Source organism: Pteropus vampyrus, unplaced genomic scaffold (genome assembly GCF_000151845.1).
Source record: "Pteropus vampyrus isolate Shadow unplaced genomic scaffold, Pvam_2.0 Scaffold2, whole genome shotgun sequence".
NCBI lineage: Eukaryota > Metazoa > Chordata > Mammalia > Chiroptera > Pteropodidae > Pteropus > Pteropus vampyrus.
The window spans coordinates 3991224-4120958 of NW_011888783.1; the positions used below are offsets into that span (position 1 = coordinate 3991224).

At 35.9% G+C, this 129735-nt stretch overlaps 3 protein-coding genes, 1 long non-coding RNA gene and 1 pseudogene across 14 annotated transcripts in view; 2 read left to right on the plus strand and 3 right to left on the minus strand.

The window, feature by feature from the left end:
• LOC111737865 overlaps positions 1-14971 on the plus strand; it is a 36251-nt gene extending 21280 nt beyond the window's left edge. Inside the window, exon 3 of the long non-coding RNA XR_002779591.1 lies at positions 14152-14971. This is a non-coding gene — a long non-coding RNA (uncharacterized LOC111737865). The remainder of the gene's footprint in view (positions 1-14151) is intronic.
• Positions 2807-25966, minus strand: INPP1 (inositol polyphosphate-1-phosphatase). Its single transcript, XM_011356028.2, has 6 exons — positions 25815-25966; positions 11565-11830; positions 9317-9377; positions 6703-6903; positions 5067-5241; positions 2807-3556 (listed from the first exon to the last, which is right to left on the minus strand). The coding sequence occupies exons 2-6, from the start codon at positions 11766-11768 to the stop codon at positions 2989-2991; spliced, it is 1209 nt and encodes a 402-aa protein (XP_011354330.1). The 5' UTR covers positions 11769-11830; positions 25815-25966; the 3' UTR covers positions 2807-2988.
• Positions 25967-44197: 18231 nt separating this feature from the next.
• On the plus strand, positions 44198-118797 carry HIBCH (3-hydroxyisobutyryl-CoA hydrolase). Of its 11 annotated transcripts, none has more exons than XM_023528816.1 (14): positions 44198-44345; positions 60083-60220; positions 61726-61810; positions 64778-64861; positions 69237-69289; positions 75410-75488; positions 82583-82728; positions 87104-87190; positions 90817-90872; positions 91561-91642; positions 103793-103907; positions 107261-107265; positions 116893-116954; positions 118292-118797. In XM_023528816.1, exons 1-14 carry the CDS (start codon positions 44229-44231, stop codon positions 118317-118319), a joined length of 1137 nt encoding a protein of 378 aa, XP_023384584.1. In that variant the 5' UTR covers positions 44198-44228; the 3' UTR covers positions 118320-118797. The 11 variants fall into 11 exon arrangements, with proteins under 11 accessions (XP_023384584.1, XP_011354353.1, XP_023384572.1 ...); XM_011356051.2 differs by lacking the exons at positions 116893-116954; positions 118292-118797 and adding exons at positions 107961-107989; positions 110820-111729 and having other exon boundaries at positions 107261-107270; XM_023528804.1 differs by lacking the exons at positions 116893-116954; positions 118292-118797 and adding exons at positions 107956-107989; positions 110820-111729.
• On the minus strand, positions 92626-92744 carry LOC111739363 (annotated as a pseudogene).
• CUNH2orf88 (chromosome unknown C2orf88 homolog) lies at positions 115833-116240 on the minus strand. The gene has a single exon (XM_011356040.2). The coding sequence runs from the start codon at positions 116142-116144 to the stop codon at positions 115863-115865; it is 282 nt and encodes a 93-aa protein (XP_011354342.1). The 5' UTR covers positions 116145-116240; the 3' UTR covers positions 115833-115862.
• Positions 118798-129735: the final 10938 nt, after the last annotated feature.

Here is a 129735-nt window from a genome sequence, read left to right on the forward strand (position 1 = left end):
CGTGGCTAGAAGTAAAGTTGTAGTCAATAATGCATATTAATTCTTGTCCAGTTTCTGAGCCCAATTCATGTATTAAATCATCATTTATTTAACACTCAGTATGTGCTCAGGCACTTTTCTAAGCAATGGAGATACATGATATGAAATCCCTTCTCCTTGGAGCTAACATTCTAGAATGGGGAGACAGACAAAACGAATTCTATCTTGTATTAGAAGGCAATAGATGCTGCGAAGGGGAAAAGCAGGGAAGGGGATAGGAAGTGTGGGATGGGTGTAGGGATGTGGTTTGCAAAAGTGATAAGTAAAGGTCATACTGATGTTGTGACACAGGAGAAAAGTTTTAGTGGTGATGAAAGGGGGAACCATGCCAATACCTGGAGAAGAGATTTCTAGTTAGAACAACAAGTGCAAAGGTCTTGAGGAGGAGGGAGCATGCTTGGCAAGTTAAAGGCACAGCAAGAATGGCAGTGTGGCTGAAACAAATGAGCAAGGAGGGAGAGTAAGAGCAGATGACTTCCTACTCTGCACTGGAGGTTTGTTTTGTTTTGTCGTTGCTGGGCTTTTTTTTTTTTTTTTTTCCATTGGAGGGTTTTGAACAGAGCAGAGACATGATCTGATAGATGTTTGAAAAGGATCATTCTGGCTTCTGTGTTGCAAATGGATGGTATGGAGGCAAATTTGAGTTTATTGCAATAATCCAGGTGAGGCCTGACACAGGGTGAAAATAGCAGGGTAATGAGGAATAGTTGAATTCTGGCTGTAATTTGAAGTTGAAGCGAAGAGGGTTTCCTAAGTGATTAGATGTGGTTGCAAAAACAAGAGAGGAACAAATGTTGACTTGGCTTTGCAGAGACTGCTTTTATTGATGTCCAGAGGAAACTCTCTTTTTATTAACCTCCATCTAAGTGACCTGGCGGATTCATCTCTGTGACAGTCTCCTGTAAAACATACTGGCTGATCCACAGGACACCTGATCTTCATGTTCAACAGACTACTCCCTGGAACACTCCTCCATCACTACCCACAACTCCCGTTCCCATCAGTTGAGTTGCATGTTTACTAGTTGTTGAGTTCTTTCTAAAACTGTATATTCTGTTACAGCTCCCCATCCTCCCTGGCTGTAACCCATACCCCACTTAGGGGTATGTAACCTCATTTCCACGTGGCTAGCCAGTTTTAGGCTTGACTCGTCTTCTATCTCATATTATACTTTTAATAAACTATTATTTCTCATGAAAAAATAAAACTGTATATTCTGATTGTACATTTAAAAGATCAATTAAATATTAAATAATGGAACATGGATTTGAAAACAAAGAATTGAAGGCTTTGGAAAGGATTGATAAAGGCGAGTCTTAAAAAAATCACTGAGTATGAGGCAATTGTAAAAATAGAGGGAAATTTAAATCCAGAATGATTATGCCCTCAGATTACTTTGCAAATATTTTTAAGTTCTTCCTCTAAAGAAATGAAAATTAGAGACCATACTCACATGGGTGTGGTTTATGCAAGAAAGTACAGACCTATCAGCAGATATATGCTTAAAGGGTGGGCCTTGGCTTTCCTGCAAAGATCAACAATGAGTGTGTATAATATATGTTCGCAGAATATATGAGCTTTTCTATCCAGCTTTTTCCCCCAATAAATTGACAAACTGCTTGTTCCGATCACATTGAAGATAACTGTTTGCACTGTGTTTATTGATAATTTACATATTCTAAAATGTTCATATGGACAACAAAAGCTTTTTCTTGAACCATATTCTATTTCTCCATTTTGGTGCATGTCAGGGAGCAGTACTAGATTCTGGGTTTTTATTTTTTATGTGTTTCATAAAGAATGAACTTATTGACTTAAAAAATCAACCTTTAAAATTAGACATTAAGTGGAAAAAATATACAGCTTGAGGGCCCACAATCAATCACAAAACACAATGCAAGCTTTAAAAACTGTAACTTTAACGCTAAATAAATTGTTGAATCTGCTGTACGCAACAAAATACTATTAGAGTTCAATTGTTATTTTCATTTGTAATTTTAAGAGAGGATGCTGCAGAAATATACTTTTGGTCTCCAGAGGGCGCAGGATGGAAAGAAGTCAGAGCTGAGGTTTGATGCCTCCGGATGGCAGCAGTACCTCCTTACCAGGGTTGCTAAATAGGAAAAGTGATCTACGACATTCAATATGGGATGCTAGTAGACACAAGGACTGTATATACTAAACTCTACATCTCGTTTTAAAGTGTAGTACATATGCAAAAATTGCAGAAACCTCTATTCTGTTCCTTTCTGCCTAATCTACTGAAATGGAGTGTGTATGAAGAGTATTAGAGAATTAGAAAGAAGGTATGTGTGTATATGTAAGAGTATTAGAGAGATTAGAGTATGTGTTTATTAGAGTATGTGTTTGTGTGAAAGAGGGCGTGAGAGTGCATGTAAGAGAGAAAGACGCAGTATGTGAGGATAGGAGGCTCCAGACTTTAATACTTATGAGAAATACAAGAATACTGTTGAAAAGTACATGAACAGGGTTAAATTATGCGTCCAATTCACAGTTCTACACATTCTGCCAAAGGCTTAAGTTGCAGACTTTCCCTTCAAGACAGGAAAAAACAAAAAACAAAAAAAACACACAAGCACAACCTTCTCTTGTGCTCTCCCTAATCTCGGTAGCATTTTACTTATCACTTAGATGTTTAGAGGAGTTTTTCTGATTGAGCAGGTTTTCCTCTTTTTCAATACTTTATTGAAGTGTTTCAAAGCAACACTGGTAGCATAAAATTCACTATAAGAATTTCTCACATCTGTTTAATTGCTGCATGAATGTCATTTATTTATTGAAATTAACATTATTATGAATACATAGTGAAAAAATGCTCTTCAGAATAGGAAGGTGAATGTTGCTCATCAGTTGGACTAAGCTATGTTCAAATGAGAGAGATGTAGGAGATGGTTCACAGTTTGGTTTACAAGTACACAGGAGAAATATTCATCTGGGTGCATCTGTAGGTGCAAGGTTTTGGATGAGGAGGCTCAGGAATGTCTCCAGCTGCTTGCTTGATCTGTATGCAATTAGTCCTCCCTTGTTGGCCCACCGATCCACTCCACTAGCACCTTCATTTTCCACGTGGTACACCAACTGTGGTAAATCAAGCCCTGTTTCTGGATTTCTCTCTAAGCATTCTTTTAAGTCTACCATTCCCCCACCCATGGCCCTGAGTATGGCGTGAGCAGCACAAGAGTCCCACTTGAATGTGGTATCTTCTGAAAAGATGTAAACATCAACAAGGCCTTGGACAACACACAGGCTCTTGTAACCAGCCCCAGCTGCCCGGAATATACGATCTCCACAGACACGTGACAATGCAGCTTTGATATTCTCCTTTTCACTTGTACTAATGACAGCTGAAAACTGGTGAGAGAATTCTACCTCAGAGCTGGTGTTTTTAGTCAATTGGCTCCATGGTTCACTGCCATTTCTTTTAGAAACGGAAGGCTGATGTGAGTAGATGTTGGTCTCCATGTAAGAAAGGCCCCAATAGCACTGTCCTTTCCACCTGCAAAAGAGAACTTTCAGTGTGTGGAGGTAGGTTATGACATTTGTTTTATCATTCATGTTGTTTTTCAACTTAATGATATGAAAAAAATATAATGTAATGAGTCTCAATGCCCTTAAGCCTAGAAATAGAGATCAAGTAGCTAATGCATTTCTAGAAGTTACTCCTCTGCATGCAGCTGCTTGCCTGTTTTGCAGATTAGAAACATTTTCCATTTTTCAGTGTTATCACATCAATCTAGGGTGATACTAAAATCCTGGCCTGTAGAAACACCATTAAATTTCATTGCCACTTTTGGCATTTATAGTTTAATAGGGAAAAAGATGAACAGACACAATCATCTATCTTTTCAATCTGCAAAGCAGTCCTTATAAGTTGCTCTTCATTTGGTGAACTCCTTTTCATTGTCCTATCATAAGCTCCACTTTGGCTTTAGCATCAAGAGAGGTGGACTCATTATTTTTGTCCACAAAAATAATAGCCCTATCATTTCTCAATGTTTAACTTATTCTATTTACAGAAGAGGAAACTGACGCTTAGGGAATAGAAGTGTAAGAATGTAAGACAGTGGTAGAATCTGCATTCAAACCCGGGAAGTCTCACTCCAGAATCTGTGCCACTACTTTTGTCAACCATTTCTAGGCCATGATTATGTCTGCATCCAGTCTCAATTCTTTTTAATTTCTCAGTGACCTTTTAAAGATAACAAACACATTTTCCGTTTGGAAGAAGGCAGGGGTAGAGGAAAATGTCAAAATTCCAGTGGTGTAGTTTATGATTATTAAAGAGTATACAATTTTTAGTTGCTTGAAGCAACTCAAAGTTCAGTCTGAATAGAACAATATGACTGACTTCAATAAAAAAAACAGACCACAAGAGAAAAGCTGCTTGCTTCCCCTTGGACTCTGCCTAGAGTCAACCCCAAAGCGCAGGCCATGGATCAGAGGGAACTGACTGGCAGCTGGCTATGCTCCAGGTAAGAAGAGTCCACAGAAGGGTGAAGAGGGAGGAGGCAGAAAAGGTGATACTGACACACTTACAGGGAGAGCACCCCATAGGTTCTAATCCTGGCCATAACTGCTCAGCTTTTCATTGGATAATTTTCACATTTTGTTCTGAATTTCTTCTAAAACAGTGTAAAAGTTTAACTGGCTATGTATCTGGCAACAGCGTCTATCTTGGTCCAAATTATTAGAAAAGTGTTACCGCTATTCTATTAATCTGGCTTTGAATGGATTCCAGGAAGAGGGAACAGGATTGCTATATTTCAAATGCAAAACTATGATTTCTCCAAGATACTATTTCTTTTAAAAATTTCTACCAGCATGCCCCAAATAAAATTATGCCAAACCCAGGCTTAAAAATAGAACTTTAATTCAAACATGCAGATTTTAGTAGGAACACCCCAGTCAAATCATAGGAATGTCACATGGAGTGATAATCTTGACAATAAGCAAAGCTAAGGTTGTAAATACTAAAACACATAATGTACCAAGTATTCATCTTTTACCTGAGAGTGTTTAGGTCTTGTGATACAAAAGGTTGGTTGATGACCCCCATCAGGGGCACCCCTGTCTGTATGTCATAGACACCAATTAAAATGGTGACACACTGAAGTCCACTGGGGAAGATTCCTTGGTTGGATTTAACATCAGCAGAACCTTTTATATACTGATAAGTCGAATCTGAAAAACGAAGCAAATTTGTTTGGATTCAGGTAATGAATATTTAGAAAATAATGAACACATCTATAAACTGTCCTATACCATTTCTTCCACTAATTTACTGCTATGGCCTGAATGTTTGTGTCTCCCCTCCAAAATCCTAACCCCTCCCCACTCCCAAAAAAGATGGTATTAGTAAATGGGGCCTTTGAGAGGTACTTAAGTCATGAAGGTGGAACCCATGAATGGGATTAGTGCCCTTATAAAAGAGGCTCCAGACAGGTCCCTAGTCCCTTCCTCTGTGAGGACAAGATGAGGTGCTGGTGATGAACCAAGAAGATGGCCCTCACCTAACTATGTTGGCACCTTGATCTTGGACGTCCAAGCCCCAGAACTGTGAAATGTAAATTTCTGTTGTTTTATAAGCTACCCAGTCCATAACATTTCGTTATAACAGCCTGAATGGACACAGACAGTAACCAATCAGGTTTTACCTTTGGATGTCACTTGTAGTGAATAGTTATTTGACCTCTTGTATCTTATTTTTAAGCTGCTTGTGTTTCATTTTCCTGACTGTATAGGAACTCTTGAAGGGAAAAGACATGTCTACAATTCTTTGGCAATTACCTTTTTGTTGTTGTTATTGCTAAAATCAAGAAGAAAGTGACAATTATGGTGACACAAAAGGAAAGAATGAATGGAGCTCCTGTGCAAAAGAAACTGAGGAGCTAGGTTTCCCCTTAAGAGATGTACATGCCAGTAGCTGACTGCCAACATCGAGTGAGTTAACACCCAGTTAAGGATGTGCTGGGCAAAAAGATGGAGAGAGCTAACAATTCAGGATAGAACCAAGTAGCAGGAGATCTCTGTGCCTCAGAAATCTTAATTAATGCTGGTTTACCCTTACGAATGATAATAGATTTTGGGGAAGAGCCTTAGTCTGCATATGTAATCCATTGGCTAAACATTCAATAATTCCTTGATGACAGAAGTCATTTCTCTAACGTGGTGTTAATGTGCTTGTCAGATGTGAAGGGTCGGGGAGTTTGCTGCACGGCATAATGAACGGTGCCAGTTGTGTTGGGTGGAATGTACCAGGCAGGTGGGAAAGAAAAGAAAGGGACTTCTGACAATTAATACCGAGGGTACTGTATTAATAGCATCATTGAAGTGAAGCCTATACTTTTAAAACAATGAGCTACAGATTATGGTTCTATCACAATCATCAGTGTGCCTGTGTGTACATACACACATACAGACACAAACACTTAAGCATATCTGTTATATGTGATATATATTTATTTATAACACAATACATAACACACATCTAAACTCTTCATTTATTATTTTAAAACTTCAAAAATTTTAAAACTTCCAGGAGAATTAAACTACACTCAATTTTTATTTTTCTAAGCTTCCCCTCACCAAAGGATTACTAATAAGAACAAATGAACAAAAGCAAACACACTATCTTCTACTTACCTATGGGATCCACCCAGATTCCCAAAATGTCCTGTGGAATGGTGATATCTATTGAATCCAGAGTTGGGTCAGTAAAGGCAACATCCTGATGAACAACCTTGGCTAATGCTTCAGATGCCACCTTGTTACCGTTAAGGACTTTGCTAAGAAGCTCTACAGTTTCTTCCTCTGTCGGACACAGTCTCAAGATAACCTTTTCTCCTAGAATAAAGACAAACTAAAAGTCATTACATTTCAAGAGTCTCAGTGCAGAAAGAACAACAGAGGGCTGGGGAGAAGCAAAAGCTATGCACTTAGATTAGGCGAGGGCAATATATCCATAGCAGTGGTTCCTAGCCTGGCCCATTGCCAGAATCACAGGAGCCGGTGGGGTGGGGCACGAAGGGTTGTCATAAAGTCACAGACGCCAACTGATCACTCATGCACTTAATAGTAAGGGATAGGTCCAGAAATCAAACCTTCTCCCCAGAAAAATGTCCACATGGGCACATGCACACAATTTTGTATCCAGTTTAAGGGAGCTCATGGACCGGTTTAAGAACCCCTGAATCCTGAGTCCTTTGATAATCTTTTATTCATGTTTTTTGCCTTTTGACTTTTAATATGCATAGGTTACCCTGTTGTGTTTGGATGTTATTGAAAAGAATGAAGGCTTTATCAGCACTCCAAAGCACATCTACTTCTTCTCTGATGCTGCTTTTAACTAAAAATTGTTTATGCTCAGTAAAGTAAGATGAAGTATACTAATCTTTAATGTATTAAAACTATACGACTAAATGATATACAAAGAATAACTCTCCTCTGTGAAACTCTCTGGGAATTAGTATGTAAGCAAAGCTGCTTCTCCAAATGAAACCATAATTACCAAGTCCAGGTGCTTTGCCATCGCCTTAAACATGCTTCTACTTAGACCCTTGGTTAATTTAGTTTCCAGCTCCCAACCAAAGTAAAGAAAGAGGCTGGCAAAAAATAGGGAAATTAATAGCAACAAAAAGGGACAACAATGGAGGATATAAACTTTTAAACAGAAATAAAACATGACACTTTGGGGCTTTTTAGATACATAGACAAATCTAACTACCTGAGCTATTCCAAGGACTAGCAGCATCTGCACCACCTGGGAGCTTGTTAGAAACTCAGAACTTCAGGCCCCATCCCAGACTTACTGAGTTTTAACAAAATCCCCAGGTGATTCACATAATCATTAAAATTTGGGAAGCACAGTATGAATATTACAATGATGACTGAATCAGCAAGAAACTTTCACTTAAATTTGGTTAATTTAAGTTAAATTCAAGTTACATTAGATTGTTAAAGTTGAGGAATAATAATGCTAATCACTGCCGCTTACTAAGGGTCTACTCTGGGCTCAGTGAAAGTCATGGGGCCATTCAAAGGAGCAAGTCATATCACATCACTTCCTTTGCTTAATATTCTCCAGTGAATTCCCACTGTACTTAGAGGAAAACCCAAACTCTTTCCTACAAACTTCCATGATGTGTTCCGGCCTCATCCACTAGTCCTTCCACTTTTCCACATATTGGCCCGTCCAACATACTAAGCCCATTATCTCCTTCAGTTCTCAGGAAATCTATGTGGAATGGCTTTCTGCGTCTATAATTCTAGATAAATGAAATATTAAAATAACTTTGTGAAGCAGTCAAATAAGATTTTAAGCATAGAATTTCTTATGAATGAGTCACAGGATTTTTTAAGCATAAGCATAAGAAGTTTAAATGAGATTTTTCTTATTGTGTATCACAAAACTAACTGTATCTTAATACATAGCCCATGAAAGAGACAAAAATTTTTCCAGAGTTAATCCAGTTGTGCAATGCATACCTTGCTGGGGCATCAGTTTTTTCCTTTGAAAATGTGCCTCTAGATGTTTAACATTTTGTCACAAGATCAGTGTTTAAAGTTCACCATTCTTAATCTTCTACTATTAAGCAAACAAAAAATTCAATCTAAAAATAATTTATCTGGAAAGAATTAGATGGAGATTTTGATATTCTCTATATGGCAGGGAACACGGAGGTCCATCATCAAAGGAGAAACTGGCACACAGAAAACTAATTAAATGAGACTTAAAACTTGGTACTAAAAGGAACGTTTTTCGTTAGTCAAACTCCCTTTACAGAGGTTCTGAAACCAGAGAAGGGAGGAGGTGATTTGCTCAAGATCACACAGTAGTCAGACACAGGGCTTTCTTAACATTCTCAGCCAAGGTCCATGGAATCCCACGAAGTCCACAAGTGGGTTTAAACCTTGGATCTGAAATCGTCTGCACAGTTGTATAATGCATATCTTGCTGGGGCATCAGTAGCTTCCATTAGATTCCCAAAGGACCATGCAAATTTCTGAAAGGTTGTCATACATTATTTAAATGCTACAGATTTATATCTAAAATAACACATACGGATTTGCTAAATAATTCTAAGAAAGCCCATTTCCCTAACTTAAATGGCATGATATTCTGAAGTATTGAATGAAGCTTATAATTCAGATATGCTATTTACACAAAAAGCTTCCATTTATTTATTTTATAATGTATATTGAAAATTAGAAAATATGATAATAAGTTACACATTTACATTAAGATTTGTATACTTACCCAATTCATTAGTAAACTCATTGGATTCTTCTCCAAAAATTTTTTTTGCCAGGCCTGGAAACTGAATGATTCAGAGTGTGACAACAAATCCAAACAATAACAATAAAACATAAAAACCACATACATGTTCAGTTCTGAACAGATTTCCATTTTATATTTCAAATTAAGTATCATAATTAGATCTGAAATTTAGAAATTTGCAGTTCCAAAAATCTAAGTATAAAAAAGTGAAGTCAGCTTAGTTTAATACTTAGGTTTTTAACATTTTCCTGTTCCTTTGCCCTTCTACAAAGTCCAAATCATGGTAGAAGTCTGTTTTCCTTATGCTCTGTTGAGTTTACAGAAGTAGTTCTAGAAATTTTATTCTTCTACTTAAGGGCCACGGAACTAGAAAATTTGCAAAGGGGATATTTAAACTGTTGCTCTTAAATAGCACCCTAGTAGCTTATACAAGTTACTATTATTGATCAAATACCTAAAATTGTTACTTGAGACTAGATAGAAGGGATTAGCGGATGTTACATTTTGTTTTCATTTTCAGGTGTATTTTCTGCACCTGTTGGAAGTATCATTCACCTTCAGGCTAGGAAGGTGATACAGCAAAAAGAAAAACGGAGATATTTTATTGACCGATAATTTATGCATCAATATAGAATGGAAAATTTGTAACTAAGTAAGAATCTTCTCTCATCTTTGTATGACCAGGAAGCTTTCAGATACATTTTGCCACTGATCCTCTCTACAGTAAAGATAATTTTTCTCAAAATATATGCTAAATTATGATATACGTTATGTTCTTAGGGAACAAAAGCACTAGAATGCTTCAGATATTTGAATTCAGTCATTTACAGATGGCTAATAGCTTTAATAGTGCCCACAACCACTTGTTACTTTTTTCAATTTTGAAGAACAATGCAAGTCAACAGGGGCTGGCAATGAGCCAGTTCATCAAGGGCTGAAGTTCAGTTCTCAAGCCTGCTTATAGACAGACCTGTTTCTGAGGCTACAGGATTTAAGAGTCATGAAACAAAGATATAATCATCATGTATTTGTTCATAAATCCTGGCATATACTTCATCAATGAACAATTGCCTGAACTTGTTATAATGCTTTGGAGCAAATATTAGCCCATAAAATTAATATTGATTTCTAATCCAGTTAGTTGCTCAACCATCTCTTCTTGTACCCAACTATCTTGATCAATAACATAAACTTACTTCATTTAGTTTATTGGAGCCAGATTTTATAGGGCATGAAAAAGTATAGCTTATAGAGATTTCAAGCGGTTGTTTATTCTCTCTTCCTGCCTGTGATCAAGAATTCACTTAAATAATTCTTATTTAGAGAATTTCATAGAAAACTATTCCAATGTTTTATAGTACCTTCTGTCATAAAGTTCTATCTTCTCAGATTTAAAAAAATATATATAATTATTAGTTTATATAAAAGCCAATATTGTATTGCAAAGAGCACAGACTCTGGAGCCGGGTGGCCTATGTTAAAAAACTGGCCCTACCATTCATTTGCTGTGTAACCTCAAGCAAATCATTTAACCTATCTGTGCCAATCTTTTCTCATCTATTACATAGGAATAATAGTTCTTTATAAAATTGTTATGATTTAAAAAGTTAAATAAGCCTTTAGAACAGTGCCTGACACACAGTAAGCATTTATAAGTCTGTTAGTGTTAACTGTTTATTATTACTATTTATAAATAGTTTTTCCACCCAAGCAGCTTAATATACCTAGAAACCCAATCATTGTTAGTTATAAACTATGTTTTTCTACTAGAATAAGGGAGACTTTAAGTCTCCAGGATTCTACAAGCCTATAACCAAGGCAACCATTAGATAAATGATTACATCAAGAAGGTGGGACTTAAAATATATTATCAAGTAAAAAAAAGCTATAAAACAATGTTTTTATTTCTGTTGGAATAAATTATAAATGCCTCACACACACATACACATTAATAAATGAAAAGTTCTGTACCTAAATGTTTCTCTCTAGCTGTTAGTATTGTGAGTGATTTGTATTTCCTTATTTGCTGTTCTGTATTTAAATTTTTTTCTGTAATGAATACATTGTAGTGAAAACAAGGGGGTAAAAAAACCTAAGTTGTTTATTTGAATCCAAAGTGCTCTCATTCTGAGTGGGCAATAAAAAAAAAAAAGGCATGCTATTCTAACAGGGGACACAGCCACAAGGGCAAATATTTTGCAGTTACCTTGGATATGACCTTTCTTACCTTGTTTTCCATATTTTGTTTTATAACTTCCTGTACCAGTACATCAGCCAGGGTCTTGAAATCAACTGCAAACTTCTTGTTCTTTTCTCCTTCTTTCTTTTCTTCTATGAGCAGCTGGAAGAGAGCTTCCTGCTGCCTGCATGCCCGGGCGATGCTGGCAGCTTTCTCAGAAACACAGAGTAGCTCTCGGAGGATATCTGACATTTCTGAACCTTGCTTTTCAGTTGCAGCTGTGAATGGAATCGGCACCCACCCTCGGCTGTCAACTGGAAAAGTACAAGAATGTGAAAGAGAAAGCAGTTCAGAGAGTGATGTCAGGGTGCCTCTGGCACTAGTAACAACCTGTCTGGCAGTCAAGCTGGTCAGCAGAGCTCAACAGCTAGTATGTATCATAGTCACATCCTCAGTGTGGAAGTCTAGATATCATCCAAAATTTGAAACTTATTTTTTTAAATCATTTAAAAATATTTATAGTCTAAAAAATCCATTAGACAAAGAATTGAGAATGAGAATCTACATTATATTATAAATCCCTAGAAAGATAGATGTTGAAGCATGATGTTGAAAGGAAAGCCAGATTCTTATAATGACCTTAGAATGATCATACAGGCTTAGTGGCTATGTTGAAGTAGTGTCCTCTCTTCCATCCTATAGGAGAAGGGAGAAGTGAGAGGATTTATCTTGTCAGATCTGGGGCAAATTCCTAAAATACTAAGCACCACACCAGCAGGAACTGTCGTATCCTGCAAGACTGGGGCTGCTCTTGGGCTAGCAACCCAAGTGATCTCCTGGTGACCTTTTTTTTTTTTTCCATAAAAAAATCCCACTATTTGTGCTGTTCTTATAGCAAGAAGAAGTTTAAATAATAAAATGAAGTAAAACATGCAACTTGTTGGGACTTGAAAAGTTCTTGCTTCTAGAACTATGCTATCACACCTTGATATACCTATTGGGTAATTAGGAGAAAAACATTTCTCATTTTGCAGTAGTAGCTACATTTTGCTGAAAGCTTTACTAATCGCTGTCTCATTGTGAAAATTATCAGTTCTGTCTTAAGGAAACTGGAGCTTAGAGAGGATAAGTAACTTCAAGATTACACAAGACTAAATGGCAGGGATCGGCAGCAGTCTTACACATAAATCTATGTTCTTTATTATCATAATAAACACTTTAAAAAAAACTTCCCTTAATGGACTCTAGGAGACAGAATTAGTACCACAATGAAGCTGTCAATGCAATGAGGTCAATTGTGAATTGCCATAGCTGGTTTGAATTAAACAAGTTTGCTAATAAAAAAAAAATGCTATTAAGATTATGGGAAATATGAAAAATATGTCCAATCTCAATAGCAATAAAAGGAAAATGAATCAAAATGAGACATTCTTCTTCACTATTAGACAAAGCTGTTTTTCAAGTTAACATTCATTCTTGAAGAGGGTATGGTTAACGAGTGCTGATATTCCACTAAAGGGCATGCAAACAAGTGGGCTTCCACAGGGGGATTGAGAAGCGTCAAGTTCTCTAGCGATGTCACTACCCTTTTAACCAGTAATTCCAGTCCTACTTTAATTTGCGTTAAAAGTTAAAATATTTCTGTGCAAGAAAGATTAATATTAGAGTAGAAAAAAATTGAAAATAATCTTAAACATTGGTAAAATGTAAGGGACTACTATCTGATACTTAAAATCATGTTTTGAAGAATATTTAATATGAGAATATATTAATGCTATAATGTTAAGTGGAAAAACAACCTATGGCTATATGTTACTAATTTGTGCTTATATGTAAACATACACATATATATGTAATACAAGTAATACACATATATATAATACATTCATACATAGAGAAAAAGATTGAAAGACTCATAGGTGATGTTTTAATGGTAGTTACATAGATATTTAATGGTAATTATCAATTGAGTACTGGAACTGTGGATGACTTTTTTTTCCATTATGCTTTCCTATAATTTTCAAATATTGTACAATAAATACATGCTTCTATTATAAGAAATGGCATTTTAAAATATCTTGGGACATTTAAGCATGAAACATAAGACTTCCTCAACTCCTGGAGACAATTGTCCAAAGTGGTGCTATGTTAATACCCACAAAACCTTTCAGATGGTAGAGAGGATGGAGTTAAAAATTAAATAAAAACACCTGCCTACTAAATGCATTTTTCTTTCAGGAATCAGTGATTTGTTCAAAGATTTACTTTGGTTTACTTAAGAAAAACAATTACCTTAATATGGCTGAAGCACTTTGATTTAGAAATAATTTATGATTATCTGTATGCTATAAATTATAAGTTATATAAAATATATACATACACAGAGCTACATATATTAGTAGAATACACAAATCCCAAGAGTAAGAATTCAACTTGATTAATGTTGATTTCTTAGTAAATGTTCTGAGGTTAGTATAAAGGAAAAAGAATGAGCTAATAATTATCTAAATAGCTCTTTATCTTAAAAGCAGCATGAAGATTTTAAGGAGTTTAATTTGAAAGCTTTCTATGTAAACAATATCAGTATTGTCTAGTTTACTCAACTTTGTTAAAACCAATTTCCTTTTTCTTAAAGAAGCACCGTTGGATTACCGAGAAATACCATTGGATCACCAAGAAACTCCCTGTGGTGCCCTGAGAACACGCAGGTGAGCTGCTGACCCAGGCTGCAAGGCGCAGGAACCACCCCACCTCTTCCCTCACACAGAAAGCTCCATGCCTTAGCCCTGGTAAGTTTCTACATAGCTGCCCCACGGGTTTGGAGTTTCTCCTCTTTGATTTCCTCAAAAATAACCATTCTTACCCCACTTCAGCACAGCAATTTGACCACTGGGAAAGAAATACCAGCTTTAAACTGCAGTCCCATAATTAATAGGTACACAGATTTTAGGAATTTGTTGTAACAATAATCAAGTTTTTCAGTTCCAAAGTTATCACAGAGCTCAAACTTAATCACTCTTTATTCCGACCCTCCACAACACTATCATATTTTGTTAAGCTCCAGCTTGAACGCCCAGTGTCAGCTTGGGACTAAGCTTTCTCTAGCCGTCCTAAAAGAATTTTATCCTGTAAGAACCCAGCACTTTTTCAGCTATTTACCTTTCTCCAGGGTCCCAGCTCCCTAAAAAAAACTCTCTCATAGCATTATCTACATGTAAGACTTTCTAATTAATTTGCATAACTAGCCTGCTACCTTCTGGCTGAATGGATCATTTTCCCAAAACGAATTGAACCACCATTCTGTGCTTCTCTGTAAGCTGCTCCTTATACTCTATATCTCTCCATCTTTCCTCAACTCGGTTCACTCAGGCAGGCCACAACTCTGAGAGGAGTATTGGATAGTTCATCCTCACCTTGAATGACTCAACTTGAGATTAATTATCTGCAGAGAAACTGAGGGCTACATCCAATACAGAATTTCTTCAGGTTTATCAATAGATCTTATTAATACTAGTGGAAATGATCTTTTAGATGATTTTTAAAGGCAAGTTTATACACTCATTGTTGACCTAAATTAGTTTTAGTTAAACATTTCAAATACCTTAAATGAAAATTACCAACTCACAAGTAGTAAATTATGACATTTACTGTAATTTAGTAGTTTTAAATATAGAAGGAATTCCTTTTGATTAGTATTTCTTAGTGGGTGTTCTGAGAACCACCTGTATCAGAATTACCCAAGGCACCTACTAAAAAGATTCCTGGGCTCCATCCCAACATAGTGAATCAGAATCTCTGAACACAGGGCCCAGAAATCTGTATTTTTGTCAGCCTCCTAATGATGCTAGATACTGAGATTTAATAGCTACTGTTCTTCATGTTGCTTATTCTAATTTAACACTATGCTGGCAATTTCAGTGGGAGGTGGGGGGCTGGCAGCTAGTGGCATATATCTTGGTAGAACCATGTAAGTCCAATAGTTCTGCTATCACTTATCTGTGTGCAGAGACAGGACCAAATTAAAATAATAATAGCTAACATTAATTAGGTGCTTACTATATCTTCCTAAGCACTCTACCTATATTAACTCATTTAATTCTCACATAACCCTATGAAGAAGGTACTTTCTTTCCATTTTACAGATAAACCAAGGCACAGGAGGTTATGTAATTTGCCCAAAATCACATAGCTAGGAAGTGTTTAGGACAAGAAAAAGCAGAAGCTTTTTATTGGCAGTATTCTGGCCAATAAAATCTTTCATAAATTGTTAGCAGTTAACTAAGGAAAGAAATGAGTAATTATTGGATAAATAATCATAAGCATGTTACTGTTATAAGTTATATAGCAGCGTAGAGAAACACACACCTAATAGCTGTTGCTAGTTTAACTATTATAAATCACTATTTAATTGACACCTGACTCCCTTCTATCCTCAGGAAAACATTTTCCCCAACTGATTATCAGTCTCACTGCAAACCACCTGTGCCGGATAGTAAAAACTCATCTGTCCTGTTCTATTGATATCTCTCTTACTGGCTGTCAAGGCATCAGTAGGGGGAGTGGCTCAGCTCATGCAGAATACTTAATTCCTCTTACTTTAGTTCCTAGGGCTGTCATGACAAAATACCACCAACTGGATGGCTTAAACAACAGAAATTTAAATCTCACAGTTCCAGATGCCAGAAGTCTAGGACCAAGGTGATGGCAGGTTTGGTTTCTCCTGAAGCCTCTCTCTCCTTAGCTTGCGGATAGCCACTTGCTTGCTGTGACCTTGTATGGCCTTTCCTCTGTGTGGGGGCATTCCTGGTGTGTCTCCCTCTTATAAAGACACTAGTCAGGTTGGATTAGGGCTCACCCATACGACCCCATTTGACCTTAATTACCTCCTTAAAGGCCCTCTGTCAAAATATAGTCACATTCTTAAGTACTGGGGGTTAGGGTTTCAACATATAAATTTTAGGGGACTACAACTCAGCCCACATCTCTTGAAAGAGGGATCTTGATAAATCTTAGCAAATGCAACACAGTCCATTCGTCTTTCATTTCCTGGTAAAACAAAACTGGGTAGGGTTCTCTTTCTCCCTTATGTGGTCAAAAGTTTAATGTGAAGCAATCTTTCCTACATGGAACCAGTCATTTTAACAGCCAAATCATTAATGATGCAGTGAACAATGAAATAATAACCTCATAAGTCTTACTTTGTGACAACCTATTTCAAAATACATTTGAGCAGAACAGGTTTTAAAAAATTATATTCCTTATTATCTCTATGTTAACATAAGACTATACCACAATGTCAGACAGAAATAGTCCCTTTAGCTTTTGTGTGATTTTCATATCCCATTGGAGAAATATTGACTACATTGAAGTGGGTCAGATAAAAAAAAAAAAAGAGCTCTTAAGACTTTTCCTGGAAGCCCAAATCTCTCTACAAAGACAAAACTCAATTTTAATTTCTCACCATTCTATCATCTCATCAGAACACCAGAAGTTTAAAAGTCATATCTGAATAATTTACATATTTCAGATGTGATAAATAATATAATGGGAAAGACATAGGCTTTGGGATCAAACTTAGGCTCAAACCTAGCTCTGCCATTAACTTTAGCTGTGTAGCATCAGGTAATTTACTTCCCCTCTCTGAGCCTCTCTCCTTATCTGTAACATGAAGACATTTACCTTGCATGGGCATTGTGGAGATCAAATGAGATATTTCTGGAAAAGGACCTAACACAGAGCCTTGCATATAGTAGTCAACAAATGATAGCTATGACTATTAAACAGAACTTCACAGAAACCACAGTCACATGTCCTTACTTAAGAAAAGAAGAGGTTGGCAACTTTATATGGGTCACTGAAATCTTTTCTGAATATTTACTAGTCCATTAAATCCAAACGGCTGGAAACTACTTCTGATTCTGTGAATGACCTAGAATAAAGTTTCTTTATGCAGGCCAGATCTGATTACTTCAGTTTCTGGGCGTCTGGGTGGAAACTTTGGCTCCTGGAGGCTGCAAGACTGCTCCAGCTTCATGGTGGACCATCTATGGATGGCTTCCAAGAGTCATTATTCTGTTAAGGGAATATTCTGTCAGGATGTTTTATGAGGATTCTAGGGCCAAGGGAGTCTATTCTTATGTGAAGAGCCTAGTTGTAGCAGGAGCTGGCCATACCCTTTTGTTGTTCACAGTGGCAGAGTGTGACCATGTAGATAAGCCCCCGCAACAAAACAGAGCTGCTCTCTAATGAATAGGCAAGTGGGTCAAAGCATTTCCGTTGACATTCCCCTCTTCCTAAAGATAATCCACTACTTCTACAGAGCCCACATTTTTGCCTGTTGTACAGTGACTCCACCCCACCCCCGCCATTCATATTCTGAATTCAGTCTTTCACTCATCATCTAAGGAGTGGCAATTTGAAGCTGATGTATGGTAGCCCTGACTAACAGCTATTGCTGTTGGGGGAAAATGCCAGATTTCCATTAAGTACCTGGGTGTTTTACAAGAAGGTATTTGTGGAGACCTCTCTCAAAGGAGTGCAGTTGTCCAAGAGTCTCCCTAAGTGGGCACATGCTGAAGGGCTGGCCCAAAGCTGTATTTAGCTCACATTGCTGTTGTAGGGGAAACAAAGACCTCATTTTTCTTGTTTTTGCTCCATACTCGGGGCTGCTTTAGGGAGTAGTTTAAAGAATGGAGGCTGCTGCCCTGGCAGAAGGGAAGGGGAAACATAAGTGGGCACATGCAAAGTATGTCGGGAAGCTCAATTTGCTCAACTCTGGAGCAACCAGGGATGCATGAAGTGCAACTTGCTAACAGTAGCTTCCCCTGATATCCATATGAGATGCTCACCTGCCCATCTGGTTACCTAGGCCAGAGGGAAACTGTACCACAAGTATTCCTAGGGATTTACAAATGCTACCATGTAGCTCATTGGAACCAAAATTTTTCTTCCAATGTATAAGCCTTTTTCAGCTTTCAGATATTTGACTATCAGACATTTCTCAGAATCCATTAAGTAGTACAGTATGGCACTGCCTGTACTTTTTCATTGTTATTTTACTTTAATCTGCTTGATATTGCTATCATCATTTCATAGGCTCTGATTTAAGTTTAGCATTTAGTAGCCGATTTTCCACCATCTGTCCATTTACTCCTATGCTCTGGACAAACCATTTATTTGCACATATTGTTCTGTGTGGTTGACATGCCTTCTGCCTTCTATACCTAATATCTACTCACCCTCTTAGAATCAGTTCAAGGGCAAGAAACTCAACCAGATAATTCATAAAGGAGGATATTCAAATGACCAATAAACATATGGAAAGATAATCTACCTCATTAGTAATCAGGAAAATGCAACTTAAAATCACAACAGTACACCACTGCATATCCAATGAAATAGCTAAAATTAAAGACTGAAATTTTCAAGTTTTGGTGAGGATATGGAGCAATGAGAACTCATTATGTAGTTCTGGTGTGAATGAAATTGGTACACCAGTTTGGAAAACTATTTGGAATTTGTTGAATATAAGCATAACCTCTGATCTAGCAATTTCTCTTATAGACATATACTTGAAAGAAACTGATACACATATGCATTAAAAGTACAAGGATATGAGCAGCAAACTTTTCAATAACCTAACACTGGAAATAACCCAAATAACTATCAATAATAAAATAAACAAATTGTCAGATTCACATAAGAAAACACTATGCAGCCATGAAAATGAAAGAATTGCTGCTATAGGCAACAACATAGATGCATCTCTCAAAAAACATACTGCTAAGTGAAAGAAGTCAGATAAAAGACATGTGCTGTACAATTTAATATGATGTTCAAAAACAGGCAAAACTAACGTAAAGTATTAGAAGTCACAGTGGTGGTTATCCTTGGAGAAGGACAAGGAGTTATTGGAGAATATGAAGGGGTTTTTAGACACTGATAATGTTCTGGATATGAGTGATTGTTAATGAATGGGTTGACTGAAAATGCATCAAGCCATACACTTAGGACTTGCATATTTTCTGTATGTATTTCTAATTCGATAAAAAGTATGTGTGTGCGCGCAGACACATGTGCGTACACATGCTTGCATGCGTAGAGAGTCAGTTCAACAGTTGGCTCCTCCAGAAGCCATTGCTGACCTTCCTTCAACTTGGGCTCCTGGGCCGTGGGAGAATGAGGCAGCTTTCCAACACAATGTACATCAGATTGCTTATCTATGCTCTGTCTGACAGATTTAAATGTGCGTGGTTTCATAGGACTCTTAGCACATACCTCAGAGGTGTTCAATAAATCTTGGCTGATAAATTTCCTCTTCGTAAATACAGAATTCATCCTAGTCATATTGTTTATTGCACATGGATCTTATCAGCATTATCCAGGTGGCATTAGGCATGTGGGACTATATTTATTTACATAAAAGTCTCTATACATTCTGTAGATGACTAGCTACTGAAGCACATTTTTAAAGCACCAAGTCAGAATCTGAAATTATGCTCTGTCATCTAGAGGTGAGCTATGTTGGCAAGATTAATTTAGTTGATTAAAATAGTAAGTTTAATTTGATTTGTTAGAAAAGACATTAAATATGGAATATGTAAATCTATCTATTTTACCTCAACATTTCTCCCTCCCTCCTTCCTAACCTTCAAATAATGTTGACATACACACCATTTCTAAGCTGATTGGTCTACCCGACCCTAGCTCTTTAAAGGCCACATTAGCCTGCATTTTTGCTCACTAATTCAGCTCAAAGCAATAGACCACAAAGATGTCTTCTGTTATCAATGCTCTTCTGGTAGGTTGTAAATGAGAGCTTGGGCTAAAGCAATGTTTTCCAAATTAGTAAGATCAAAAATTATTTGGCGCACTTGTTAAAAATATAGATTTTTGGACTTTTGTCCTGGAGATATTGAATTAGTAGATCTGGGTAAATATACAGGGAATGTCACTCAGCTGATTTTTATATAAAATTTTAAGGAAATATAAGCCGACAGGTGCAACAGTCAGCTCTGTCTCTCATTGGTTACTTAGGAGCAGAACAGGGAACCCTATAGCTACTGCAACTAAGAATGATGGCTGTGGTCATCTAAAGATCAACTTATAGTGTTGTTTTTTTGTAACAAAAATTCTGGAAAAAGGTAAGCTGATCTACATAAGAAGTATTCCACACTGGCATAATACTTGTATAAAGTATGCTTATCAGAGACTTCTCAGAACTCATCTGAAAACTATGAAGAACTTTTCCATTTAGAAATACTTTAAAATTTGATAGTGACTTTTTTTTGCTCTCTTCTCCATAGTTAGTAACATTTTCACTAAATATGAACTGTATTCATTTTGATAAGTTGTCTATCTGCTAGGTTCCAACTATGTTTAAACATTTGTATGCTAGATGTTTTTAGAAAAACTGTGGTGTCACAAATGAAACCACATAGAATTTTTTTAAAAATGCAGATTCACTGTAACTATCTTAATTGTAGGAAATAATACATATTTTTTAAAATACAAATTTAATGCACAATTCCAGGTAGAAAGAAAAGACACAAATGTATAGCTTGCAGCAAGGATCTTTTTCAGTAGAATATTATTTATAGTTTTGATCACTGTTAATCAAGATGTAGTCTTATTAATCCTCAAGTCCATTTTGAATTTTTTTTTAATGGAACATTTTTCAGTCATTCAGGAAGATTCCCAGATCAAATTATCTTTCCTTCTGGTCTTGCAACACTTACTTTTGACAGCAACTCATGTAACACTTGCCTTCCCTTGTCTACACGGGCCACGTGGATGTGTGGTAGAAAGAGCCCCTGTTTGGGCCATAGGAGAGCTGGTCCTTAGGCTCTGCTTTGCCTTTAGCCAACCAGGTGTGAAACCTTGGCCACGTGGCTTAAACTATCAGAGACTTGTTTTCTTCATTTTTATAAACATAGAAAAGGAAAATAAAGAGGAGGCATAGAGGTCGAATGGTTTTTCTATGGTCTGTTCCAGTTCAAAACTTTCCTGTTTTTGGTATCTACTTTCCATATAAAAGAGGTTAGAGTATATCATTCAGCCTTAAAAAAAAGAATATAAGTCTGACACATGCTACAACATGGATAAATCTCGAAAACTTTCTGCTAAGACTCGAACTTAAGTCAGACTCGAACAAATATTGTATGATTCCACTTATGTGAGGTACCCAAAATAGTCAAATTCATAGAGACAGAAAGAAGAATGGTGGTTACTGGGACTAAGCGGAGGGGGTACTAGGGAGTTAGGGCTTAATGTGTACAGAGTTTCAGTTTGGGATGAAGAAAAAGTTCCGGAGATGGATAATCGTGATGCTTGCATAACAATGGAAATGTACTTAATGCCAGTGAATTGTACACATGAAAATGGTTTAAATGGTAAATTTTATGTTATATAAATTTTACTATAATTTTTCAAGAGTAAAAAACAAAAGTATACGTTCAAAAATTGTACATTTTAAGGGCTGTTGATATTTATCCTCCTAATTTGGGCATAATAAATATTTGTTGATTAAATGAAAAAAAAAAAGAGATTAGGGTAGGGGCATGAAAATTAGGTTGAAAGAAGGTACTAGGAGATTTATCTTAAAGTTGATTTGCACAGCAGTCGCACTGGGTTTTATTACTTAGATTGTATGTTTATATGCAGTGTTAGGGTATAGGTAGAGGGATTCGTGGACATTATGAGGATTGCCTAAAGCTCCCCACCCAAGCCACTCCTTGGGGTACCATGGTTTTCTCTAATAGGCTCTAAGTTCCTTGAGAGAAAGATACATATTTTTCAATCTCCTTATGACACACAGTGGGAGTTATGTAAATTGATTGATTTTCATTCCATTAGAGATAAACATGTTTAAAAGGATTTTCTTGTACCAAAATTAATCTGTAAGGGATTTATTTATTATGTAAATTTTAGGATTATAACTGTTAGAAAATATGATTCAAAGGAGTTCTTTACAGAGCTTTATAAAAGTGGTTATTACTATTTATTTCTGCAGTGATAAATTACATGATCTAAAATATATTCCCCAAATATAGTGAGAAAGCAGATCATAGATCACATTATGTATCACGTGGGCAGACTGGGTTTGGCAGCATATTTCTTACTCCTACTTTGTAGAGGCAAATCATTATTTTTAACAGATATTTACAAGTGTTGAGTAGAACAATACAGAATATTGAATGTAACATTTAACTTTAAAGGAACACAAACTGATAAAATAATATTTGTAATACCTTCTGCTTGAAAAAGTCAAAGTACTAAAATGATATAAATGGCTCATTAAAGCCACACCAGCATATAAATGTACTAAACGCTCTTGTATTCTTGCTGATTCTGCAACCATAGATAAATGTCTACGCTGGTTAATTTTTATCTTCTTGATCTGATTCTTATTTGTTTCCCTCATTCTTTGCTATTCATGAAGCTTATAATCAGCCATATTTGTAAAACACACCTTTCATTATTCCCAGATCAACCTGGGAGTATATTTGATTCTTGCACATTCCCAGGAATTAACTAGAGGGGTTTTCCAGGAGTTGGAAGATCAGATCCTACTTAAAAACTATTGATAATGAAAAATTATGGCATCACTTTAATTAAATTAGGTTTTCCTTAAGCAATAGTAAAAGAACAGTTTCCTTTGGTCATTTGAATTTAACTCCTATATATCAATTGTAACTCTTATTAGCATTGAGAGAAACCTACCACCATCAATCTGTACAGAAAGACAAGTTTAGTATCTGTGGATAAAGTTAGCAAATATTTACATTAACTTAAACTTGGGTAGTTTAAATTTTAAATATTAACTTGATTAAGAGTCAAAACAAGCAAGCAAACAACCCTTCTCCATCCCCTCAAAAAAAAAGGAGAAGGAATGGAAAGAGAAGGAAACGGACACTTCATTGTGGTAATTTATCTTAATGAATTCCTTTATAGATGTTTAGTACTCCATTTTGTTAATTTGTTTTTATAAAAAATAACCATGTTTTATGCCCAAAAAGTTTTTTTTCTTTTTTGGATGGAGTCAGATCATTTTAATAGAAGCTATAAATAAGCTATATGCATGTTTGTCTTCCCTAATTAAGAACAAAGAAGAGGTAACAAATAAATGTGCTGTATGAAACAAAAATGATCAGGCACAATATTGTGGTATGGATTACTAGTCACAGTAATCTACATTAAAAATCCATTAATAAAATGCTCTCATAATATTAAAGAACTTGAATTAACATTGGATACCACAAAAGAGACTAAACATGCAAAAATGTTTGCTAAATTCAATCACCAGCAGTCCTGACAACAAAAGGATATAAAAGTTTCGGATTTCCTAAACCGATGACATCATCATATTAGTAAAACCTTAGCTTCCATGTAAGAACATTTTGTGTATAAGAATGGTAATAGGTTATGTCAGTAATTCATTCCAGAAACAGTTTTCCCCACCAGTGTTTTGCAGTCTTGCCTTTTTTATTTTCTTTACCCTTTTAAAATTTTATCATTTGGGCGTATTTTAAAATTAAAAAATTTTATCGTTTGGGCCTTTTCCCCTTAGAATTCTAATTCTGAAGTCTCAAGTTGCAACCTGGGAGTCTTTTTAAGCAACTATTATCCACCACCCGGTAAATTATAAAATTAGACAAGTTTGGGAAACACTACATTAATCATGAGAGAGAGATGGGAGGCAAAACACTGTCAACTCTTTTATTTCTAAACTCTAAACCAAAAAATAAATCAATGGAGAGAGTTTTATTACAAGATTCAAAATATTTTAACAAGGACATTTATAAAGACACACATCCAGAAAATGTTCTCACATATACCATCCTTACCTTTAATAAGAAGACACTTGTTTTTATTAATCACTTTATATAAACATAATTACCTTTTACGCAATTTATCTACAACATGAAATAGAATAGGACATTTTCTAATTGTACTTAGAGACAAATAAAGGGAAATACATATATAATAAACAAGTTTATAACTTTTCAAAGGCCTTATATGTCAAATAAAACATAGTTTCTTTTTTTTCCAGAACTACCCCAAGTATGGCTCTAATTTAAATCTGTAATAAGATAGTTCACATTAAATGGCATGAGTCCAAGCTGCAATTTCCAAGCAAGTGGTATTTTAGTCCAAAAGCTTGAAAAGAAATGGTAGCTTATTCTATGCAAGAAGTGTTAAGTATTTTACATAATCCTCTTCATGAGTAAGAACTAACTTCAAGAGTAGTATAAAAATCGACAAAAACTTAAAAGTAGGTTCTAAATAAGAATGCAAATACTTGCAAAAATGAAAAAATGAACTATTCCATTGCCTTTTCCCCTTATAGTCCTAATTTAAAAATGAAAAAATGAGGTCACCTAGCTAATTCATCATTCAATGGTAGTTCAGTGGATTGTTTTCATCATTAGACTATTGTCACGCTGAGCAGGACTGATCCTTATCGATTTCTTTGGTTTCAAAGTTAGGCATCACAGGAAAAGGTACCAAAAAAAAAAAAAGTTTTATTCAACATGTTCAGGATGCATGTAAGTGAAATGTTCATACGGCCTTAACCCACTGCTCTTTTGAAGTGAACGCCATTCAAACAGTGTGCAAACTGTCTTGTTATTCAGTTCCTTAAAATTAGCTTTAAACTGGAAATCCACAAGATATACACCTTGATTGTTTATTTGTATTCTTTATGGGTGTACTAAATAATCTAGGGACTTTCATGCTTTTTGCGTCAGCCAAATCCGTGTTAAATATTTTCTCTCACCTACTACTCTGGCCACACCAACTATGCACATCTCACAAAACCACCTTTCAAAATGCAGAGAATTAAAAGCAAGGAGGTAAAGATTTTTCTAAATATAGTCCCATAATGTTTATTTTACACTCATCTAGTAGGTCAATAGCAGCAGCCAGCAGCTATGGACAGTTAGAAGCATCTCTCAAAGCAAAACCCAGGGGCGCTTGACAGCTATACCATCTACCTGTTGAACCTGGGCCACTGCCCTCAACTGTCAGATCAGCTTCTAAGACTTAGAAATGCTAATGATTGATTTTTTTTTTTTTTTGAAGTTGTTTGCTAATCTTTCTTCCCACCCTCTACTTCTTTCTGGTCGCTGCCGCAGAGCCAAGGGAGCCGCACGACCCTCGAGCTCCTCCGCCCGGTTGATTCCAGCAATGGTGCGGGGTGGGCCGGGCCGGGCCGGGCGGCAACCTCGCTACAGCAGACCGAGGTCATCACAGGCCGGGCAGAGAGGCGAGGAGCCCTCCCGGCCCAGATTTACTCACCTGGCGTCGGGAGGGGCGATCCGGGACGTGCTGTTCGCCCAGACCGGGGACCAGATCCCAGGAGGAGGGAGTTGTGGCGCCGGGGCTAGGGGGGCGTAAGGAGGAACCCGTATTACCTAAGCCCGGGATGCGGAGCTCTAAAGGAGGCTACTGCCTTTCCCTTCAGAAACGGAAGAGGCGGGGGAGGGGGAGGAGGAAAATGCGGAGCAGGAGGAGGTGGCCCGGCGCGGGAGGCTAGCAGAGGGGCGCCAGGCGTCTGGCCACAAGCTCAGAGGGCGAGGGGCGGGGAGCACAGCGGAGTCACCGGAGGCGAAGGCGAAGCTGGGCTGCGGGCTGCCTCGCTCCGCCCTGGCTCCGACCTCTGCATTCGCCAGGCCGCCACCCCTCGGTTCTTCCAGGGACCGAGGCGCGGAACCGTGCGGTGACGCCTCGAGGCTCCCAGGGCGGGCGAGGGTATCCCACGCCTGCAGGAGCGAGGCGTCTGCGACGTCACAAGTGGAGTTTGATGATTCAAAGGGGAGTGCCAGGAAGGAAAGGGCTCCAGGGTCACCTAATCCACTGGTTTTGTTCTTGTAGCTGCTCACAAATTCGCTTTTAAAATCCTCCTCCATTCTTCTGTACTCTATTTTGGGGGTTATGGGTTTAAGAGAAATGTCAAGTGTGCTGGATGTTCTTCAAACCACAGCAGTGTCTCCTGTGTGCTTGCCTTATAAAGTGTGGGCCTAGTATCACCTTGACAGGAAGCACTTCACGGGGAGGGAACTCCTCTCTCAAACCCTTTTAGCTGATACTCAGTGTACCTTAAAGATGGTTTTGAATGGTGGGTGGGGACAGGAATGGGTGATGATGGAGGGGGAGTAGAAAGTTTTTAAAAGGCAGCACAAAAGGGGCCTGGCAGCCGATCCAGCAGGCTGATTGTGAGTGCTTTAGGCCTTCTAAAAGAGCAGTGCTTCATACACTTACTTCACCGGCACACCCAGGAAATGGTAATGTCTGCAAGGCCCAAAGTGATGCAAACAGAAGAAGCAGCTGCTCATGCAGGATTAACTTCCACCTGGAAGAAGTTAGTATATATCTACATACCTGTACTCATTCCATGGCATGAAATTGGTCAGCTTTGGTTTAAAGTTCTAGGTGGCAGATTTTCTTACCTACATTTTCCCAAACCGCCCAAGACTGCCTCTTGAATTATCAATACTTGGTCCTCAGAGCAGTGAGAAACTACCAAGACAGAAGCCTGGGGCAATACTCAATTTATTCATACTCCAGAAAATGGTGCTTAAAACTTTACATCTCCCAAACTGAACGCATCTTTTTTCTCCCAGCCTGCTTCCGTGGCCTCTAACTTCATACAATGCCTCCTGTTCTTTCCCTCTCTGCTATCTTGTTCCCCTTTCACTCACTAGTGAGTCAAGTTGATTCTCTCTTCTCTCTCAGATTCATATTTTAGGTCCATCCACTTTTAGGACTCCTTAGGTATATCCCCACTGGTATTGTTTATTTATTAGTCTCATAATTATATCTATGTTGACAAAATAGAAATAGTTTAAAAGTTAAAAAAGAAATAGTTTAAACAATATTTAGAAGAGGCAAATACCAGAATAGTTACAAGGTGAAAGAATTTGCCTCTAGATATCAGGAATTTGGGGAGGGCAGGGTGGAGCAGGACACTACTGTTTTTGTGAATCTAGTCCATTTCTCACTTTGCTACTACTGATCATCGTACATCACATACCTCAATGGGTTTCTTGATTGCTTAAAAGCCTTCCTTGGCTCTCAAACTCTGGTAATATTAAGAGCACGATCCTGGGCATGGCTTTGAAGGCCCACCTCCCCCTTCCATCTGACAACCTTGCCCCTCACACTTGACACCCCATTTTATGACATCGCATCTAATTTTCTAAATGCACAAACTTGTTTTTATATCTCTGTACCGTTATACATGTTATTTCTTTTGCCTGGAGTGTTCCGTTGCTACTATAATAGCTAATGGCTCTATGCTAAATGCTTTTTGTGTTTTATAGCTGTTCATTCTTACATCAACCCTGCGGTATTACAATTATCTCTATTTAATAAAGAATAAAACTGTGACTTTAGGAAGCCAAGTAATTTAGACAAATATATAGTATGTGATAAGGCCAAATTCGAACCCAGCAATATGACATCAGAACTCACAAGTGACTTGCTTTTAATCTCAAAATAAACATGGATTAAAGTTTAAAATTACAAAAGTGACAAATTTGACTAAAGAATTTTTAACTTTCATCAAAAATACCTAGACTAAAATTGAAACACAAGTAAAAATTATCAAAATGTTTATAATATATATGAAAGATAAGAGAGTAAAGCCTTATTTAATAAAGAGTTCTTACAAAGATATATAAATATCCTGTTCTTTTTAATGGGCAAAAATGTAAATTAGTTAAGTCATGTAAGAAAAATTAAATGGCCCCACCTATTTTTAAGGAAAGTGAAAACTTGATAATGCACCATCAAGTTTACTGGGACTAAAAGAATACTCATAACTAACAATTTGGGACAGTGACCTTTGAGGCAGGATGAATGGCAAATAACCAAGCTCAGTACTGAGAAGGACATAAATTGCTTCAATGTTTCTGGTGGGCAGTTTGGCAGACTGCATGCAGTAAAAGCTTCAAAAATGTTCACACCCTTTGACTCAAAAATAACATTTCTTGGAATTCATAATACAGGGATTGACAAATGTTTTCTATAAAAGTCCAGATAGTAAATACTTTAGGCTTTGCAGGCCACATATGTCTATGTTGCTTTTCTTCTTTGTGTGTGTCCTTTTTTTTTTTTTTTTACCCTTAAAAAATATGAAAGCTATTCGCTTGAAGGCTGTAGAAAAACAAGCTGTGGCCTGAAATTGGCCTAAGGGCAGTAATGTGTACAAAGAATAGACTATAAGACAGCTCATCACGCAGTGCATTTGGTAATTGCCAAAAAAGAAAGCAAACTAAATGTCAGAGGATAGAAATTAGTTACAAGAGAGGAGGAAACAAGTTTTTAAAGAAGTTTTAAGTGTTTTTAAAAGTTTCATAATGCTATTTATTGCACGAGAAAGTATTTGTGATTTATCAAGTGGAAAAATACAGTTTACAAAAGAATAACTGTGTAATCTTCCCAAATACAACATAATCATATGTGTATATATGCATAGAAAAAGATCCAAAACTGTAAACACACTGAGATGTAGATAGTGGTCTTGGGATGGGGGGTGTTTTTTTGTTGTGTGTTTCTTAGAGTGAATATGTATTGTTTTTATATTAAACAAAAATACAAGAAACTGTGCTTGGATGACAACAATGCACCTTAGTTTTCAATTTAAGAAAATCTTCTCTGAATCTACAGCCCCCAATGTAGTTGGTCACGCTCTCTTCTGTGCTCTCTGAACACACATAACGTTCTTTGAGTACCATTATTTACCTAATTGGAGAATGGTTAATATCATCATTTAGTTAAGCGTTTCTCTATTATTGGGCATCTGGGTTTCCAATATTCCACTACTCTATGTTTGCTATTTTCTATTTGCTCTCCGTCAGATCCATTTTCCATCCTTCTCTGCTAGACTGTGCCTCTGAAAGCAGAACTTTCATAGACTTTTTTCTGGGCTTTCTTGCCAGCTAGCTTTCAGGTAGGATTCGCCAATGGGTAACACCAATAATAGATTAGCGGGTGGAAGAGGAGAAAGGTTGGAAATATTTCTTCCCACCTCTTTTCATGGCTTTGGGCCTCTAAGGCTCCTGCAAAGCAGTCCTCTCCACTGCTCTCATTTGATCTCCTCCCTTTATCTCTTCAGTCATAGTGGTGGTAACAGCTTCTTACTATTGTTTGAAGAGCTTGAGTACCTCCATGTCTCTTGTCATCTCCATGCGGTGTTATTTCCCTTCACCCAACTCTAACTCTAAACCTAACTGAAATTTCCGTAAATAGTTCCTTCAATAAAATCTCTTCTGTTGAAACATCTGGCGGGGAGGTGGTTCCTGTTAGGACTGACTAATATATTAAGAAACACTGGTGAACATCGTAGAACACAAATATTTTATTTATTATTCAACAGGCCCTGGATATTCTCTTATTTTTACATCTGGGCTTCTGTCTATTTGCAAGATAAATGTAGAGTGACTACAAGTTTCTTGCAGCAGGAATTTGAATTACCGCGAGGCTAATGCTTGGGAATGTAATACCATATTCTCCACTCTCTGGTAGTTTTTGAGAAGTAACACTCCATTGCATTTTATTGAAGAAATTATATACTATAGGACAGTGTGTTCAAATTTTGATGTTTTCAGTGGAATCTAAGAAAATATTCCTATATCGAGTCTATAAATGAGATAAAAGTCACATGAAAGTTTGGGACACCCTGACAGAACTCCAGGGCTCCTTGAAACAGTTTGAAAACAGATTTGGAGAGTCCAGGAGTCTAGAAGATTTATCCTTCATAAATATCAAGTGTTTGTTGTGTTTCTTTAGGTTAGATTCTAGAATTACATGGTCAACAACATGATTTTGCCAATTGCCCTTCAAAACACTCCACACTCTGATGTTGCCTATCCCTTTATTGCATCTACTATAAATATGCACACAACACAAAACTCTTCCTAATTTCTCATTATAGTTTTAATTGTATTTTTATTAGTAGTAAAATAATTTTTATCACGTCTATTTGATACTCGTATTTCCTTTTCTCCTTCTCTTTCCCCCCTAGCTGCTTTTTCATGTTTGACCATTTCTCTATTCATACGTATTAATTCCTTAAATTGTATCTGGACATTATGCTAATGGATGTAAATGGTAAACAATACAATTATGCCTCTGCCTTCACAGAGCTCATAGACTAGCAGTACTATAATTATTATTTACCTTGTTTAATTCAATTAACAATATAGTAAGTGTGGCAACCCTTTGTCAATTTGTTTTGAATAATTTTCTTCATTTTCTTTTAATTTTACTGAAAGATTATTAACAAAATTAAAATGTTTTTATAGTCAAATCTATAGATCTTTGTTTTTACACCTAGATCCTTTTTAAACCAAATATTAGATCAATATTCACTTATATTTCTCCTAATATTTTTACTATTTGATTTTTAAGATTTAAGTCTTTAATAATCTGGAAGTTATTTTGAGAAGCTCTAAATTGATTTCTCCCTCAGATATTGAGTCAGGATTTTTTGACATCATTATTGAACAAAATCCTTTTTCTACTAATTCTTAATGACCAACATAGCATGTATTAAGTTCATTTATGCAGTAGGCTGTATTTCTAGGTCCTCTCTTTTCTTCTTTCATCCTTCTTTGCATTATTGTGCCAATGGAATAGCTTTTTAATAGCAATGGGATAACTCTTTCCCAAAATTCACTTATGATTTCAGAAATTTATTTATTTTTAACTGATTTTTTCTAGTTACAAAAGTAATACATTATGAAGAAAAAGTTTGTGGAAATTTTGAAAAAAATGTGAGAAAACATAAAAAAGGAAACTCACTCCAAATACTATAGCTGTTAACATTTTTTAGTATAAATTTCCATCTTCTCTGTCTGTGTACATATGTATTGTTTTTACATATATTACTAAGTATATTGTTTTGTAAACAGTTGTTTAATCATATGTGAACATTTCACCATGTTATTAAATATTCATTTGAAATATGATTTTTAATGACACATTAGCCAAGGCCTCTACAAGGATCAATAGTAGTAATGTCAGCAGGCAGCTCTCACAGTCTTTTTAGACTCAAGACAAAAGTCATATCCTTAACTGTTATATCAAACTAGAATTGAAGTCACCAGTTGTCACGAAGATCAATATTGCATGGCTGCCACTGACATCAGCTGTTGGAAACTTGAAATTGGTTTTGATTATAGTTCACTGGATTAAAATGAGTTTTGCAACATTTGCCACCTACATCTCTTTTGTTAGGCATATGTAAAAATGACTTGACCAAAGGATATTAGATAGTTAACAAATAGGGGGAAATATAGGTCATCCGCACAATATGGTGCTAAGAGATTCCTAGTACAATATTGCACAATTTTATTTTTGTGTTCATTTTAAATCATTAACTAATGTAAATCATTTATACTTGACTTAGAAGAGATTAAGTAACTCTCATGAAAATAAAGCAATCTATGATTTTTAAAAAGATTTTGGGAAGGAATTCTTAATATTTGTAATAAAATATTTAGAAGTCTTTGACTTTTGTTACAGTGCAAGTTAACTAAACTATAAACTAGGGGGAGTTAAGTGTGATATTGAGGTCTACAAGTAGCTAAGATATCTAAAGCAAAGGTTAAATTTCTAGAACAAGTCATACAGATATATTTATAGTCACTTCACATGCATGGGAATATAGGCTTCTCTCTACCAAGGTTTCACTAAGCCTTAGTAATTTTATTCTGTCACAGTCCACACACACACACACACACACACACACACAGTATATATGTTAAGCTTCATTAAATGTGAATTATCTTTTTTTCCCACTTATCTTTCCATGAAGTGTTGCTTACTGAATTCCCAGATGTAAGATGTAATAAAAGCCTGGAAGTGTATGGATCCTTGGGATCTGAGTTCCCCTCTGACTCGTGAGAATTAAAGGCTGGAATCTGAGAGAAAAAAGTTCAGGGAAGGGACATGGTATTGCCTTCCCCTGTGCTTCATCTGAATAGTCCTAAGAAAACTGCCTAGCCTAGCACCTACTGATTAGGTGTAGAACTCTGTTCTTCTGTTCAGTACAAAGGTTATCCTCTAGAGCAAGCTTATTATCAATGAGACATTTCCTTCAATTCTTAAACTTTCCTGAGTATATTCTTGTTTTCTTTATCAGTGGAAGACCCTAAAATCAACTTATTATTGGACCCTCCCTGATACTCTTTAGTTTGTAAAATCACTTTTTTTGCATAATTGTTATCTTGAATATTACATCCCGATTGCTTATTCTTTTTGTGTATTTTGCTTTGGAATACATTTGCCTAGCTTTATTTTTAGAACTGTTAACAATTTCATAATCTATCTTTCAGATATTACATGGCAAATATGAAAATGAAATTAATTTCATAGAGAATAGTGTATTAAAAGTCTTTTAATTTTTTAAGCATTCAAAAATAGAACTTTAAGAGGCTTCTTTAAAATATCTAATACACAAAATCAAATTCCTTTCTAAAACCACATCCATTGTATCTCTTCCACACCTCTTATTACCAAATCATTCTGGTGAAAACTTAAGCCAACAAGAGAATGGAAAGGCAAGAGGAGATAAGTAGATGTCTCATATGCTGATTATGCTATGCTTTTAATTTGTTAACATCTTTCTGTGATATATAAAGTACCTCATTATTTTGGTAATATTTGGAGACATAGTAAATATATTGGGCACATGGGACTGTACTATTACTACTACTACCTTAAAACTTACAGATTTTAGCTTTCAAAATGCCTTCACACATATTTTATCTTTGATCCTAAATGCTTTTCACAAGTTTTTTTAATAGAATGTACTGACACTGAAATGTTTGCTTATTGTGATTAATCATGTTTCCACCAATGAAAAGTAATAAATGAAAAAACATTGGAAAATTAGAAAGAACATACACTTGTCTCCTGTTTTTGTTTTTTGGTCCTTCACAGTTTCTTCTTGACACACATATCTCCCCTTCTTTTTCCACAGGAAAAGTTAAATATATTACCTGACATACACAGTTAAATTTTATCTTGGAAATAGCACCAAATGCAGTTCAGCAGATACTGCTGTTAAGGACCAATAAGTTAAATAAAAGTCGCAGACTATTGCTTGACATGAAGATGAGGGAAAGGAAGCTATTTCCCAATCACCATTCTATTCACTTTTCCACTGCCAATTCTGGTCTCCCGCTTTCCATCTCTTAATATGGTCTTATCTTCTGGGTGAGTTTGTCCTCAACATACACCAGAATCTAGAAGATCAGCATATAGCAGTAGCAGTCGCTAACTTGTTGTTGTTGAAATCAAAGTTAAAGAAATTCTGATTTTACCATAAATCTTTTATCAACTGCAAATTATTACCTACCTCATCCAAGCTGAGTCTTAAAGATATATAACAAACATTGATTTCTTGTCTTCTACTATCTTTTGCTCCTAAATACAAGCAGAAGTTATATAAATTTCAACTGAGTTTACCAATAATATCATGGGATGAGTCATTTTTCTTTTCTAATTTAAGATTTGGAGGCAAGAATCTCAAAGTAGAGTTTCTGAGCATAGTAGCCACACAGAATACTGATATTTACAATTTTTTCTTTCCTTACCACTTTCTTATTATAGGGAAAGCAAATATAGCATTAAGAATAGTAGAAAGCCTCACCAACCAAACAATAGAACCATGTAAAAGTGACTCTCGAAAGAACTCAAAGTTTTCCCACATGAGTAAAAGTATATACTATTTTGACACTCATTTGATTTTTTTTCTCCCCAAAAGCAATATCAAATATTAAGGAACCTAATGTTCATCAAGGGGAATATATGTACACTTTTAAAAAAGTTTTGATCTAATTATATATTATTATCCTATGTGTACATACATACAAACAATTCTAGGGAAACCAGAAGAGTTTAAAGGTCATAATCATTACAAAAGATCTTCCTGATTACATAGTTCCCTGTAGGACTTGCTAACGCATCACAAAATTTGTAACCTGACTTACCAAACTTGATAGGGCAGGCAATTTACTCATTCACTCATTTTGGGATGTTTTAGGGGTAATTTTAACTGCTACACTGAGGCCCTCAAGACTGTATCTATATAATATGCATATTCTTAATAATGAAGATAATTTTACATTGCATATTAGAAATACCAATTATTAAAATATACAAACAGACATTATACTATTACTATGTCCCAGGGTTTATGTTATTGAAAATACAGTGCAAAGTTTTTATAATGTCAGTGTTATACTTTATGTCATGTATGTGTTATGTCTGTATTTTAATTATTATTATGTCTGTATTATAATTATTAGGGACATAATTTAGCATGCAATATATCAAAATCATGAAATGTATTAAAGCTTTATTCTAAGAAATCTGATTTGGAGGGACCACCTTATGGAAAAACATAAGTGTTTCAATCTTCTTTGATGTGGTATATTCACTACCTGGCAACTCACTAGAAACCCAGTGCATGTAATAAAGAAAAAACTCGTCTAAAAGGCATTTTATGAATTACTTTTAAAGAAAAATATAGTATGTCTTGCTTAATGTTTTCTATTCCCTTAAAACCACTTTTATTTTTGTTATAAAGCAACTTTTCTCAAGAACAACAATAGAATATATAAATACTTATAGAGAAGTACTGAGTTACCAGTATTTCCACCATCACCCAAGGATAACCACTGATAATATTTTGAGTATTATTCTTCCAGAATGTTTCTGTACATATATACAAACGTTTTTTTCTAAAAGAAACTATATTTGTTTTTAAATTATTCTATTTTATTAATGTTCCTATCTCTATCAGCTGCTATTTGAGTCAGTACACTGGGCGTGGATAGTGGTTGATGATCCGAAAAATAAGCCATCATTACCTGTCAAACCCACATAATCTTGGAACCCATTAACACCTCCAGTATCCAAACAGATGATTAAACTAGAAAAAAGCAGACATTCCACTAGTCTGCATGAGATTCCACATGGCCAAGGAAAGAGGGAGATTGAGAAGAAAGGACATCCAGATATAGCTTAACTTCTAAGGTTTTTCAGATCCAATTTGGTTCAATGTGATCCTTTCAATAACTCCACTATAATGCATATGATCCAGTATTGTTCATTCAGTTGCACACAGTGATTAGCACAAAGCAAACAAAAGGGCAAGGGTGATATTCAAAATATTCAATAGCTATGGTATACCACAGTGCTGTAGGGCAACTCTGGGGCATGCCAGCCTGCAGCAGGCAGTCTCAGCCAAAGGAGGAGCAGCCTAATGGGCACCGGATGGATGACTCTAGTACCAACTCCCCTGAAGGGATCTGGCCTCCTAGGAACACATGGAGATGTGGACTAGTGTAGATGCTGTAGCCAGCTGGATAGAGGTACCAAGCTGGTTTCCTCAGCAGTGCCTATGTGGGGCTGCATAGGGCTAGAGTAACTGGGTTGACTGACAGTGGGCAGTGAGTGTTTATTAAATTAATTTTTCAATGCCTTAATCATAAGGCCATACTGATGCTTATTCAGATTGCAGAAGGGCTTATGTAACTTGCTGTGGGTATTGAACAAAAGAGAAGGGAAAGTATCCAAATTTTATCACCCAAACTTTGGCATCTCCAAACCTTAAGGTCCATGCCTATAGTATAAGGGAGAAAATGGTAAATGCCTTAAAAGAAATGCTGCTTTGTCACAGGCCCATAGTATCCCATTCTGCCCACCTTGTTTCATATAAGAAAATGTGTTGATATCCTTTGGGAATCTGTGAGTTGAGATCGTCATTGTCGTCTGGAGTCCCTGGAGCAAGATATGTTTTCTAGACTTCTTGTTAATAATAGCGAGTGATGTCTTACAACCTCAGGACAGACTCTGAGCCAAAAGATCAGCTAAGCATCACCCTGATTCCTGAGCCTCAGGATCTGTGAGAGATAATAAGTGTTTTGTTGTTTTAAGATGCTAAATTCTGGGGTTAATTTGTAACAGCAATTGATAATGACTGCATCAAGCAATAATAAAATGCTAACCCAATTTATGAGCAAGAGAGTTGAATAATCTTACAAAAGAAGGTAATAAGCACATGAAAAAGTACTCCAAATCATTAGACACTGGGGAAATGCAAATTAAAATACAAACCAGGAGGCTAAAATGAAAAAGACTGACAACACAAAATGTTGGTGAAAATGTAGAGCAATAAGATTTCTTTTTTTAAAAAAATTGAGATACAATTCACATGCCATACACTTCACCCATTTACAGTACATAATTAAATGGATTTTAGTATAGTGCAACCATCACCCCAATACATTTTAGAATATCTTTATTACTCCAAAAAGAAGCCCTATACCCCTTAACTGTCACCCTCCAATTGTCCCACCACTCCTCCCAAATGCAAGGTCACCACTAGTCTACTTTCCATCTCTATACATTTGCTTATTCTAGATACTCATATTAATGAAATAATACAATATGTGATGTTTTGTGACTGGCTTCTTTTGCTTAGCATAGCGTTTTCAAGGTTTATCCATGAATTTCAAGGTTCATCCAAGGTTCATCTAGCATGAATCAGTATTTCATTTCTTTTTTTTTGCCAAATAATACTTCATTGTATGAACATATCACTTTTAAAAAATCAACATTCAATAGACATTTGGGTTATTTCCATTTTTTAGCTATTAAGAATAATGCTACTATAAACATTTGTGTAGATTATGTTTTCATTTTTTCCCGGGTATGTATCCAGAAGTGGAATTGCTAGGTCTCATGGTAATTTTATGTTTAACCATTTGAGACACTACCAGGTTTTTTTCCTGAAATGGCCACACCTCTTTACACTCCTACCAGCAGTGTATGAAGATTCCAATTTCTCCACTTCTTCACCAACCCTTATTATCTATCTTTTTGATTACAGCCATCCTACTGGGTATGAAGTCAGATTTTATTATGGTTTTTATTTGTATTTCCTTGATGGCTAATCATGTTGAGCGTCTTTTCATGTGATTATTGATCATTTGCATGTCTTCAGAGAGCTGTCTATTCAGATGAGAAATTCATTTCTTTTATTATTAAGTTGTGATAGTTCTTTACATATATTAGATACAAGCTCCTTATCATATATGTCATTGCAGAAATGTTTTCCATTCTGTGGGTCATCTGTAACTAGAAATCTTAGTTCAAAGTAGTACAAACATTTTTGATAAAGGTCTTGAGTTACATTGTTTGCCCAAAGTCACTAAACTATTAGTGTGTTAGGGGCACAACAGAACCAACTACATAATTTGCAGGGCCTACTGCAAAATGAAAATGTGGGGCCACTTGTTCAAAAATTATTAAGAGCAGACCATTAAATCAAACACAAGGCCCTTCTGAGCATGGGGCCTTATGTGACACAGGTTGCACACACATAATGTTAGGGAGATAGGGACAATTTGAATCTTGGGCCAAGCTATTTCCAGTAAAACATGCTGGGCCAGATGACTCACTTGTTTATTGTGCACACTGAATGAGATATCCTGGCAATGTCAGATGGTGATGTCAAATAGTGATGTTCCATAGCTGTTTAAAAACTGAATTGCAAATAAAAACAATTATTTATCCTTCGAAGCCCAGTTGGTGATACTTTATCCAAAGTTCTTAGCTGAGTTTATTCCATGAAATTCCTCTTCCTAAAATCATCCTTATAACATTTTTTAAAGTTCTCATCTTTGAAATGAGTCAGAAGTTTAAGGACTTATCAAACTTCTTAGTATATATTTTCCTTGAAAATTGCATTGTAGTCCATCTTCCAACTCATTTAATAGCTGATATTTATCATATCTTGGATGCTCAGTCAAAACCTTAAATTTAACATCCTGTCACAGTAATTATTTCAGAGAGAGTGATTTATCATTATGCATGCCTATCTTTTCTACCAGACCATAGGCTAGGACTATCTCAATCATCACATTCACTTTATTCAAGTTATCACTCATAAATGTGTCCCAGAAGGGCATTTCCTGACCATCCTATCTAAGGTAGCATTCCCAGTCATTTCCATGCTACCTCTTTTCAATATCAGATAGAGATAAAGATAGGATGTTATTGTGGAATATAAAGTTCAAAAAGGTAGCATCATTTACTTTTTGTTCCTTCTGATATTTCTAGCCCCTCATAGTTCCTAGCATAAGTTACAAAAAAACAAAACTGAATTGCAGGTTAGGAGTTCCTTCTGCGATGTTTGTTGTTTGTCCTCTGTTCAATGTGTATTCGAGAATTATATTTGATCTAAGTTAGAAAAGTAATTTTTTATCAAAGACGACAGTATCTTCTTAAATGTCAAGGAGCTAAGACTCTTTTAACTTCCCTTTCTCTAAAATTCTTCACTGAATTCTTTCTGATGAATATGTCAGTATTTTCGTGGTGATGAAATGTTTGCTGCTGGACATCTGTGTGTATCTGAATGCAGAGGAATATTTTTCTGAATCAATTTAACAGTGGATCCTAGTGGATGAGTTAAATCTTGGTTTCATCTAAAAGTAAGCTACTTTTAAGAGTTCCAGTCAAGATGGCAGTGTAAATAAACACTGTGCTTGCCTCCTCTCATGACCACATCAAAATTACAATTAAACTACAGAACAACCATCACTGAGAATCGCCTAAAGTCTAGCTGAACAGAAGTCCTATAACTAAGATATACAGATGAAGTCACATCAAGGCTAGTAGGGGGGGACAGCGATGTGAAACAGGCTGGTCCCACACTCACATGTGGCAATTAAAACTCAGGAGGGAAATCTTGGCTGCAGAGATCCCTACTGAGAAGCAAGGGGTCGCAGCCCCCCATGCCAGGCTCCCCAAGGTTTCAGCACCAGGAAGAGAAGTCCCCTCAACTTACAGCTGTGAAAACCAGTGGAGATTATGGCTGAGTGAGACAGAGGGCTGCTGGAGTCCCAGGCTTTCCTCTTAAAGGGGCTGCTCGCAGGCCTACTCGCTGATGGACTCACCTACTCTGAGTTCCAACTCTGGGACAGTAGTGCAAAAGGTGCCAGGGACATATGGAAAGGAACTAAATTGTCTGGCTTCGGGGCAAGGGCTATAGGGGCAACTTTCTCCCAGACAGAAATGCTGGCAGAAGCCATTGTTCCTGTGTTGAACCCTCCCCTCACCCAGTGTGAAGACACAGGCAGGCATCATATATGAATCTTCATCAGTCTAGTTAACACTATTTGTCTTGCCCTAGTAATTCCCTGAGACCCTGCCCCTCCCAACTTGCAGGCTCACTCAAGCTGCTTTCAGTGGCTTTTCTATACAAATGGCCTGTCTTGGCTCATGCTGTGGACTTTCCTTAAATCTCTCAAAGGTTCACAAACCCCAAACAAGCAGCATCTGGCCCCAGTGTGTCCCGTACCTCTTACTAAGCATCCCTAAGCTGGCACTAGTGGCAGACATCCTCAGTTCAGAGCTTAACCTCTTCCAGCACCTCCAAGCCCAGCACAAGTGACAATGAACCCTGCTAAAGTGAATCCTGCTCCGTAGTGTCAGTCCCAGCACAACAGCTCCTCCACTGTAATCACAGCCAGTTCTCACAACCAATCAGTCTGAGGGACAATCCCTCTCACTGATGTGCAAACAGCAACCAAGGCTCAACTACAACAGGAGCATACACAACCCATACAAGGGACACAGCTGGAGCACCTGGCTCAGGTGACAAGGGAGATTGCACCACTGGGCCCCACAGGACACCTACTATATAAGGCCACTCTACTAAGACTGAGAGGCTTAGGAGCTCTACCTAACATACAAACAGGCAGCTAAAATGCGGAAACAAAGAAACATGTCCCACATAAAAGAACAGAACAAAGCTCCAGAAAAAGAACTAAACAAAATTGAGATAAGCAATCTACCAGAGGCAGAGTTCAAAATACTGGTTATAAGTATCCATGATCTCAGTGAGAACTTCAACAAAGAGCTAGGAAACAAAAATGGAGACAGCAAACATGAAAAAGAACCAGTCAGGAATGAAAACTACAATAACTGAAATAAAGTTACATTAGAAGATATCAACAGTAGTTAGATGAAGTAGAGGATCAAATCAGTGATTTGGAATATAAGGTCACAGAAAACACCTAATCGGAATAGCAAAAAGAAAAAAGAATAAAAAAATATGAGGAAAGTTTAAGGGGCCTCTGAGACAACATGGGGTGTACCAACATTCACATAATAGGAGTACCAGAAGGAAAAGAGAGATCAAGGAATTGAAAACCAATTTAAAGAAATAATAATGGAAAACTTCCACAACCTGGCAAAAAAAAATAGACTTGCAAGCCCAAAGAAGAGCAGAGTGTCCCAAACAAGATGAACCCAAAGAGGCCCATACCAAGGCACATCATAATTAAATACCAAAGGTTAAAGATAAAGAATCTTAAAGGTGGCAGGAGAAAAGCAGTTATCTACAAGAGAGTTTCCATAAGACTGTCAGCTGATTTTTCAACAGAAACTTACAGGCCAGAAGGTATTGGCATGAAATATTCAAAGTGATGAAAAGCAAAGACGGACAACCAAGATTACCCAACAAAGCTATTGTTTAGAATCAAAGGACAGATAAAGAGCTTCCCAGATAAGAAAAAGCTAAAGGAGTTCATCACCACCAAACCAGTGTGACAAGAAATGTTAGAGTTCTTTAAGAAGAAGAAGGAAAGATAATAAATATGAATAATAAAATGGTAATAACTACATATCTATCAACAATTACTTTAAATATAAACAGATTAAATGACATAGGGTAGCTGAATGGATAAGAAAACAAAACCCTTACATATGCTGCCTACAAGAGACTCACTTCAGATTGAAAGACACACACAGACTGAAAATAAAGGGATGGAGAAAGATATTTCCTGAAAATCAAAAAGAAAAAAAAGCTGGTGCAGCAATACTTATACCAGACAAAATAGACTTTAAAACAAAGGCTAACAAGAGATAAGGAAGGACCCAGTAATCCCACTTCTGGGTATTTATCTTGAAGAAACCCAAAATACTACTTTGAAGGAACATATGAATCCATATATTCATTGTAGAATGCTGCAATATTTACAATAGCCAAGCTGTGGAAGCAACCTGGGTGTCTATTAATGGATAAATGGATAAAGAAAAGATGTTACATATATACAGTGGAATATTACTCAAAAAAAAAAAAAAGATGAAATTTTGCCATCTGTAACAACATGGATAGACCTAGAGAGTATTGTGCTGACTGGAGTGAGTCAGACAGAGAAAGACAAATGTCACATAATTTCACTTATATGTGGAATCTGGAGAACAGGATAAATGAACAAACAAAGCAGAAACAAGTCATTGATACAGAGAGCATTCTGATGGTTGCCAAATTGGGTTGGGGGTGGAGTTGGGAGATAGGTGAAGTGGGGAGGGGATTAAGAGGTACAAATTGGCAGTTACAAAATAGTCATGGGGATGTAGAGTATAGCATGGGGAATATAGTCAGTAGTATTGTAATTATATATGGTGTCAGATGGTTACTGGATTTATTTGGGTGATAATTCATAAGTTACATAAATGTTTAATCACTCTGTTGTACACCTGAAACTAATATAATATTGTATATCAACTGTAATTGAAAATAAATAATATTAAATTGCCAAAAAACTACTTTCTGAATAATTATACTATTACCAATAACAGTAACTTTTAGTTTTAATTGGTGAAGACATATACTATATCACCTTTTAATGAAACAATTCTTGTCTGTCATTGAGAAAGAGGGGGATCTATAACTTTTCCCCCAAACTAAAAATATCTCGATCCTAATGTGAAAGAAGTTCTGCTACATTGGATTAGAAATAAACTACACCAATGTCCTCCTTTTATAAAGTATATTTCATGTTTGAATCCTCAAAGAAAAGAATACTAAATTTACGTTTTTATTTAGAAAGGTTAAAATTCTACAAGTGCTTGCTCGCCTCTCTAAAGCGGGACTCAGGCAGTGGCCTGTAGCTCTAGATGACAGCCTATGGCTGGTATAGCAACAAGGTGAGAGTCTGTGCTTTCAGAGGGAGGACTGCCCCTTTCACGAGGCCCCACTGTACCCGAGGGGATGGCCATTTTCTACCTCTGTTGCCTCAGCAATAGCCTAGGATCACAAGCTGGCCAACCCTTGCTATCTGCTTGAATTTTGCAGTTTATTCACCACCCAGGCCAGTGGTCCCCAACATTTTTGCCACCAGGGACCAGTGCTCCTCTATGAGAATCTAATGCCTGATAATCTGAGGTGGAGCTGAGGCGTTGATGTTAGCACTGGGAAGTAGCTGCAAATACAGATGAAGCTTTGCTTGCTTGCCTGCCACTCACCTCCTGCTGTGTGGCCCAGCTCATAACAGGCCACGGTACCAGTCAGCAGGCTGGGGGTTGGGGACTCCTGACCTAGGCCTTGTTTCCTGAGTCAGTGGTGCTGTGTTTTGGAAGAAAAGGAAGAAAAGAGCGATGTGATGATTCTGTTTGGTTCTCCTGCATTGAGGCCTGGTTGGCTTTTGTAGAGAGAAAAAAACAGCAAGAAAATAGTGTTTTTTTGGAGGAGGGCAATAGAGGGAGGGTGGGAGATAGGAACAAGGTCTTACATTTTATGTGTAACACATAATGTGAAATACATTAGTTCAAAAGTTATTTTTTGTTGAGAAGAGAGAAGAGATGGATTGTTTTTCCTTTTGATTTTAACCTTTTCTCCCCATGACAAAGCATAAATGATGGATACCAGGAAATCAGGTGGACTTCAGGAATCCTGAAACAACCGAGAAGCTTACATTTTTCCTCTGGAGGAAAGAGTGGGGTGTTTTTAGCCCTCTCTGGAAACTAAAACAAAAAACATGAGTTGCATGCCCTGGAAAGGAGACATGACCAAAACAGAATCATTGAAGCTGTCCTAGGCAGCACCCCCACAAATCAACCATGAGGAACAGCGCAGGGAGCTTCATGCCCTGCATGCCGTCACTAGCATCTTCCAGGACAGCAGTGTACTCATCTGGGAAATGCTGCAAGAGATTTCGCGCAGATTGTCTCCAAACACCATGGTGACCCCTCCTGCTGCCACAAGAGCATGCTAGGAAATATGAACTACAATGTGAACATGATTATGGCAGCACTTTAAACCAAAGGCTATGAAGCTGTTTGGTGGGACAAGCTCAGGGATGTCAGTGCCATTGGTCTCACTAATGTTGTGGGCTTATCATGAATCTACCCTCCAACTTGTGCTGGGGTCCTCTAAAGTTTCCTCTTAAAAGGCAACACTGGATCTGTGTTCGCAAGGTGGGCAGTGCCTACTCTAACCTTGACTCCAAACTGAAGATGCCAGAGTGGATTGAAGGCAAGCGTGAACTTAGGAAATTTCTAAAACACCATTTGTGAGGAAAGAACTGTGAACTCCTGCTGGTGGGACCTGCTTGTGACAATCAGCAAAGTCTTTCATGTCAATTCTTGCTAGTCAAAATAAGCAGGCCAAGCTTAGACCACTTGGGCTTTCCCCAACAGAGCCTCTAAAGAAAAATCTTTCCCTTCAATCAGCGGTGTCTGCTCTGTGCCTGCAGCTTCACCCCTGCCCCTCCTCCTGCCCCTCCTCCTTCGTCCCGCCCCTCGTCTAGGTCCCGCCCCATCTCAGCCCCCTTCTCCCGCCCTCAACCCTTACTCTCAAGCAGCTGTCGCCCCGCCCCTCAGCGCCGCGTGGCGTAATATAACGCCATGGGCCGCTCTGGCTCTCTGGAGGACTTGCTCTCTGTGGCCGGCGGCGCCCTGGCTACGTTGGCTTATAGTATTTCGGTCAGTGAGGCTCCTTGTTATGCGCGGCATGATGTCGAGGTGAGTGAGTGAACGAGGGAGCGGCCTAGGGTAGGCTCTTTAGCTGTGCTCGCCGAGGTGAGACAAGGTCGAGAGTGGAAACAGCCTGGCCTGGAAGTTTCGAGTCGCCCTTGGAGGCGGAACCCTCAGGTGCGAGCCCCAGCGGGGCCGTAGCACCCCAGGTCCTCCTGCGTGTCTCATCTTACTCCTAGCACCTTCTTTGAAGCATCACCATCGTTTTCTGCCACTGTAGGCCTTAATCAGCCTTGACCCCGCATGACTTGCTTTTCTTTTGACCCCAGTTTCTTTCCTTTTTAAACAGTTGAGTATTGTCTGGAGGACACGCAAGGTTTCAACTTGGAAGAATTTTGTGGCATGTTTTATTCACTAACGCTCGTACTGTGCTTTGCCAGTGGTTGCACCTGTGCATGTGGTGTGATTTTTATTTTTCAGCTCTGTCATGTGGTTCCAGCATTAATACAGGTCTCTGAAAATTCTAGGCTAGTGTTGCGGATACATAACGGGGCTTGGTGGAATATGTATGCAAATATTGAAAGTGCTACTCAGTGCAACTTGAGCTCAGCTCAGGAAATCTGGGCGCTATCACGTTAGGAAGTTAGGCAGCATAATCAGTCTTGAAGTCTACCGCCTGCACCTATACATTACCAGGTAGCAGCTGTGACCACTTGAAGGGAGAACCATCCCATTTCTTGGGCAACTTAAATCCCTGGGTTCTTCAGCCTTTGAGTTTGCCTGGTGGGGAAGGGGTAGGAGTGTCTCTTTGAATTGAGAATAGTTATTGTTTTAGGGGAAGGTGTCTAATTGTTTAATGTATCCACAGGCCTGATTCTCAAAATTTCCTTTTCTAAAAAAAAAAAAAAAAACCTTGAAATTAGTTGTCCCTGTGCCTCTAACTAGCTCCCACAGAGACTTGGTAAATACTAAGAAAATCAGTACATGTAATCATTGCTGCTCTTTTTTTTGAAATTGTGAGCAAATCTTAAATAATAAGAAACAAATGGGGAAGATATTTATTAACAAAATTAACTGACCTGGAAAAGAATCTGTCATTCCCAGAGTTGCAGTTGGTTTCATTCCACCCTACATTTGAAAGTGCAAACTGATTAGTTGAGTCCTGCCGACCAAACAAAACGCATTTGTAGACCCGGGCCGACTTCAGGCCACTTGTTTCAACTATAGATTATTTCTCACTTATTCCTAATAGAGGGCTGTCTCAGTAATTGTGCATGTGACTTCTTAATATGTCTCTTAATTCTAACTTTCTTTCAAGCTCCAGTCTCTTCTCTACACTTGATGTTGAATATTTCTACTTATGTCAGTACAACCTCAAGAAATTTAAAACGAAATTTCATATTTCATCCTGTAAACCAGCCAGTTTCTTCCCCAACCTTTTCAGTACCTATATTCTCCAAGCTGTCTTGGCTTGAAATCTGGGAGATGTTTTTGGCATAATTCTTTTTCCATTGCGTTTTTACTTCATAATAGCTCTTAATCAAATCATTTTTTCTGTTTCCGCAGCTGCTGCTCTTCATCAGTTCATGCCTGAATTAGTTGGCCTTGTACTTGATTTTCTGCTCTATTATACCTTGCCTACTTCTGCAGTAAGCTTTATTAAGCACTGTCTTCATTATATCATTTTCTTAAACAGTTTCATGAAAAGTTGTTTAATTTTTTGAGCCCGTGTGTGTTTCGTTGGGTAATTGTAAAAATCTCCTATGATAGGGTTCTCATCCTTCTAAGAGTTATTTTTAATTTTAGCATGTATCAGAATCACCTGGAAGGTTTGTTAAACAGATTTCTGGGCCTCACCCCACAGTTTCTGATTCAGTAGCAATAATTTGCATTTCTAACAAGTTCCCAGGGGATGCTGATGATGCTGGTTTAGGAGCTACAGTGTGAGAACAATTGCCTCAAGCAGCCAGTTTGATCTCAACTTGAAAGAATGAGCCTGATAAAGTGAATTAGTAAACTAGCAGTAGCTGGGATGTGCATACCCTCTTCCCCTCTACCAGATGGCAGTTTTGGAGTCAAAAAGAAGGAAAGAGAAGAGTATAAATTCAGAATTGGGGACTCTGAATACTCAAATACATTTTTGAGATATAAAAGTTAATATCAGATTTTAAATAACAGCTGAGTATGAATCAGAACAAATAGAAACAATATGATTATGTAAAATCTGGCAAGGAACTTAGTTGTACTTAGGTTTGTTTTCTGTTTTATGGTAATTAGTCCAGAGATTTTTGCGACCTATGACTGCCATGCTCAGTGCTTTCCATCTGCATTTTTATTAGATATTTGTTAACTTTCTTTGAAATAAAATTCTGTCTCTCAAAACTGGGACTTGAACCTTGTCCTGTGTTTCTCGCAGTTTACTCTCTATGTTGCAGGTAGTACTTAAATTATTACGTAAAACTTGCCAATCTAGAAGCACTGTCTTTAACCCTGACCTGGCATTTGATCCTAGCCTCAAGAATTCATTTATTCTGATCTAAAGAAAATAATGCATACATTTTTTGAAACTTCAAAAAAAAAAGAACAACAAACCTTCCAAAAAGATAAAACTGAGTTAAGATGAAAATTTTAAAAATGCTGCAGGGTAAGTAAGCATAGTTCAGATTTCAAAAATCTGTATGAAAATCCTATTTAGAAAACATCCCTCAACAAGCTAGCATCTGTCTCTTCAGTTTAATTTTTATAAAGTATTAATTCTAATGACAGCTTGTCTGCAGTTTGGAATCATTTGGAGGAGCTTCAAACATAATGCCTGTGTCCCATCTCCAGAGTTTATGATTTAATTGGTCTTGGATGTGATCTGGGCCTTGGAATGTTTACAAGAGTCTCCAGGCGATGGGCAGACAAGTTGTGGAATCACTGGACTAGGATAAAAATATTTGTAGCAAGGCACATTCAAAATATGCTAGTCCAGGAATGTGAAGTGTGACTGATTTAGTGATTTCCCTGCCCCTTTTTGTAGTGTTGATCAATTTAAATATAATGTAAAAGGAAAGTAATATAAATTCTGAAAAGTTGGATTACGAATATTTTTGTAAATTCAGTCATTTAAGATGTGGTTACAAGTGGTAACAATGGCCATATTGCCTTGTTTTTTGAGTACCTCAGCTAAACTATCACCCCTCAAAATATCTCAGGTATCTTTGAAAAATTAATAAATTGGAATTTTGTATTCCTGTCATAGTATATGTATCTACACATGTGCACAGTCGTTATCAAGTGCTGCTGCTACTGATCCCAGCTTTGACCTCACCGTGTGTCTTAAATTTCACTTCTTGTTTAGCATGCATCCCAGTGTATTCTAACTACAGTATTTTTATATGCATTACTGTACTGAGTTTCTCAAAGGCAAGAGCGATGCCTTTAGGGGAACTTTTTTAAAAGGCCCAAAACTTAAAGATACAATTTAATGAGTTTTCACAAACTGAGCATACCCATTTCAGTGGCACCTGGATCAAAAAACAAGCTAGTACCAGCATCCCAGAAGCCTTCCTCATTTCATTTCCTTTCTAGTCACTTCCCTCTCCCAGGTTGCTTTTACTTTCTTATTTAATTTTAAAGTTCTTAAATGTGCTATTCTGACGTCTGTAGCTCAGTGACCTCTTACATAAACAGTCCTGTAACTGTCATCTGGACTGAGACAATTTCCCACACTCACTGTTTCTTCATGCCCTTCCCAGCTTCCCCCACCATCCTTCCTGACTTCTCTTATTACTAATCACTTTTGCCAAGTTGTGCCTTAAGCTTTGTATTCCTAAACTAACAACCACTTTTAGAACAACAAATTTAGAAGTGTATTATACTTACTGTTTTGTAGCCTGCATTCTTTCTGTAACTTCTGTCATGACTATTTTTCCATGTCATGTATTATTTAATATTTTAAAATATTTTTACTGTCTGATATTTTCATATAGTTGAGTTTTAAAAATATTACTATATTGTTATATACTTACTTTGCTTCAGTTTTTCTTTATGTAAGTAATTGATATGAACATCTTTATAAATGAAACTTTCATCATATCTGAAATTTCCTTAATACAAATGCTTGTGGAACTACTAGGTCTAAGGGTATGATCCATTTAAAGGCTGTAGATATATATTTCCAGATTGCCTACTGGAAAGGCAGCAATACCAATTTATATATCTGACAGCTATGTCTGATAACACCTATTGCATTCTTATCAATCTTTTAGAAAATCAATATACTTTTTTTAGAGCAGTTTTACGTTTACAGAAAAATTGAGCAGAAAATTTTGACAAATGTATAATGACGTGTCTCTACCATTACAATTACACAGACTAGTTTTACTGTCCTAAACATCCTATGTATTTTACCTATTCCCTCTTTCTGGCAACCACTGATCTTTTTACTGTCTACATAGTTTTACCTTTTCCAGAATGTCCTGTAGTTGAATCATGCAGCATATAGCTTTTCAGATTGGCTTTTTTTTTTTTTTGCTTAGCAGTATGCATTTGAGTTTCATTTGTCTTTTTGTGGAATGATAGCTGATTTCTTTTTATTGCTGAGTAATATTCCATTATACAGATATACCACAGTTTGTTTGTCCATTCATCTATTGAAGGATCTCTTGGTTACCTCCGTGTTTTGGCTATTATGAATAAAGCTACCATAAATATTCATGTGCAGGTTTTGTTGTGGACATAAGTTTTCAACTCATTTAGGTAAACATGAAGGACTGCAATTGCTGAATTATATGGTAAAAGTATATTTAATTTTGTAAGACACTGCCAGACTCTTACAAAGTGGCTGTACCATTTGTTTCTACTAGAAATGAATGAGAGTTAAACCTTTCTTTTAAAACTTTTTGTTCTAGTAGTTTTATTTATTTTTTTAAATTTATTTTTATTATGGTGACATTGGCTAACAAAATCCAGTAAGTTTCAGGTGTACAATTCAACTGTAAGGCATATATATATATATATTGCATTGTGTCTAGTATGTTTTAGAAAAAGCTAAAGCAGAAGGGAATATAGTATTTATACACTGACATAACTACTCACAATACCGTGTTCATTGTATTCTACATTTGTTTTAGGTGTAATTCATTCAAAAGGTTGACTATCACACTGCAACATTTGGTAAGTTTGGACTTCGTTTTGCTGGCCTTATTACAATATGATGTGTAACTTAAAATGTTGTTATTAGGGAAGTAGAGAAATACTGGCAAGTATCGTTGACCTTAATATACCATGGTTCCCAATTTTATAGTGTTAAGCCTTAACAAATGTAACTTGTAAGAGGTGGCATAAGGTTATAGATAAAAGCATGGATCTTCAGATTGTAATGCCTGGGTTTAAATAATGGATCCACTGCTTAATTTTGGGCACATTACTTTGTTCTCCCAGTCTCCTTTTTGACGTATATAAAATGGAGATAATGATATCCACCTTAGAGTACTTATGAATAATACATAAGATAATTCATTTAAAAATCTGACATAGTTCTTGGCATATAATATTAATTTTATACACATTAGCTACTATTATACTAATAGTTCCCTTCTAGAGCTTAGATGTTCTTAGTTTATCATCTTGTGATGAAGAAATAATTTTTCTGAATTCATTTTGGTATTTCTCTGCTGTAGACTGAATGTGTCACCCTAAAATTTATGTTGAAATTTATTCCTGGTGTGATGGTAAATGGAGGGGGGCCTTTGGGAAGTGAGTATGTCAAGAGGGTGGAATGCTCATGAATGATACCAGTACCCTTACAAAAGAGACTCTAGAGAGGTTCTTCACCTCTTGTGCCTTTTGGAGGATGACACAGTGCAAAGACAGCCATCTATGAACCAGGAAATAGTACCCCACCAGACACTGAGTCTGCAGGTGCCTTTTTCTTAGAATTTCCAGCCTCTAAAACTGTGAGAAATAAAAGTTTTGTTGTGTAGCCAGCCAGTCTGTGATATTTTTGTTACGCAGCCCAGACAAAGACACCCTCATACACCCTGAGAAGTACTTTGCATATAAAAATGACAGGTAACTCTGATATAGTTACTTCTGTATGCCAGGTGCTATTTTAAGTACTTGGTGTGTATTAGCTCAGTAGATTCTCTTTATAGTCCTGTGGAGTAGATACTACAGATAATTTATCTGCAGTTCTGAAACCTCAAAACCAAAAGTTTGTGATTAGTTGGTGGTAAATGCATTTGGTGGCAAAATATGACTTGAATGTACTTGAAGCTCTTTTTGTCTTTATCCTAACTAGTGCAAATATTCATGGTTTGCTACGGAAGTATTAAAGCATTTGACTGACCCAGACTCCATTTGGGGTGTTTTATATAGCATGTAATATGTACTTTGTTACCTTTACAAAACTTAGAAAATTTTCTGGATTCTAAAATGCATCTAGAACAAACGGTTTTTGATTAAGAGATTATGGTCTTATCCCTGTTTAATGGATTAGAAGTTGAGGGACAGAGAGGCTAAGTAATGTGCCCTAATGTCACGTAGCTAGTAAATAGATGAGATTTGAGTCCAGGCGATCTGGCTCCATAGACTGACTGACTGGACTCTACAGCCTCTAGGAGAGTAACTGGTGCAGTGTTTCTCACTTAAGCCTAAGTGGAGATGGCATATGAAGACTGGAATATTCCTTTTTACCCTTATTTTAGTCAGTTGATATACATGGGAGTGGAGGAGATTCCTGGAAAAAATTTAAAGCAATGTCGGTGTCTCATATTTAGATATATGTACACAGGTGGAATAAAAAGACATGACAGAATCCAGATTCATGGGGCTATGGTGACTTGGGGCATAAACCACGTTGAGAAGGAAGATAAACTGGACTCTCATCAAGGCCTGAGGGCTGAATGGTTCTTGGTCACAATGTTGGCTTTAATGTGTGCTTCAGAGATAGGCTGTATCTCAAGCAGCCCTTCTAAGAGAGCCAACAGAGAATGAGAAAGCTTATTATGTCATACTGGAGTGATGGAAATATGCCACTGATAGCAGTACTGTAGGCAGAGTTATAAGAAGTAGGACAGGAGAGACAGGTTTGTTGGAGAGAGATTTGTTGGTAAATTTGGTTTTTAAGAAGTTGAATTTGGAGTACCATGTAGTTGACTCTTGTATAAGAAAATCCTGTGTAGAAGGCATTTATTTAGGTATAGGGTCTGGGCCCCTGGAGCGCTAAAGATTTAGATGTAGGTTTCAGCCAGCTGCTGAGAGGTCATAATTGTATATGGAAGATAGATATCATCACAAAGTTGAGAGAGAGAGCACAGTTAAAGACAATTTGAAGGACTAAATTATTGACATGTGGAGGAATTTAATGATCCAGTTTGAAATTATTCAAATGAAGCTTCAGTAATCAGCATTTATTAAATGTTTTTGATGCTAAGAATTGTACTTGTGCTTTGAGTCATGTTATAATTATAATAATTATAAATTTGCATTATAATTTAAATTTAATGGCATTCTTCAGTGTTGGCTGGAAATCGATGAAAATTTTAGGAGAGGGAAAATTGTGACACTGGATAAGGAGGAAAGTCAGTAAGGTGTATCAAAAGAGTCGTGTTTTGCTAAAGGTAGACTATTTCCCTTGGTATGTCTTTTGAGTTGCAACCCTCTTCAGTAGCAGTGTATGTTACAAATAGTGAAAGGTGTATGCTTAAGGTTGGGACTTGGTTATTCACATGTGAAGCTTGTCCTAGGCTGATGTTACAGCAGACTGCATCACTAGACTAATGGATTATTCATTCAACTTATTAAACATTTTTGAGATACTTGCTGTTAGGCACTGGATTTTCCTCAAAGGAAAAGTTCATTTGTCAGAATGTTTATGAAGACTAAAATGTTTTTCAAAATGTAGCCTGCAAAATAAACCTTAAGAGAGATAGTCCATGAAATAAAAGCTCTTTAATCAAGAAATATACTGCTTATTATATTTTAAAAGTTTACATTGTGATTTGCATATTAAAGACAGAAAAGTCTTATAGAAATGAAGCTTGTTTTTATTGGTTTAAATTTTCCCAAACAGATTTGACCACGGGCCATTTTCTCCTTCCACATAAGCTGCAATAAACATCCTTTTGCACACTTTGAGAAATGTTGCTGCTATCGATTTTGCCAGAATAGTTCCATGTTCCAGCAGAGTAGATGTTCTATCATCTTAAAACTTCCCCTTTGTAGTCAACTACTTCTCTTACCCCCAGCCACTGATCTGTGTTATGCCCCTAGTTTTGTTCCTTATAGAATTTAATATGATTGGAATCATACAATATATAGGCTTTTGGAACTGGATTCTTTCACTTGACAAAATGCATTTAAGATTTATCTATGTTCTTAGATGAATTACTGGTCCTTTTTATCACTGAGTCGTGTTCCACACTTGATCTTAGCCAGAAGGCTGAGAAGAGATGAATAATATTCCATTCTATGAATGTACCTGAGTTTATCCATTTCCCTGTTGAAGAGCATCTTGCTATTGCTTTCAGTTTTTAGAGATTATGAATAAAACTATAAACCAAAATTAATTTCAGACTATAATAAAGAATAATAAACATTTATTTGAACAAAAGGAGCTGCAGCCTGGAAGACACAGATTTAGGTAGCAATTTAAATTGTGTTCCCCCCAGACAAAGAAGAGGCCGCCTTTTATAGGAAAAGTTCCCACCCAGGTTCTCATATGTGAATAGGGTATCCAAATTGTGCATTGCTGATTGGACAAGGCAGATCTCAGTTCGATGGAAGACAAAACCAGGGTTTCCCTGACTCAGACGGTGTAAACTGGGCATAGTGCAGGAAGCCGAGAGTTCAGTCTGAGGCACTTCCTAGTATACAGAATACTTGAGAAAACACTTTCAGCAAATGGCCCCTAGACTGTAGTTATTCATGAAACTTGGGCCCTTGATTGACCATGGTGAGTCTGTCTCAACAGATAATTCCTTCTGGGGGTCCACGTTACTAAACATTTGTGTACAGGTTTTTGCGTGATTACGTTTTTCATTCACTTGAGTAAACACCTAGGGGTGCGATCGCTGGGTTGTATGGTAAGTCTGTGTGACTTTACAAGAGTTTGCCAAATTGCCTTCCAAAGTGTCTGTACCATTTTGCATTCCTACCAACACTGAAAGAATTCTTGAGGAAGGCATGTCGAAAGCCGAAACAAGCCGAAAGCTATGCTTCTTGTGCTTAACAGCCCAAGTTGTGAATGCAAAGGGAAAGTTCTTGAAAGAAATGAAAAGTGCTACTCCAGTGAACACGAGTGTTAAGAAAGTGAAACCGCCTTGATGACGCAAGGCAGCAAATTTCCCTGAATGGTGGGAGACCAAGCCCTGCACTGAGAGAAGAAGAGGGTCCTTGGCGGAAAGTGTAGAAAGAATTCAACATATATGCCAAAGCTAGAGTTAAAAGGGAAGTTCTCCACAGACAGTATGTCTCTTCTCGGAAGCGGAGAGTGAGAGAGCCTGAGAGACGTGGACAGTGAGAAAATAAAGAGTACTGAGAAAAAAACAGTAAGAGGGACAGTGAGAGTAAAGGCGATGAGAGAGACCAGAGAGAGACACAAAGGGACCTCAAATGTTTGGGGAATTCAGTTTATATATCATTCTTTAGTTCCTGTGAGTTAAATATAAAGACTTTATTTACTCATTTCCTTTGATATGTACATACAGTGAGTGAGAAAGGGCAAGGGGAAGAATATGTAGCATGAAGGGCAGTTCCCAGCCTTTAATTCATAGGTTCCATGTGGTTTTAGCCATAGGGAATGAATGATTTTATTTTGTATAAGGCAGCCACTTAAAGGCTGTTTTTCCTGTTTCCTCTTCACAGATGTGGGAAATGAGTTGTTAGCAATCCCAGCAGAAATCTTTCTTTGTTCCGCAATTCTCCTGGCCTGGCTGCATAGCTGATCAGCATATTGCAGTCTCTGAATGTAGCTTGATTTAACATTTCAATTGTCTTGCTTTTTCCCTACATTATTATCACTGATGTGGAGAAAGTTTTAGTAGTTTGGATAGAAGATGAAACCAGCTACAACATTCCCTTATGCCAGAGCCTAATCCAGAGCATGCTCTCTCTTCAATTCTGTATAGGCTGAGAGGTGAGGAAGCTGCAGAGGAAAAATTTGAAGCTAGCAGAGGTTGGTTCATGAGATTTAAGGAAAGAAGCTGTCTTCATAATGTAAAAGTGTAAGGTGAAGCAGCAAGTGCTGATGCAGAAGCTGCAGCAAGTTATAGAGAAGATCTAGTTAAGATAATGAAGGCGGTTACAGTAACAGATTTTCAGTGTAGACGAAACAGCCTTATACTGTATTGGGAGAAGATACCATCTAAGACTTTTACAGCTAGAGAGAAGTCAGTGTCTGGCTTTAAATCCTCAAAGGACAAGCTGATTCTCTTGTAAGGAGCTAATGTAGCTGGTGACTTTAAGTTAAAGCCAGTGTTCATTTACCATTCCAAAAATCCGAGGACTATAAAGAATTATACTAAATCTATTCTGTCTGAGCTCCATAAATGGAACTACAAAGCCTGGATGACAGCACCTCTGTTTACAACATGTTTTACTGAATATCTTAAGCCAACTATTGAGACCTCAGAAAAAAAGATTCCTTTCAAAATATTACTGCTCATTGACAGTGCACCTACCTGATCACCCAAGGGCTCTGATGGGGATGTTTTCCAGCCTGCTAACACAGCATCATTCTGTAGGCCATGGATCAAGGAGTAATTTGGGCTTTTAAGTCTTATTGTTTAAGAAATACATTTTGTTAGAGCTATCGTTGCCAAACAGTGATTCCTCTGAAGGATCTTGGATAAGTAAATTGAAAACCTTCTGGAAAGGATTCACCATTCTAGATGCTGTTAACACTTGGGATTCATGAGGAGAGGTCAAAATAGCAACATTAACAGAAATTTGGAAGAAGTTGATTCCATCCCTCATGGATGACTGAGTGGTTAAAGACTTTAGTGGAGGAAGTAATTGCAGATGTGGTGGAAATAGCAAGAGAACTAGAATTAGACATGGAGCCTGAAGATGTGACTGACTTGCTTCAATCTCATAAAATTTTAACAGATGAGAAGTTGCTTCTTATAGATGAGCAAAGAAAGTGGTTTCTTGAGATGGAATCTGCTCCTGATAGGGATGCTATGAAGATTGTTGAAATGACAACAAAGGATTTAGAGTATTACATAAACTTAATTGATAAAGCAGCAGCAGAGTTTGAGAGGATTGACTCCAATTTGAAACAATTTCTACTATGGGTAAAATGCTATCAAACAGTATCACATGCTACAGAGAGATCATTCATGAAAGGAAGAGTCGATCAATCTGGCATGTCTTATTTTAAGAAATTGCCACAGCTATCCCAGCCTTCAGCAACCACCACCCTGATCAGTCAGCAGCCATCAACATTGAGGCAAGACCCTCCACTGGCAAAAGGATAACTACTCACTGAAGGCTCAGATGATGGTTACCATACTTTAGCAATAAAGTCTTTTAAAATTAAGGTATGAGTCTTAAGACATAATGACATCGCACATTTAATGACTACTGTATAGTGTAAATATAACTTTTATATGCACTGGGAAACCAAAAAATTCACATGACTTGCTTTATTGTGATATTTACCTTATTGTTGTGGTCTGGAGTAGAACCAACAATATCTCCAAGATATGCCTGTACTTGTATGTAACATGTTTTTGTAACATGAAAACTTTGTATATTTTGAAATTTAAAATGATGTCAATATCTGAAAAATTCATCATTTTTAGCCTATCATCTGTCTTCCTGTATGAGTTAGGGTTTAATCAGGGGAAGTAGAACCACTTTGACTATTGAAGGGGAGCAGAATATACCACTCCATGGCATGTGGATTTTTTTCAGCTGAAGGCAATTAAGACCCAGTAGACTCAGGAAAAGCTTTTTACCTCTCCCTTAAGTGCCTAAAAAATTAGAAAGGGGGTCTGTACTAGGAATAGAGCTGTTATCAGGGATAACCTTTTCTATTTGTGCAACTTATCTGCATGACAGGGCTTGCATTTGTTTACCAAACGTTTGCTCTTCTCACCTTGTGAATTGCTTTCCTCTGTTTTGGAGTCCCAGAGCCCTATTCTTTTCTTTCTCTAAAGATGGTATATAAACTTCAGTTGCCTGACTGCCTTTAGGTGTCATATCTTTGTGTGGCCCTTGTACATACAAGATTAACTTTGTTTTTCTCCTGTTAATCTGTCCTTTTATTACAAGGGGTCTTACCCAAGGACATAGAAGGGTAGAGGGAAATTTATTTTTCTTCCTAACAGTATTGTGGAATAAAGGATTATGAGAATAAGACCTTCCACAGTACTGACAAAAGCTGTACAAGGGTCTAGAGTAGGAATTGGAGGATCAGAAAAATGAACAGTCCTTCCTACTCACCTATTGGCACAGGCAGGCCAGTAGGAACTTGGAAGAAAATGTGGGAAGCCTGGCACTTCCAGCTGCTGGAGTGGGACAGTGAAGGAGAGGTGATGGTGGGTGAAGTCTGGAAGGCTGTGTCTGCTGGTGGGCTGGCAAAAAGAACTGGACAGCAGAGCAGGAGAGAGGAGGGACAAGCTGGAACTCGCCAACACTTTGAGTAATGGCTGCTGTTCTACTTCCATTTCCAAAGTTCACTTAAATTTCTTTTTTGAACAACAAACTCATAACCAGAGAAGGGGATTCCAGGAAATATAGCTTCAACGTTCCGAGGTGTTTACAGTACAGTACAATCATAGCTCACATTCTGGCTCCAGCTGGCTTTTTGCTATACTTTTTTTTGTTGATACACCACTTATTTGTAGGCTTCATTTCGGTTGTAGTTTATGACACTATCTAGGCTGTCACTGCACCCGTCCCTGTGGGGCATGAGGATCTTTGGTTTGGTCCTATAGATCTGGAATGAGTTTGAGTGATATTAGGATAACATGATTTCTGCAGTCTTTCAAACGTTTGCCGTATTTATATAACTATAAAAAAGTCATGACTGATACTACCCATGTATAGCAGTTTCCTTTAATTGAAGTAGAATTTTCCTGTTAACTAATATGAAATGAGAAATTTTCATAATATTTTCACTGTCCAGCTTAACAGGGACTAGAAACATCCACAACTAACTAGCGGGTGTTCACTTTTAACTTAATTTTCTTAACAGTGTTAATTCTGAACAATGTTAATTCTGAAGCCTTTTCCTAAGTCAATTAAACGTTATAATTTGCAATACTCATTTTAAACCTAATCTATCAATATTCCAGAACTTATTTTGAAAAATCGTATAATGACCAAGGCTATAGACTATTTTCTAAAAACATTAAAATTATTTTAAAATTCTGAAAATGTAGAAATAAAGCATAGTACTATGGAGAAAATTAAAATAACCAGTAATCCTACACAAGCCTAATTACTAAACATTTTGGTATATTTTTTTCTGATTTTTATCTTATGTGCATAACTGTTTTTGATCCTTTTTCAAATAGCATCATATTATGTAGCTTTTATATATACCATTAAATATTCAAACACATGTTTACTAATAATTGCACAGTATTATGAGTATCATAAATTAAATCATATGAATATCATAAGTATTGTGTATTTTTGGTACTACAAAACAATTGCAGCAAATATCCTTGTTTTCCTTTTTGTTCTTTGAGTAAACCAAATATTTGTGATGCTTATGGTAGAAAATTTGAAAAATATAGAAAATAAGATGGTAACCTCCAGTCATTGTTTAAATTTGATGTATATATAGCCAATCCTTTTTTTTCTTTGTATGTGTGTATATTTTAACACATAGTATACTATAATATAAATATTCTACTAAATTTTTGCTTATTTCTTGAGTATAAATTTCTAAGTAGAATTATTTCTTCAATGTAAGAACATTTAAAAGACTCTTCATACACATTGCTAAGTTGCTTTCATTTATACTTTTATAAATTTATACCCTGTAAAATGCTTTTACTTTGAAAAGTTATATGTTATTTGTTGTGTGGCCACTGCAGTCAAATTTGTTGACATAAATTATAGTTTCTTATATCCTAGATTATATCTCTATTTAGCTCTCCTTTAGCTGGTCAGTAAACTTGGCTCATGTATATCTTCGATGTTACAAAAAATGAAACAAAAATTGGAAGTCTGTGTTCTATGATTTTTGTGTATAGTTTTCTTTTGCCACAAATTTCTCTTTAGTACCAATAAGGTAAGAAAATGAAAAGTATATTTTTCCGTCACATAGGTTAGTATCTTTTAAACCTAATAAAGTACTTTAAAAGAATTATTTAAAGTATTGTTTTGAATAAGTAGTAAATATATACAGTATATTTCAAATTCAGTATAATTCACATTAAAAAATCTCCCCATCCCAGTCTCTTATATGCCCAGTTCTCTTTCTTGGAAGCAACCATTTTAGTATTGTCTTATGTATCTGTCCAGAGATATGTAGTCTTTATATAAATTTGTATGTATACATGTACACAGTAGGTGGGTAGCATAGTAAACACACAGTCTGCACTTGAGATTGCTCTGTAACTGTATGGAGAGGTAGCTGCCTAATTCTTTTTAAAGGCTCCATAGCATGCATTTGTATGAATGACTATAATTTATTTAACTAGTCTTCCACTGATCATTTCCAGTCTCTTGCCATTACAAATGACACTGCAGTGACTCTCCTCTGTATTTCATTTTGCTTGTATGTAAATATTTCTGAAACAAGAATTACTGTGTCAGCATGTATGCTTTTAAAAATGTGTTATCAGATTGTTTTTCCTAGGCTCTGTAGTAGTTCATTCTCCCACAGTATGGCTTTTCCTCACACTCTAGATGTGACAGGATATCAGACTTCTTGATATTTGTCAATTTGGTTAAAAAAAAAAATCTTGTTATAGTTTTAAGTTTTAAATTGAATTGTAAAAAAAAGCATTGTTCCCATGTGAGGTTTAAAGTGTTGTCCTTAAAGGAATGTATTAAGTATGGTGGTGCCATTAGCCCTGATAGTCGTGTATAAGAGACCTGGGATATTACACTGTAGTTTAAAATATGTTCCCTCCAGGTGTTATATTAATCAGTAATATATTACATGAGCAATGAGACTTGATTAAGTTATGACATGTGAAGCCTTAAGTATATGTGCAAGTTTTTCACAACTGTATGACATATAAATCTGTCATTTTATAATCTGGCCTCAAACTGCTTGTTCTTCCTACTGCCTCATCATTTCTTTAATCAGCCTTTATTCTGCTCATGTTTAACATCTTAATATTTTCAAATATTCATTGCTGCACTTTAGCTTGTACTATTTTCAGTATTCTCATGCCCCTTTTTCTTGGCATACGTGAAGGCCTAGCTCAAATATCACCTTTTTTTCAAGTTGTTGGTAGCTACTATAGTCAGAATTATTTGCCCTCTATATTCATCTCTGCTTTATAAGCACCTAATATATTGCTTGGTATACAGTAATAAATTAAATGATTTAAGAGTATTTCATAGTTCAAGTAATCCTAGGACTGGGTTCTGTTCTAAACCAGCTGACTCAGTTCACTTAGAAATAAGAATTAAAAAGGTTAAGAGATACATGGTTTGTTTTGAAATTGTCCATGTATGAAATCTAAATAACTTTGTCAGGTGTACTTAATTATCCATTCAATTAGTTACCATCAACATTGCGTGAAAGATTTGTGTTTGATGTAGATGTTTTGATGTTGCCTTGTGACAAAATCTTAATGAATTTTATTCTAAAATTATTTACACAGAGGATGTCCAACCATACAGCTGCAGCAGAAGTACTATTGGAAAGAAAAGGTTGTGCAGGAGTGATAACACTAAACAGACCAAGGTTCCTAAATGCATTGAATTTTAATATGGTTAAGGACATTTATCCACAGCTAAAGGTTGGTAATTTCTTAAAGCAGTGTCTTTTAAAAATATATCTTAATAGTACATTTCTGGCATTCTCTCCCATAGGGTCATTGGTTTCTGGATCAGTGCCCAAGCCCCATCGCTTTTTCAGTTTCATTGCTTTTCCTATGTGGTTATCCTGAAGCACCCCTAGTGACAGGGTGTTCATTGCCTCATAAGACAGCCCCTTCCACTTTTACATAGCTCTAAGTTTCTTCTTGTGTTCTGTCATTCTTTATTTCTCTGGCCTTTTAACCAATAATACTGATTCTACCTCTTGGGGTATGGGTGTACAAATCTAATCTACTTCCACATGACAGCTTTTTGGTTTGAAGACAACTGTATTTTAACTGCTTGGCTAGCCTTTTCTTAGAGAAGGTTATAAGATCTATTTTAAGTGAACTGCATGGTACAATGGAAAAGCATAATTTACAGTCAGACTGCTTGTGTTTGAAACTTGGATTTCTATTTATTAACTGTAGGTTGGGAATGCTAATCTCTTGGTGTCTTATTTTCATCAGCTGTGAAATGATAATATTTCATAGGATTGTTGTGAAGATGAAGTGAAATAGTGTACCTAATATGGTCAGCCACATAGGCATTAAACAAATATTAGTTCTCCCTTGGTCACCCGTTCCTTAATTTTTTATTTGATGGGTCTCTTTTCCATTCTGCTGTTTAGAACACCTTATAAATGTGTTGTTAAATGTGATATAGAGAAATAAGCCAAGTGTTTGAGATTAGAGTTGGACCAGAGTAGAAGAAAGTAGAAACTTCCATGTTAGAATGCCATGTTTCTCTTAACGTAGTCCAGTATTGCATTAACCTTCTGGAGAACCACATCTGTCCAGCTACATTTTTTCCTTGCGCATTTATATTTTTATCCTCAAGTGTAGACTTTATAGAGCCCTTGTTAATTTTTCTGTCTCTAGTCAACTAATTTTTTATTTGGTTCATCGTTCTAGTCTTTTGAATTTACAGTGGCTCTTGATTCTTTCATCCTACTTAATTATTTGCTATTCTTATCAACCCCTAATCAATTCCAGATTTGACCTATATAAGTGTTTTCACTCTGTTACTTATAAATTTGTCAATAGGACAGAACTCTGTCACCATAGTGTAAAGGTTATTGCTCTAACAGTAATCTTTGGATTAATTCATTCACCAGGTTTATAAGCTTATGTAACATGTATTATTAAGCCCATATTTTTTACCTTGGTATAAAACTTGTCATGGCAAAGATTTCAGATGCCATCATGAAATTTGGATCACAAAATGTATTCGCCTAGCAACTTTGTTGGAATAGCTCTAATTTATGTCAAAAAATAAAATGAAGTTGTGATCCATTTTTCTGGATATGCATTATAAAGCTTATGCTTTATGGATATCCATATACTGTATTCATCTATACACATATATGTATGTACATACGTGTATGTGCATGTAGATATATTTTTAATGAGTTTGTATTGATAATATGCTTATACTGTCTTTTTAGAAGTGGGAGCAAGATCCTGAAATTTTCCTGATCATTATAAAGGGAGCTGGTGAAAAGGCTTTCTGTGCTGGGGGTGATATCAGAGGTAAAAACTTCCCTCTCACCTAAATGTTTTTTTCCCCCAGTGGAACTGATAAAGTATTAGCAAAGTTTTGTAGTACTTCATAATTTGCTTTACTTTTTAGAATTTTTTTTTAAAGTTAATATATTCTTATATAGTTAACTTAGAAAAAGGAAAAATTTAAAGACTTTTGTAGTTAATATTGAAAAAATGAGAATAGTGATTTTTTTTTTAAACTGCATATATGCCCTTCAGATATCTTGTCTCTCTCCATGAATTATCTCAAGCAAAATGTCCCATTATGGTATGGACATGTGAGTCCACTTTCTATTTTAGAATAGCTGATATTAAGCAGTTTAGTTTGTTGCATAATCTGACAATTTGGTCACATTGAGTAACTTCCCATTCTCCAAATATGACATGTTCTCACATATTTCCATGATTTTGCCTGTGCTTTCCTATTGTTCATGATCCCAAAGCCAGAATGTACTTACTATAGCATTTGATCTATTGTCAATATTTGTTTGTATGTGTTTAAATAAACGTGCTGAGATAATAAGATTAATTCTCATCTTTCTAATTGTTCAGGTCAGTCTGTCTTAAACATTTGACTTTTAAAGACAGAAGAAATGTTCTCAAGATCAAAATTACGTATTTATCGTTATCACTACTGGTCGTCAGTATTTTATATCTACTGAAAACTTTTTACATTTTGTTTTTTACAGAGTTGGTAGAGTCCAGAGATGGTTTTTCCTTTTTTCTTTTTTTAATTTTGTATATTTATTTATTTTTTTGTATTGTGTTAATAATGTTTGGGTTGATCTGTTTACTAAATTTACAAGTTTATGTAAAATATTACATTTGGAATAGGAAGAAACAAGTTTGATTCAAGACATAATTTCACATTCCTAGTAAATTTAAAGTAAGTCTTAAAATCGCAGTTTAAATTTTTTGATAGACTGATTTTTTAACTGAATTATTTTTGAATTTATTATTTTGCCCACAACATGAATATTTTTAAAACATTGTTTTTTCATCTGGGTATTAACCTTTCCTCTGGAGTTAGGCCTATGATCTTGTCAATTTACAGATGGGCAGAGCCTTATGTATTGGCTTTTAGCTTCTTACTGTGAGCTGTTTTTGCTTATAGGCCTAACTTTATATTGATGATTGGAAATACAGTTACAGATTCTAGAATTATTCTAGTTTACATGTATAAAGCAGTGGATTTCAGTTCCAGGAAATTAAGTTTCTTTAAAGATCATAATTTAAGATAATAAGTGGGCACTCAAAAAAATTTTTTAAATGATATTATAAACATTATTTAATTTTACTTTATGTGAAACTAATTGATTAGAGTAAGACTAGAAGAAAATCAAAATATTTTTGAGGTAAAAGAGTTTCATTCAAAAGGCAATACAATTTATACTACTTTCCTTTCAAAATTGGTAAGCAGTGATAAGGACCGAATAAAAGAGTGTAGATGAGGGGTTTGGGGAGGGCATATATTCGTGAAAGCCCCAGAATGACAAAACTAGATACTAAATTTTTTAAAAACCAGAAAAAGAAGTTGACATTTGCAACATTTTAAAGGAAGATGTATTAGAGTGCTAGAGTTAGTCTAAAAGTCTATACTCAATTTTTATGTAACTCCCATAAAAGAAGAAACATGTATATATAATACATTTGCGTATTTAGTAGATAATTCTCATAGGACTTAAAGATAGGAAAAGGCATATGATCTTGCAGCATATGGAAGTGAAAGTCTTGACATTGACTGGAGTAAGAATATAGTAGATGTGAACTTTGGATAATAGGAAGTCACAGTAGAAATGAAACCATTTGATAGTATTTATCATTCAGATATTTATTGAGCACCTGTTTATTAAGCCTGGCAGTGATATGATGTAGCAACATCTTTGAGAAGTTGTATTTCCATTTATATTATTAATAAGGATATTACTATCCCATTTACCGCTCTAGCCATACCTTTTACCATTCTTCAGTCTTTTAAAATTGCCTTATTTCTTGTTTTTATTCTTTTTTTGCCTATCAGCCTTTGTAGGTATTCTTTTAAAGCTTTCTCCCCATCACTTTCTAGGAAATTCCTATCTATTCTTCAAACTTGGTTCGGACTTATGTCTTCTTTGAAGCTTTCTTTTAATTACTGCTCCTATTCCCACAGCACCCCAACCTAAGTGAGCATAGCACAAGAACTTCAGAGTAGCCATCCTATATTGCTGTTTTGTATCTACAGCAGGAGTCCCCAGTCTCGAGGCCGTGGACCAGTACCAGTCTGTGGCCTATTAGGAACTGGGCTGCACAGCTGGATGTGAGCGAGCAGTGGGCAAGAGAACGAAGCTTCATCTGTATTTGCAGCTGCTCTCCAGTGCTAGCTAGCATCACTGTCTCAGCTCCACCTCAGATCTTCAGGCATTAAATTCTCATAGGAGCACTGGTCCCTGGTGACAAAAAGGTTGGGGACCACTGATCTATAGCACCTAAAACAATGCTTGATGCCTAGTAGATGCTCAATAAATTTTCCATGGTGAAACGAATATGGCAGAAATATTTAACTAGATGGAATATATATATTTCTCTGTGTCTGTGTGTGCATGTGTGTGTATAAATAATATACTTTGTGTTAAGATATATTACCAAAGGAAATGTATATCCAGCAAATGTTTATTCAGATGCTACAGAAAAGTCAAAAGAAAATGCATTTTGTAGCAATAAATAACTTTTAATTTATGTGTAACTCTCTTTGTATAGAAGTTCTTAAGAATTTTTGCCTTGAAGTTTTGATGTTGGACTGTGGACCTAGGGCTAACTATGTGGCATGGGCAACTTCAAAACTTTAACAAACCCTTCTAGAGTTTTCCCGTGCTGCTTAATATCACAATATTTCTGATTTATTTTATTTGACTATATTCACTGAAAAACGCTTATTTTAATTTGCAATCTTTCTTTTGTCATTTTTTTTTTTTTTTGGAGCTGTCGTAGAAGCTGTAAAGTTAGCCCCGAAGAAGGCTCACGATTTCTTCAGAAGAGAATATATACTAAACAATGCCATTGGTATGTGTGCTCTGCTGAGAGTTTGAAAATGGAATCAAGAAAAGCGGCACAGTATGAGTTATTAAAAATGTAATAGACACACTTATTCAATCTTTTATATACAACATGCCATGCCTAATTAAATTTGATTAAACTATTCTGACTGCTTATTCCAAAACAATTCACACTTTAGTATTAGTAGGCTATACTTAACTACTATTTATCTTACAATTGGTATGAAAACATAGATTCTGATCATATTGATGGCTTTCTTGGAAAACAAACTTAGGTCCTAGTTTTCTCTAATTCTTGAACCTTGGGATGAAAATTTCTTTATGGTCAGTGTTTCAGATTTCACTGAAGTAAAGCAGTACTTTCATCGAGAAATGTGTTCCTGATGTTAAATTATAGGGAATAATTTAATAAATACTTGTATACTCACCAGCCCAGAATGAACAGACATCGGTGTTTTATTTTTCTTGATGTTTTAAAATTTGCATCAAAGAAATATACAAGTTTTAAAATTACAGTTCAGCCTACTTTGTTTCTTAGTGCCATTTCTTTCTCTCCCAAGAAGCAACCATTGTCATTACTTTATAGTGTATCGCTCTAGACCATACTCTATATTTTTACTACACGTTTATGAACAAAAATAGTATTACTTTGTGTATTCGAAATTTACATAAATACTGTGTTACTGTGTAATTCTTTAAGTTGTTTTAACAGCATGGAACGAAACTTCTATAGTACTCAATATTATGAATATATCCCACATTATTTATTATTCTGCTTTAGTAGATAGTTTAGGTTATTTCGAATTTTTACTAATACAGATTGTTGCACCTTTATATATACCCCGTTAATGCCCATGTGCAGAGTTTCTCTAGAAATCAGAATGAATGGATCATAGAGTTTATACATCTTTGTTTCCAAATTCTTCTCTAAGTCCAAGACTTTATTTTCTACTTGTTTTTTGCATCATTTTTTTTTGTTGTTAATCTTTGCATGTTGAGTATTGTTTGTGGTTTTAATTTGAATTTCATTGAACACCGGTGAGGTAGAAGGTGTTTTCTTATGTTAATCATTTCGATTTTCTTTCCAGTCTTATCCTTTGTTCATCTTTCTGTGGGATTTTTTTTTTTGTCTTTTTACTGATATTTTTGGACTTTATATATTCTGGATTCTTCCCTTTTGTAGATTACACATATTACAAGTACACTTCTCTCAGTCTGTTACTTTATCCTTTGGTATATGCATGTTTTTATTTGATGAGATAAAATGTATTCATTCTTTTCCTTTGTGATTTTTGCTTTTTTTGTATTAAAAAAAACCTCTCCACTTAACCCTGAGGTTATTAAGATATTGTCTCATATTTTCTTTTAATAGTTGGAATATTTTATTTCTTTGTACTCTAAGTATTTAATATACTTGGAAATTTTTTTGCATGTGACATCTAACTCATATTCTAGCCAGAAAGCGAGACATTGCCATACCTTTTATTTTTAAAAAGTGTATGCCTTTCTCACTGATTTTAATGATTCCTCTGTTCTTATATATGACCATGTCTGTTTCTGGGCTACTTTGTTCATTGATCTATTTGTACTTATATTGAAGAAACTACAGTGTCAAAATTATTACAACTTTAAGATATGTCTCTATATGGTAGGAAAACTTGCCCTTGTTTTTTTTTTAGATTGTCTTGGTTGCTCTTGGACTTTTGATCTTCCATATGAATTTTAGAATTAGTTTGTCTGATTCCACAAAAGATTCTGTTGAAAGTTTGAATGGCATGATAATGAATTTTAGGTTAATTTTGGGGCAGTTAATATGTCTGATGTTGAGTCCACTGATTAATGTGGCATATCTCTGTTTATTCACATAGACTTTAAAAAACTTATGGAATTATAATTTATATACTATAAAATTCACCCATGTCAAATATACAATTCAATAATTTTTGTAAACTTGTGCAATAACCATCACCATAAACCAATTTTAGAACATTTTCATTGAATTGACTTTCATGTCCTTTCATAATGTTTTGTAATTTTCTCCATAGCTTCCTTTTTTAAAAAAATTTCATTCTTAGATAGCTTCTGTTTTTTGTTACTACATTTAATGATATTTTTTCCTGTTACATTTTCTAATCGACTATTTCTGGCATATAGAAATGCTTTTGATTTTAATATTTTGTTCCTATACTCTGCTGAAATTTATTAATTCTAGTGTGATTTCTACAGTTTCTCTTGGCTTTTCTACTAGGCAGTTGTATTATCTGCACATAATTTTTTCATCTTTTTCCCAATTCTTATATTTATGATTTTTCTTGTTATATTTTGACTAGGACTTCTATTATAATATTGTATGATTATAGTTTTGTCTCATTTTTGATGTCCATCGCAAAGTTTTAAAAATTTCATTCTTTAGTGTAAGCTTTTTGTAGACAATTTTTACCAAGTTATGTATGTTACTTCTATTTCAAATTTGTTAGGGATATTTTATTCAGTTTTAGTGGCGGTGGTTATTAGCCAGTACTTGAACATCTACTATCTCTGTCTTTCCTCTGTTAGGCGGGAACTTAATTGAGTTCCTGGATCAACAGGGAGTTTTTCTAGTCATGTTTTACAAGTTGAATAGCTTGTCCTAATAAGAGGCTTTGTGCAGGTAGCTCATTGCATAAAATGTGGGTTCCAGAATTTATTCCCAACTGAAAACAGAGGCACACCACACACACTCAGTAATAATCTTTGGCTGTAGCTTACACTCAGCTATTGACTTTGGGTTTCTTATTTGTTTCTGGCACATAGGAATTTCCCTTGTTTGGCTTGGATAACATTTAAATTTTATTTTCTCTATAATGTCTATGTCTTTGAAGTAGGAGTGGGAGAAAGAGGCTGTTTCCCACTTTAGCTCAGTGAGCCAAATCTAATGGACATCTCTCACTCGTTTGACTCTAAAATTCCAATATATCAAATTTATTTAGAATGTTCTAAAAATTTATATCAGCATTGTCCATTAGGACTTTCTGCAGTGAGTGAAAATATTCTGTATCTGAGCGATCCATTCTCATAGCCATTAGCCACATATGGCTAAGAGCACTTGGAATGAAGCTAGTGGATCAAGAAACTGAATTTTAAATTTTATTTAATTGTAATTAATTTTAATTTAAATAACTACATTTGGCTAGAGGCTACTATATTAGTGTAGTTCTATATTAAATAAAAGATGGAAAAAACCTCTAAGAAGTTTGAAAAGAAAGTTTGGTAAAATGTTAATATACAGAAAGGAAGCTTTCAAGATATAATTTCTATACATTGTAATGACATATTTTGGTCTCTGTGTTGTAATGACATATTTTAGTCAGTAAGGAATTTCACAGATTCTGGCTTTATGTCCTGTACCAATTAGTTTCTAATATTCCATATCTGATATATATGTTATCTATAGCTGAAGTGGGGTTTGTGTGTGTGTGCGCGCACACGCTTTTCAATCGATAAATTTCTTCCCATAGATTCTAGGGAGTTATAGTTCAAAACTGAGGGCTGTGGAAGTCTTTGTGGATGTGAAATTAGGTCTGTGCTTTGGTGGCTCATTTGGAAAATTGGGAATATTTATAGAGTCGTTAGATGGATCAAAACTGTAGTCTTATGTTGGTCTTTGATAAGAAAGTAATATTGGCAACAAGCTGTAACAGAAACTCATTACTTTACATTTTATGTTGTGGGCAGTTCCCCTACTCAGGAAAAACAGGAACAGTAAAAGTTGACAAAATTTTTGAGCTGGAAGGAACTTCGAGGCCATATATTAAAATTAAGTCTTGTCATGTAAGAGATGAGGAAACTTACCTATGTATCATATATATGATATACATATATATGATATCCATATTGTATGTGTTGTATGCATACACATAAATTTGTATATGCCTAATGTCAGTATACATATTGAATATTGGTAAATTGCCAATTAATGACAAAGCTGAGGCTACAATCTGGGTCTTCTAAGTTCAGTCCATGCTTTTTCCTTTATGCTATACTTCTCTTTGTATTCAGATATTATAGATGTGTAGAAAACAAATTATGGTCTTTAAAATACAACTGTGTACATAAACATCAGTGGCTTATAAGGCAGTGGTTGATTATATTTATCAGTAGCTGAATTAGTTAAGACTTTCATGTGTTTCAAATTGAAATGTTGAATTAAATGATAATAAACAGGATTATTTATGGATTGACATTTGAAAATGAAGATATTTTTCAAGCTATACATTTAGTCTCCCTTGATGTTTCTTGCAAGAATTTTCTTGAGAAAATACTCAGAGTTCACGTAATATGATTTTTGGAAAATATGAATGTATTTTAAACATTGCAACTAATTACAGTTCTATTTCTTTTAGGTTCTTTCCAGAAACCATATGTTGCACTTATTCATGGAATTACAATGGGTGCGGTAAGTAGACGATTTTACTCTCATCATTAATATGTGAGCTGTATTAAAAATAAGTTAATTATTAAGTGGAATTGACATGATGAATATAGTACAGTAGAACTTTTTGAAACAAAATCATGTTTGGATTTTGGAACCTTTCCGGTTTGGGATATAATATTTACTTATTGCACTTTTAAACTCTCTCTACCCTAAAGAATATGTTCTTAATTATGTTATATGCTATTTTAGTTTCTTGAAATAGCAAGCTTTTTTTAACCAACAGAACTCATTGAATTTTTTTAATGTATAACCTTTTTTTCTGCTTAAATATAAACCGATTACTTCAAACAGCTTCAGAAGAGAAACCGAAATGTTGAATTTTTTTTAGACTGAATAGTGGGGATGTGGCTGCCTAAATTATATTTGTTGCACGAAATCTCACCTTAGTGAAAGTAATTGGATATTTTGTGAAGTTCTCTGAAACTGCATTTGTCAGTTGACAAAATTTATTTTGAGTCTGTACTATTACAATAAATTCTTAAATGTCATTGGCCTTGAATAACTTGATAATGGAGTTGGAGAAAACATGAAATAATTACAGACAAGTGGTAAATTGTATGGCACTGACTAAAACAAAGACAAACCTTTAAAGAAGAGAGGTCAAACTGAGTCTTCATGGCAGGAAAAGGTAGGATTTAGGTAGGTAGTAGGAAGCCAAAGGATAGAATTTTAAACATTTCACCTGTTCTAATGTTTCAGCTATTTAATCATTGGGAATAGAAGTCCTCTTTTTTCTAGTAGATCCACAGCAGATGAAGCCTGTTGGGCGCTGAGAATTGCTTAGATCTTACACATCATTTTGGGAGGGGATTCCACAAGCAGCTGTGGTTAGAAAGTAGGATCAAGGGCAGTCTATACCTCTCTGCTCACTGTTAACAGATACTGAGCATGATTTGATTGTTCTTTCTTTGCCAAGGAAGTGTTAAAATGGGGAAAATAAGAGCTCCCTGAAAAAATACTGCACATCAAGGGGAAGGAAAATAGTCTGGAGCATTGAAGGAAGAACTGCTCTGTGAATGAGAGAAGAACTGAATGAGAAAGGAACCAGGAAGAAACTGAAAACAAAAAACATGGGCATACTTAATAACATGTAAAAAGATGTCGCCCCAGCAAAATAGGAAAAACAACCCATAAGGAGACAAGATGAAAGGTTACCACGTTGAAAAGGGGAGCCAGGTAACATGAAGAAAGATGACTGGAAACTAAAATGCTATAGCAGAACTGACATTCCACTTTGAAAGCAATATATTACAAGGAGTCAAATGTAATATTATAAATACTGAATTTGTGTGTGTGGAAGACAAACTTAGGAAGAGCTCTCATCAAAAAAGGACAAAGATAAAATGATGAGAATGAACATTTTCAGGCAGTGAATGTGAAAAACTGGGAACCCAACAAAGGAATCATAAATACTACATAGAAAGTAAATCAAACTCTTGGAACAGAAATGATTGTCAGATATAAAGATGACAATTAAAAACAAAAAAACTCTCTAACCTGAGGTATATAATATTAGAGGACGCACAGTATTCCAGATAAAATCAGTGAAAAGAGATCCATACCTAGTTAAAAGCTCAGTTAAGTTTCTTTAAATTACAGGCTTTAAGGAAAAAAAAAAAAAAACTGCAAGTGTTCAGGCCAGGGAGTAGGGGTGAAAGGGTGGTTAGGGAATACAGGTTATGTATAATGGATTGAGGAAGTTATGAAATAAAGTAATTCAGACCCAAGAGTTTCCTACTCAATCAAGTTGTCATTTAGTATAAATGTAAAAGAAAAAATATTCTCAGAAATGAAAGGGCTTGAAAAATATATTGTTGACTTACCATTTTGTAAAATATTTTATTAAACATTTGATCTAGTTGACCCAGGGATCACTCAAATTTAGTAACAGAGACTAGTTTTGATAAGAAAGTATTGGTGAACCTCCCTTTGGTACTGTCAGTGGACAGAACTTCTTTTTATAGGAGCCTGAGAAGAAGAATTATTGCTGTAGCATTCCACATCTGAATGAATTGGCCATGCCTTTTGGCTTTCATGACCCATATAGGTCCGTACAGTGTTTGCATACATTCCTATGTATGTTACAGCTAAGAATGCTCCATTTATTTCTAAAGACTGCAGTAAAACAGAAGAAGATAATATTAGCATGAATGGAAGGAGTAAGGGTGATGCTGCTTCTCCTTATTGGTCTGCGTTTTCTGTATTGACTTTAAAGAGTATGAATGACTTTCAAAATGAAAATGAAAATATACTTTCTGTCATCCTTTCTTAACCAGAATACTACCAGGGAATTAAATCTTAGTGTCCTAAGGCAGTGGTTTTCAAGGTGTTATTCCTGTACAAACAGTTTCAGCTGCACTTGGGATTTTGTTAGAAATACACATTCTTGGGCCCTACTCCAGAGTCACATTGTAGAGGTGGAGCCCAGTAGTCTGTTTTAACCAACCTTTCTAGTGATTTTGAGTCATGTTAAGTGTGAGAACCAGTGACCCAAGATATCTATTATATGTAATGAATTAACTTTTTTCCTATTTCTGTCCTATGCTTCAACAATGGTACCAGTTTTATACCATCCTTGAGAAAATTGAGAAAATAGTCATTTCATTTGTAGTAATATGTGGTTCAAATGAGGAACTCCTCAAAGAGAAAGGTTCTTTTATTGTCAGCTCCCCTAATAAAACCTAAATTTTTTTTTCTCCAATTGGATCTGCCCATATACGTGCTCCATATATACTCTATATGTAATTCATCCTTAAAGACAAAAGTTCTACCCTATTTTTTGACAGTCTTAAATACTACTATGATGAGATATGATTTCTTCCTTCCGCTGACTCAGTGCATTCAATCTGTACTCCAAATTTGGCATTCATACTTGATTGTTATTATGAAATATGCCCAAGTATATTCTGTGGTCTGTATGGCAAGGACCTTACCATAACTAGGAATGCACAGTACATACTTAATAAATTATTAAAACAGTCCTACTCTACATAATAATCAACATCTTGTGTAGCCTAGAAAGAGAAAAATTTACAGATGGGAGGTGAACTGGCTCTTTATTTTCGTAATGAGATTTTATATGTATGTTGGCTTCAAAGGCTAATTTTTCATGTCTCATTTGCAAACTTTGCTTAATCTGGGACGTTCAGTGAACTCCAGCTTTTGAATGTAATCTGCCAGATCAGCAGCTCTCAACCTTCGTTGTATTTTAGAATCACTTGAGAGTCTTTTAAAAATCCTAGTGCCCAGACTTTACTCACCTCCCAGAACCATTTAATCAGATATTGGAGTGGGACCCTGGCATTATTAAAGCTCCCTGGTGATCCTATTGTGAAGTTAGGGTTATGAAGTGCTGATCTACTAGCAGTTCTTAACCAGTGTATGATTCAGTGTTACCTGTGGATCTTTTTCAGAACTTTCCTAAGATAGTGGTTCTTGCAGTTTAGCTTCTATCAGAATCATCTCCAGATGATTGTTAAAACAGATGCCTCTTCCTACTCCAATTTGCAGTTTAGTCATTTTGAAGTGTGGCCTGAGAATTTGCATTTGTACCAATTCCCAGAAGATGCTGATGATAGTGGAGTTACCTCACTTTAGGAACCACTATCATAAGGTGTTGAAAACACGGAGTTTGTTATTCAAAAGTCCTTTATTTTCAGATTTTTAGTAGAATTTTAGTTTTATGCTTAATTATGTAATAATTATTTTAGAATATTTAATATATACTATATTTTAATATATTATTTTAATTATATTTTAATAATTGTTTTTAAACCCTAATATGAGAATAAGATAAGGCAAATACAGTTTAAGAAAATGTATACAAATAATAATTGTCTCTGTCTTTATCACCTCCCTCCTCAGTAAATGAAACAATTTATAATTTAAGAAAGAATTTTGTTAAAACATTAACATTCCAAAAGATGGCACCATAGAGCTTGATTTTTCTTTTCTTTTCACTATAGAAAATATTTTTTTCCAGCAAGGAAAAGGACAGTTTTTTACTGTCTCGTTATTCCCCATGAAGAGTAGCGTAACACTTTGTAGAGGGGATGGTTAATTCTATTATGTTTCAGATTTCAGAAATTCGAACATTTACTTAAGATTTTGGTATACAGTAGGATAAAAATGAATGTTTCTGAGTGCTTCTCCAGTTGGTTGATCAAAATTATGTAAGAATATATTATTCCAGTGTTTCCAAAAGAGAGAAACAAATTTTTTTATGAATAGCAATTTGAAAGAGTAGTTGATTCTGTTTCCTAGGAAGACAGATTTTTAATTTCCTTTACCCTTTAGATATCTGAAGTTCTGTTTTCTCAAGTTAATATATAACAAGCAAGTTTGCTTAAAAATTAAAATTAATTATAAATGTGTATAGAAAAGAGAAAAATCCTTAAATTTTTATTCCGTACCTTTAGTACCACCCACATTTCCCTTCTAACTGAATTGAATTTAAAGAACTTTTAAGTTTCTTTCTCCCTCCTTCCTTTTCTTTTCTCTCTGTCCATCGCATTTTATAATAGAAACAAAGTTAGCTCCCCCAAGCCAATTCAAAATACAGATGCAATATGGTATTTCTGTGTTTCTCAAAGTGTCTTTAAGATGCTACTAATAAAAGGGTTTTGTGATCAATTCTTACATAATGGAAAATTAAAAGTTTTAAGGCATATTTAGAAGGGGTATGTTCTAATGATTAAAGAAGTGGGAATTGGCATAGAAATAATGAACATATATAATACCCAAAAGCCTTTCTTGGGATACAAACCAACCACATGGAAAATTTACTAGTGCTCAATCAAATAAATGGTAGCTACTGAATCAGATTAAGATTAGTCACTGATTGAGACATGTCCTTTTCTTATGAAAAAAATTAAGGTCCTCAAGATTGAATTATGTTAATGTATCACAAGGGTCTGTCTGTATGACATAAGAAGTACATCTTTGCTCAGTTTTAAAAGGTGTTCTATTTTTGCTGCTGTGAGTGACAATTGAATAGGTGACATTTTAAGAAACCATTTTTTAGTATAAAATTCTGGGTTTTTCTTAACATTTAGTTATTTAATAGAACCTGAGAACTTATGAAAGAACAGATGAAATAATTTTATTAGCTAAGTTAAGATTTTTAAAGAAACTTTTGAGTTCAGCTGTACTTTGACATTGGATATAATAGTTCTGTTTTAGTTTCTTGAGGAACCTCCATTCTGTTTTCTATAGTCTCTGTACTAGTTTGCATTCCTACCACCAGCGTGCAAGGTTTTCCTCTTCTCCACATCGTTGCCAGGATTTATTATCTCTTTTCTTGATAATAGGCATCCTATGAGGTGGTATCTCATTGTGGTATTGATTTGCATTTCCCTGGTAGTTACCTATGTCGAATGTCTTTTCATGTACCTCTTGACCATTTTGTATGTCCTCTTTGGAAAATGCCTATTCAGATACGTTGTCCACTTTTTAATCGGATCGTTTGTTTTTTTGTTATTGAGTTGTATGAGTACCTTGTATATTTTGAATATTAACTCCTTATCGGATATATGGTTGCACATATTTCAGCCAACCTTTTTATTTTCTAAAACTTGTGTTTAGTAACCAATTTTTAAGAGATATGGTTGGCCCCATTAAATGTGAGAAAAATGATGTTGCTAATTTTATTTGATGAAATAGATAAATTTGTTAATATTCTATTTAATGCTACTGAAATTTGCTAGAATAGCTTGGTTGTGCTATTTCGATGATTGGTTACACTAACAACACTCAGTGGTTCTAGGAAGAGTCGGTATTCTATAATGCTGCATCTAGTTTGAAATGAGAAGGAACTGGGGAAGAGGACATGAAACATAACAAAATAGATTGAAAACATCTCAGCTAAAACAAATCTATTCTAGTTATCAGGGATACCCGTGTATCTTTTGCCCAGTAAGTTCTTCTGAAATTATGTTGTTGAGGGTTTCCCTCCAGTCTATCCTCTGAAAGATATTCCTATGGAACATAAAGATAATTTACTTGGTTGTAACTTTTGTGAGTGTGTGAATTTTTATTTATTACAGTATTTAAAAACATTTTTTTTTTATCTTATTTCCTTAGGGAGCTGGTCTCTCAGTTCACGGACAATTCCGAGTAGCTACAGAAAAGACTGTTTTTGCAATGCCAGAAACTGCAATAGGTAAAAAAATAAAAAATATTTGCATAATTACTTTTAGAATCATCTTTGATCCACATCAGATTATAGTATTGTTGAAGGATGATGGAATCTTGTATGAGATAAAGCAATGAAATAACTTTTAAAAAGAAATTAGAATAGGAAGATACCTAAAAATTTGTATTAGCTCAGTAAGTATATCTGAAAACACAAAAGCAAGAATGTTTAACTGGAGATGCTAATATACTGTAGTTAATTTTAGATAAAAGATTATTAAGGGAAGATATTCTTGGATTCAAATATCTATTTTGAATTTTTTGCATATACTATGAGGTATAGATCAAAGGTGTAGATCAAAAGTTTATTATTTTGTGTATGGAGATATAATAGTTCCCACCTCATTTTTTTTAAAACTATTGTTTGTCCACTGATTGCTTTTGCACCTTTTTTATATGTGTTGATCTTGGTGCCAATACCACAATGTCTTAATTGTTGTTGCCTTAAAGTAAATTTTGATAGTGACTTTATAGTGACTTGATCAGATAGTGACAATCTTCTAATGTTGTTCTTCCCCCCCCCGCCAAGTTGTTTTGACGGTGCAGATGCTTTGTATTTCTACATGAATTTGAGTATTTGTCAATTAAAATAGAAAAGCCTGTTAGAATTTTCATTTGGATTGTCTAGAATCTGTCTTTTTAGGGAGAATTGACATAATAGAGTCTTTGGACCTGTGAGCAATGGTATATTTATTTAGGTCTTTAATTTCTTTAAGCCAAGTTTTGTAGTTTTCTGTGTATAGGTGTTACACATCCTTTTTCAGATTTATTCTTAAGCATTTCATATTGTTTGATGCTATTGTAAGTGATATTTTTAAAAATTCAATTCTAATTGTTAGTTACCAATATATAGAAATACAGTTGATTTTTTTTTTTATTGACTTTGTATCCTGCATGCTTGTGAAGCTCACTTATTAGTTCTAGTATATTTTTTTGTAGATTGCATTGGAGTTCCTAAATAGATAGTTGTCATTTACAAATAAAATGAGTTTTACTTTTTCCTTTCCAATCTGTATTTTTTTCCTTGCTTTATTACATTGGGCAGAATCTCCAATACAGTGTTGAACAGGAGTGTTGAGAGTAGACATTCTTGCCCTTTTCTTGCTCTTTGGGGAAAACAATCAGTTCTTCGGCAATTAAGTATATTGTAGCTTTTTCATAGATGCCTTTATCAGGATGAGGAAGTTTCCTTCTATTCCTAGATTGCTGAGGGTTTTTATTAGGATTAGAATTTGAGTTTTGTCATATTTTTTTTTTTCAAATGAGATGACCATTGCTTTTTCTTTTTTAGCTTGTTAATGTTGAAGTACTTTGGTTTTCCAACATTAAACTAACCCTGAATTGCTAGGATAAATCTCACTCTGGTATGATGTTTTATACTTTTTATGTTTTTGGGTTTGATATACTAAAGTTTTATTTGGAATTTTTGCTTCTATTTTAATGAAGGATATTTATCATCTGTGGTTTTCTTGTAATATCCTTGCTTCATTTTCTGGAAGAGTTTGTGTTAAAATTGGTATCAATTTTTTTTTCTGTTTGGTAGAATTCACCAGTGAAAGCTATCTAGGCCTGGAGTTGTCTTTGTGGGAAGGTTTTTAACTACAAATTCAGTCTTTAATACATATCAAACTAGTCAAGTTATTTATTTCTTCTTGCACTAGCTTTGGTAGTTTAGATCTTTTAAGAAATTTGCCCACTTTATTAGCATAAAGTTGCTCATAACATTCCCTTATTATCTTTTTAGCATCTGTAGAATTTATAGTGATATCTGGCCCTGTCATTCTTGATACTAGTACAAATTACAATTGTCTTCTTTTTTTCAGTTAAGTCTAATTAGAGATTTTATCTTAAAAAATCAGAGTTTTCGGTTCCATTTATTTTCTTTTTTTGTTCCAATTTTATTACTTCTTTCTACTTATTTTAGGTTTTATTTCCTTTTCTTTTTCTAGTCTCCTAAGGTGAAAGCTGAGATAAGTGATTTGAGACCTGGGTGTTCTGTTCCGTTCTATGCGGATTTTTGAATTTCAGTACTTTAAAGTTGTTTTTATACTGTCTTCTTTTATGTTGTTTCCTATGAGAAATCTGCTTCCATTCGTATCTCTCTTCCTCTGTAAGTAAGTGTCTTTTTATTTTTTCTGGCTGCTTTTAAGATTTTTCTACTGATTACTTGTTTTGGGCTGTATGATTAAGATGTGCCTTAGTGTAGTTTTCATATTTCTTATGCTTGTGTTTATTGAGCTACTTAGGTTTACAGTTTTTGTCAACTTTGGAAGTTTGACATTTCTTCAAATATTTTTTCTGTCTCACTTTTCAGGAACTCTGTTTAAAGTTAGGCTCACTCATGCATTGTTCATTTAAACATTTTTTCTTATTTTTCATTTTAGGTAGTTTATATTTCAATGTCTTTAAGTTCACTAATCTTTTCTTTTGCAAAAACTAATCTGTACTTAATCCCATTCAGATATTTTCAATCTATTCATCTTAGTTTACATCTACAGAAGTATCATTTAGGTCATTTTAAAAAAAATGTATATGTATACTTTTTATTTCTACTTAACTTTTTGAACATATAGGATATATGTATTATAAATGTGTTAATGTCCTTGGTTACTAACTCTTATGTTTATGTCAGTTCTGGATCAGTTTTGATTGATTGTTTGATTTCATTATGGGTAGTTTTTTTTCTACTTTTTTAGATGTTTGGTAATTTTTTATTGGATTCTAGACATTGTAAACTCTGGGCATTGGATAGTTTCGTATTTTAAATGTTCTTGAGCTTGCTTCTGTGATGAAGGTAAGTCACTTGGAAACAGTTTGATCCTTTTGAGTTTTTTTTAAATGCAGGATTGGAGGAGTGCTCAGGCTAGTGCTAATTACTTCCCACTCTTAAAGAAGGACCTCTGTATCCTGTTCAGTGCTCCATGAATCATGAGTTTTTCTTGTCTGTCCATTGGGAACATGCACTATTCCCAGCTTTGTATCGGTTCCCAGTACTGTTCTCTGTAATCCTTTTTTATGGTTCTTGCCCTAGCCTCAGGTAGTTTCTTCTTGCACAAGCATTGTTGGTACCAAGCTGAATACTTACAGGAGAACTTCTGCAGGTTTCTAGAGTTTTCTCTCAGCTCTTTCTTCTCTGGTGTTCTGTTCTGGAAATTATAGCTGCCTCAGTCTGCCTGGACTCTTAATTTCATCCCTTCAAATCAAGGACTGGACTATGCTGGGCCTGGGAATTTTCTCAAGGTATTAAGCTGGATATCTTGTAGGGTTTACTTCACTTGTTTTCAGATAGTCAGAGATCACTTCTTCTATTGCTTGATAGTCTAGTATATTGAAAACCATTATTTCATATATTGCATCTGTTTTTATACTTGCTTCAGGTAGTAGGGTAAATCTGGTCTCTATTTCACTATATTGTCCATAGTTAGTTTCTTGAATGGCTATTTTAGGTTAGATGATTAAAGAGTCTTCCCAAAGAGATGCATGCCCTTTAAGCTGAGATTTGAATGACAAAGAGAAGACAACAGAATACTGTGGCATTAAGAAAAGTTAGTCCAAAGACCCTAAAGTAAGAATGAACTTCACCTGTTTAGGTAACCAGATAAAGGCAACTGTCTCAGTCAAGGGCAGGAGTGATATAGTATGCTCTTGAAGAGGTGCGTGGGGACTCTTGAAAGAGGTACATGGGGACCTCTGGTGAAGAGTTTGCATTTAAACCTAAATATCATGGGAAACTGTAGGAGAGTTTAAAGCAGCGAGTGGCACGATCTGGTTTACATTTTAATACCATTATTCTGGCTGCTGTGAAGATAATGGATTGTAGAGGTGCAAGAGTAGTAGCAGTGAGACTTGTTAAAAGGTCATTACAGTCATGTATCACTTAACAACAGGGATACATTCTTAGAAATGTGTCATTAGGTGATTTTTTCATTGTGTGAACATCATAGAGTACACATAAACAAAACTAGATGTTGTAGCCTACTATACACCTAGGCTGTGTAGTATAGCCTATTGCTTCTAGACTACAAGCCAGTACAGCAGGTTAATGTACTGAATACTGTATGCAGTTATAATGCAATGGTAAGTATCTAAACATAGAAAAAGTACAGTAAAAAATATACTATAAAGCAAAGTTTCTGTGTGTCTGTGCACATGTGTTTTGGGGAGTGAGAGAGGGCTGTGGAGGAAGGTGATATTGAGAGGGAGGAAGGGGAAGAGGAAAGGAAGAAAAGGAAAGAAAAAGAGAGCTGAGAATAGAGATCCAGAGAAATTAAATCTTGAGGAGAAATAGTAAAAGGGAGAATGGAAGGGAAAGAGAGGGGAAGGAGGGAGGAGAATGGAAAAAGAAAGAGAAACAAGGGAAAGGGAGATGAGTGTGCGTGTGCGTGTGTGTGTGTGTAGGGGTGGGAGAGGGCGAATGGGGAAGTGGGGTGAGGAGGCTCCTGTGCTTCCTTCCTCCCCAGCTCCTCTGGCTCCCTCGACAACTCTTGGCTCCAGATAAGGGTGGGTACAGGGCAGATGGCCAGTATGCTGAGCCTCTTTATCTATTTAAACCACTCAGAGCTAGCGGTAAATTCAATATCATATGTATTTGGGTCCAGCCTTTTTCCTTCAACATTGCAAACCTTGTGCTTATAGTCCATTATAATCTTTATGGGACCATCGTCATGTATGTGGTCGTTCATGGAAACATCATTATGAGGCTCGTGATTATACGTTAATCTAGAGCTATGCTGTCTAATACTGTAGCTACTAATCATATACAGTTATTTAAATATAAATTTAAATAAATTTAGTTCCTTAGTTACACCAGTCACTTTTCAAGTATTTAATAGCCACTTATGGCTTGTGGCTACCTTATTGGACAGCATAGATTGTGGAGCATTTTCATCACAGAAAATTATATTGGATAGCACAGGTCTAGAGAGAGATGATTTGGGCTTGGAGTAGTGTGGAAGTATAGTGTTAGAGTGGATAGATTTGAAAAATATTTTGGAGTTAACTGGCTTGCCGATGTGATGAATCAGGAATTAGTCCAAGGTTTTTAGCTTTTGCCGCTAGATGGATGAGATTGATTAGGGAAGGAGTAGTATAGTTGGAGGGATGAGAATCAAGATTTGTGTTTTTGCCATGTTATATCTGAAATGCTTATTGACCATGTAGTTATACCTAGATGCGGATCTAAGAGTTTGATATCCAAGGGAAACAGCATAACCAGATATATAGATTTGGGAGTGTATTAGTCTGCTAGGGCTGCCACAACAAATACCACAGACTGGGTGGCTTAAACAACATTTGTTTCTCACAGTTCTGGAGGTTGGAAATCCAAGATCAAGATATTGGCAGGTTTGGTTTCACTCTGAGGCCTCTCTCCTTGGCTTATAGACAGCTGCCTTCTTGCTGTGTCCTCACGTGACATTTCCTCTGTGTGTGTGCACCCCTGGTGTCTCAGAGGGACATCAGTCATTGGATTAGGCCTTCACCCTTATATCCTCATTTAATCTTAGTTACCTCTTTAGAGGTGTTGTCTTCAAATTGTCACACTGGGGGTTAGGGCTTCCACTTAAGAATTTTGAGGGCCTCAGAATTCAGTCCATAATAGGGACTAGTCCACATGTAGATGTTACCTAAATTCATAAAAGCTAAGGAGATGTGTGTGTAGAGAGGAGGATATAGCCTAGGCAAAGCAACATGTAGAGGTCAAGCAAAGGAAGTCGAGCTAGCAAAGGGGACTAGAAGGAAGCCATTGAAGCAAAGGGCAAAAAAATGTGGTGCCTTGGAATAGATGCAAGTGTTTCGGGATAAGAGGGTGTTTTTACTGGGCAGAGAGCTGCTGAGGCTCTGGGGCAGGTAGGAATGTAGGATGTTGAGAAACTGAAAGAAGACGAACTTAGTAAGTAGTAAGAGGTATAACTGAAAAAGTGGTCTGGGGCCTTGAAGTCTTTGATATAGGTGTTGGTTTTAATCTAAGAGAAATAGTTATGGAAGAGTTTTCAGCAGTAGAATGCAAGATTCTGATCAAGATGCATGTTGTTAGAAAGATCACTCTGGCTATTGTGTAGAGATCCGTTTAGTGGAGAAATAAATACAGTGGTTACTGATGGAGAGTTAAAGGAGTGATACAAAAGAAGTAGGTGTCGAGGTTGGATTGTTGTATCCTTTATTGGCGTAGGTGATACTGGAAGGAGATGATGGGAGTGGGGAGAGGTCCTGAATTCAACTTTAGACCTATCTTGTTTGAGGCGGTAAGGGATATTTTTATTTATAGTAGCATGCTGCTGATTCTTTCAAGTCTAGGAACTTCTTGTCAAATAGAACTAGGAAGAATGTGAACGCTTGTGTTTTTGTCTCAACTTCATTAAAAGAAGCTATCTTAGAATAGATATATGGATTTTAAAACTAGAGAGTCATAATTGTTTAAGGAGCTCTTAAATACCAGAAAGGAGTGTACTGGCAGGTATTTGCATATATGCTATTTTTAGTTGTTACCAGTAGAGAGAATAAGGGAATTTAAAAAATATTAATGCTTAAGAAAAGAGTAGAATGCAAGTGATTTTATTAGGTATAAACTTGTTCAATTAGTAGGACTAATGGTTATTGCATCACTTTAAATATCTTGACTATTAGATGATTGACTATTTGGAAAATGATTTAAATGGTAATATTGAATTTTCACAGTACTATAATAACCTTAGATTATACATATTTTTTCCTGTGATTATCATTTGGGAAGAATATTTCAATTTTTACCTATTTCAGAGACTCTTTAAAAGTAATTTGTAGTGAGAAAATTTAGGTAATATTTAGCAAGTACTTATAGACACAGCATTATGCCATCAAATACTGTATCAACCTCTATAGAAATGAGACATGAAAATTTTGAAAAATACCCAAATTTAGTTAGGACACTTCATATCAAGTCTTTTGTGATACTGCATTGTATAGTGCTTAGTGTAATTTTAATATAGATTTAAATTCCAGAGAGAAATGTCAGACTGATCTAAAGTAAAGTTATATTCATTTCTTTCATTTGAATCGTTATCTCTTTTTGTTACTGAATTTCAGGACTATTCCCTGATGTGGGTGGAGGTTATTTCTTGCCAAGACTTCAAGGAAAACTTGGTTACTTTCTTGGATTAACAGGATTCAGGGTGAAAGGAAGAGATGTGTACACAGCAGGAATTGCTACACACTTTGTAGATTCTGAAAAGGTAATTGTATGATTGCAGTTTAATTACTTGGATGATTGCAACTTCTATTGGGATAACATTACAGGAGAGGTAATATGAGCGGTTGAGATCACAGGCTTTTGGTAAATAAGGATTTGAATCCTAGATCTTACTGCTTACAGCTCTGTGACTTTCGGAAAAGTTCCTAAATCCTGTAATCTTCAGTTTCCTTATACACGAAGCAGAGATAATTATGTAGAGTCAGAGCTGTTTTGCCTAGCACCTTCAGTGAATATATTTTTTAATGAATAATTACATTCCGTAAAAAAAATCTACTTTCAGAAAGTCAAATATATAAAATCTAAAGTTATATATAAAGAGAATCTTATTTTATAAAAACATTTTGAAAGTTTCTCTTGTTAGTTTCTCTGATGCATTTAAAAGTTACATTTGTTAAATATGGTCTTAAAAGCTTTACTAAAGGATATCTGTTGCAAGTGACAATGTTACTTTGTCTTTTCTTAAAACAGTTTTGCCAATTTTCTTAGGATAGTGGCAAAGTATATGTGGACAGCCAGCCTGGGTTTAAATCCTAGCTTGCATTTAGCCTTTTTAGCTCCCCGTTTTCCTGTCTCCAGACTAGTTGAAACTACTTATGTTAAATGTAATAGAAAAACCAGTTCAAGGTGATTTTGCTTCAGAATTCCCAGCAAGAAATCTGAGATTTATTCTGCTTCAACTGGCTTAGTTTACTCTGATTGGACTGGTTTATATCACCGGTGAACCATGTGGGTGGGTGAACTAGAGCAAATAGCTTAGCTTAACTAATGTGCTTTGTCCCTAGAATTGTGAGATTAAGTGAGTTTCCCAGAAAGCACATAGATCTTCAAATGAATATATGATCTTGAAGGAGAGGAGTTTTGGATTAAGGGAAGGAATGGTATAAAAACGTATGAAGTAAACAGGTGGTGCAACCAAAATGGTGTAGATGATAGAGGCTCTGTTCATCCCTCTGGCAACCAAATCAAAGTTGTGACGGAAACAAGGAGCAGCAGCAAGGAAAAATCACCTGGAATCTTATCTTGATGAATAAGCCATACAACTAGGAAGAAATCCAAGAAAGCACCGTGCAACGGCAAAAGGTAGGATGGGGCGAGGACGTGGGGCTGCCGGGTTCCGAACCCCTAAGTGAGACGTAGGCTGCGGCAGTGGCAGCGGCTGATGCCTCTTAAAGGGCTGCGTCCGCAAGCAGAATTTCGCGCTGATCTGCTCGCGGTCAGCATCAGTGCCCATTCGGCTGAGCACAGGGGGCACCAGGGACTTACAAGAAGACATTGTCGAAATGAGGGCCGAGGCAAGACTCGCTCTGTACTGAAGTGCCGGTGGTATCCATTGTTCCGTGTTGAGCCCTCCCTGCTCCCAGTGCACAGACACAGCGCCTCAATTGCTGTGAGGTCATCAGACTGAATAACAGAAGCTGCTCTGCCCAGAGGATTCCCTGAAACCCCATCTCCCCCAGCTCACGGCCTCACCCAAGCCACATCCAGGTGTATCCTCGGCGAGTCAGGTGCTCCTCGCTGAGCAGTGCCTAGACACACACTGGAGGCAGCTGGCCTCGGTTTATGGTGTGGCCTTTTGAGGCAAATATAAGCACAGCATCTGTGGATTGCTTGCTGAATTCAGGTGGCCCTAGAGGGGCAGAGGCTTTAGCTAAATTCGGCCTGTAGCTGAGCCCCTCTCAGGACTGTGCCACTGGACACCTACTTCACAAATCCATACTAATAAGACCAGGAGACTTAGGAGCTTTGCCTAGTACATAGAAACAGACACAGAAAGGCAGCCAAAATAGGAAGACAAAGAAACAGAAACCATATGAGAAAACAGAACAGAGATCCAGATATAATGGAGTCAAGTAATCTAACAGATGCAGAGTTCAAAACACTGGTATAAAGATGCTCAATGAAATTTTGGTTAAATTCAGTGAGAACTTCAACAAAGAGATAAAAAACATAAAAGTGAAAATGGAAAATATAAAAGGGAACCAGTCTGAAATGAAGAACACATTATTTGAGATGAGAAGTATATTAAATGGAAGAAAGAAAGGAATAAACAGAGTGAATAAAGAAAAGTATCAAATACCTTATCAAAAAGATAGGAAAGCCAAGGACACTCAATCAGAATGGCAAGAGATAAGATGCCAAGACTATAAAAATAATTTAAGGAGCATATGGGACACTGTTAAGGGTCCAAATGTTTGTCTGATCAATGTAACTAAAGAAAATCAAAATATGTTGAACAGCTGTTGAAGAAATAATGATGGAAAACTTCCCTGACCTGGTGAAGGAAGTGGACATAAAACCCCTAGAAGCTCAGAGAATACCAAAAATCAGGGATCCAAAGAGGCCCACACTGGGACACATCATAATTAAAACACCAAAGGTTAAATACAAAGAAAATATTAAAAGCAGCAAGAGAAAAACAGTTACTTATGACGGAAAACCCATAAGACTGGCAGCTGATTTCTCAAAAGAAACTATGCAGGACAGAAGGACTTGGGAAAAAATATTCAACAGGATGAAGACCCAGGATCTACAAGAATAATTTATCCAGCAAAGCTATCATTTAGAGTTGAAGGACAGATAAAGAGCTTTCCAGACAAAAATAAGCTGAAAGAATTTATCACCATCAAGCCCGTATTACAGGAAATGTTGGAGGGACTCTTTAAGAAGAAAAAACATGTATCAAACACAGGAATAAAGAATGGTAACAACTACATTCCTATCAATAAGTATCTCAAATGGAAAAGAATTAAGGGCTCCAACTAAAAGAGTGAATGAATGTAAAGGAAAACAAGACCCCTACATGTGCCTTTAAGAGATTCACTTCGGATTAAAAGACAGACTAAAAGGAAGGGGATGGAAAAATGTATTGCTCTGATGGACCTAGAAGGTATTTAAGTCAGACAGAGAAAGATAAACACTATGTGATTTCACTTATATGCAGAATCTAAGGTATAAAAAGAACAAACTAATCAAAAATAGACTCACAAATATAGCGGACAATTTGGTGATGGACAGAGGGGAGGGGAGTTTGGGGGGCTGGGAGAATGGGGTGAAGGGTTAAAGAAGTACAAATTAGTAGCTGATGAATGGACACGGGAATGGGAGCACGGCATAGGGAATGCAATTAGAATGAATACGTTGGCTAGGTGGAGGGTGAGGGGAGGGAGGGAGCAATTGGGATGGGGGACCATTTTACGACCTATATAGATGTCTAACCAATGTACTGTATACTTGAAACTAATTAAAATAAATTTTTTAAAAATTTAAAAAAATGTATGAAGAATACAAAGTTGAAGGCTATCCCTGCATACTGTTGGGGGCTTTCCGTCACATTTGCTTGAAGTTTCAGATGGTTTTCTATGTTAGGCCATCCTCAGGTACCTTGAGTAGGTGGCTGTCTCATTCTCCCCTTGAGCTGTAACAAGAAACACACATGATCACTCCATTATCTACTCTGGGTAGAGGACACTCTTGACGATAGTGGAATTTAGTTAAAGATGAGAGAGAAAGCTGATTCACAATCTTCTCCTTTCTTTATTAGCTTGCCCAGTCATATCTGCTGTGTGTAGATTGCCATTCACAGGGCCTATAGAGGACAACAGAAATGAGTAATATACATTGGGGATGGGGCTAGATAGAGATGGGTACAAAAGATAAATAACTATCTCATCTGACAGTAAAGTATGTAGGTGCAAAAACAATACAGAGCAAGTACTCAATGGATTGAAAGGGAGAAGGTCTTTCTTATAAGAAAGGACTGGAAGTTTTCTCATGGAGTTGCAGTTCAGCTGGGTTTTAAGATGAATATTGTCAGGAAAAGCATTCTGGATAGAGGAAACATTTAATGAGCAAGCCCCTAGGGGCCAGAAAGCATTAGTTATGTTTTAAAAACAATAAAAAGTCCCATTTAGCTAAACATAGGATAGATATGTGAGGGGTGTAAGTGGAGAGTGAAGCATATCTATATTTTAGAGCTAGCTGTGCATTGACTATAATAGCTATTAATCACATATGGCAATTTTGGTTTAAATTAATTAAAATTTATAATTCACATCTTTGGTCGCAGTACCACATTTCAAGTGCTTGATAGCCAGATGGAAACAGAGATGTCTCTATTTTTCTTTAGTTTCTCCCACTTTTATCCATTCCTTGCAAGGCAACATTCTCTGTGTGGGAATGTGTATGCACAGCTTCAGTGAAAATTCCCTTCACTGACTCAGCCGAAGAGAGCATCATCATTTTAAGACAAGGATTTTTAAAAAGAGTATATAAGATTTCTAAAAAATTATGTTTGTGCTTCTATGGGGTTTCAAATCTGTTTTCCTTATTTTCTTTTTTCTTTTTTTTACTTTTAGTTGGTCATGTTAGAAGAAGATTTGTTAGCTCTGAAATCTCCTTCAGAAGAAAATATTGCAGATATCTTAGAAACTTACCATACAAAGGTAATCTTATCAATATTCTAACCCGATTTTAATTCATGGGGAAGGGAAAATGATTGAAAAATTAGCAGTTGGTGAACATTATGGTTTGTGGATGTAAATCAATGTACTGGGAATCATTTACTTCAAAGCTTGTTAGGATAGTCATCTAAGAAGACGATTTCTTTACTGTGCAACTGCACAGCTTATCTTCTCATTGCTGGTGAATTTCAGTGCATAGCCACATGATTGGCCCTTGCAGGGGCTTTTTATAAGGCATTGTGACATTTCTCTAATGGAGGTTCAGTGTTGATGCTGCTTGTGGAGATGCTAAAGTGAAACTCTTGTATATAAGTAAATATAATAATAAAGTATAGTGCAGTATTTACTATTCCTTGTTGTCTTAAATTTTAAGAGCCAAGAATCTTATTAAAATGCTACATGACTTCTAGTTAAATATGTTGGATTAAATATATATTCCCTTCTAAAACACCACTAAAATTGTAATAAGGAATAAAAAGGACAGAAATTCACAAAGAAAAATAGAACAGAAAAGATGATGATAGGCATGAGATGTCAATATTTTGGAACCTTGAAAGCAGAAGGATGAGGATAGCTACTTTAGACCTGAGAACACTGAAATCTTATCCTTCAGTGGGTAAAGCTAATAAGAAGCAAGCCAGCTGTTATAGACCTATTGTAAGGTACCAGGCCCCTCTGAAGATGGGGTTGTAGAGTAGGCCAGAAAAATAGGAAGACTGTTGCAAATTTTTATAAAGAGCAGATAGGCCTCCAAAAGTCCTCCTCCTATAGGAGCAACTACCCTCTCATAGCCTGGCCAGGAGAGCAGAGACGTCTTGAAAAGACCAAATCGGATAGGCCCAGCTGACTGAGAGCAGGGGTAGATTAGGTGCTCTACTGAAAAGAGGCAGAACAAACTAAATTGGAAAACCTCTAGCCTCTTTCCCTAGTTGGCTTCTAGAATCATTACATACCATCTATCTTCATCGGTTTGGACAGCTATAACAAAAATACCATAGACTGGGTGGCTTAAACAACAGAAACTTATTTCTCACAGTTCTGGAGGCTGGGAAGTTCAAGATCAAAATGCCAACCAGTTAGGTTCCCAGTGAGGACATTCTTCCTGGTTTGCAGATGGAAGGTGCCTTGCTGTATCTGCACACAGCAGAGAGAATTAAAGTGAGTTTTCTCAGATCTCTTCTTAGAAGGGCACTAATTCCATCATGAGGGTTCTACCCTTTTGCCCTATTTACCTCTCAAAGTCCCCAACTCCAGATACCATCACATTGGGGGTTAAGATTCAATATGAATTTGGGAGAGATCAATAACATTGAGTCCATAGCATTATTCTACTTCCAAGCAGTACATTAAAAGAAAAAGAACCTGTAAACAATGACATTTGAGGACCTCTCGAATGGAACATTATTACAGTAGGTCCAGTATATAATTATTTGGAATTTCTAACAGAAGATGGGAGGAAGTATTTAGAAAGACAGTGCAAAAAAATTACCCAGAACTGAAGAACATGAATACAGGGCCCCTGAGTACTCAGTGCAGTGACTATGAACATAGAGCATGCGAAGATTCATCAGATTTTGTCAAAGCATTTGACAATCTCTCATGTTGTCAACTTGAGTAAATATGGAATGGATTGTAGTGTGTGGGAGTTGAAGGGCCTTACCAGAGTTCTGTTACATATGTAGGTGTTAATGAGTCTTGGTCTTGTTTTATTCAGTATTTTTCTCAGTGATTTGGATGAGAATGTTGACAGCATTTTGATCAAATTGATACCAAACTAACAGAATAAATTCAGTAAAAGAATATGGGTAAAAAAACCCTTTAAGTTTAGAGTGATCTGTTTAATAGCAACAATGTGAAATTTAATAGATGTATGGGGAAAATACTCCCTGTGTTTTTCTTTACTCTCACATTACTACCATATTCACAGTACTTCTGACACCAGATGTATGGGTTTTCCATGCATCAAGCAATTTTCTGTGATACCAGTTGTGTGTCCTGTAATTTATTTCAATGCTAACACTATCTGTCTGGAGTTAGCTTCAGATCCCACAACTTAAGGACCCAGTCCCACAATACTAACCCCACTTCAGACATCAGTCATAAGTCTCACGTTGTCACTTGTACTTCTGACTGACTAGCTGTAAATCCACGTTCTCACAACCTACTCCTTGAGTTTGATAATTTTTAAGAATGTCTCACAAAACTCCGGGAAATACTTAATGTTTATTGGTTTATTATAAAAAATACAGTAAAGGATATAAATGAAGAGCAAGGTCCAGAAGGGTCTCAAATGCAGGAGCTTCTCTGTCCTCATGATGTTGAGGTGCATCTCGCCAAATGTGGATATGTTCACCAACCTGGAAGCTCTCCAAACCCATCCTTTTTGGGGGTTCTTGTGTAGGCTTCATTATTACATAGGCATGATTGATTAAATCATTGGCTATTGGTAATCTGACTCTATCTCCAGCCCCTTTACCCTCACTGGAGCTTAAGGGAAGGAATTGGTGGGTGAGATGGGTGATAGGACTGAAAGTTCCAACTCTCTAATCACCTGGTTGATTTTCTTGGCAACCTACCTCCATCCTTTGGGGCTTTCCAAAACTTAACCTTGTTAACATAAACAACCTATGTGGTTGAAGGGGACTTGTTATGAATAATAATAAAAACCACTCCACCTTTGTTTCAGGAACTGAGAGGACAGAAAACCAAATACAATAAAAGGTGCTCTGTTTAGGATATTCCAAGGGTTTTGGCAGCTGTGTAATGGAAGACCAAATATATATTTCTTATTTTAAATCACCATATCACAGTACAGATAAGTAAAAATCTTGAATTTTAGTTCAAAATACAAAATTCATAAATACAAGATGGGAGAAATATAATTTACAATGGCACCAGTTAAAAATGTTTTAACTGCTTAGTGTAAATCAGCAGCCTAATAGGACTGCCCCCAAACTAACCCAGGATTAGTTCTAGTAAAAGCATTGTATCCAAAACAAACAAGGATCTATGGAGCCCTCCTGTACTTTGCTATTACTCAGCCACACCTGCAGCTAAGTTTTGCATTACACACTTTAAGAATGACCTTGATACACTGGAACTGTGCATTCATTAGAAGGACCTGGATTGTGAGGGGGCACAAAACTACCGTATGAGAGAAAAGATTAAGGTAGAAGAGAGATTAACTAGAATTAGAAAATGGGAGGGCTTATTTTTGGTCTAGCATTAAAAAATTTTTAATTTTAGTTGTTCAAACACTTGTGAGTTCCTTCCTAAGGTCAGTGCTGCGGGAGTATTGGGGATGTGGTAGGAATTTCTGTATCACATGGAAATTTGGGCAGAATGACTTCGTAGGTCCCTTACAGTTCTTAAATTTATTGATATACTTGAATGATAATGTATCATATATAATGACGTAAAAATAAAAATGCAAGGACATTTTTTGCCTTTGACACATTTAAGATCTGGTCTGAAATAAAATACATCCTGTTTGAATTTTGAACATAATGGTAGTTATTTGAAAGTCACAAAACATATTATTAAAAATGAAATTATTAAAAAGGTTTGAGTTACTCCAAATTAATTTAAACATTTTTCTTTTCAAACAGTCCAGGATTGATCAGGACAAGTCTTATATATTTGAACACATGGACAAAATAAACAGGTACTTAGAGATCTCAAATCTGTTCTTTTGGAAAGGCTGTATCAAATTGAATTTGCTAACATTATAATTTTGTTTGATAATGCACTGAATTCTTGAGATCAGATAGTGCTTTTATTTTTACTTACCTTTGAAAATAGTTTCTTGCCCACTCTTTCAAGGGCAAATAAATCCATTTTAGTAATCTGTCACAGGGATTCATTTTAGTGCAATACATTTTTTTTGTAATGGGGAAGAGAGGCTTGAAAATAACAGTTAGATTAATTAATCTTTTATCTTGTAAAGTCATCTTCTCTGAAGGTCTTATCAAGTTGATCAGCAAATGGTTTTATGCGGTGATTTGAGAGATTGACAGACTGGCTTAAGGAACACAAAAGAGGAAAAAAGCTATTGGAAAATAAGTATCTCTACATTTTAGAAGCGTCAGTTTTTAGCAGTTAATATATCATTTATTTACATATAAAAGATGCAACAAAGCAAAAGAGAAAATTCAGGCTTTATTTTGCATTAGTGAAGGTGGACTGCAAACACCATCCCAGAGAAGCAGTGTTTTATTTCATTATCCTGTAAAATAGGTTGGAAATTTTTTCATTATTGAAATGAAGCTTGGGGGAAGCCTGTGTTTAGGTTCATTGTTGTGTCAGAAAAAGAAATCATGCATTGGTGAAATCATTTGTTTCCTTCCTTACAGTTGGTTCTCAGCCAATACTGTGGAACAGATCATTGAAAATTTACAACAAGATGGTTCACCTTTTGCCTTGGAGCAGTTGAAGGTAATATATGGATCATTTCTGCCCTGATCATGGTGAATTCTTGCGTTAGGGAAGCCTCTGTCAGCTCTGTGGTGGAATATAGCCCACTTAAAATTTTTTTTTATTTTTCTGAACTCAGTTGAGCCTCAGAAAGAGGTTTCACAAAACCTTTACCTAAGCTCAATGACTCATTTACCTGCTGGATGTTGAAGGCAATGCTAAGCTGTTTTTAGGTCCTTTGTAACAGAGAAGGACTTTAGTCAGCATACGTCATCTCCAGTAGTCCTCCTTGTCCTGTGGAAGAAGCATTTAGGGACATTTTTATAAGAAGGATTAGGTGAAAGGTTTGCAGATCAAATGTTTAAAAAAAATTTTAAGAAGATTTTAATACTAGTTTCAGTAACTCTCTAGGATTGCTCCTAATCCCTGTGGGCTCTTCAGGGATTCCTATCTTCCTTCCACAGGTCCCAAGGATTTTGTCTTCATTTATGTTCTGAGTTGCAGCTATGTCTTAGAGGCTGATTTCTCTCCAAGACTGTCTGTAGGAAAGACAATGCTTTCAACATATGTGCTAATCATTAAATAAAAACTGAGTTCTTTTTTATCCTTTCTTTAGATTTTTAAAGTTTTACTGGTGATCCTTGTATTATAACATGAGGAAGTCAGAAATTCTTTGTAACTGATGGAGTTTTCGTAGTATTTTATTTTATGGCTTCTTATATCTTTTCTAAGATTTTCTTCCAAAGTTCCAATATGCTTTTTTTAGTTTTAATGCTTAAGGATGAAATTCATCAAATCTCCTTTTAATCCATCTTGGTGTAGGTTGTTCATTGTGCCAAACAATCCATGTAAGCTAATGGGCTATTTAAATGCCCTGGTGGGTAGCTTACATTAGGGAAACAAACAAACACACCAATTGCAGTGCTCTCACATTTTTGTGTGTGTTTTTAATTGTGGTAAAATGCATATAACGTAAAATTTACCATCTTAATCATTTTTTAAAATGCCTACAACACCTGGTATTCCAAGGTGGTCTCCCATCCAAGTACTAAGCAGGCCTGACGCTCCTTAGTTTCCAAGATCAGATGAGATCGGGCACGTTCAGGGTGGCATGGCCGTAGACCCATCTTAATCATTTTTAAGTGTACATTTCAGAATTAAGTGTTCACGTTGTTGTGCAACCAATCTCCAGAACATTTTCATCTTGCAAAATTAAAACTTTATACCCATTAAACAATAACTCCCATTTCTCCCTCTTCAGTGCCTGGCACCACCATTCTGTTTCTATGAGTTTGACTACTCCAGATACCTCGCATAAGTGGAATTATGCAGCATTTGTCTTACTGTGACTGACTTATTTCACTTAGCATAATGTTTCAAGGTTCATCCACGTTGTAGCATGTACCAAAATTTCATTCTTTTTTAAGACTGAATAATATTCCATTGTATGTATATATCACATTTTGTTCATCCATTCATATGTGGGTGTTTAGAGTTGGTTCTACCTTTCTTGTGAATAATACTACTATGAACATGGGTGTACAAATACCTCTTCGAGACCCTCCTTTTAATTCTTTTGATTATATACCCAGAAGTGGAATTGCTGCATCATATCATAATTCTATTTTTAATTTTTTGAATAATTTCCCTACTGTTTTCCATAGCAGCTATACCATTTAACATTCCCACCATCAACAGTGCACAAAAGTTTCAATTTTTCCGCTTCCTCACCAACACTCGTTATTTTCTGGGTTTTTGATGGTAGCCATCCTAATGGCTGTGAGGTGATAACTCATTGTGTTTTGATTTGCATTTCCCTAATGATTACTGATGTTGAACATCTTTTCATATGTTTGTTGGCCATTTGTATATTTTTGGAGAAATGTTTATTTAAGTCTTTTGCCCATTTTTTAACTGGGTTTTTGTTTTTTTGGTTATTGCCTTGTAGAAAGTCCTCTCGTTTCAATCTACCTTTTCTGGTAATGAGACCAGCATGTTTGCCAAAGAAAAGAAGGTTCTTTAGGGCCAATGAGAGAAGTATTTCTTTTCCAGAATTACAAATGTTATCAATAATCAAAGGAATATGAATAGAAGAGATTCAGACTGCTCCCTCCCCTCACTGACTAGAGTAAAGGCTGCTCTGAACTCCACATCTAAAGTAATTCAGTGGGAGGAAGATAGTCTTTTCAACAGATAATTCTGGAACAGTTGGATATTCATCCATATGCAAGAAAAAAGAAGGACTTGACTCTTACCTTGCATCTGTAGGGTAGGAGAAAATTCTCTTCTTCCCTCTTAGAGTCTTTGGCTGGGTCTGAAAGTTAAACTGACATAAGACAGATTAACAGGAGAAAGGCATACAAATTTTATTAAATTTTTACATGTACTTGGGAACCTGCACAAGAGAATGAATGGAGATCTGCAGAAATGATCAGAGCTGGAAGCTTTTATACCTTCTCGACAAACAAATTTATGAATAATTGACAAGACAGAGGGGTTTAGGCTAAGGATAGTAAATGGTAAAGTAACTAGGGAGATAAGGGTTAATTTAACAAAGTTTGTTTTTACAGATTTCTTGACCCCACATTCCTTTTGTCTAGTGGTAAGAATGTCTTCCTTTCTCCTGCTGTAGGGAGGGTACCTTTCACCTGGGAGTTTTATCTCCTGCTTTTAGGAAGAAAAGGAGGGTCAGAGTGCCCTTATATTTATTGTTTCTCAAGTGCATTAACTCAAAATAATCAGTATGCCAAAGAAGCATATCTTGGGGTGACAAGCCTCTGAACTCATTTACACCATATGCAATTCAAAATGTATTATGCACCTATATGTAAGTGCTAAACCTGTACCATTTCTGAAAGAAAATGAGAAAATCTTTGTGACTTTGGGTTAGCCAAGATTTATTTTAATGTAAAAAGCAACTCAAGAGAAGAATTGATAAATTAATCTTTCTTAAAATTAAACACTTTTCTTCTTTGAAAGACACTATAAAGAAAATGAAGAAGCCACAAATTAGGAGGAAATATTTGCAAAACAGAAGCTGATTATAGAACTTTAATCCGCTATACACAGAGAACTCTTACAACTTATTAATGAGAAGATAAACAACACAAGTGAAAAAATGAGAAATCTAGATTCTTCACCAAAGAAGATAGGTGAATGACCAGTAAGCACATGAGAAAATGCTCAGGATCTTTAATCATTAGGAAAATGCAAGTTAAAACCACAGTGAGATGTCACTGTGTAGTCATTAGGATCACTAAAATTTAGAAGGTTGACAGTACCAACACCAAGTGTCAGTAAGCATGTGGAGCACCTACAACTCACACATTGTTAAACTTACTGTAAGACCCAGCTATCTCACTCCTAAGGATTTACCCAAGAAAAATGTATCTGTACTCATTTTATTCGTAATAGCTCCAGACTGGAAACAGCCTGAACTTTATTAACCATTGAATGAATAACAGATTGTGATGTATTCATACAATGGAATACTAGTCAACTATAAGAAGGATGAGCTGTTGATACATGAAACAAAATAGATAAATCTCAAGAAGCATTATGAGCTCAGAAGCAAGTGAAAGAAGGCAGACACAAAGGAATACTTACTGTGTGCTTTTATTTTTGAAGAGGCAAACTGTTGGGACAGAAAACAAATCAGTTGCCAGGGTAGAGTTGAAGGAAAGAGAACTCTTGTTCTGTATCTTGATTAAGGAGGTAGTTATACAGCTGTATATAGTGATCAAACTTGTAGAACTGTGCACTTAAATAGTGAATTTTATCATATGTAAATTATACCTTCATAAAGCTAATTAAAATAAAATGGCATATCAAATTATATTAAACAGCTTGACTTACAGAAGTGGGCATTATATTTGCTGAAGGTACCCATTATACTATGCTGTTTATTGCTATTAATGAGTAATTTAATGGCAGTGTTGATGGATGCATTGCGTCTTTGTGGGAGAGTACAATAAACCTGAAGGGAAATGCGTCAGTTTATGTGGACAAGAAAACAGTTCCCCAGATGACCGATGGATGTTAGTGAACCTTAAACACTATCATGAGCATTTAGGATATCATGAAATAGCCACACTTGCTTCTTTAGTTACTATCTTTTCATTTTATTTAAATTGTTAATGTTTTTAAGAAATTACCAGAAAAGTCTTAAGATAAGGTTGCAGAAAGCACTCTTCTTAGACTAGCTCTAAACCTTTTACTGTAGATAAGAAGAAAACAATACTAGTGTCCATTTCTTTAAAGTGTTATTTTTTATATAATAATATGATCCTTCAGAGTGGTGAAAATATTTTTAAAAATATTTCTGCGAAACTGCAGTATTCAGTGCAATAGACTGACTTGTTCTGGTCTATGTATTTTGTATTTCTGTTGGTTTGTTGTCAATCTGAACACTTCTGGAAAAGATTTACAGATATAGATATATAATGTATAAGCTGATTATTTAGAAAAATGTTCACAATTCATAGCAAAACAGAACTCTTAACTATGGTTGATTTAAACTACTTAAAAAGTCAAAGACCTAGTTAATAGGATAATAAAAATGGCTTATGCTGCTGGGTTTTAAAATAACACATGATATAACTTATTGTGTATTAATTTCTACCTTCTACTTCATTTAACCCCAAGGGTAAATGCCAAAACATATTTCCCATTTAAGCTTTAAAACAACAGAACACAGGTCTTTACTGGCAATGTTGTAGAACACCATAAAAATGGCAGTTATTTCATAAAGATCTACACCTGTCTGCTTGTCCCCAGTCTCATTATGTGTCTTTTTCTTTCTATGACTTATGTCTTTTTGCTTTTTAAAGTGCTATCTATGGCAGACCATTAGCTCCTGAGAAACGTGCTTCCTGCTCTATTCTCAGACACCTATCACAGAGCATTTCACAGGGTAGATATGATGAACGAATGAATGAATGAATGAATGGATATGGTGCTATGCCTCTCCTGAGGTACAAGAATGAAAATCCAGCACCTGTTCTCAGGCAGTTCACAGTCTAGTGGAATAAACAATTATAGTACAGTTTAGTCAGTGATGCTGAAATAGAGGCTTACACAAATTATTGTGGGTGTCCAGAAAGTGATGGAAGAAGTCTAAAAGGCTTCATAGAAGACAAATCTGAGCAGAGAATAAAAGATGAGAATGAGTTGCTAAGTGGCAAAGGATATTCAAGAGAGAACAAAACACATATTCAAAGGACAAATGTTTGGAGAATGCAGAGCCAGGAACAAAGAATATGTTGTTAAAAAGATGGACCGAGGCATAATTTTTAATAGTTTAAATTTTTAATAGTTTATTTGTGCAAAAATTGATTTGAATCAGGTAGCACCAAACTGGAAGTGATTAGGAAGGCTCCACCGATAGAAGCTGGAGAAAGACTTTTATAGTGAAGGTGTAGAAGCAGAGCAAGTTGGCTGTTTATGATTGGTTGTCCTTAGGTTTTGATTTCTTAACCTTGAGGCATTACAGGCTTAGGTTTTGGTTTGTTTATAGGTTACTCAAGCATTAAAATCCCCTCAGTCTCATAGCTTCTTTGTTTACCAGTGTGTATGTATACTCATGTTAGTAGTTATCGTCAAATGGTTTTGCAGTATGGTTGTACCAGTTTACATTCACATACTAAGTTGCTTCACATTCTCACCAACACAGTTTTTTTTTTTTTTCATTTTAGTCATTCCAGTGTATATAAAATACCATTGCATTATGATTTTAACTTGCATTTTCATGATGATTATAATGAGGTTGAGCACCAGTTCATCATGCATTGGCCATATGGGTACTCTTCCTTGTGAAGTGCCTGTTAATTATTCTTATTACTGTTAATTTATAAGAATTATTTATGTTTCTGGATATAAGCCCTATATCCAATATATGTACTACATGTATCTTCCTACCTGTTACTTGCCTTTTTTCTCTTAATGACATCATTTAGTGAATGGAAATTTTAATTTTAATGTAATTAAACTTATCTCTTTTTCCTTAATAGTTTAAGAAATACCTCCTACAAACTCTCAGAGTAAAACACATCACATACTAAGGCTTCAGATTTCTCAACAACATTGACTAAAAGGCAATGGGTCATTGTGTTCTATGTCAGGGATCATCAAGATCACCCCGGATTTGGTGATCCACAGATTCACAGGACTCGTGGCTAGGAATTAACACAATGAAAGAACACAAAGCAAAATCAGCTAAAGAAAAAGCACATGGGATGAAGTCTGAAGGAAACAAGATACAAGTTTCTAAGAGTTCTCTCCCGGTGGAATCACATAGGACTTGGTTAATTCCTCCAGCAGCTAGTTGAGACAACACATGTGAAGGCTTTCATTGTGGATTCGTTATGTAGGTACTCTGCCTAGAACATGAAATTCCAGCCTCCCCAAAGGAAAGCAGGTGTTGAATATTTCATTCTATAAATATGGTATATTGCTCTATTTAGGTCTTCATTAATTTCTCTCAGTAATATTTTCTAATCTTTATAGAGGATTTGCATTTGCACATCTTTTCATTGCATTTATTTCTAGTTGATGGGTTTCGATGCAGTTTTAAGTGTAGTTTAAAATTTTATTTTCTATTTGTTGATCTGTATAAATATAATTGAAATTAAATTTCGTATATTGCCCTTGTTTGCTAAACTTATTCTAATAGTTTTTGGATTTTTTACATATGTAATGATGTCATCTTTCCTTCTTCTCTCATTCCTTCTCTTCTTTCCTTTTGTCCCTCCCCTTCCCCCTTCCCTTCTTTATCCTTTGTACTACCTACCCCTCCCTCCCAACCCACCCAGCTTCCTAGACTAGCTAGTTCCTCCAAGCAAAAATTTAACATAGCAACTATCCTTGTCTTGTTCCCCGCTCTCAGGAGGAAAGTTTTAAGAATACTAAAAATGTTGATTCCTGTAGGTTTTCTGTAGATATTCTTTAATAAGTATAGGAAATTTCTTCTTCTCCTGGTCAGCTAAGAGGTTTTATGTAATTATTATTTTGAATGACTTGGATTTTATTGTATTTTTTTCCTGCATCTATTGAGATGATATGATTTTTCTTATAACTTTATTAATGGGTTCATTACAATAATTAATTTTTAATAAGTTTTTAATTTAAAGAAATCTAAGTTAATTTATTTTCTCTTTCATGAGTACTGTTTTCTGAATCCTAAGAAACCTTTACCTACTCCCAAGTTCAGAAAAATCCTCCTGTGCTTTCTTCTAAAGCTTAGTTTTGTTTTGTTTTGTTTCATTAAGGTCTAGATCAATCTCAAGTTAATTTTTTATTTAAAAAAAACGGGTGGTCCAGGTTAATTTTTTCACATATTGTTACACAATTGTTCCAGCACAATTTGTTGAAAAGACTTTCTTCTTGTACATTGACTTGCATTGTTGCCTTTTGTCAAAATTAAATGATCATACAGACCAGGATCTATTTCAGGGACAATGAGTAATGGTTGAATATTGAACTAGTTTTGCATTCCTGAGATAAGCCCCATTTGGTCATGATGTATTATCCCTTTTATATATTGCTGGATTTGACTTACTAATATTTGTTTAGGATTTTTGCATTATGTTTAGGAGAGAAATTGGCCTATAATTTTTCTTGTAATTTTCATGTCAGGTTCTGGTAATTAGGTTATGCTAGGTTCATAAAATAAATTGGGAAGGGTTCCCCTTGTTTTTGTTTTTGGTTTTTTTTGTTTTTTTTGTTTTTTTTGGAAGAGTTTGTGTAAATTTTTTTAACAGTGAAGCCATCTGGACCTTAAATTTTCTTTGTGAGGTTTGTAATTATCGATTAAATTTTCTTAATGGATATAGGACTATTCAGATATATTTTCTTCTTGAGTCAGTTTTGGCAATATATATTTTTCAAAGCATATTCACTTTCATTTAAATTGTCAAATTTTTGTTTGTTGTTCATGAGATCTTTTAATGTCTTTAGTACCTATAGTGATTGCTTTTTAACTAATGCTACTACCTTTTTTTTTCTTTCCCCAACCCACCATCCGCCATATACTTTATTTTTTCATTCTTTATATTTTCGGGTTCTTGACTGGTCATAATTCTTGTTGTGGAAAACAAGAGTCCACAGCAGGTACTCTGAGCAGAAAAAGATTTATTAAGGAGAATAGATAGGTCACAAGACCTTTGGGATACCTAAACGGAAACTTTTTTTAATTTTACCCATTTGAAAGGTAGAACTTAACATCAAAGGGAACTATCAAAATGTGGTGTCCAGAATATTGGGGGCAGCCATAAATGAGAGGTTGAGTTACAAACTCTTTTACTCTAACTTTAATATAGAACAGGAGTTTATTATTTTTGGTTTTTGATATCTATTGATTTAACTGTGTTATGTTTTTAATGGACTTCTTAAAAAATGATTGGACATACTGTTTTAGATTTTCTTTAGAAAATGAAAAAATTCGGTGACATACAATGTTTCTAACTGTATCATCCTTTAGTTTATTTTTTATTTTCTAAGCACCATTTGCCCTTGTAGAAAACCTTGTTTCTACTAAAATTGTTTTTTATACTCTTTCAAATAATTTGTTTTGACTTGTTTTGCACTAATTTCTCTTGTGCCTTGCAAATATTTAAAAATATCTTCTATTCAAATTAAGCAATTATTGCAATATAATGTGAACAAATAATTTATCTTTTCTCTTTGACTATAACGTGAAAACTACATTGAGCACTTCTTACGTGGTTCCTGTGTGGCTTGCTTAAACTTTTTTCTCAGTAGTATTTTTAGCAGTTTGAAGAATATTTTTAAGAAATAGTGAATTCAGTTTTTTAATGGAAGTTTTTAGAAATTTTCTAAGGTTACATTGTGAATCAGAGAAGAGTTGAGACTTATCTGTCTGTATAACCCTTCAGTCAACCCTGTGGCTTACATGGTAGAATTATTCTAATTTAATCTGTAGGCTTGTTAAATATTGTTTTTCTCTTGATAATGCAAGCCGGACTGTATCTTATTAGCATTCTGATAGATTTTTGAGGGGAGGGGCACAGGCAGTATCTTGAGTTTTCCTATAGTTTGAAATGCTTTTTGAGTGCAAGGACCAAGTTTATTTTTTATTGTCTCCCCAAAGTGTATGATGCATGGTCAGTAATAGATGTTAAGTAATGTTGTTGAATTAAGATGAGAATGTAAATCAGTCGACAAAAATAAAGGAAAAAGAAGTTGGCTCTTTGACATACAGGAGACAACTAATCTTTAAAGCATTAGGTAAATTGGTTAGGAAACTGACCAGTGTTCTACCAAGAAGTAGAAATGTGTTCACTAGGTGCAGGGTTGTACTCCTGCACATTTCTAGCTAAAGATCCAGGTCCTAATCGTTTATGAAAATTACAGAACAGTCTGTGCGTTCCCTTGTTAATGAACAAGCTATATTATATGATCTCCTTTAACAATCTTCCATTATCCCCTCTTTGATTCCTCTAACATGTGTCTCACTTCCTTGCCAAGGGAACCAGCCCCATCTATGCTCTCATTCCATGCTTTTCTGCCTCCTCCAGGAACTAATTGCATCAGCCATCTCCTTCTTTCAGTATTTTCAGTATTTTTCTACCTTCTTGAGTTAATGGCACATTTTCTTCTGCCGTTATTGTCAAAGCTTTCCTTCCCTTGACTTTTTTTCTCAAGCTACCATTCTTTGTCTTTCCCCGTGCCATCAAAATTACACAAACAAGTTTTTATTCACTTCTCTGTCACTTACACAGTGTCCTCTTTTCCATCTTTGTTCTTTTTGACTTTTGAGCCTTTGACATTCTTGACTACTGTTATAGCTTTGTATAGTAGAAAGAAAGTAGGTTTTGGCTTTGACAGGCTCGAGTTTGGATTCCTGCTCTGTGTGACCTTGGACAGATTCATATCAGAGTCTGTTTTCCTTATTTGTGAAATGCACATACATGTGAATGTACTTGCCTGAGGGAAAAGTGCTTAATAAATATTCCTTCCCTGTTTTGCTTAGTTTCTGACACATTGCACTATCCTGTATTGCTATACCATTTATGAGGTGGGTAGTAGTGTTATCTTCATTTTACAAATGAGGAAACTAAGGAGTGGTGGAGCTGGGATTGTAGGAGTGGTGGAGCTGGGATTCCACCCCAGCGCTATCTGATTTCAGAGTCTAAACCCTAAGTTTCTGTGCTAAATTGCCAGCTACAGCTTCCCTGTGGTGTTAGTACACCAGTTTCTTTTTATATGATGTCAGTCGTATGAAAATATCTTTAATTGGTACAATTGACCCTTGAACAACATGAGTTTGAACTGCATAGGTCCACTTATATACAGATTTTTTTCCATAAATACTGTAAATGTATTTTCCTTACGATTTTCTTAATATTCTCTTTAGCTTACTTTATGGTAAGACTATAATATATAATACATATAACATGCAAAATAGGTTAACTGATTTGTCGGTAAGGCTTCTGGTCAACAGGAAGCTATTAGAAGTTAAGTTCTGGGAGAGTCAAAAGTTAACACGCAGATTTTCAGCTGCACGGTGGTTCAGCACTCTGAACTCTCATGTTGATCAAGGGCCAACTTATGAGATGTCAGAACCAGCGGAGCTTTTTGAATGAAATTTTCTTCCCATTTTACCTAGTGTGTGTATCTCTGTGTGACACAAGCACAGACGACTGGGTCACTTAAGTGGCCTTTTTAAATGAAATTAATTGGTAGCCAACCGAGGAAGTATACCAAGAGACAGAGTTTCGTATTTGGGGAATGCTAGATGGTACATAAAAGTGCCAAACCAAGAAATGTGAGGACAAAGGCAGATAACTGTAATACTCAGATATGTGATTGTGGGCTCACACAATGCATCACTGCTGGAAAGGAATCGTAGCTTCACTGGCTTTGCAGACTAGAAAAGAAAGTGGGAATGTTACTCCCTTAACTTCACCTTTTAGCATTGTGATGCAGTACTTCCAGGAGTAATATGGCATTCCTCTGGCTAGAGAAAATTAGTGATTTTGTTAGCAAAATGGACTCATTGTTGTACTTGCCTGTGGAAGGCGAGGCTCCTAGCCCAGTATGCAGACTGTTTTAGGGATGCCAGTATTCCTTTGGCTGACAGACAAAAGGGAGACAACATGGAGTAGGATTGCTCTCAGGGCATTATATGGGATCATGACTCTACAGCACCAAGGGCAGAAGAATGAGTTCCTATGAAGATGAACCCGATTCATAAAGACCTTAATCATTTTTCTCTCTTTCTCATCTACTCTTCAGTAGCATTGTGGCTGTAGATTGTATACTGCTCTTTCCTGAACTTTCTCTGTACACTAACCATCTGTTTAAGCTTTGACAACCTCTAGGTATGATGCTGCCCTATCCATTCTGTCTGTTCTCTGAATCTGTGTGCCAGACTTGAGGATGCTACAGAGAACCTTGAATCTTAATGTGGGGAATTCTTTCAACTCAAAAAGTATAATTTATACCTTTGAGACAAGAACTAAACAACATGCATAAAAACTATATATTGCAGTTATAAAGGAAAGGGCACACATCAGATTTAATAGCAGCAGCTGTTGTGGTGCCACATGTTGGAACACTAGTAATAGCGTCTTCAAATTCAAAAGGAAACACTATAGCATTGTAGCCAAGGAGTTAGGCCTATAATTCTTACTTTATAGGCCTTGAATCATTTTTTCTCCTTACTTCTAGGGTAAGTGGATTTATTTATAGGTGGAGACTATAGTTAAGACACTTCTCTAGAGTCACAGAGTGGGAAGGGGGCACTATGGTATTTCTCCTGTATCTTCTTTATATTGTAAAGTGAAATGTTCTCTGATATATTAGTAGTTTCTAAGATGTGTATTAAGTTTACTTAAGTATAATTACTGTGTACCTAGTTGGGATCATAATTTATATCAGGCAAGCTACAAAATGTAGATTTATTATTTTAGTTGTAGGTATAAAACTTATGCCACTGATGGAATGATCTGCTTTCTTATTGTAATGGATTAGAAAACTTTTAGTGCTTTGGCAGGATTAGGAGAAGGCATAATCTCACTTTTATGAGACTATCATGTGAAAGTACTATTAAGGAGCATATTTGAGTATGATTTATATCAAAACTCAGCTACTTTATTATAGACAATAAAGGAACTATTGGTCTAAAACTAGTAAAACCTTTTTCTCTAATAGGTAATTAATAAAATGTCTCCAACATCCCTGAAGATCGCATTAAGGCAACTCATGGCGGGATCTTCAAAGACTTTGCAAGAAGTGTTAACTATGGAATATCGTCTGGTTCGAGCTTGTGTGGTAAGATTTTTAAAAAAGCAGTAGTTTCTAGTTATGAATGTAATATATGTTTATTGTATAGCCTATAAAATATAGAAAGTTATAAGAAAATTAAAATTACCTGTAAATGTTTCTATGAAAACAACAGGCTAGTTAGCTTAGGGTGTGTTGAAGTATTGCTTCCAGATTGTTACTAAGCCTTTATGAAAAAGCAGTTACATTTGTATATAAGTGTAAGATTGCTAACCTCATGTGGAATTCAAAATAGAAATTAACCACTTTTCAGGCATGGTCTCTGACCTTGGGCAAGAAGCATAAACTCTCTAAATCTGAATTCATCATTGGTAAAATGAGTGTGTGTGTATGTGTCTGTATACATATATATGTATACACACATATATAAAATGTACAAGTGGAAGTTATTAGTCTGTTACCTGTTTTAATCAATAGATTAACATTGAAAGTGCCATTGTAAATACACGTAAAATAGATAATTATCCAAAGATTATTGATTTCATGAAACATTTCATATTTTTGATTTCATGAAACATTTCAGAGTCATAGTGATTTCTTCCTCCAGATGATAAACTCTTTAAAAGCAAAATCATCCCTTTTGTGTTGTGTATAGAGGGCCCTTAGATTAATAAATTTATGACCTAAAGGAAATATTTTAATAGAAAGAACACATCCCTAATGGACTTTCATGACTTGAAGTAGTTATTAAGATATTCAAAGTAGTTCCTCTAACCATGACTAGAACTCTATTAGTCATATCTTACAGTCACACCCTGTAGGATATAAATGGTAGCTGAGGTCTCTTGTTCTGAGTAGATACTGTGCTAGGCACTTTATATGCATTCTCTCCATTAAATCTTACATTATCTTTAGAAGGATAGGTACTATTATTGTTTCCATTTTACAGATAAAGAAGCTGTGGTATAGAGATGGTACAGAGGCATGGCATGTAAAACCAGGCAGTTTCACCACACGGCCTGCACACTTGACCACTGCCTGGTATACCTCACATAGCCCATGTTTTTCACTGTACATTTAGTGTACTGCCTAGATCGATTGATTCCCTCCTTCCTTCATTTTCTCAGCAAATATTTTAGCTATGTGCCAGGCACTGTCTTAAGTGTTACATTGTTGAAAGAATGACACTGTCCCATCCTTACAGAATTTATAGTCTACTAGACTACAAATAACAAGTAAACAAAATAAGTAAAATAATTACAAATTGTGGTTAGTGCTCTAAAAGCAATATATACTGGGTTGGTGATAGAAGAGAATGATGCAGGGATGGGAGGGAGTGGGGAGATAAAGGGAAACCTCCTTTTAAAAAGTTGGGCCGGGAAGACATCTTTGAGATGTCAGCTCACCTGTGACCTGAAGGTGAGAAATGAGTATATTGAGAAGCCTCTTGGATTTCAGCACAGAGTGATTTGGTTCACTTTGTTTAAGGTAATTATTGCCTGCTGAATGGAGGCGGGGTTGGGGGGGTTCAAGAGTGGATGTATAGACCAGATATGAGTTTATTGCAGTAATCCAGGTGCAAAAATAGTAGTAGCTTAGATGAGGGTGGTGGCAATGGAGAGAAGTGAATGGATTTGAGATCAAAGTAGGCAATAGAATTAATAGACCTTGATGTTAGAAGTGAGGGAAAGAATACCTTTAGGAGTTGGAACTTAGAGTTGTAGGTTAGAGATTTAAATCGGAAAGATATTAGCACCAGCAACATGCCTGAAAACTACATACTGCAATTATAGAGGAAAGGACAAACATCAGATTTAGACAGCATGTAATGGGACCTCTTGTAGCAGCTGTTGTGGTGCCAGTCACACACGTGTTGGAACACTAGTAATAGCATCTTTAAATTCAAAAGGAAGTGACATAGCATTGTAGAGATTTATTTATTAACAAATAAGAGTACTCAGCATGTGCTGGGCACTATTAGAGGCACCAAGAATACATAAAAAAACAAAACAAAATTTCAACTCTAGTGGAACTTACTTTGTTATGGGGGAGATAGATTATAAACAGGTAAATTTGTAAAATATACTATAGTAAGTACTAAGGAGAAATAAAGTGGAAAGGGGGATGGATACAGGAAGAAGAGAGAGGGGGTTTGAACTTGTAGATGGGATGATCAGAGAAGACCTCACTGAGAAGGTGTTATTTAAGTAAAATCCTGAAAGAAGTGAGTGAGTGATCATCCAGGCAGAGGGCACCACAAGTAAAAGCTCAGATATGGGTGCATGCCTACCTGTTTTAGGAACCTCAGGGAGGCCTTGTGGATGGAGTAGAGTGGAGGGATGGTCAGTGAGTGAGAGAGAGATGAAGTCAGAGCTAACAGGGCAGGAAGGGCTGCACAGAGCACATGTGGCCTTGAAGGTCTTTATAAGACTTTGGCTTTTGTTCTGAGTACAGTAGAAAGCCACTGGATATTTTTGAGCAGAGGAGTCACATGATCTTATATTTTAACAGAATTCATAGCTGCTGATGTGTTGAGTACAGAATGGATAAGATCATTCAGAAGGAAAATAAGAGACTTCTGATCTTAGCCCTGAGGAGCACCAACATTTTGAAGTGGGGCAAAGGAGAAGTAGAAGAGGAAAAGGGCAGAAGTAGAAGAACCCGGGGAGTGCAGTGTGATAAAGGCAAGAGGAGTGTTTCAAGGAAGAGGGAGTGCTGCCGAAGCACTAGTAGATGAAGATAAAAGCATCCTATGCATTTGGCAACACTGAAGTTATGGATGATTTTGGCTAGTCGTTTCAGAGGAGATTGGGGCAGAAGTTATATAGTGTGGTAAGTTGGAGAGGAAATGAGTAAATGGAAGGTGAAGAAGTGGAGACTGTATATACAACTCTTCTTCAAACAGAAATAGGGTAGAAACTGGAACTGCGGAATCAAATGAGTTTCCTTTTTTATTTGGTAAGGTAGGAGATACTGGAACATGTTAATAAATGATTGAGAATGATCCAATAGAGAAAAAAGATTATGTTAATGATACTAATAATAGTTAACATTTATTGAACACTTACTGTCAGAAACTGCTAGATGTGGATCAAGATAATCCTATGATGGATGTATTGATACTGCCATTTCAGGAAACTGGGAGGTAGAGAAATTATTATCCCAAGGTCACATAGTTTCTATGCAGTAGAGCCAGGAGGTGAACCCTGAGGTTTGAACTGCATGTACTTAGCCACTAAATTTTACTGCCTGCATTGACGAAGCCAGGAGAAGAAAGAGAGATGGAAAACCTTCTCAAGCAAAGTCCTTGAGAAGGTAAGAGAGATGTTACTATGCAGGGGCAGTCTGGCCTTTGAAAGAAGGATGGTCCCTTCTTCTGTAGTCAGGAAAGGGAAGTCATGGTACAGATGGCGGTAGTTGAGCTGCAGGTGTTTCAGTGGTGGGAAAAAGAAAATGTTCACGTGTTAGGGCTCCTCTTTTTTTTAATGAAGTAGAAGGTTAAGTCATTAGCTGAAAATATAGTGAGAGTAGAGTTTGCTAGAGGTAAAGTTTGAGTTAGAAAACAGTTTAAATCATTATCTTGGGGAGTAGGGAAGAGAACCATGGGTAACTGAGCAGTTTTCCATGCCTATTTGAGATTTGTGATTATGGATTTTAAATTAAACAAGTCACAGTTGTATGATTTTTCTGCCCCAAAGATTGAGCTCCTCGAATGCAGCAGCAGGTAAATGGTAAGGTTCAGCTGGTGCTGGGATTTTGCCAGGACAGAATAAAGAAAAGGGCTTGAGGGGAGAGGAGGACATTTTCAAGGAAAAGTGACCACATTAATAGAATTCGGGAAACTGGGCTGGATGAAGAGCGAAGTGAACAGGTAGAAAGTCATAGGATCAGTGGAGCTCAGTAAGCTGAGGGATTTGCAGCAATGGAAATACTTGAGCACATAAGGAGAGTATGTTGTCAGAGTTGGTTCAATCTCTGATGTCATGGCTCAGGTTGTGGCCATGGGACTGGGAGGCCAGAGCAGGCTTGGAGAGAGATCACTGGGAATAAGGATGCCCAGAGAGTTCCCTTTTGCCTTGATTTTCTTTCAGGTATGCCATGACTTCCACGAAGGCGTCAGGGCAGGTAAGTGAGAGTTATTTCTTTCCTGGCTATTATGAAAATAGGATTTATGAGTATATACTATTAATCAAATATTATAGTTGTTTTATTAGTGAAAATTAGACATTTATAAAGATTGCAGTTTTTAAAAAAATATTACCAATTGGCATATAAGGAAAAATAAGTCTTTGAAATCACATCACCTGGTCACTGCTCCCGAATTATATGTAAGAGGTAATCCTGCTCCTGCAGTCACATGAACTGTCTCTACTAAGTGCAGTGTGAGCTTTTTTTGCTACTCATTTTGCTACTGAAGCCTTTGAAAGGTATCTTTATTCCCTTGCAAAGAACCTTCACACCCCCTACCCTCCTCTCTTGTACTGGCCTGGCAAAATCCCAGCAGTGTCAAACTCTCCCCTCTCCCTCTTTTCCTGTACCTGAACAGTTAAAACATTGACATTGAGAAAAACCATATGACATAATTCATAACATCTGCTAATGCTTTTATTAATTTTTTTGCTTACCTTCAAAGTCAGCATATTTAGAAAATGCAAGTGGTTTTTTTTAATTCCTAGCAAATTTGGAATAATTTATTTTTATGTGTATGCCCATATCTCTATAAATAATAGCTCTTATTTCTCTTGTTTGAGTTCTTCTGCATGTATTTTGCTTATCTACTCTTCTTATAATTTTATTCGTCACTTCAATATAGTACAGACTGTGTATATATTTTATCTGAGTAAAAGGTTATGTTCTCTGAGCTTTAAGCTTCAATAAACTTTACTGGTTATTGCTGTAAAATTTTCTTAATTTATGGCATACTGTAATATCAGAAATAAGCAGAGGGTTCACATCCTTTTAGAGGACACATGCAGTGGAGTCAGAGGAGACAACTATGTTTTATAGAGACCAAGTAAAATATGCATTTTCCCCACTAATTCCTGGCAGATTCTTGCTGCATGTGGATCAACACTTCTGATTTTAGGAGGACCTGTGTGGTGTTTGAGTTATATTGCTAAAATATTCATTATATGTTATAGCAACCTTTCTTAAACTTAAAGATATTGTTTTTATATATACCGTCAGTTATTTTAAGAAAAAAGTTGAAACCAAGCAGCATTAAAGTTCTAATTTATAACACAGGTGCTTATCAAACTACTTTTAATAAATAGAAAGTATGTTGCTTCATCTTTCGGCATAACCTTTTTATTCAGAAAGCAGTATCTATTCTGGGTAAAACATGTTTTTGCATAGTCAAATGTTGCTATAATTTGCTAATTATAAAGTAAGCAAATTAGATAAAATAAACTAATGTTGGCAAATTGGATAAAATAAACTAGCAGATTATAAAATAAACTAGCAAATTCTTACATTTAATATCTAGAACTTCCTAGTTATAGAAGAAAATAAAAATGGATCATCTTAGCAGAGATAGAGAGCTACCAAATGGTATTTGAGTGAGTGCCTCATGAGACCTGAAAAATCCAAGCTGCCTACGTGGCAAGAACTTGTTATATTTATGCCAGGTAAAAATTTGATAGTTCGAAATTAACACCCAGATTTTACTACAATTCTCTTTCCTTTTGCCCTTCAGTGTACTGTTAAGCAGGTAGATAGCACTGGCCAGAGGGCTTAAAAGGGAAGAGATTCTTGTAGAAAGAATGTTCTGGGATTGTTTTTATTTACACTGTCCAGGGAATGTTAAAACTTTCGAGTTGGCAGGGACTGTAACATCAGTCTTCAATATCACCACTGATCTGATGATACTGGAATCCCAAAGTTAGGCAGCCAAACCTTAAAAACTTCCAGTGTCCACATTTAATTATGCATAAAGCCCTCTTCCATCTTCCTCCTGAAGCAGGCTTCTTCCTCAGTTCCCAGACTGCTTCTTTAATTATTTAGCCTTTTAATGCTCAATGTGGTTTTTTAGGTTCATTATAGAGTTTGTATGTTTAAATATTTTCATTCTTCACAAGAATTTTGTACACTTTAAGCATGATTGAAATTCCCTACCATACTAAATGTAGCCCCCTTCTGTTTCTTTAGTTTTTTTTTTTTTTTAGATAATTGTAGATTCACATGCCATCATAAGAATTAATATAGAAAGAGCCTACATACCCTCCACCCAGTTTCCCAGATGGTAATATTTGTATAAGTAGTATATTGTCACAGCCAGGAAACTGATGTTTCCCTCATTTATGAAGGAGAGGTTACAGATTGCCTCATAGTTATAATCCTGTGGGGATACTGTGTGGCTACTCTAAATGATGACTACACTGAAATAAGAGAAGTAGGGTTTCTCATGATAACCTGAAGGCGGTCTGGTATTTTAATTCAGTGCTGTGTGAACTAGTGGGCTCAGCAAAATGCCAGTATCCACATTTAATTATGTATAAAGTCCCCTTTAAAGTAATTTTCCTCTCAAATCAATGTGGAGGTGATTGGAAGGTAGATCTGAGCCCTCCACCCTCTCCTTCCTTCTCTTTAAACCACACAAGCTCTGGTTTTAGCTGCTTTATTGCAGGGAGATTTCATTTACGTTTTTGTTTGAAGAGGAAAGGAGTTCTAAGCCTTCAACTGCTGGATTTGTTCAGTAGGCTGTATTCAAGCTAGAGGCATCAAGCTTAGTAGGTTAGAAAATAACCGCACAGTCATCATCAGTACATTGCTATCCATCCAAATTTGGTGGGGGCTTAATTTATAAGAAAAAAATGAAACAAAAATTCAGACTTTGCAGGGAAAAAAATGTGCTATAGAAAAATATGCCTAGTCCCAGGTAGTTTTGATTCAGTAATTAAAATCTGGTAATACCAGAAAGAAATGAACTAACTTTTCTCATATCTTCACTTGACAGTTTTAATAGATAAAGACCGGAGTCCAAAGTGGAAACCAGCTAATCTAAAAGAAGTGACTGATGAAGATTTGAATAATTACTTTAAATTTCCGGGAAGCAATGATTTGAAATTTTGAAGTGAATTTTGAAAGTATTATTTTAGAGCAGGGGTTGACAAACTATGGCACATAGCCAGAATCTGTCCAGCTGTCTGTTGTTCATATATTCCACAAACCGAGATTGGTTTCTGCATTTTCAAATGGTTGGGGAAAGAAATTAAAGACATATTTCATGATGTGAAAATTACATGAAATTCAAATATGAATGTCCATAAAAAAAGCTTTTAAAACATAGCTGTACTCATCTGTTCACATATTATTTATAGCTGCCATGAGTAGTTGCAACAGAGATTGTAAGGCCTGCAAGACCTAAAATATTTACTATCTGGTTCTTTTCAGAAAAGTTTGCCAACCCATTTTAAAAGATGGGAAATTTGAAGGCCTTTAGAGATTCTCAAGTTAGTAATCTAATTAAAATGGGAACTTTGGCTTTTGGTTTTGAGTAGTAGTTTATATGTTGATTAAATAAATATATATATATATAATAAAAAATTAAAACCCTGAAATTTTTTTGGATACTGTTAATGCTTCATAGAGTTTTCTCCATGTATATGTGTGTGTGTGTGTATATATATATATATATAAATCTATTTGACAGTAACTGAGTTACTATTGCAGAAGTGTTCCTTTTATAACTTTAGAATTCTCAATCAAAGAGAAAAGGTTTTTATGAAGTTGTTTCCAGTATTATTAACTCAGTCTTGGCCATTCCTAAAGTTAACCACAATCCCTTATTATGGTAAAAGTGAAAGCATTATTTCTTGTTGTTTGTAATATTTGCTAATTTGGCAGAATGAAGAATTAGGAAACTCCAATCTCTAAGTGGCTCTCTGTTTTCTGTAATTTACATCAAACATCTGTGTGATAACAGTTATTTGGCCTTACACAGTTCAAATCAGGAGGTAAACAAAAACAATACTTTTATTTAAAATAGAAATATCTTCAGTGATTGTTACTGTTGACAAAATGAGTTTTTTTCAAGGTATGCAAGAAACTAAAGTGTTCCAGACTTGTGACCTTAAAGTCTAGGTAAGAAGAATTTTTTAGTTAATTTATCATTTTATAACTTGTATAGTTTTTCCTTCCCTCAGAAACTAAGAGAACTTCAGGTTTGTAAGCAAGTTTGTAAGAACAAAAAGTAGCAGAACTGAAAATGACATCAAAGATTATATCTTGTACCCTTCTCATAGATGAGGAAATTGCAATCCAGAAGGAATTGCTTTAAATTTTGTTCTTAATATATTAAACATGAAGGATTTCCCCCCCCCCGCCCCCAAAATTTAGGAACAGTTTGGAATAAATATGCCATAATGGACATGTTTACATTTATATTATTAGAACTTCTAAATTGGAACTGAATGATCCAGGAAATTACTTACATAACTGAATTTTTATTTGCTTTGTATTTGTTAGAAATGTAGATGTTAAGTCCTTTATGTTAAAAAATTTGAAAATAGTGTTGAAAAGCATTTGCTTATTACTTCAATTAAATAAGAACTCAGCTAGTTGCAACTAGACTTTTATTATATAGTTACAAAAAAAGTGTTTTCACAAAAATATTTGGAAAAAATATACCATTTCATAGCTAAGTCTTACAGGGAAGAGAATTTGCTAACAAAACTTGAGTTTTGCAAAGTGAGATACAGGGTGTGCATCTGAGCTCATGCCCAGTCCTCCAAGACATGTCCTGTTTGGGCACACAAATACAGGATGACTGCATCGTGATTAAGCAAACAATATACTTGTTAGAACTTTTTTTTTAATTACCATTCCTTGACATTTATAATGTCCCTAACTTTTGATTTCTAAAACTATACAAAAGTATGGTTTCCTCCATTTCATAAAATGTCATTTATATTGAGGATATTTGAGTACCATGCTTTGTTCATTCAATATTCATTAATACTAATAAGGCAGTTTGACACAAATCATTCCTTTGAAACTAAGATCATTTTTATCTCCTTCAAAATTGTGTTTTAAGTGCTAATAATAACCATAGTTAGTGTGTAGAGAACTGGTAAGGCAACCGAAAGTGGAGGACTCATATCAAAGGCCTGAAACTGAAAGATAATAGTGTACAGGAGACACTGAACTGCGGGAAGAGTGGGGGAGCACATTTGTGGGGTTATGTGAGTCTTTGTAAATGCGGAATTGGCACATTTCCTCTGATAATCTGCTTCTACAGTTGCCAACTGCAGGTTCTTTGTCGTGCTGGTGGTGGCTCATCTGCCCCTAGGGATTCAGGATGTTTTTGAAGGAAACGATCCAGTGGTTGTGGATGTGTCAGTGTAGTAAAGAAAGTGGCTTCCGTGTCCTCTCCCTCGGTTGAAAGTACTGGAAACTTGTATTGCAATGAGTGATGCAGTGATGGAGTTTGACATTAGTGCTGTTTCTTGGGCTCTCTTTTCCCCACTTTCTGTTTCCCCTTACTATTTGGCCATTATTCTTATTTCATCAGAGTTGTGATGAAGTTGGAACAAATGTTTCCTTTTCTAGTAGCTAATCTTGTTTTATATTTTTCCTCCCTCAAATAGTCCTTCTATTCTTTTATTGTTCATGTAAGACCTTTAAAGTGAAGTAAATCTAATATTTAAATATGAAGGTATGAAAGAAGCCAAAATATCCTGTCAAAGATGTTCGTATTTATCTCGTCATCAAGGCCAAACTATGTCTTGATAACTACCATGTGCAGTACAAGTCTTATTGTAGCTCTTTCTCCTGCCTGCTCCTAAGCTGGTTTATCCACTAACACATTTATTATACAAGCTTTGTAGTTTCTTATCTATGGTTTGACATATAATGCAGCATACATTTTCAAGATAAGTCTCTGTATGTCACAAGGTATGTTTAAATGATTCAGGAGTGAAGGGGGTGGTGCTTGGTAGCAGAACTGTACGCCATAGTGCTGCAGAGGGTAGCAACAGTTTAGACTTCTAGCTAGATATGGATCTGGCAGGCATCCCTGTTATGCCCCAAGGGAATAGGGGCCCAGGGCAAAGGAGGAACCTAAAGTTAAAATATTTAGATATAACCAAAACCCAGTAGTCTGTGTCCTTATGTGTGCTGAAAATTTTAGTGTGATGTGTTGCTTTTATATGGCTTTGTGTTCTTGCCATAATATGTATTAATGCCTAATTATATCTTTCAGCAAATGACTTTGAAGCAAAAGTTTCCTAACGTGAGATATAAATGAATGAAAAATAGCAATATCCAGGCTTTTATCTCAGTACATTCAAAAACCTAAATTTTTCTTCATATGTTGGAAATGTGTTTTGCAGTTTTAGGAAATTTTGTTCTTAGCTTTATGACTTCAGGTCCTTTATATAAACAGGGGTTGTGGTTCTATTTTCTAAGTTGCGAAGATGGCAAGTACAAAAGAACAGTACACATCCTGGGTCTAGGTGAATTGAAAGTTGCATGACCACATGTCCAAAGGCAATGGAAAGATGGCATAACACTCACTTCAAAGAGCTTTCTTTGCCCATGTAACTTGGAGAATTCATTCTAATGGATTGTGAGTGTCAAAGTATTTGTTAAAATTAGAGGTAGCATTTCTGCCTGCTTGAAAGGCCTAATACATATTTATCTCATTAAAGAGCTCACGAGCCTTTCTCTGCCTTCCTTTAGATTTCAATGACAAGGGTCTGTTGTATCTCAGTACAGGATCTAATGCACATGGGCTTATATAATTCCCTTTTCAGTTAAACCCAATGTGTAGCAAATCTTGATGAAAAGGTAATTCTAAAGACAGTCCCAATTTTCCTACAAGTTATGTCTTAGTGTCTTCTTTCCTCTCTCCTAATTTTGTCACCATCGATCTTAAACAGTACTTAATTCTTAAAAAAAAAAAAAAAAAAAGCTTCCAAGCCTTATTTATGAAAATAGTATTGTATATGGCTGTAAATGCCCTAAGGGCATTGTTTTCATAAAAAACGTAAGTACTCTCTTGGAGGAGTGTTTGAGCTTTTGTAATACAGCTATAAATCTTTATGCATCATCTGGTCCCACAGTAATTTGGTGACTGCCCCACTAGTCATTAAAGTGGGGATGAATATACATATACCAGCCTTCCGCATCTGTGAGACAACAAAGCTTAATACACATTCAACGTTGAGGCCAAGTTCTGCTTTCTGCCTTGCCAACTAGGGCTTCTTTTGTTTTAAAATTTACTGGATTGCTGTTTATAAAAGGTACCCAAACCTGTTTTCTTGTGTAGTTATATATCACTAGGCTTAATTCAATGCAATAAACATTAATGCCATGACTTCTGTAAATTATATCTTGTGAAATGCCTTATACGCAAAGTCTGAGTCATACAATAATAGCTGTGGTTAGTTAGGGCCCTGTGGTTCAAGGTGATATTTTTGTAGATGAAAAGCATAACTCTTAAGGACAGGGTTCATGGTAGACCTTTTGCTTTTTGATCATTTGTGTTAATAGGGATACTTCACACATATAGTTTTGATAAATAAGACCCTGTGAATAAGACAGACACTGTTAATCACCATGGCTTGAATGCCATTCATTGCCAAGGCATTTCAAGAAAATTTTTTTTCCGTATTTCAGGGGGGTTTTGGTGTAAATGAACAAATAGTTATTTTAAAGGAGTATCTTCAAACCTTTGGAAACTTGGGGCCTTTTTCTTTGGTGATGCTATCTCAAGAAGAAAGTGGTATGACATACAGCCGATTACTGTGGTGCCACAGGACCTACATTTAGCCCTTTCAATGACTAAAATCCAAAACCAAGCAAATAGAAACTGCTGCTACCACAGAACTGCTTAAAACACATTTCATTTTAGGTATTCCTGCATTCTTGATATTATAGATTTATTTTTATATTCAGATGAAGTCATTTGATCACAGCACTTTTTGCTTTTCTTTCCTGTATTTAAACTAGCACCAGCTATATCCACAGTTCAAGTAAGTGTCATCATCCTACAGTGTCAAGGCCCTTCACTCTCAATGAATGGAATGTCATAGTATTTGATGTTATTGTTTGCCCACTGCTGCAAGGCATCACTCAAGATTTGCTGGGACAGGCGGTGTGCAAATTCGAAGACCACGATTTCGGGCTTTGAGGGTTCCTTCACTTCCTCATTGATAACTGAAGGCATCCTAGGTCGAAATCTCTCTTCTGACATAAAGCTTTCTGCACTTGCATGCCGGTCGTCACTCTCAATTGTAGTAGGAAATGGGAAAGTTTGCTTTGATTTCATGCAGCCCATGTTATGAAGAGCTTTAACTGAGTTTAAGCAAAGAAGTAGCAATGACTGCTTAACAGCATCTTTGGTAAACACTGAGCATTTGTCCACTTAATAGCCACTTCAGAAATCAGTGTTCCCTTTCACCACTCTTCACACATAGTATTTATCTGTCAAGAGAAGAGAAGTTTTATTTTGAATATCCAGAATGCAAAATACTGTACAAACATGCTACCTAAACATACCTTTTTACCACTTTGGTCACATGGAGGAAATGTGAGGTAGCTATAGTTTTTAACAATTTACAAAATAGACATTTTTTTTCAAGGTCTTAAAAATTTTATCAAACTGAAAACACAGTAAACTTTTACTAGCTTAAATTTATTGATGTTACCAGGGGTCAGCCAACTAGTCTTTGGGCCGTATTCTAGCTGCCTATTTTGTAAAATAAAGTTAATAGAACATAGGCATGTCCATTCGTTTACATATCATCTATGGCTACTTTTACAGCAGAGTTAAGTAGTTGTGACAGACCATGGGGCTCTTTATAGAAAATTTTTGTCAACCTCTGATCTATACTGTTAAGGGAAACGAGCATAACCAGATTTTCGTGTGCCTGGGACCTCATGAACCTACATATCTTGAGCTGTTCCCTCCTTAATTCCAAATGCATGAAAGAAGCTGTAAACTATTATTTAGAGCATCTGAGATCTTGCTCCTCAGCAACTATCGTCAGTTTTGGCTCAAACTCTTATAAAAGTTCTTTTTACAGATTGGACGTTTCTTATGTCAACATTTACTTAGCATAGTATGGCAGTTCACTGGCAGCATCTGGTAAGCTCTCGCTGGCCCTTGCTTGGGTATTTTTAGGTGACTTAGAATTTTGAGGGGGTTGCCTGAGGAAAAATTTCCTCTAGGGAGCGAAGCAATCCTATAGGGATGCACACCACATTTGGCTCATCTGGAGATGTGCATGTAAAGGTTGTTTCCCCCAGAAGTTTGTTCAGACTCTACAGATATCATAATTAACAGGGGAAATTGTGTCTCTGAGTCTGACAAGCCCCACAGTCAGCCTCCCATTAATACTAAGATGGCCTAGATGAGGCTCCTTTGATACTTCTCTTTTTGTGTGCACAATTAGAGCCAGCTTAAAAATTAGAATGAATGGGGGAAAGAAAACTATTAGAGACTGTTTCAACTCAAAAAAGCCTTCTCCCTTAAGCTAAAGTAAAACTATGTAAAAGGATTTACAAAAAAAGTAAATAATTGGATCAACCTATGATGTCGTTTAGGCGTCAACCAAATTCTCTGAGGTATTAAAAATAGCTGCCCTTATTTTAAAAGGGAGGTCATTTGGAACTTGACTTGTCAAAGGAAGATATAAATTGTAAAAGGCTTCCAAAACAAAATTTGGATCTGACTGTTCTGTCTATATATGTGTGTTATAAATATGGGATAGTTTTCTACCTCCAGATGTTACTGTTAAAATAAATTTAAAGGAAAGTACTTGTAAGGATTGAGTATTCTAAATTTCTCAGAAAAATATAGAAACTAATTCAAATGCTTTTCAGGTTCATGTGATCTAAGATTAATCCTTAGTAAATAAAACAGACATCTCTATTTTACCTGGGTTTTGCAAAAATAAGTCCATGTTAATAATTGACTTCCATGTATGAAATGTTTCTAGAGGTTATTATAAAAGGTCTTAAATATATTTGCCAGTAAAAGAGCCTATGTTTCTAGAAATTATAAAATGTCTTCATAAATCTGCCAAGCTAAAGAACGCTAATTGCTTATTTAGTTTCCATTAGAAATTGGGATTTTTAAGGATTAAAATCTCAATAATGTAGGAATAACTTTACGGCGTTCCAAAAGGGCCCCTGGAATACCTCAAAAGATTTGTCTTTCATGTTATATTTTATGGGAAGCATTGGAAAATAAGTGATGAAAAAACATCTAGGGCATAGTTCATGGGTAAACAGTGTTACAGTTGGCCTGTGGGAAAACCCAAGAAGGCTGCTTGGTTCTTCCTGGCATCACCATAGTGCATTTAAGCTGAATTTAGATAAACTTATGAGCTGACATTATTGAAAAGAGACATCTTATACTACTGCCAAGGTTTGACAGTCACTTGAGAGAAATCACCAGTTGGTAACCACTTCCATTCACAGTAAGCTCCCAGGAGACAAAGATTTTTAAAGATCATTGACTGCCACCTGGAGATTTTATTGGAAAGGACCTCAAATAAAAGACACTCTCCAACTTCATTGGAAGGGACCTTATCCGGTGCCCAACTGCAAATGGACACCCTCTCTACAAAGACTCCTTGAGGACCAGAAGCCACTTACACCAGAGGTAGACAGCTATCCTAAGACATTGACAAGGCCTGCATACCTATGGAATAATATTGAACTCAGAATCCATTTTGTTTGATTGTCTTTACCTGTCGCTAATGACTGTAGTCATGATATACTTGTTCTTTGGCTTTTTCTATATAGTCCAACTGTTAATGATTACTGAACATGTATAAAGATAACTGTTAATATTCTTTCCATGGCTTATGCAAACCCTATAGATGCCAAATACAGAAAAATGGAAGAGGCAAAACTCAGATCATGTTAGTTAAAGATAGAAATGATCCATCATGTTTTTTCACAATAAAGGCCGTAAGACCTGACTGCCTTCCATTTACCTGCCCTTTGTTTTGGGAAAATTCAGCCTCGACCTACATCCCTTTGTGGATGAATAAAGGGGCTAGCTCTATGGAAAGTAACCTCACAGGGTGATGCAGTTATACATTCCTAAAAAGTCACGGTGAACGGTCACACTCCAGGCCTATAACTTCTTTACTAAAAGGTTTAAGTAAACCTTGTTCATTGTTTCTATGCATTTAGGTTAACACACCTTTGAAATGCCTTTCACACCCCTCCTTCTGAAGCACAGCCACCCTCAAAAGAGCATATAATCTTAACTAACCTGTAATCCAATCCCCCCTTTGCTCTCTCCTACCTTAGTGTAAGCTTTAGTTCTTAATCTCAAATGCATAAAAGCAACTACAGTTATTCTCCAGCCAAGGTTTGACAGAGTCGCTCAGTCTGTTGAGATTTTGCTTTCAAGTGTATCCTGTTATGTGGCTCAAATAAATTTTTTAAAAAAATTCTCTACAGGTTTGGATATTCTTATGTTGACACCATGGTTATGGTTTTGCTCCATCCCCAATGGTCACTGTTTCAACAGAGGGTGACATCAATACTGAGACTTCCTGGGCATGAACCTTCCTAGTGCTGAGACCATACTATCCCATGAAAAGGTTGGTAGTCAGTGCATCCTTTAGATTTACAACTAAAACGGGGAATTGTAGATGAAAAATGGGTGCTATAATAAATCATAAATTTCTAACTTGGTGGGTAGTCAGGCCCCAGGCCTATAACTTCTTTAGTGAAAGGTTTTTAAGCAAGTCCTGTTCATTTTTCTTGTGCATCTAGGTTAACATATCTTTGAAACTATAGAATACCCCTCCCAAGGCGTAGCCCACCCTTAAGAATGCACATAATCTTGTAATCCAGTTCCTACCTGGCTTTCTCCCACCCTTAAATAATTTTCTTTACATTCTCTCCTTAATTTCATATGCACAAACAAAACTGCAAACTGTTATTCTCTGGAGCATTTCAGATCTTACTTCCTGGCAGTTGTCAACTTTGGACGTTTCTCTCTTGAGGTAAGTAGGGTGCAGTGCCTGTGAGGTACCTTCTAAGCTTCCCAGCTGGGTGTTAACCACTGAATGAATTTTTCTTAAGACAGGACTTAAGGCTAACTAGAACATAGAGCTGGTTTACTGGAAGGAGGTTTAGCCATAAGAAAGCACAGGCAAAGTCTCTATGAATGAGAACATGGTCCTTGATTATATATTAGTTTTTGGGTAAAAGATAAAGCTCTAAAAATTCATAAAATAACATTTCTGAAATCACTAATCTTAAGAAGGTAAAAACTAGCATCCATTTAATTTATTTAATAGTTTCTAATTAAAGAAGTTCAGAAAAGGTGACCTTTGCCCAGCTCTTAACTGCTATATATTTTTTTAGATTTCTGTAAATTCTACAATTTCTACCTAAATACTACATTGGTTCCCCTCTTCAACTCCTAATAAGCATACGGGGGAGTAGAAAGGAAATCCAGCCTTCTGCTTTTAATTACCTTTAGTTCCGTAATCCAGAGATTTCAAAAACAAGGGATGAGTGTGATGTTTGGTTTATTAGACTGAACTTTTTGAGGATAGGAACTGTCCTGGTTGTGCATCTCTACCATGTAATGACTTAAATGGTATCCGTTTTGTACTATGAGGGATAATTAAGGAAACTGGACATAGTTAACCTGAAAATGATTACTTAGAAAATTCAGTGAGTGTCAGATATATAAAAAGCCATGAATAGAATCTTTTCTAGGATCTTTGATTTTGCAAAAGCAGTTTTATCTTACCATAACGAAGTAACTAGTGCCAGATTTGCCCTCTCACCAAAAGCGACTTTAAGCCTGGACAAAACAAGTGGGCAGTGTTGCCGTAAGAGAATTTTTCTTAGAGTTTATACCAAACTAATGACATATGCCAGGGAGCAAGATCTAAAATGCTCCCTCCATAACAGTTTTGTAGTTTCTTTTATGCATTTAAAATTAAGAAGGGAACATAAGGAAGATGACACGAGGGTGGGAGAAAGCAAAGCAAGGATTGGATGAGCTCTCGATCACTTTAGAAGGAGGGGGTCTGAAAGCGGGCATTTCAAAGGTATGTTAACCTAGATGCACAGAAACAATGGATGGGCTAGCTTAAGGCAAAGATAAGCTTTTCTGTAAAGTTATAGACCTAGGGCCTGACTACTCACTAAGACCTGCCCAGTTAGGAATTTGTGATCAGATCACCCTGTGAGGTTACTTTGCATAGGACCTCCTCTTTTGGCATGTATTTTCAGACATTGCACAACAGACAGCACAACAGATCCCCAAGAGGAAGGCAGCACAGAATGTTAACACCACAGTTGCTCATCCTGAGTTTCTGCCTCGGGGTATCTTCCAGCTTTATCATGGGGAGGTTGAGCCCAAGCAGAGTAGCAGTTTTGCTGAGCTGAAGAGGGTGAGGTTGGGTTACTGAAGCAGAAGGAATTTAAAAAGAGTTCAAGAGAAAAAGCTGTGGAGAGGGAGGCAGAAATTAGCATGGAGTCTCATCCAGAGTACTTCTCTGAGGTCTGAGATGTTCATATACAGGAAAAGGATCTGCAAGACCTAGCAAAAGATGACCTACTTTGGGAATCAGAACTGAACGGTGTCACCAGAAGTTAGTGCTGGGAAATCTTTGGAGTTCAAAACCAGCTGCTACTCTAGAAATGTGACATCTTAGGAGTCAGGAGTGTATTGGCAGGCCTTGGCAAACTTCTTAAAGGGCTACAGAGTACAGAATTTAGATTTGTGAACTGTATGAACTATGTCACAACTACTTAGCTCTGCTGTTGTGCAGAACCAGCCATAGACAATATGTAAACAAATGAGCAATGGCTACATGCTAAAAAAACTTTATAAAAACAGGCAGCTAGCTCCATGGGCCATACTGGACTAAGTTCAAACAAATAGGCTCATTCTAATAAAGAATAAAAGTATATTGAAAGGAAGATGACATAATCCAGACTCCTACAAGGTATTATCCACAATGTCTTATCATAGGATAAAAATTTACTAGCCATGCAAAGGAGCAGGAATATGTGCACTATGATCAAAAACAAAAAAACAAAAAAACAAAAAAACAAAACAAAACAAAAAACAGTTATTAGAAAAAGACCCAGAATGATCCAGCATTTGGTAATTAATAGTAATTTTTAAGTCAACTAAATATATTCATGAACATAAAGGAAAAATGATCACAAAGTGTGAATAGAGAATCTTATTAGAGAAATGGAAATTGCAAAAACAAAACACCCAAAAAAGTAAATTCAAGAACTAAAATGCAAAACTCACTGTATTAGCTATTAGACATGCAGAAGAAATGATTAGTGAACTTGAACATAAATTCTTAGATATGTGTAATCTTAAAAATGAGATTTTTTCAAAATTGAAGAGAAACCACTAAAAAAGATAAATATGACAAAAACAATGAGGAGTGAGACACATTTAACCCAGAAGGCAGCAGAAAAGGAAGAAAAAAAAAAGGGTTAGAAAACAAACGGCAAAGTGGCTGACTTAAACCCATACATATCGAAAATTATTTGAAAGGAAATAGTCTAAAAATTTCAGTTAAAAGGCAGACTGGTTAAAAATAAGATCCAACCCACACAAACATAGGCACCTGATCTCTGACAAAGGACCAAAGGTAATACAATGGAGCAAAGAATCTTTTCAACATGTGCTAGAGCAACTGGACATCCACATGTTAAAAACCCAAGCCTTACACCCTTCACAAAAATTAACTCAAAGTGGATTACAGACCTAAATATAAATCATGAAACTATAAGACTCCTAGAAGATAACATGTGGGAGTTAAGTCTAGGTAAATATAAATGACCTTCAGTTTGGCAATGACCTTTTCAATACAACACCAAAAGCATCCATGAAAGAACTCATAAATTGGACTTAATCAAAATTAAAAACTTATGCTTAGTGTAGACACTGTCAAGAAAATGAGAAGACAAGCCACACACTGGGAGAAAATATTTGCAAAAGCACATTCAATAAAGGACTGTTATCCAAAATATACAAAGACCTCTTAAAACTCAATAAGAAAACACACTGATTAAAAAACAGGCAACAGATCTGAACAGACACTTCACCAAAGACATAGAAGGTAAAAAGCATAGATGTTCAACATTATATAATAAAGAACTGCATATTAAAACAGTGAGATACCACTACAAACTATTAGAATGGTGAAAATTCAAAACACCAAATGCTAATGAGGATATAGAACAACAGAACTCTCATTCATTGCTATTGAGAATGCAAACTGGTAAAGCCACTTTGGAAGACAATTTGGCAGTTTCTTATATAATTAACCATACTCTCACCATACGATCCAGCAATCATGCTCCTTGGTATTTACCCAAATAAGCTGAAAAATATCCACACAAAAACCTACACATGGACATTTATAGCACTTTTATTATATAATTGCTAAAACTTGGAAGAACCAAAATGTCCTTCAGTAGGTGAATAGGGAAAGTGGTACGTCTAGACAATGGAATATTATTCAATACTGAAAAGAACAGGAGGGCTTTAAATGCATATTACCAAGTTTAAAAGCCAGCTATATGACATTCTGGAAAAGGTAAACTTTAGAGACAGTAAAAAGCTCAGTGGTTGTCACGGGTTAGGGAGGATTGAATAGGTGGAGCACAGGATTTTTAGGGCAGTGAATTAATCTGTATGATACTATACTGGTAGGTGCATGTCATTCTACATTTGTCAAAACCCACACAATGTACAAGACCAAGAGTAAACCCTAATGTAAACTAGACTTTGATCATATGTCAGTGTTAGGTTCACTGACTGTAACAAGGTACCACTTGGGTGTGAAGCTGATGGTGGATGAGGCTGAGAGGTAAAGGTAGGTGGGCAGGGGATAAGTGTACTTACTGCTCAATTTTGCTGTGAATCTAAAACTGCTCTAAAAAGTAAAATCTAGCTAAAAAGATCCAACTAAGAGATGTATTTTAAATACAAATATACAGTTTGCATGCAAGAAAGAAAGGATACACCATGCAAACAGGAAACAAAAAGGTTGCAGTGATTATATGAATATCAGACAAGGCAGACTTCAACACTAGGAGTATTAAACCAGAAATAAAAACGGGCATTTTATATGTTAATGAGAAAGATGTGACAGTCATAAATGTGTACATAACAAATGACAGCTTCAACATACATGAAGGAAAAGCTGACAGAACTAAAAGCAGAAATACAAATATTATTCTCTGTCACAGAGTATCCAAAGGAAAAAACAAGGAATTCGAGTTTTGAACAACACTTTGATTCAAACTGAGATAATTCACATTATAGAAGACTACACCCAACAACTCTAGGGTACATATTCTTGTCAAGTGCATATAGAACACTCACTGGGGTAAAACTACATGGTCTCAACAGATTTCAAAGGTTTGAAATCTTAGTGTATATTTCCCAGCCACTACAGGATTAAATTAGAAATAAATGATAATAAAATATCAAGAAAAACCTCAACTATTTGGAAACTAAATATTCCATTTATAAATAACCCATGAAGAAATCACAAGGAAATTAAAATACATTGTCAACTAAATAGAAACCACAAAATATTAAGATTTTTTGAAATGCATCGTTAAACCTTAGAGGAATATTTATAGATTTAAATGCTTGTAATAGAAGGTTTAATTCAGTGATCTAGCTTTCACTTTAAGAAGCTAGAAAAAGTAAATTAGACTCACAGAAGAAGAAAGGAAATAATAAAGATATGAACAGAAATCAATGAAGCAAAGAAAAGGGCCAAACAATTGAGAAATATTAATGAAACAAATGCTGGTTCTTTAAACATCTAATAAAATACCTAAGTCTCCATCTAGTCTGATCAAGAAAAATGAGAGGACACATTACTAAAATGTACGTGAAAAATGGAACATTTTTCCATTTTTCCTAATACATTAAAAGACAAAGGAATATTATGAATAATTCTATACCAATACCAAATTACCAGAACTGGTACATAAAAAAAAATAGAAAGTCTGATAGCCTTATACTAAAGAATTGAATTTGTCACTTAAACCTTTCCAAAACAAACAACGAAAACATCCAGGCCCAAATAGCTGCAATTAGAGTTCTAAATTCTTTCAAACACTTTAGGAAAATATACCCTTCCAAACTCTACAGAAAATAAAGAGGAAACACTTGCTTATTCATTCTACATGAGGTCAGGTTATCCCGTTAAAACAAGCAGATAGTTCAAGAAACTTTACAAGCCAATATCCCTCATGAACATAGACCCAGATATCAATTTTTAGAATGCCAACCTGAATCCAGCAATATAAAATGGTTAATGCATAACGAAGTGGGATTTATACCAGGAATGCAAGAAATGCAATGTAACATTTAAAAATCAATATTTATAATTCACTATTTTAACATTAAAAAGAGCCAGGAGATCTTCTCAATTTATGCAGAAAAAAGCATTTGATTAAAAAAAAAAATCATTATAAAATCACGTGGCAAACTAGCAGCAGGGAGGGATTTACTCAAGCTAATGTTAATGGTGAAAGACTGAAAACTTTCGCCCGGTGAAAGACTGAAAACTCTCCCTGTGACGGGAACGAGGCAACAGAGTTCATTTTCACTATTTCAATTTAATATTGTACTGAAAGGAGGGAAGAAATACAAAGCATAAAGTCTGTCAGGAAGAAAAAACTGCCTTTATTTGCAGATGACATGACTGTAGAAAATTCTAAGGGTTATATAAATTACTAGAAGTAATTTAGCAAAATCAACTATACTTAAGTATATTTCTGTATACTTAGGCAGTATCTTCCAGTTACTGCCTAAGTATATTTCTGTATACTTAGGCAGTAACTGGAAGATGAAATTAATGCCATTTGAAATAGCAAGAAAAATATGAACACTTAAGGATAAATTTAACAAAATATATGAACGAAAACTACATTGTATGTTGTGTATGCAGTACATGAAAAATACAAACTGTTACTGAGAAAAAGAAACTAAACAATGTCCATGATCTGGAAGACAATATTATTAAGATGTCATTTTTCCCCAAATTTATATATATATTCAGCACAATTCCAGGAAACTTTTTTGTAGACACTGAAAAAACTGATTCTAAAATTCCCATAAAAATCCCAGCAGGATTTGTTATGTAGACATGCAGATTCCAAACTGTATATATGAAAAGCAAAGAAACTAGAAGGGCCAAAACAATGTTGAGAAAGAACAAAGTTCAAAGCTTGCATTACCCAGTTTTAAGAATGATTATAAAGCTACGGTAATCAAGATGGTGCTATACTGGCAAAAGCCTAGACACACAAATCTACAGAACAGAATAGAATTCAGAAATAGACCCCTAAAATATGGTGAACTAATTTTTGACAAACATGCAAAAATAATTCAATGCAAAAAGGATAGTCTTTTTTTTTATCAAATGGAATTGGAACAATTAGACGTGCATATACTGCCCCCCACCCTTCAAATTGACCTATATACCTTACAAAACTCATAGGTGATTATGAATCTAAATGTAAACTATATAAAACTTTCAAAAGACAGAAAATTGTCATGATCTTGGGTTAGGTGAAGAGTTCTCAGATATGACACTAAAAACATGAACCATAAAAAAAAATGGACTAAATCAAAATTGAGAACTTTTGCTTTGAGAAGAACACAGTTAAGGAAATGAAAAAACCAGCCCTAGATTGGGAGAAAATATTTGTAAATCATTTATCCAACAAATGACCTAAATTTAGAATATATAAATGACTAGCAAAACTCAACAGTAAGAAAACAACCCAAGTTTTTAAATGGACAAATGATTTGTACAGACTTTTCACCCAAGACCACCTATGGATAGCAACTAAGTATATGAAAAGATATTCAACATCACTAGCCAGCCATTAGAGAAATGCAAAATAAAACCACGGTGAGATACCTCTACACATCTACTAGAATGAGCAAAATAGAAAAAATACAGAGTGCTGGAGAGTATGCAGAGCAACTGGAACTTTCATACATTGCTAGTGTGAGTGCAAAATAGCACAGCCACTCTGAACAACAGTTGATCAGTTTCTTATAAAGTAAGAACGTCCACTTGCCACATGACCCAACAATCCGACTCCTAGGTATTTACCCTAGAGCAACACAATTTGTATTCACATAACCTTTGTACATTTGTTTATCACAGTTTCATAACTGCCAAAAGTTGAAAACAACAAAGATATTGATACCAATACGGATACTCTTAGAGGCATTATGCTGATTGAAAGATGCTGGTTTCAAAAGTTTACAGACTGCATGATTCTATCTATATAACATTATGGAAAAGGCAAAACTATATGAGCAGACAACAGGTGTGGCCACCAGGGGTTAAGGGCAGGACATTGTGACTACAAAAGAGCAGATCAGGAGGGAACCCTTTTGGGTGACAGAACTGTTCTGCATCCTGACTGGTGGTGGCTATGTGAATCTGTAACATATTAAAACTCATGTAACTGTTCACCGAAATAAAGTCAGTTTTACTGTATGTAAATCAAAAATGAAAAAATATTTTCAAAACCACAAAACAACACCATCACACACCCACTAAGATTGCTAAAATTAAAAAGCCTAGCAATGCCTAGTGTTGGTCAGGATGTGGACTGCATATATTGCTGGTGGCAGTGGAAAATGGTGCAACCACTTTAAAGAATTTGGCAGTTTCTTACAAAGTTAACCATGAACTTAACCCTGTGGACCAACCTTTTATTTCTAGGTATTTGTCTAAGACAAATGGAAACATGTCTGCAAAAAATTTGTATACTAATGTCTTTTCTTCACAGAAGGTGGAAATAGCCCAAATGTCCATCAACAGGCAAATCAGTAAACAAATTGAGGATATCCATAAAATGGAATACTACTTGACAATAAGAATGAACTGCTGATATGTGCAGCAACATGGATGACTCTCAGAAACATGTTGAGCCAGAAACTAAAGATTGATCATATTTATATGAATTTCAAGAAGGGACAATACTAACTCATGGATGGAAATCATAACAGTGGTTGTCTTTGGGTGGGAGGTGGTAAGGGCTGCTTGGAAGGGGACATGAAAGAACTTACTGGGCAGTGGAAATGTTCTATACCTTGATTGGAATGATTACATGAGTGTATACATTTGTCAAAACTCATCAAATTGTACCCTTAACATCTGTGTATGAAAATATACAGTTTTTGAGAACATTTTGGGAGACGTAAGTCCAGGAAATGTTATACCTAAAAAAGGCTGCCTCTTGAATTTGTCACAGCAAATTTCAAAATCAGTCTAAAATTCCAGCTCTTAAGTGGCGGGGCAGCATCCAGACAGAGCACAGACCAGCTCCCGTATGCCTCCTGTGATAAGTATGTTGTTTTCCTTTGTTCTTACACTGGCCAGAAAGCAGCCCCAACTTGGTGGTCATATTCTTCTGGACCTACAGAAGAGCAAGAAGCCGCCTCCTACCCACAACTTCCAGTTCAAGGGCTTTAACTATTTATTTCTCACTTCCTCTGGGAACTTATAGAGTGCTTTGATTTGGAATGACAATAAAAGAGAAATCTATTTGGAAATTAAATGGGAGAATCCTTTGTCCTTAACAGTAGCTAAGCGGAGTGGAGTGGGGAGAGTGCTATACAATCTTACCCAAAGAACTAGATTTGTAATACTCCATCCCCTACACACTTTGTTTAGTTTGAGCACATCTCTATATTTGTCTGTAGGACTTCAAAGTATCTAGATAGTAAAATATTTATACTGTCAACCTTCATCTAGTTTAGCCATAGTCCTTTTATTAAGGATAAAAAGACTACTGTTCTATAGTTGTTCCTCACTTCAGTTTACGAATTTATGTTTACCATCTCCTTCCTTCCAACAAATAGAGGAAATAGGCAGATAGGCCTGCTGTTTCCAGTTGCAGAGGCAACTGATCCAGAGAGGTCACATGACAAGCATGGAGCTCTTACTCCAATTCTAGGCTTTTCTTGGAATAACAGGTTCTCCCAAAATCCTTTATCCAATCATAGCTTATGTTCTTATGTGTTAAACATCCTCCTCCCCTCCTGAATTTACAAAACTTCCCCCTCTCCACTCATAGTTATGAAGTTAATTCTTACCAATAAAAACCAAGTAGCTCCTACCCAGGGTCCCTTGCTACTCTCTGCTCATTGCCCCAGTCCTTGAGGTGTCTCCATCAGCAGGGACATCATGGCCCAGAGCTTCCCAGACTCCCAAATAGATCACTGTCCTAGGACTACCTGTCAGCTCCAGCCTTCAGGCCCAATCTTAGGCAAAATGATGTTGATATATTAATGTCATTAGGTAATCGACTGATGTGGTAACTAATGGAATTGCTTCACCACATGCTCAGAGAAGATGCAGTTGCCTCGACAGAACAGGACTAGTAAATTGCCCCACATTTTTGTTAATCAGATTTTAGTTCTGTGGTTTCTATCCCACAGAAGCCTTTTGAGATTTATCATGAATAAAGAAGTGTGATCCATAAAGGAAAGTCAGAGCCCAAAACAAAAAGCTTATGATACCACTGTTCATAGTAGCAGCTATTCAGATACTTCGTAGACATCTTAAAAGGCGACTGCAGTTCCAGCTTGAACACCACTGAAGAATAAGCTTTATAATTTCAGTCTCCCCTAATAAGATAGCTGATTCATAATGAAGAAATAAAATTTCAACAGTGTTCGCTATTACTGTAAGTCAGTAGTTCAGCAGATTATATGATTGGCCGACCTTCTTAGGACCGTGCAATTAGCTATACTGAGTTAGTTCTTTAACTATTATTCGCCTGTCAGGTTGGGAAGCTACTGTGACTATCAGTTGAAGGCATAATACATTAAATGGTGGATCTTAATCCAAAAAAAA

Excerpts from the sequence above, each read along its gene's own strand:
- HIBCH (XM_023528801.1), top strand. The coding sequence starts at position 44,229 with ATGGGCCGCTCTGGCTCTCTGGAGGACTTGCTCTCTGTGGCCGGCGGC. Across the intron at positions 44,346-60,082 it reads ATGCGCGGCATGATGTCGAG|AGGATGTCCAACCATACAGC; the intron begins GTGAGTGAGTGA and ends TTATTTACACAG. Across the intron at positions 69,290-75,409 it reads ATGGAATTACAATGGGTGCG|GGAGCTGGTCTCTCAGTTCA; the intron begins GTAAGTAGACGA and ends TTATTTCCTTAG.
- INPP1 (XM_011356028.2), bottom strand. The coding sequence starts at position 11,768 with ATGTCAGATATCCTCCGAGAGCTACTCTGTGTTTCTGAGAAAGCTGCC. Across the intron at positions 6,904-9,316 it reads TGAGTTTACTAATGAATTGG|GAGAAAAGGTTATCTTGAGA; the intron begins GTAAGTATACAA and ends TCTTTATTCTAG. Across the intron at positions 5,242-6,702 it reads AATCTGGGTGGATCCCATAG|ATTCGACTTATCAGTATATA; the intron begins GTAAGTAGAAGA and ends TTCGTTTTTCAG.
- CUNH2orf88 (XM_011356040.2), bottom strand. The coding sequence starts at position 116,144 with ATGGGCTGCATGAAATCAAAGCAAACTTTCCCATTTCCTACTACAATT.